Raw genomic sequence first — 117,253 nt, forward strand, 5'->3', positions numbered from 1 at the left:
CTTGCCTAGAGCATCTTCCCCAACTCCGACTGTCGCTCTCTCGACTCCACCAGCTGTGCAGCTTCTCCAACCCAAATGAGCTCTTGCCCCCCCCCCCCCCTAACGCCCTCGAGTGTGGCCTCACACTCGATCTCGGCCTGCCCCGTGATTGGGCAACAGTGGCCAGCGAACACCGCCACAACTCTGGCGCGGGCACCGACACTACCCTGTATAGGGTCCCGCGTGCCTTCAGCACGTCCCGTGCAGCTAGGTCGCTCTCCATCCTGCGCGGACGCTTGGCTCGCTCGCTTGGACCTAGTGCGAGTGGGAACTGTCGCTCGCTCGTCCCTCGCTTTGAGATCGGCGTATAGATTTTTCTTTTTCTTTTTTGCTTCAAAGGGCTCAAGGCTGGTTTGTGTTTGTCTCTGGCTCTCTGTAGCTCACAGTGAACTCTGTTTCATCAAAACCTTCATTTATTCACTTTACAAATCCACCTCCGACCTTGATTCTTCCATGAAATTGGTTCGAGTATCGTATCTCTCTTGTCTTTGCAGTCTCGTAGGTGCCCTTCACCTCATCGAACTCCCGTCGTGGCCATCAGAATCGCTGGCCACGTCTCACTTCGTCCCGCTCAGCAACCGAAGCTGCCCTTTCGTTGATCTCTTTACACCAGCCACTGTTGTCCAAGCTGTCATGCTAGTAGCTCCACCAAGTTGTCTTGAGCCTCCCCAACCTATTCTCGTTCTGCTCGTCTCGCTGGTAAGCCACGGCGGCGAGCTGCTCGTCCGCTGCTCTGTCGCACCCCATCGGTCACCTCATGTAGTCCACGTCGTCCGCAAATCCCACGAATGAGTTCCCGGTGGCCAGAGGACCCTTCTCGGAACCTGCTTGCCGCCATAGGTGCCACTGACGCTGGAGCCCCTCCTCCTCGCTGCTATGCCTGCGTCTGTGCTCAGGCCTGGCTGGATCGCTAGACCTGACGCTGTGAGCTTTGAGATCAATGTACGAGGACAAGTGGTAGCAATCTGGATTGTGCTCTCAAGGGATCCGTCTGCAGCACAGCTGCATATAATTTTTTTCCTATGCCGCAAGGCTTGCCGCTGCGGTGGCCGAGGCGGACCCACGGTGTAATAGGAATATGTACTTCAAACTATAATAAAATATGTATATTTAGCACAAACACGCTAAATAACCAAATCATCTCATAAGACCGTACTCTCCTCCCCACCCTTCCCGTCTTTGGTCATCATGCCCTCCCTCGTTGGATGTTGGCCTAAGCCACGATGTCAGTGCCTTCGGCGCTCCAAGCAAAGCGAGCAGAAACATCAAAGTCTTCTCATCTCATCTATATATTTCATGCACATATCTTGGAATAGAAAATAAACGATATTTATTGAACCTAACATCACAGTCTACAAACATCAAAAAGATATTAACTTTTGTTGAGGTGGAACGTTAGGATTCTATTAACCAGTGTGAATAGCCAAATTGCCGGCCACCACACTTGTTACAAAAACTAAGAAGCGATCGAGCCAAATCTTCGGCTCGAGCTCACTCTTGATACCAATAGCTGTAACACATGCATTTGCATTATTATATTGTTTTGGGTAGAAACAAACCCTATAAAAACTAAAAGAAAACAGGAATCAACTTTTAATCTCTTGAAAGATTGCACTCACCAGGGTCAAATTGTAGCTAGAACTTGTCAACGTTTGTTGGAGGACTTGCGAGTCAATCTCGAAGATTACTTTAGTTATGCCTAGGCAATCAACTTCCTGTACTGCATGCAAAAAAAAAGATATCAATTTTGAAACATCTTATCAATCCAAACATGTAGCCTTAGTTAAACCAAACAAACATATTGTACTTCGGACAAAACCAAATTCTCATGAAATCTACTAGAGATTCTCTAATTCACACAATAATGCATTAAAAATCAAGTAGTAATCTCGTTCATATTTTTTAGTTTCTAGATAAAAGATATCTAAGGGAAAAAAGAAATTGAAATCATGATATATGGCAGTGATGTAATGACTAATCTAAGTTATAAGTTTTGGATATTGCATTACGAGGATCCTAGTTATTTCGATATGTTTAACTGGAATAACTTTTTTGTCGTGATTTTTTAGGAAAATAAGAGTTTGGAGCTAGAATAAGACATATCTAGGACAAATAAAAATGTAGAGTATTTTGTACGCCTATTCTTATAAAAAGGTAGAGTCTAACCATTGATGCACCTACAAAATCCTAATTGAACCTAAATTTTATTGATGCAGCTAGTTCTGTTAACGAGATGCGAGTGTTCTAGTTGGATTGTGTTTAGTTTGATGTAATAGTGATTGTTGAGTTGAATTTGGATGTATGTGCAATTATGTATTGGTATTTGTGTTACTGTGATTAAATCATATGCGATATTGGTTTCTCTCACTTCCTTGAGTATATTGATTTGCTTTTACCTCTTGGTGAATTTGGTTGGTTTTACCTCTTGGGGGATAGGGATCTTTTCAGAATGTAAATAGGGAACATGTGATATCACACAATCACATGTTTGTGGTTATACCATGATTGATGTATTAGTTTAATTCTACTTCATATGCGGTACGTACTATTATATTTTGTTATATGGGATGTTGGGGTTCCGTTCTTATTTCTCTGACATTGTCCAACTACCTTAGCTTGTGCTGGGGAACATTGTGAGATGTCTTGTGCGTACAATTAGATAGGAGGACAAGGAGCATGAGTAAGACGTAGGAATCAATGATGATGAATATTACAGTGGAAATTATGACTTTCTTACCTTGTCAGCTGCTATCTATGGTGTGCATGCTGGAAGTGCTATCCAGGCACCCTCATTGCAAACACTTCTGGAATGTTCCTGTCTGTGGTTGGTTTAGTTAACAATCTGCATCAACTGAAGACTTAAAGAAAAACAAGTGGGTGTCTCATATTTTCTATTTCTTTGGCTTGGGAACTTTTTTTATTTAAAAGCTTCACATTTTTTTTTCGAGAAAACGCAAAAAACTTGCGTGTCACAGAGCTGCACATTTTTTTTCCCCGAGAAAAGGTGCGCAACTTTCACAAGAGGCAAGGCCGCAAGGCTGATCGAGGAGTATGTGGCTGGTTAGCCGGTAGTAGCAATGCTCTGATCGCCCACCATAATTTCTTAGTTGGTAGTTATGTTATTTGTCCTGTTGGTCTCTTGCTATGATGTCATCGTGAACTAAATAAGTTTTAGCTTCTGAACCATTTTGTGTGTACTTCCCTCGTGGTTACCTGTGGGCCCCTAAGCCTATTAACCTTCGTGGTTACGTTTCGTGTCTCCCGTAATAAAGGTATGCCTGAATGGGGAGGCTTCGTATTCAGTCTGCTGCATCTTATATTCGTATGGAGTTATGGTTGGTAGATGCCAAATTTTTTTGTTGATCCCCTGATTATGCTCCATGGCCCATGGGTTCGGATCTGGTCTTGTGTCACATAACAATTTTGACGCCAACTTTCCCTCCGTTTGAATAGATTTTTTCAGTTTTCTCTGGGAAAAAAAAGTAAGTTATTTAAACGGTTGGTTTTTAGTCCTAGTTTATGTGGTTTTTGACTGATTGAGAAAATAGTTATAGGTACAAAGCCAATATCTATTGGAAAAGTTAAGAAATAGGTTCTAGCTATTTTTTTGTCTTTTTGGTGCAATGAGAAGCTAAAAATTACTATAAAAGTCAACAACTAAAATTCAATAACCACATTCACTTTCTCAGCTACCAGAAGCTCCGAAACCACAAGCTATTTAAACAGCCCATTTATTAAAATAGATCATTCTGGTGTTTGCTTTATCATCATAAAAGTTAGGCATAGACGAGACTAGCTTAAATTAGCGCAACAACAGAAAGTTAGATTCCTTTGCCCGTGACTTCATGTACAGCTCTCTCGACCACGATAATCTCGACTATGGCTATATCGTCTATGGCTATCTCACACATAGCATCCTCGACCACGGCTATTCGTCTCGCTTTCGGTTACCTCGACATCATACATAAAGAGCTACTATCTGCATGACCAATTTATCGGTTTCTCCAGTCACAACATCTACATCACGTTGTTTTGACTGCGGAGAGTGTTATTTGTCTTCCTCTCTAGTCTTATCGTCTGCGATATTCCCACTACGACCTCAGAGATGTGAAAGTGTATGATATAAGATATATAAGGATTAATTTATTATTATTGCGCTGTATGCACCAACTAGTTCATCTAAAAGCCTAAGCTGATAGAAAAAGATAGACAATTCACTTATATTTCAGCACTTTTCCTCACGTAGAGACTCCCTCAGGTCTCAGACGTGGAAATAGAAGTCAACTACAATTTTTTGTTTAATTGCGCTCGTCAGAACTCGAACTCAAGACATTTAGCTCTAATATTATATTAAGCTATATGTACCAACCTATTTATGCAAAAGCCTAAGATGATAAGAAAGATAGATAACTTACTTATACTTCAATAATTATGATATATTAGAATTAGATTTTATTCTATCTGTAGAGTTGCTTGACATCTCAGACATATATGCTCTATATATTTCACTCTTAAGGCTCGACACAATATATTAACAAAACATTAATCAATTCTAAATATATATTTCGCTATTCAGTTATATTGTCTAATCAGACATCAACTGTCACGATGGCAATCTAAAGCTAGAAGAGTACCAACGCAAAGTAAACTGCGTTTCATGTCAGCGTCACGGCAGTGGCGCCAGTCGGGGGTCGGAACGCGCGTTCACCTGCGTCTCCACGGGAACCACGCGAGTCCGAGTTCACATGGTCACACCAACCAAGAACACGGGGCATTCTCTTTTTTTTTTGCCAACAGAGACTCTGAGTAGTCTCCTATTTACCATTCTACCCCCCCCCCCCCTCTCTATATAGATTGGTCCGTACGTTATTCTCAACCGTAATTGTTACTTTTTCTGTTAAAAACTAAACAATTAGAGCTGTTGTAAAAAAGGGAGCACATAAACATCGCCGTCTCCTCTTTACCTCGCCTTCACGCGCATGCCTGCGTTCAGAGAAAGAGATAATTTCTTATGACATCCAAAAATTTCGAAATCCTCCATAAAAAAAATTATTCCTCGTGTATCACTATTTAAGTTTTCCTTTTTCTTCTATACCACTGCCATCAGCAAGGGATAAAAAATTTAGTGTTTTCATCCTATGTGTGTCCTTAGAATTAACATCATTATGATAGTAATTTTATATAGGATAAAGACAATTTAAAATAGTGGCATATGAAATATGAATATTTCTTTTAACAGATAGAGGATTTTAATAACTTTTGATGGTATATAGGAAATTATCTCTGGGAAAAACGGGCAGACCAACCTGGGGCAACAAACTTTAATGCTAGAATATATGTTCGGCATTTCTTTATTTTTTTAGGGAAAGCATACATGCATGATGTGCACATTTGTTGGTTTCAGATACCTTTTGTCACGGAACCATGTTCGGTGAGACAGCTGGCCAAGCTGGGGTCACGCGGAGCACGGCAGCTATTTTATGGCTTTATGCATCACAAGAAGCTTGCCCGCGTTATGTGTTCTCTGGAGGTGCTACGTTTCAGAAATACTTATTCCGTCTGTTGCACACTGCACTGTTGCAACTTGCAGTGTGCTTAGAACAAGGTATATGAACACCTGAAGCTAGTTGAACTTGAACCTCAGACTTGTGAATTGTGATCAGGGGCGGAGCTAGGGTGCATCTAAATTTCAGAAAGTTCAATAAAGATTATTTTTTCATTTTATTTTGGGCCAACTCTCAGCAGCCTATTTGTGTTGCCAGCTATTTTTAGTACTCTTCGCAAAGTTTGGCTGCAAACTCAATAAGACAAGAACAAGAACCACTAAGACTATAAGAGATTTGTTGGTATTCTAGTAAATGATCTAGTATTTTTGGATATACTTTGTGTTGTTTTTCAATTATTATATGGAATTTCAGAAGTTTAAGGCATTTGCTGATCTTCGTATATACTTCTAAGTTGTTTTAGGATAATCGTTAGCTCACCATTTTTCTCATTATGAAGTGCTATATGCTAGTATCTACTACTATCTACACTAATGTTGCATTGTGCTACCAAAATAAGGTTTTATACAAATATTTTAGAGTTATCATTACCTCATCAGATAAAGACTTCAATCATCTGATATCCTTAAGATGCTCAATTTGTTATACCTTTAATTGATAGTGGTTCAGATAATAACAACTAATTACTTGTAATTTCTCAAAGTAATCTGAAATTTTTAGCACGGCTATAATCAAATCTTGACTTAGTTTCTGCTGTAGGCAAATCTTGACTCAGTTTTACTTGTGAATTTTTAATATATTTATATTATACTTTTAGCAAATTTTATACTTGTGTATTAGATTAAAAAAAATCCAATAGACATACTAGCGATGAAATTTTGACTCCGCCACTGCTCCTGATAGAGTTCATCATGCAAAAGAAGGAACTCACATACTTAAGAACAACCATCCTTCATTGGAGTAGGCTGCCCCGTGCAAGCTACAGCAACTAACCCCATAAGGTACGGCCGCATGACACAATTCATTCACCGGCCCTGCCCGTTTCCCCTGAGTCGCAGCACGATCGATCCAACTCCATCGCACCTTCCCTCTCCGGGCTCACACGAACCTCGCCTCGCAACTAACCACCCCAGCAGTAGGGCGGCACACGCTTTCAGCTTCCTCCGAGGAGGAGGCAAAGCAAACGAAGGCAAAGCAAGCGGTCGCTGCGTATCCGCCTCCTTTACTCGTGTCACGTTCGCATGCGCTCCTCCGGTTGGTTTTCGCCAGCCCACGCCCGTGCCGCGTCGCGCGCGGATGGGGTGAGCGAGTCCGTGCCACTTGTGAACTGGCCGGCCCGCGGGCCGGTCACGCGGAACGCGCCGCGCAACTACTACTCGAAAGGGCGCTGGCGCGCTGCCCCCTCCCCCCTGCGCCTGTGCCCGCCGCGGCGCGCGTGCCGTGCCGTCCCGCGTGAGGTCGATGAGATGTGCCGACCCGTCCCCCGCCCGATTTGTTTGGCACGCGGCGGGCGGGAGGTGGCTAGCTCCGCTCTGCAGGTGCGTTGCGCGCGCGTGGGACGCCGAACGATTAGGCGTAACAGAATCGGAGTGGTGCGTTGAGCCGTGTCATGTGCGTGCCTGGTTAGTCCAGTCCAGTCCAGCCCCACGCCACAGGTCAGGTCAGGCAAGCCTGGCGCCCATGGGAACTCGAAAAGCGATAGTGCGATACACATGCAACACGTTGTGAGCTACGATAATGTATCAGTTTGTTAGACGTCTTGTCCTAATTGATTCGAGTGATGTCGTGACGTTGGCTGCAGGAAATTAGTAGCGGACAGGATTGTCTGTTTGGTAACTATGCGCGGTACGACGTCCTTCCCATGAAAGATTCAAGTTTCGAGGGCAATAGGGTATGCGTGATCCTGCTGTTAGGTACTCAAGATTGATTTGGTCATTTCACGTGCCCAGAATACTCAAGGAGTACAACAGGGGGTACAGTCTGATTTGTATAGCTAACAACTAACATGCACGACCATACATAGCCGTGTGTGATCTTCATGCTTGCCAAAAAGAAAAATGAGCATGATCTGCAGCATTCTTACTATTCCGACTTGTATAACGTGCTTTTCGGCCGTCACTGGAACAGAGATAACGTACGCATCGATTGGCACGTAATCACGTACAAGCACCCCTGCCGTACTGATCTTACTGTTCAGTGTATACACTCCACAGTATACAGCAACAGCACAAGAAGAATTTCTTCAATAAAAGATCATTATATATTTATTCGTGGTACATGATTGATGCACGACAAATTATACGGCGCATACATACGAAACCAACTTAGCAATACAATTGAACCAAGGAACGGTACATACAGATAAAAACATATTGTCCGTACACGTTAGATCATATACCACGGACAACACATATAAATACCTTCGCTTAATGGAGGAGGAGTTGTCCATACGGCCGTCAGAAGGACACCTTGGCTATGTATAAAAGATTTTAACTTGATTTATGAAACAAATGATACAAACAATTTGAACCTCAATAGGAGGCTTATGAGAAGTTTCTGGCACACCTTATATAGGTGTGAGCTGTTGGAGATTGCCCTTCATAACGGCAAATATATATGGAGCAATAAAAGGGAGAATCCCACTTTGATTTGGCTTGATCGAGTGTTTTGTAACAAAGATTGGGATATGTCTTTCTCCTCCTCTTCTTTGCCATTTCTTCATCCATGTTAGACCATTGCCCCTGTTCTTGTGCGAGTTTCAAGTTCGAACAATTTTGAACATGTGTCCCTAGATTAATTGAGGTAGTCAAGCAAGCTTGGGAGACACCAGTCACCGATGTCTCGACCTCAACATCCTACACAAAAAAAACTAAGACATATGGCCAAAGCTCTCCGGCAGTGGAGTAAGTCAGTGTCCAGCAATGCACGAATGCAATTGCACATGTTACAAGATTTCATACTCCTGTTGGACATTGTGCAAGAAGAATGCAGCATCACCCTGAAGGAGACTGCCCTACGGAAAGCACTCAAAATCAGAATCCTAGGCATGACAGCAGTAGAGCACGCCAGGCGTTAGCAATTCTCTAGGGTGGTCTAGCTACAAGAGGGTGACGTGTCGACAAAATTCTTTCATCTCAAAACCAATGTCAGGCGCCGAAAGAATTTCATTTCTAACCTCAAAAAGAATGATGTATCTTATCTTTGATCACATGCAGAGAAGGAACAAGAAATTCACTCCTATTTTCTCCAAATGATGGGCGCTAAGGAACATCGGCTCGGCTCTTTCAACTAGATTGATCTGAACTTAAGCACTATGGACGGGACAGCTTGGATGTCATGTTCACCGAGGAAGAAATCTGGACGGCAATTAAACATTTGCCAACGGAGAAGGCATCTGGTCCGAACGGTTTTATCGGTTGTACGTGTTTTATAGATATTGCTGGCCCGTGATCAAGGTTGAGGTTGTGAATGCCTTCCAGTGCATCTGCAACTTATACACAGGACCACTTCACAAGCTAAACAACATGCCTATTGCGCTACTCCCAAAGAAGAAAGTGGCTGAAATGACAAGAGATTTCAGACCGATTAGTGGCATTCATTCCTTTGCTAATCTAGTGTCAAGGGTCCTTGCCATCAGACTCTCTTCCCAAATCGATGGCCTAGTCTCCAACTGCCAAAGCGTCTTTATCAAAACATGATGCATACATGACATTTTTGTGTGTGTGAGGAACCTAGCATGAGCTTACCATCAAACAGTTCACCGGCTCTTCTGTATAAGTTTGACATCTCGAAAGCATTTGACTATGTCTCATGGGAGTGCATTCTTGATCTTCTACAGAGCATAGGTTTCTCGCCAAGATGGAGCGATTGGTTAGCACTTATCTTTCCCTCCTACATTCTTCTCAATGGAATCCTCGGACCTTGAATCCAACATGAGCAATGTCTACAGCAAGGAGATACTCTATCACCATACACCTTTATCTTGGTGATCGAGACCTTGCAGCGTCTTTTTGAGATTGCGACCAAGAATGGACGGCTAACACTGCTGTGAGGGTGTCAAGTGAAACTATACTTATCCCTTTATGCTGATGATACAGTTGTGTTTGTCAACCTGATTAAAGAGGATGTGAAAAAAAAAATGGGCAATGCCACATGCCTGCGTGTAAACTTGGAGAAGAGTTCTATGACCCCCATTCGGTGTTAGGACATTGACCTCGACGAGGTGTTGTTTTCCTTCTTCGGTCAACGAGTCCCCTTTCCAATGACTTACCTTGGGCTGCCTCTCACCCTAGGCCGCCTGCGACTCATCCATCTACAACCAATTCAAGATAAAGCTTTGGCCAAGATGTCCAGCTGGCAAGGCCAACTTATGTCACTAGCTGGGCGGTGAGTATCGGTATGATGGGTTCTCAGTTCTCTATCCACCCATTTACTGCAGTAAAACCTTCAAAACAGTTCATCAAAGATCTAGACACCAAAATGTGCCGCTTCCTTTGGGATGACACCCAGGATCAAAACAACTGCATGGTGGAAAATGTAAGGTGAGCTAGGTGCATGTTTGTCGACCACTAAACTGTGGAGGCTTAGGTATTTCCAATTTGGAGGCTTTTAGCCAGGCCTTACGTCTGCGCTGGCTTTGGTTCCAATGGAAGCAGGCAGACAGTCCATGGAATAGGATGGAGTTGCCGGTGAATGACATCGACAAGGTCCTATTCGTTGCAGCAATCCAAGTCCAGGTGCACAACGGCTAGAGATCACGGTTTTGGACTTCAAGCTGGTTGCACCGTCGTCCTCTGGCAATGCTATTCCCAAAAGTAAACGAAAGAACAATCCCAAACCTTTTCAAACATAGTAAGCGAAAGAACAATCCTAAACCTTTTCAAACATAGTAAACGAAAGAAATTGCTCCTCTTTTTATTAATACATAAGCTGGCAATATTCTGGGTCTTTCGAAAAAAATTAGCTCATTTGATTAATCGGCACTACTGGTAGTTGTTAATAACGCAACCGTACGTAAAAAAATTACTAAGGTAAACGAATACAACGTCTCCACTGACCGGGTCGGTATCAACCACGTATACGTACACCAGATGGAGATGGTCAACTCTTCAACTCACAGCGCGACGGACGGCGGAGCCGGCGATCAACGAGCGTGCATGTCTCCCAGGCTGCCTAGCGCGAGCCAAGAGGAATCCTCCTCGCGCTTGCCCTTCTTCGCCGCCGGCTCCGGCTCCGGCTCCCCATCCTTACGGTTGTACGGCGCCCCGGCCGCTTCGGTGGCCCTGTCCTTGCGCTTGGCGAGGAAGCGCCTCAGCGACGCCTTCCTGGCGATCGGCATGTCCACCAGCGCCGGCTCCAGCGCTCCCACCTGCGCGGCCGCGGCGAGCCGGATCAGCTCGGCCGCCTTCTCCGGCGGGCAGGCGTCGAGCACCAGCACCCTCCCGCCGTAGAAGATGGTCAGCTGCTGCGCGTTGGCGTTGCCTTCTTGGGCAGCTCCCAGCTGCACGAAGGACGGCGGCGGCCGCTCGTTGGTCCTGACATACTGGCTGAGCACGCCGCACGCGACGGCGAAGCGGCGGGTGAGGTTGTCCGTCGACATCGTTGCCATCGGTTCACGAAGAGGCCAGGCGCGGGACGGGAAGGGAGTCGGACGAGAGGAAGGCTTCGCGGCGATCGATGTCGACTGCTCGATGGTTTTCGTGGTGGGTTGCAGAGACGGTTTTATATAGGCCAGGCGAGGTACGAGAACGAGAGGTTCGTGGAGAACGGGAGGGGGCTAGCCTTGGCGCGAGGAGGGCGCGCCCTGAGGAAAACGTGGCCGCCGCGAGTGGGGGAGGAGGGAAACGGTGCGTTTGAAAAGGTCCTTTACGGTTGTGGGAGCAACTGCCTTCTCGTTCATGGAAACGAGCACGCGCATAAACCTCGTAGAAATTTCTTCCTTCCTCCCTAGCTCGCTGGCCGGATGGACGGACGAAACGATTCTTATCGCATCGATCGTATCGTAACGGGTCGATACCTGTCCATTCGGCATGCCGTTCTGGGAGTTGAGTGGATGGCAAGAAGCTAAAAGCTTCGCGCATGCTTCCTTCCCTTGTGCGATGGATCGCGTGGAGACCAGTCTTGTCAATACGCGTGATAAATCGATGGACCACATCGATCTGCTTGACTGGTTCATCGCATACGCAAGTCATTTTTGCTGGAACACCGGAACGTGCAGTCTATTGCAGGAACTCGGGAGGCCTAAAACGCAGCCGAACACGGCCTAACCATGCTAATCAAGTAGCGAGGATAGATTTCCGGCACCAGCGAGTTTCGGTTTCTAGCACAAACCGGAAAGAGATAAGAAAGGGTCCTGCATGCAACTTGACGCGCGCTGTATGCTTTCGGAGAATGTGCACGCATATGGTGTTCAGTGCCTTAACTTTCGTCGTCCCTGTTTCGATCGCCACGGGAACACCAATGCATGCATCGATCGAGCCGATCGATAACGTCTGAGCTTGCACCGGGGTGTCGTCGTTGCATTATACTACAGTGCACGACGCGCACGCGGCCGACCTTGTCATTCTGTATAATCTCCCTGTCTTCTTTTCTATTCCTCTCATACCACCGAGAGCGAGAGCAGCTGGGAGTACCGCGCGTCAACACGAAGAAACCAGCGTCGTCCGAGGAACTTTCTCGCCCAGTTCTCATCGTTGCTTGATGCCGTGTGCCTTGCTCCATCGTACGTTCCATGACACGACCAGACCCACAAGTCAGCCAGCCGCATCACAGGTGCTATTGTGCTAAGGCCAACTCCAACAGAGTCGGCATCTAACTCCAGATCGGATGCCGATCGTTGCACCTCGCAAAACAACTCCAACAGAATTCGTATCAACCTCTACAGTGAAGTGGAGTCCCGCAAAAAATTTTCAAGTGACGACAAATTTGGAGCAGATGGAGTCGGCCACAACACTGTTCGCCTTCCTCTTCCCCAACCGCCCCACCTTTCCCGCGAAAGGGCGGAGCTCGGGGAGGCTCAACCTCGACGAGGCACTCGCGCTACACTACGCCGTGGGGAACTACAGCCGGGAGGTCGTCAAGGCTCTGCTGGAGCTCGGCGCCGACGACGTCAACCACCCGGCGGGGCCAGCCGGGAAGACGCCACTTCACGCCGCGCCCGAGATGGTGTGCCTAGACATGGTCGCAGTGCTGCTCGACCACCACGCCGACCCCAACGTACACACTGTCGACGGCGCTGACGCCATGAGACCCAGATCCAAAAGCTCCCAATCCAGCTCGGCAGCGCGGAGCTGCTGCTCGGGGGTCATCGCGGCGGAGGCCGCGGTGCACGCGTCGTCGCCATGGAGTAGCTCGTCCTCCTGCGACGAGGGCCGGCCATGGAGCAGCTCGCCATGGATCTACGATGGAGCTGCACAAGTGCGCAGTCGTCGAGCTTGAGCCAGCACGTCTCGTGTACGCCATGGAGGTCGCCATGGGGAGGCTGCTGCTCGGCGAGGCTAGCGGCATGCGCGTGTGCCTGCTGTGGAGTTTGATGAAGGGTGGGAAGGAGAGGGAGGGGAAGAAGGAAGGTGCTGGCGGTGGAGTGAACGAAGATGGGGAGGGAGGGGGGCGGCGGAGTGAACGAAGATGGGAAGGGAGGGGATCGGAAAGAGGTAGTTCGCGGTGGGGAGTGAATGGAGCGGTTAAAGGAAAATAATTTAATATAGAAGAGAAAAAATAGAGTTGATTTATAGAGTATTTGTTGGAGATAATCGGAAAAAGACAGTGTTATAATAGTGATAGTGGATATTGTAATAATAATAGAGTATGAAATTTTAAGTAGCTGTTGGAGATGACCTAAGTGTTGTTGTAGCTAGTTAAATAATTGGACTTTTCCGGGGAGCTTCCCACACGTCGGCTGCCTGCGTCGCTAGCGTGCAGTTTACTTCGCCAAAGTACAGTAGAGTACGACTACTCCACTATCTTGCTTGGCCCACCACCTTTGCACGTCTCTTGCATGGCATTGGGCTGTTTGTTTCTAAAACGCCATTACAATTCAGTACTCTATTATCACACCCTCACTCACACAACACACATGTTAAGTAGATATAAAGAACTTAAAAATAACAAGTCATAGACGTCTTGTTATCGATACGAATATCGTCTACTATTAAAAAAAAATCCATCTTACATAAATTTAATCTATCACGAACAGAGTAAATCATCTCCACTGACCACCCAACCCTAAACTTGTTTAGATGTGTAATTCTCCTTTTTCATCGTTCACTCTCAAAATTAAAGCACCCTAAATGTTAGGTTGCAAGAACAAACTTTGAAAATAAAATAGAGTACTAGAGATATTTGCATCACTAGCCACAAACTTGCTATTCACAGCGTCAGCCTAATTTTAGAACCTTGTACATTATTCACATGCAGTATTAAAAACATGCATGTTTTGTAGCTGCACAGCCACAAATCTGTCTGTGGTAGCTAGGGGCAGGCATTGCACGGCACGGCACGGACGTGCGGTCAAGTAGCTAGCGCCGCTGTTCCATTCCACGGGCGAGCCACCATGTGCGCATGCAGCGTACGATCCGCCAGTGCGCCAAAATTAGCCGGAAACCGAGCAGAAACCCCCACGCGTTCCCAACATTTCTTTTCCGTTCCTCGGCCCGGCGCCACCACACGGTCCACACCGCCCTTTCGCTGCTTCCTTTCACCTCTCACATGACTCGGCGGCTCCACTTCTTCAACAGCAAACGCACGCACCGCGCGCGCCTGATGCCGAAAACGAAGAGGAAACCAACCAAAACCACCGCGGAAACAGAGACGTGCGGTGCCCACGTACACTTCTCCCCTCCCCCAACTTTCCGCGGCCCCGGCTCGCCTTTCACGCGCTGCATTCCCTGCCCAAGAAGCGAAACTGGGAAGGCTATCTGTCTATCAACCTCTCCAGCTGTACACCTATAAAAACAGGGACAAAGTATTCCTTCTACCACATTTCCCTTCATTTTCGATTCTGTTCCGGGAAGCAACCGCCGAGGCGCGAGGAGGCAGGCGACGATCTTGGTGAATCCGTGGAGTTTGCTGACGTGAGCTGGTTTCTTTGGTGTCCTTGAAGCCGGTGACAAGAGAACATGGCCGCCGAGCAGCAGCAAGCCAAGGCCGGCAGCAGCAGGTTCGCGGTCACGTGCGGCCTGCTGAGGGAGTACATGAAGGAGCAGGGCGGCAGGCTCCTCGCGCCGGCCGTGGCCACGAGCCTCATGCCCGCCGCCGATGTTGTTGGCGGCGTGGCAGAGGCGGTGGCGCCGGAGGAGACGAAGACCATGTTGGAGCTTTTCCCCCAGCAGGCTGGCACGCTCAAACACTCGCAACAAAGGTGTGGTACTCATTAACTCAAGCAGGCATCTACGTGTTGCGATCGGTTCTTGAAAGAAACTATCCCCCCCCCCCCCCCTCAGGAAGGAGCCAGAGAGAGCGCCGCTGACCATCTTCTACGGCGGGAGGATGATGGTGTTCGACGACTTTCCTGCCGAGAAGGCCGAGGAACTGATGCAGCTAGTTGGCTCCTGCAATGTTTCTCCGGCAGCCTCGGGCGCCGGCGCCGCGGCCGTTCGCCAGAATGCACTGGGACAGTCCTGCTTGCCAGGTAGGAACGCGTACATTCAGTGTACGTTCAGTGTTCACACGCACCTGCAGAGAGCAAAACAAAAGGTCCATTGTGTTCATACAACGAGCTGACAACATTTGTTATTTTATTGTCTGCAGTGCACGTTTCTTCAGACACGCCCATCGCGAGGAAGGCATCGCTCCAGAGGTTCCTCGAGAAGAGGAAGAACAGGATCGCCGCGGCAGATCCATACCCGGCGGCGGTAAGTGAGTCGAGCAAGCCTGTCAAAGACGATGGCGCGCCGTGGCTCGGCGTGAACTCCATGCTCCGCCTGAGCTGAAGAATTTGGGGACACCTAGAGACCAGAAGGGACACCATTACTCCTTAGTACTATTTTCGAATAATATATCTGTGGGTCAAATATTTTTACCCCTTGGTATTTTGCACCAGATGTTGGTTGCTTTAGGGGAATAGCTAGCTGATTATGATTGGTTAATTAGCTTGTCTTTCTATCTGTTTGAGAATTCTTTGATGAGAAAAGAATTCTTTTCCATTCTGATATTTACCTTCAAGGATATGAACTAAATCTAGTCGATCGCTACATAGTTTGTAAATTCAAATAAACTGATGATACAGATTATATGCTATTTACATTCTTTTGGATTGATTTGGTTGGCCCGTAAAAGTAGCACCATATGGTCCTGAGATGGTATGTTCAGACCTTGTTACGAATATGCGGAAAAACAAGTACAGATATGCAATCTGATATGTTCAGACCTTAAGTCTTGGTATGAACGAATTCATTAATACAATAGTCAGATAGTCTCGGACAAAAGAAACAAGTGACCAACCACAGCAATGGCCGTCCTTTGTTAAAGGCAAGTTCATACGTGTTTAGTTGCAGCTGTCACGGTGATTTTATTATTTACACCAAAAGCTAAAGGTGTCATCTCCGGTGGCCGTGGTAGGAAGAACCGGAGTAGGAAGCAGGAACACGGAGGAGAGAAGAAACGTGAATGCATGCGCTTAGTGCAGTCGTTACACGTCGTCTTCAGCGAGACTTGGGGTTGTTTACCGTTTCAAAACTCCGACAAAACCTGGAAACATGGCGCGTTGTCTATAGCGGTAGTATATTAAACACACCGGTCCGCATCGTGACACGTTTAGCGTAAGTAGTCAAAACTGAAGGTGGAAGGAGTTAGCTAGAAGAGAGAAAGGAGAGCAAGTTCAACCGGCCTCCTCGATTTCTGCTGCTAGTCCTCCATGGCTGGCTGCAGATTCTGAAGAAAGCTGAATATTCCAATTCTCAGATGCATGTGCGTAACTTGGACTTCCGTATTGCTTTGGTGTACTGATCCGCCTGTTTGGAGCATTAAGACGTTAATTCGAAAAAAGAAAGAACATTACGAAGTGAAACTCCAAACTGTAGGTTTTCTTTTTTTGCAAAAAGAAACTCCAATTGTAGAGCCAACGAACAGTAGTAGCTATCAGGGGGGTGGTTCTGTACTTCTTTTAGGCCAGGCTCTGCTCCCTGCTCCCTATCAGCTTCAGCTAGCTCCTTGCCGAGAGCTTGATGTACTCAACCAGACATGTACTACTATACTATTACTAGCACTCGCTCTATAGGTTGAAGTATTTTAATGCCAGCATCTGACTCAATTCGGAGTAGGGATAAAAAATTCGCTGAAATTTTGACGAAAATTTACGAATTTTGGAGGGAGCAAAATATCTAATTTCAGATTTTTTTTTTCACTAACATATGTACCTACAGAGCAGAGGACGAAAAATAATCAAAATTTCAATGAAATTTCACGAATTTTGGTTTTTTAACCGATAAAAATAAATTGTAAAATAAAATTGAAATCGCTGATTCAAAGAATTGACCTCCGGATAAAAAACGCTAGCTAGCTCAGCGATCAGTAGCCCTATGTCTGTAGCTATCCCAGGTCTAATTAGGTTATATTTGGTTATTTGAATGAACCTATATATGTACGAGTTAGTGTGGGATTTGAGTATGTTTTGGTATTTGGTTTTTTGAATCGTATCATTTCATTCATGATGAGATGATTTAGAATTTTAGAATATATCGAGAAGATGATGTACCAAACCGTGCGCTAAAATCGGCCGAACAATCTTATACGAGTTGTATCAACTCCACTAATAACTTAGTGTAAGTGGTGATTAAGCGTTGCTATGAGTGGTTATTAAGAATTTTTAGTTAAATATTAGTTACAATTAGATGTTATTAACCATAAATAATAATTATTATGGATATTTAGGGATGATTATTGATAAATGAAGTTATGATTAACTGAAATTAGTAATAATAAGTACGAATTAGCATAGTTGTTGATAATAACAAATATAAAAAATTATTATTTATATAAAATAATTAAGTTATATATGGATATAATATATGACTTTTAAGTAACTAAACAAGTTATTGTATTATCCAATATATCCAACTAAACACATTTCTATACCATTTTATACATCTAACTAAACAACTTACTTATACTTATACCACATCATTCTCACTGAGGACGATTTGATCCCATTCAATTTTATTCAACCAACTAAACGCTACCTTAACTGAATATAAATAAACCCACAATTTATGGAGTAAGCACTGCATATAGAATTCTGCGTATGTATAAGTACGCAGAAGTATACAACACAGTCATACTTCGCAATGAGCAATTGCTACGACTCTTCTATATGAGCAATCTGGTCATTGGAAATGGGGGAAAAACAACAACACATCTGACCGATTCATAGATGCGCCCCTGGAATCCACGTACCATGAAACATGCCTTCGTGCCGATCGCTACAAAGTTGACTCCGACTCCCATTTACCTTCATTTTCTATTCCAAATGTATAGCAGCAATGTCAGTCAACACATAGCGTAGGCGTAGCAGCCGGGGTGCGACGAGTCGAATGAATTGGAAAAGTTTAATCAAAGACACCAAAGTCATTCCAACGCCAGCACGGCTGCACGAGCCGAAGAATCAAATCCACCAATCAACACTCGTCATCGAGTGACGGCAGCGGCAGCAGCAGATGGTGCAAGAAAGCGAAATTAATCTCTTCTTTTTTCCTTGTGCTTTTGATTTGTTTCGTTTTGCAGATCGGATGATCAATCGGTCCTCTCGAGACGTCTCTATCCCTGCACGTTGCTGCGCGTGCGACCAATTTTAATTTGCGGGCGGGCGGGCGCATGTTGCCGGCCTGGCGCGGCATCTTCCGAGCTGATCCTCTACTCGCTCTTGGGGCCGGGCTCCAATCGCGACGGCTGGGGTGGTGCCCGTCGCTGTCCTGCTTCCCGTCTTCGCGAAACGGGTTTCCCCACCCGACGCATCTTGACTAGGATGACATTAAGCATAGCTTGTAGGGATAGTGATTACTTATATTTATATTAGTCAGTTTTTTATCTGTACGTGATATATTTATTAGAGAATAATACAAGTTTTATGGTATAGGTAATCAGTTTTAAGTAGTTTTTTAACCTATAAATATATTCGGAGATATCAAATACTGTATATATTATTTTTTATTTGGATATTTATATGTGAATAAATAGGTATCGAAATAAATTAACATCTCTAATATATGATCATAAAGACCAGTAGTACTACTGCTCCAAATCTGAATTTTTTAAACGAAACGGACACGAGAATTGTCTATTTATATTACAAAGTAGAGGAAAAGAGTCCACATGGTCGCTAAATCTGAAACATTGTTGCGCTGCCTCAATTAAGTGGATAATTAAAGGCCGGTATGGGCGTGATGCTTGGAGATCTCTCTCGTGACGCATATGGAGATCGCCCTCGTGACTCATAAGCAGGCACAGGGGAAAGGCGTGCACACACTCGCAGGCTGGCGAAAAATGTGAAGGCTGTACTACGGTTTCCTGTGCTGTTCGATGTTCCGCTGCCGAACTGTAGCACGCAAATGTGGTTATTTGGTCTGCTAACTGCATGCAGCACGGCAGATGGTTTGTTCAGCTGTTCTTGACGTGCACTCCTAGAAGCAAAGGCTTGTCAAGAAAAGGGAAGACAATAGAAGAAGCGGACTACACGCCGTTCACTACGTGAAAAACGAAAAAAATAAAAAAAGATATAATTTAGTGATGGGTTATTATACGACCTGTTACTTATGTAGTATCGGGTTAAAATTAGATACATAGATCCATCACAGATAACAAGTGATAGATGACGGATTATAATATTACTCGTCAGCTATGACATAAGTAATGGGTAATGACTAAACCCGTTACCTATAATATGATCATAAGTGACGGATCTCTCTACACCAATAATAAATAACAAGTAATAAGTGACGAGTAATCTTATAACCTGTCACTTATTACTCAGATATGTTGTAAGAGCTGATCAGTTATTGTGCGCGTCGAACAGTTACTGAACAGTACTGCACACACAGTAGGTAGCGATTTTCGCTGGTTTCGCTAGAGACTCTAATATCTTATTGATTTGAAGTTGGTACTATGTATTTGAAGGTTTACATCTTCCCCTTTCCTCTCATCCTCTAAACCATAATTGTTAGATTTTTTTGTGCTTTGAGTTGTAATAGATCGTTTTGCATCATTGTCTAAAATCTTAGTACAAGTGAGTTGTATTTATGTTAGATTTGATACTAGATTTTCCCGATCTACCGTGAGATGCCACCGATCTAGTGTAATTATATGAAATTTTTAATCACATGCTTAATCATGCAATTGAGGTGATTGTTAATAAAGAATGAATATTTTTATATTAATTGTAGATGGTAGATAAAAGTTAAATTGTATCTTTGAGACCCGGACTTGTACGGAGTACCTGAGCGGGGTGAAGCATTTTATGAGTGATGCTTTGGTGGATATGAAAGATCATGGTAAAACGACAATATATTGTCCATATCGTGATTCCAAGAATGATAAGAAATTTTCGAAACCAGACAATGTCTATGCACACTTGATCATGTGTGGATTTAAAGAGAATTATACATGTTAAAACAAACATGCCGAGAAAAGCTTTAACGAGGGTGAGATAGATCGGGACCTCCATGCCCACATTATAGATCAAGGACTTACACACAGTGAAATGGATCATAATCTCAGGAATGAATACATATTAGGTTTCAATAATAATGATCTCAAGAATTTTATGGAGAATATGGACCAGATGGTGCGGGATGTCGAGCGGCATGACGAGTATAACAATGGTGAGTTTGCTAAATTCTAGAAATTTATGTGGGATTCCAAGACGCCATTTTATCCTAACTGTAAGGAGAAGTACACGTGGATATTTGGAAACCTAAAACTTCTACAGCTGAAGGCAATCAATGGTTGGATTGATAAAAGTTTCGAAGCATTGTTGGATCTGTTAAGGGATATGCTATCGGAGGGGAACTTAGTGCCTGAGGGTGTCTACGACGCGAAGAAGATAATTTTTCTTTTAGGACTGGAAATAAAAAAAATACATGCATATAAGTAGGATTGTATCTTGTTTTGTGGAGAGTATGCAGAGCTGGATCAATACCCCATTTGTGGAACCCATCGATATAAGTGTAGAAATAACAATGGTGACGGGGATGGAGGTAAGAAAAGTAAAGAGCATGCTAGGAAGGTGGTATGGTATTCTCCTGTAATTCTCGTCTGAAGCGTTTGTTTACCAACAGAAAGGAGGCTCAATTGTTGCGTTGGCATAAGGAGGGTCGTAAGAACGACACAATGATACGGCACCCGGTGGATTCTTCTCAGTGGCGAATCGTTGATTCCACATTTATTTGGTTCGCTGAAGAATTTAGAAATATTAGGTTTGTTATAAGCACAGATGTAGCATCTATGCCCCTAGTTAAGTGGAAAGTGCTTCGGTGATTAATGACTACCGTATCATTGCGACTAACAATTTGTTTTGAAGGGTATCAAAAATTTTAGTTCACAATGATAATTGAGTATTCTTAGTCCCTAAAGCGATTTTATGGACGATCAAATGACTTGTGCATCAAAATTAAGGATCTTCTAGTTCTAAGTGTCACAAAAGAGATGAATGACATTTAGAGTAATATATGTCATTTTTGTTTAACCTTTTGATCGTACTATAAAGAGAGGCTAAGAGTAGTAGCTTGATCTACTTGAGTCTAGACTTGATTTGATGCACATTTGTGAAATTATACCACTAAGTAGCTCATAGAAACTCATGGTTGAGATGTCGAAAAGTTAGAGCTCAAGAAAATTTAAATTGGACGAGCTCAGAAAAAAGTTTAACTCACCGTATGATCCGGCGTCTAAAAAAGGAACCCACTGGAGCTTTATTTGTTTAACAAGATAAAAAGTAGTTGAATACACAGGACGATCCGGTGTATAAGTTGATGGATCACCGGGTGATTTGTTTTTGGTGACACGTGTCCAAAAAATTTAGAAGTGTTACACCTGATGGCCCGGTGTTAGTATGGTGAAATCACCGAACTAATTTCAGCAGAGGTGAACTTGCTTAGGAAAATGAAGTTGATGTCACCGGATGATCCAGTGATGGAAGTGTGGGATCACCGGACTAATGTGTTCAGAGGCAAATTGAAGATGTTATACTCACCGGATGATCCGGTGAGAGTCATATATGTAATATTCCAGAAAAAAAACAGATTAAGATCGAACCGGTCACGACACCGACCCGGCCTCAAGGCCACCAAAATATATCCGGGCCTGGAGCCCAAGTTAGGGTCCGAGCCATCCAATCTCTAGCGTCGTCACCATCATCCTCCCATGCCTCGGCATCGCTGTTATGCGTCTCGCCGTCGCCGTTCCGCATCACGTCATCGTCGTTCCGATCGATTGCGTCGCCATCCGGAGTCGCCGCTCGTTTCTCCCATCGCTGCTTGGCTGCAACTGCGGTCGCCTGCCGCACCGCGCACCGTCACCGGAGCGTCCCGTGATCTGGTATTGCTGCTACATTTTTGTGCTCTGGTGCCTGCCATCGTTGTTCTTGTCATCTCTCCTTCCTATGCCATCTCTTCTTCTTCAAATCAGGACAGAGCAATCCCAATCTTCCCAAACCTGAGTTGTGGTTCGGTCTGCTGCCTGCAAGGAGAAGGAGAGCGATAGTTAAATCCCAACGGTTGGTAGCTGCTGGAAGCTTGCCGTGAGTTTGGTCTTTCTGAGTTTTTTTTTGTTGCCGTGAGTTGCTGCTGGAAGCCTACTATTTCCTGTACCCCTTGTATGGATGACATGAGTACACCTTGTATGGATCTGTGTGGTCATGTGAGCCATATGGTTCTCAAGTCGTATAGGTAAAGGAGTATCCCCTGCAGGGTGTAAAAACACTTCAAAATATCGTGCTCTCGGTCATGAACTTGCTTATGTCCATTTACAGCAGCCATAGAGTTACGAATGTGGATTGATATGGTTGATGGGTTGAGATGGTGCTTTATATATATTATTCTTATGGTTCCGTTTATGTATATGTTCAGTTGATGCTTATGAATTATATAGTCGTGTTGGTCAAGTATAGATACTCACACATACTTATGTCAAATTTGCTTCGCATATGAAGTTTACTTAAACATGTGGCCTTTTCTTGTTAATATTCAAATGCATAATCTTTAGACTCGGGCTATTTATAAGTGTTTGTTATGGATTAAATCTTATGAGTACTTTCGTACTTATGTTATTTTTTTAGGTGCTACCGTTGAGGAGGAGTTGATCTTTGGCTACTTCACGCTTGCCGAGAGTGGTGGCGCGCATGAGTAGACAACTACTTAGATGTTGTACTTTTAGGGTGTAACCTAAAGGTATATGGCTTCACTCATCTTTTACTGTCTTTTGCTTTTCTTTCCGTTGCGTAGTTTCTTTTATTGGTTAGAAGTTGAGTCAGTTTTTATCTCCTCTTAGCTCTCTTTTGCTATAAATTATAATAACTTGGTAAATACTTAAGAACTTATAATTTAATATTTATTACTCGTTTTTTATTAAGCTGTGTTATGATGTTAAATATTAGAAAGGCATGTGCTTCGATCTTGGGCACAAAACACGTGTTGGTACTACCGAAATAGTATTCTAATTAATCGTTAAAGTTATGATTAAGTAAATGATCGACTTAATAATTAATTAAAATATTGTTTGGACGGTTCCTCGCAAAGTTGTCTGTCACTTATATATTCTTCCATGTGCTGGTGAGAAAGACATAAGTGACGAGTGAATGAGTTATCGTTACTTATGTATTTAGATAAGTGACGGGTAAATTTTTTACCCGTTACTTATATGTTCTCCAATGAGCTGTATAGAATGTCATAAGTGACGAGTCAAAAGTTATCTGTCACTTATGTTCATAAGTGATGGATAACTAATTACTCGTCACTTATGTCTTTCTATACAGCTTAGAGGAGACGTTAATAGGTGATAGGACACGGTTACGACCCGTTAACTATGACCTATTTAGTGACAAATTTTTATCCGTTACTTATAACTAGTTACTAATAACGTCTTTTAAATAATAGATATAGTACCCATCACTTATAACAATTATCATCTGTTATCTATAGTTTTTTTCACATAGTAGTTGTTGAAGTGAGCCAGGGAACAGACAGCCAGCCCACGACCAACCTCGTGATCCAAATCCAATCAATGCACCGCACATAAAAAAAGCCATGCATGACTAATTGATACATGTAGACAATTTAAATTTGAGTTCTCTCCGATATGGATTTAAGTGATTATTTGGATATTATTAATAGTACATTTAGATTTTCCTATATGTCATCCATTTTTTTATTAATTGACACGATGACATGGCTGCCACTAGACATCCATGTTTATCGCATGTAAATATTAAAGAGCAGTCCGACAAATACAACGATGCTACTCTGGGTAACCTTTGAGAATTCTCAAGTTATCAAAAGTAAGAGATTCAAATTTCACCGTGAGGTTTTGTAGAGTTGAGATATTCTATAATGACATGTTTAGAAGGTCACCATTGGCAAGGTTTCGATGTTTTCAAATAATACACTACAAATAAGGGTAGCCTCCTCCCTTAAGCTATAGGCACAAAGAGTTGTAAGATGGAATGAGTGCCAATTGTCGAGTGAGTGCCAAGGGTAAGTCACGATGGAATGATTATGAAAGAGAAGAAAAGTAGCTATAAGAGAAGTGTAAGTCCTGTGTATCAAAGTGAGTAAGTGTTATACGTTCTACTATTTTTATAAAGTGTGGTATCTCTAGCTCACACTTACGGAGTAGGTATTTAGTAGTTTGAGTTGCATATAAATATGATGGAATGGCGCTAGAAACAAAAATGTTTTACCTTTAATAGCGACTTGATCGCAAGTTGGCTATAAACCAGAAATCACGTATTGTCGTATAAGAAAACCACAGTTGGCACGGCAGCTTTATTACAAGAAAAGTGCTAAGCAGTAAAAAGAAAAATGATAAATACTATAAGATAGTTGGTACAATAGCATATGTCTCCTCGATCGAGGCTAAGGATGTTGCTACAGATTTTTCATATTTTTGTCAATTCTATTGTATTTCGTTACAATCACATAATATTTATAAGTTTAAATAATCGCTTACCCATGACTTTGATCTACTGTAAGCCGATGGATTAAAAATAGGCTGTCAAAATCTATTACTTACAGTAATACTACAATACCATAGTACTATGAAACCAGCACATTCTTCGTGAGCATTGGTTGTGCTACAGTATTCTGCTGCTATTACTGTTCATACTACTGTATCCCTGTGACTTTGCTACCTCAAGTGAGAGAAGCCGGTTCTGGTTTTTATAATAGCGTGATATCTCTAGCCCTGTGACTTTGCTACCTCAAGCGAGAGTAGCAGTGGGCCATGTGTATGTATATGTGTGTGTATATATATATATATAAGTATATGTATATATGTATATATATATATGTATACATACATATGTAATTTTCTTTTTTGGAAATTCTAGAAAATGTCGAAATAAATATTAGTTATATTAATAAATCAGCTGAAAAAATCTAAAATGCAAAGAAAAATATCTAAAACTTAAAAAAATATGAAACAAATTTTTTTTAGTTAGTATTACTTTCACCTACATGTTAAAACTATGTGCATGCATAAAAGTACTATTGTTTTCTCTATAATTAATTACATGTGTTTAACATTAATAATTTCATAAATAAATATTGAAATATACAAATTTTGTGAACATAATATTTTTAGTCTCCTTTTGTCGTGCTCCATACAAAAAATAAAAAACAGGCGTGGCGTAAAGTACTATTGTTTTCTCTATAATTAATTACATGTGTTTAACATTAATAATTTCATAAATAAATATTGAAATATACAAAATTTTGGGAACCTAATTTTTTTAGTCTTCTTTTGTCGTGCTCCATACAAAAAATAAAAAACAGGCGCGACGTAGACGCGCTAATCAGACTAGTGGTCTTCTAGAACTAAAATGTTTTGCCTGTAAGAGTGACTTGATCGCAAGTCGGCTAGAAACCACCGTATTGTCATATAAGAAAACCACAGTTGACACGGCCGCTTTATTATAAGAAAAAATATTAAGCAGTAAAAAGAAAAATCATAAATACTATAAGATGGTACGATAGCATATATGTCTCCTCGAGACAAGGATGTTGGTACATAATTTTCATATTTTGTCAAATCTCATTGTATTCCGTCGCCTCCACATAGTACTTATAGGTATAAACAACCGCTCGATGATCGTCGCAATCACGCTCTTTCCAAGTGCCGGGCTCACTTTATACGTTAGATACCCGTTGCCGAGTGGTCAGCATTCTGAAATAGTTCCCGCATCAAGAGACTAAAATTATGCAACCAAAGGCCGCAGTCCAATCTCATTCTATCTACAAGGCTTGATCGAGAGTCTGGCTTGCATTATTGAAATATTAATCGATAAAAATAAACCTAACTAGTGATAATTCTACGGTGATAAAATGCAGCATTGTCACTTTTTTTTTTGTTTATAGTTACTTGTGAGTGGAAGATCACTATGTTGCCTTAATAAACATATATAAATAGTTTTGATTTCTTATGACGACTTGTCAATTTCCAACTACTTTGATTTTCAAGCAAATATTTGCCCACCCTTTTGGTGTGAGTGACTGCCCACTCAAAAAGACATCAATTGCAGGAGGCTCTACCTCTTCGTAACATTTGTTCTTAGTGCTGATCACGCAACACCGCGGCAGAACATCTCCCACACTACTTGACGTGGCATGCTCCTTATCCACTTGCTCCTAAGTTGTATATTTCATCTGATAACAACAAAAGGCTTTTACAAAAATATAAACAACAATATTGTCCATACCTCACCCTTCACCGAAGAAACTTAAGTTGAAACTGCAAAACCTATGTAGGACGAAATTTGTGTCCAAAATTTAAAATTGAATTGAATTTTTTTAAAACCCTCCTTTCCTGAAAGTTATGTGTAGGGGTGCAAATGGGACGGATATTTCCCGACCGGCCGACCGTTCGAAAGTGTTCGAAACAAATATGGGATGATTGGACAGTGTCCATCTCTGGATATGAGAAAAATGTAAGATATGATACATGATGATTGATATTCGTCTAAAGTACCTGAATGTTAGGTGTAATGAGAAAATATACTGTGATTTCACTTAAAAATATGATAATATATATGTAGATTATCACACACCCGTAGACAAATTTATATTTACTAATTGGAGGCTCCTTTTGGTGCCTCCATGTTAATCCTAAGAAAATCTTAGAAATTCCAAAAAAGCAAAATATCCAACCATCGAATTAATTGATTGATTAACTGTAACTATAGATCAACAACCAGACGAAACAACATAGAAGATTAAAAAATAAATTATAGAGTCCAACCCTAAGACTACTTCTTGCCTTTCCTTCCATTTTTTTAATACCCTTTGTCCAATAAGGCTACATTAGTAAACTCCAACTTAGTTACGTTAGCAATCAACACACTTTTCCAAATCAATTAAAATATACCAATTAAATATACGTGTGTCGGTGACATGGGAACCAGGGGTCCCCGAGTCCCGAGGCCAGGACAGCAGAGTGCCACGTGGCACCCTCCCTCGGGGATTATCTCCTCGAGGTCCGAGAAGATCAAGTTTCGGGAGAGGTTGCTCGGGGCCATAAACAGTGGTCCCCGAGTTCCCCGATGACCCGAGAAGGCCAAGTTTCGGGAGAGGGTGCTCGGAGCCATGAACAGTGGTCCTCGAGCACCCGAGTTCCCCGATGACAAGAGAAGTCAGTCCCGGAAGAGGGTGCTCGGGGCCATGAATAGTGGTCCCCGAGCACCCGAGTTCCCCGATGACCCGAGCAGTCCAGTTCCGGGAGAGGGTGCTCGGGGCCGTGAACAGTGGTCCCCGAGCACCCGAGTTCCCCGAGGACCAAGAGAGGGCATATCCGGGAGAGAGTGCTCGGGGCTGTGAACAGTAGTCCCCGAGCACTCATAGTTCCCCGAGGGCTTGAGAAGTCCTTCGCTGGTAGTCCCCATAAGGGCTCGGCGGTGAGGTGTAAATTGGTGAGAGGCCCGATGTTGCATTTAAGAGGGCGCGTGGCCTGTCACTTCCAACCACTCCCCCACGCCTGCTGTCAGTCCCTGCCACGGTCTGGCACGGAGGCGTGGAGGCATTTAATACGTAACGCCTGCCGCCCTACTGTGTCAGACTCGCTCTGATCGGGCGGGCATGCAGGGCTGCTCGGTGGCTGCCCGGCAGGCCCTCCCCGCTGCACCCGCTGAAAAGCGGAATTATGACAGCGAAGACCGGACGGGGGCGCATTTTCAACCCTTCCCGTTACCTGCTTTCCATTTATGGTGCTTTGGAACTTGCGCCAATCCTTTCTGGGCACGCCACCTGCCCCGACGGGTATAAAGGAGGGGCGGGCACCCCGGAGAAGAAGGAGAGAGAGACTCAGACTTGGACGGAGATCGGACAGAGCACATCTGACGAACTCTGGACGACGACGGAAGAAGCACGAAGCTCTAGACTTAGACAAACATTCTTGTAACACAGCAGATCCTCAAAGAGACATTCTTAGAGCATTTATAGCACACACACATGAGTAGGGTATTACGCTCAGTGCGGCCCGAACCTATCTAAAAATTCCCTGAGTATTTTACTTTCTCCTGCATCCGATCATCTACTCCACCTGCATCTCATTTACTCCTATTTATTTCACATACAAGGCGGACTCAGAATCACCCCCGACCGAATCTCAAAGGGGTCCCTCCGAATCCCTGCTTGAGGGGTTCATCCTTCGACAACGTGTAATCAAACATTACAAAATTAAAACAACATAATGCAAACATATTATGAATTATCACATAAAAATAATATCAAAGAATTTATAATATGAGATACGGTGACGACATTAATAATAATAATAATTTCAAAAAATCAAGAAACAAATAAAATCAATTTGCATAACACATAAAATGAAAATTATAAATTAGATCTATTCACAAATAATAAACATGATTCCAATATTATGAAAAAAATTACATTTATATTTTACATTCCAATATTTAAATATAAATAGCTGATGTATCTTAGCATACAACTATTATTAACATAAATATTTACAATTCAGCCGTAAGCTAAATTTCTAACCTGTGTAGTCGCATAGGTTGATGCGCTAGTAATACAGAATGATCTTATTTTCACATCTCATCGATCACTCTCTCTGCACTCTCTTTGATTGCACCATATACTGTTTAATATGTTGTACGAAGATTAATATGTTGTACGAAGATGCAAGTAAAGTAAAAAAAAAAAATCATCTACCTAACTAACCGACATTTATCTGACTATCTGCTGTGATTTCAACCCGAGAAAAATGTAGGATAAGATATATGATGGAGAAGAAACAATTATCCCACGCTATCCATATCTGATTCTAACTCCGATAAAAAAGGATATGATACATGATAAATTATATCCGTTCGTATCCAATTCGATGACACCGCTAGCTATATGTATCTCCAACTTTGAGGTTCCAGATTATGACCAAACTTTCATTTTTTCATTTTTGAGATTTTGCCCGGTTGAAAGACCCATTCTCACATGCAGACATGCAAGTTGGAAATTGTTTAATACTTCCTCTAATCCCCTATAACTTTTTTAGTTGTAATTCATGTTACTTTTTCTAAGATTGCAGTCTCTAATTTCTGCATGAACTTGAAATCATTCAGAAGACGGCCGGTACTATAGATGCCACGCTTTATCGTGGAACAGAGCCCCTCCCTCCCTGAAATAGGACAGATAGTGTACATACACCCATAAGGCCATAGCCCAAACTATCCTGCCGGTGTGTGAACGAAATTAGCATCTCGGGAGTCGGGAGCATTGGGCGTCCGGTTTCCCTTGCAACGGGAGTATCGGACGGTCCACATCATTCTCCATTTCTCCCGTCTACTATATTATTATTTAAGAAAGAAAAGAATCATCATTTCAATTCTCAAGGTCACGGAATTACGGCGTCCCTGACCAGTTGGATTCCTGCAAGGAAGAAGGAACCCACGTTCTCAACAGCGTGAAGAGAACACAACCGCCGGTGGTCGACAAGACGAAAAGAGGCCGCAACTGGAATGAGTAAGCACACTACGCATTTCCTTTCCTCACGGGGATCCCTTCCTCACGTCTCTCTCTGCCACACGACCATCCCACCACCCAACCCCCGTCGCCCCCGCCCACAAAATTCACGTGTTCTTTTTGCCCTGCACCACTCCGCCCCCCCCCCCCCCTCTCCCCATTTATAAAAGAAGGCTCCCCGCGACCGGCCAATTCCCACAACCATCAAGGCAAGCAACGCAAACGCATCCAAGAAGAGAAGAGAAGAGAAGCGAAGCGCGCGGCGACGCAAGCGGAGAAGCGCATCTCGTTCGGCATGGCCATGGCGGCAGCGGAAGGCAAGAGCCGGAGGTTCGCGCTGGCGTGCGGCGTGCTCAGCCAGTACGTTAAGGCCGAGCAGAAGATGGCGGCCGTAGTGGCGGGCCCTGCCCCGCGCGCGCCGGCGACGACGCTGAGCCTCATGCCCGGCGCGGACGTCGGCGCCGCGCAGGAGCCGGCCGTCGCCGCGGGGGAGGAGGAGGCCGCCGGGCCCGCGACCGCGGCGCCGCTCACCATCTTCTACGGCGGGAGGGTGGTCGTGTTCGAGGACTTCCCGGCGGAGAAGGCGGCCGAGGTGATGCGCCTGGCAGCAGGCGCCGGCGCGGAGCGGCCGGCAGCCCCGACCCCGGCCCCGCGCGACGACCTGCCCATCGCGAGGAAGGCGTCGCTGCAGCGGTTCCTCGCCAAACGCAAGGACCGGCTTGGCGAGCGCGCGCCCTACGCCCGGCCGTCCCCGGCGGAGGAGGAGGAGAAGAAGAAGCCAGCTTCTTGGCTCGGGCAGGGGAGCGCCGACGGCGACCGCCTCACCATCGCGCTGTGATCTGGGAGCTCGCTTGCCTCCCACGCTGGGAATCAATCAATCAATTAATTCTTGGAGTTGGTCGGACTACAACGAGCCAGATCATTTGCTCATGCTCATAAAGAGACACACACTTGTAGAGTTTTCTCTTAAAATTCGATAGAAAGATTGAACAATTTGCGCCTCTTTTGTATTCTTTCTCCTGTGCAAATCATAGCAGATTCACAAATACCGGTGCCTCAACAAATTGTCCCTGCTCATCTGTCTTTTCCCGGAGCAGCTCAAAAATATTTTAGAACGACAAGAGAAAAGTCCCAAACAAAGCTCGAACCACAGCCTCAAATTGAGACCACTAGTTTATCCTCGCAAAAAAGAATCGATGCAGTTTCCGGCGCAGGTCCAAAAGGGCACCCCGAAAACGTGCCCCCAAAACGCGTACGCGTCAATACTTTTTTGGAGCAGCACCGCGGTCGCTCGCTTGCGTTAGTCTATGGCCGTCCAACCGCTCAATTCGCATGCCGAGGCCGAGCTAGATGACGAGAACCTTCCCTCCTGCCTCCCATCCCAACCACTCCAACTTGCACGTCCACCGCTATTCAAATCAGAGCCCGTAGCCTCTTTCCTCTGCCCATGGACGGATTCGTCGTGACACCAAGCGTTCGCGCGTGCATCTATCTGCCTTCCATGGGTGGTTTCGGCTGCATACACGAGGTTTAGTAGAGCTCGGTTGCCAGTAGAGCGTATAAGCATACCGACAGAAAGAGTGGACTTATATTTATTAAAAAATGTTTTGTTATTTATATATGTTTAGATAGTCTAAGTTGAGTTTTGTTTGGTTGAATGAATATAAAATTATATGAGTAAATATAAGGATTAAGATCGTAATTAGTTACTCGTACAAAAATAATTTTATAACACTAACAATAAAACGTTACATGTGTAGATATAAAGTCTATGTTCACTAAGAAGGTTACGAAGTGAAACTCAAATACTCTCGGGACAGAATAAAATCGTATATTTACACTTATCGGACTATATTGCAATTATAAATACAGACAACTCAACATATTTTTTTTTAATTTTACGCATTAGCTGGAGCAGGACGAGAGAGATTCTAGAACCAAACGCACCAAGTTCACGTCCGCGGACGCTTTCCTCCCACACGCTGCCCTCCTTGCCCGCCTGCGCGCGCCTGGCTCGAGTTCGACGCCCCTGTCCTGTCCTGTCCTTTCCCCCGCAACGTGCCTAGCTCGCCTGCTTTGAAACGGTCACGGTGGCACAAGCTGTCTGGGCTGGCTAGCTGTACGGGGTGAGAATACAGAATAGGATACGGCGACTTCACCACGTTTTAGATGGTAACTTGCACGAGCAACTATTGTTTCGCGCAATGACAGGTGCGGAGGAGCAGGTAAAGGCTCGTCGATCTCTCTTCCTCTTCTTTATATTCTTCCTCTTTCTCTTTTTCTCTTTTTTCTTCTTCTTTATCTCTCATCTAAAACCAAAAAAATTATTAGAACTTAAGCAGAAAGTAAATTTTATATGATCTTGTCTAAAATAACTCTCACCATACTTCATTCATATCACCCATCTTGTAATCTAATAACTGAATTGAAGAAAAGAGAAAAAGAATAAACATATATCATAAAAAAATATCATTTATAAGATCAAGTTGTATAAAATTTGCTTCCTTCACGAGAACTTTTCTTGACTGACAGTAGGGGGCTGGCCCCTAGGATCCGCCCCTGTTTCGCGATTGGCGCAACTTGTCGTGAGTATTCGGGTGATGATTAAAGGATCGGCTCTGATGGAGCTTTTGCCGTGAGTATTACGCTAATTCAAAGTGGCGGTAGTATCCTAAAAAAAGGTGGTCGTAGTAAGTGGAAGTACTATACTGCACGATCAGTACTAGTCAGGATTGGATCTTGCCGGCCAGACAAAGGAAACGTGCGTGTTAAAGAAATGCCAAACGAGCAGGTTTTTAAAGGTCAAACAACCCGACAGGGCCTTCAATGACGTCGAGCAAATCGTGCTGCGTGCAAATCTGCAGGGGTCCGGAGACACCAACAACGAAGGTGAACGTTCCGTGGACAGTAAGCACTTTGAATTGGGCTGGACGTAGAACGCAAGCAGGGTCTAACCGATGACGCGGCTGTAAGAAATCCCCACGCAGCTTTACCGTTTCAAACGATGCATGCAGTGCAGTGCAGTTCGTAGACTGTGCAAGCAAGGCAGCGACAGCCCTGCAATCAGCGTCTGTTGACACGTCGTACGCTGTGCGACTGCAAGAATTTTTGGCAACATCACTGCAAAGTCAAAAGGACTTTGAAAACGGAAAAAGAGCAGGGAGAGCAAGTCAATTTGCACAAGCGAGGGCCACTTGCTTCCAGTTTATTTCCCGCTAGAAACGTGTGGGCCTTTTCCATGTGTTCCGTTGGACCGACACCAGAAACCTATATGAAATGTAACTTCGCATGCATTACCTCTATGCTCTATCTTCATTATCTATCTCTTCTATCTATTATTTATTTATTCGTTAATTCTTTTATCTGCCTTATAATTTTTTTAACACGAATTTTAATATAAATAAATAGTTCTAATAATTCATATAAAATTTTCCGTATTGGGGTCATGCTCGCTCGTTGACGTGGGAGGCTGCGACACCCAGACCTGGAACAGCAGCCTGCAGCTTCGTCGTGCACGCACGCGGGATCGATGGCTTCGTGTTCGTAGGCCGGCAACATACATGCGTTCAGCGATTGCACGGTGACTGGTAGGAGATGGCTAGTAGGCCAGTTGCGACCAAGTGTTGTAGGTGGGACTGATGAAGCATGTGCGAGCTCCTCGGCTCGTCCTTCCGTGTTCTTTCCCTTTCGTTGAATTGTTGGCTTGCCAAGAGGAGACGATGGGAGTGGAATGGTTAAAGACGAGGAATAGAATAAGGGTGGAAAATTCTATACCGTGTCGCGCCATCTATCTCGGTCATGTATTTTGTGTTGAGATTTGTACCGGAGGTTTAGTGAAAAAATATTAGGTAGATAAGAGAATTAATAGATAAATTAAAAAAAATAGTCATCGATCGTTATAGAAAGTGTGCGCTCACTATGTCGCTAATACCCTTGTATTTCCCTAACAAGGGTACCTCCACTGCAGATGTATTGCACCTCACATTCGTTTTCTGTTCCTGGAAACGTCCGGGGCTGGAAGTCTGGAAACGTAAGTTTATTTGGACAAGAACATGTCATCCTGCTGCTACTTCTCTTTTTGAAGGAAGAACATGTATGTTTTTTAGTTTTCCTTTTTTTGAAAGGTTTTAGTTTTCCTTTTGCAAATGAAAGAGCTTGTATTATTAGCACTCTAGAACTAGCAGCAGGAACAGCCCGGCCAGAGACGTCTTCATCGAAGAGGGCAAGTTTGACCAGTGGCCCTAGTACTTTCATTCATGCACGAGGCATTACCGTCCACAAAGTTTAGGGGAGATACAAACCATAAGTGATGACCAAAATCTAAGGAACAAACATGCTTAGCCAAATTATATGCATCCACATTAGACACTCTACATTCACGACGAAAGGAACATACTAAGAAAGTCCCTTGCCCTCGCTTTCGCCTTCGCCTTGATCTTTCGATGATTGAGATATATTCACACCTAGACGTCATATCAATATGCTTAACAACTTCCAGGCAATCCGAGGCTAGACACACCTCCAGAAGATAAGATTGCACCTATATTTGTCACGTCTAAAGCTCAGACAACCTCATGTTTATCGGGCAATGTTTGGTTGCTGTCACTATTCTAGTTTATCTAGCTTTTTAGCATCTTGATCATTTATCATAGATAAAATATTTTGCTAAAATTTATCTAAGGTTAATTAGTCAATGTTTTTCATAAAAGTAGAATAAAACTATTCTTATATAGCAATATGTAATAAAATTAATCATAAACCAAACGGGCGTAATCCTTCGCAGGATTCAGGCCTGCGCGCTTCCCATCACCGCCAGATTAGAGGCAGGCGTCTCATGTTACAGCCCTCCTGAGCTAGGCTGTGCGGTCTCTTTTGCATCTACTTATGGGCTTCAGATTAGAGGCCGAATGAAAATTTGCCTAAAAGCCCATTAGAAATATGGGCTAGTATTTAGACCAGCGATATGGGCTTCTGTTGAACCACCATCAAACGCCGCCTTTTCGCTTCTTCCCTGCCCTTGTTTCCCTCGTCCCTCGGCCTCTCCGGCTCTCCCGGCCGCTGCCGCCTCCTATCGCTGCCGTTCAGCAGCGCGATTAGCTTCGGGATCCTCTGCGTCCCCCTTCCGGCGCATTGGAACCATCGTCTTACAAGTATTTTGCTCGAGCCTCGAGCGGTAGCTTGCCGCTTCCTACGCCATGCACGCGACCCGTTTGCGCAATTGCCTGACCGAGATGCTCCGCCGCCGGGGCCAGGGGCAGTGGCAATGCCGCTGCCCCTACCAGCTCTCTCCTGCGCGGGGAATGACGCGTGTCCGCAGCGTGAAGGATCGGAGCAAGAAGAAGCGCGTGCACGCGCTCGAGGTGGCCACGGAGCGCTGGAAGGTGCTCTCCTGCCTCTCCAAGGTGCTCGTCGTCGTGGACGCGCTCAAGAAGGAGGAAGAGCACATTACCCCGCTCAAGCGCCTCGAGATCCTGCGGCCCCAGTTCGGCCTCGTCAAGCCGCACATGGTGGCCCACTTCGTGCGCCGCTCGCCGTGGATGTTCGAGGTCTGCCGCGACAGCCGCGGCGTCATGTGCCTGGGCTCTCGCTGCGGGCAGAGGCGCTCGTCGAGGAGGAGGCGCGCCTGCTCGAGGAGCACCCCGCCACGGCCGCGCAGTACGTCACCAGGATGCTCATGATGTCGATCGACCGGCGCCTGGCGATCGACAAGATCGCGCACTTCCGGCGCGACATGGGGCTCCCTCACGACTTCCGGGCACGGTGGGTGCACATGTTCCCGGAGCAGTTCGGGGTGGTCAGATTGGAGGATGGCGGGTACTTGGAGCTTGTTTCTTGGAGTCCAAACTGGGTAGTCACTGAGCTTGAGAAGAAGAAGGCAGCATTGGCTGGCAACGCCAATTCCAACTCCAATGCTGGTCCACCAGGAGAGCTCTCGCTTCCATTCTCGATGAAGTTCCCGCCAGATTTTAGAAGTTACTACAAATTTCGAGGACAAATTCATCATATTATGTGAAAACAGGAAATACCGAGCAGTTTCAGAAGATCGCCTACCTATCGCCTTATGCAGAGGCAAAGGGATTGATTCCTGGCTCGCCGGAGTTTGACAAGAGGGCTGTTGCAGTGATTCACGAGATACTGAACTTCACATTGGAAAGGAGGCTGGTGACAGATCACCTCACGCATTTCCGTCGTGAGTTTGTTATGCCACAGAAGCTGATGAGGTTACTCTTGAAGCATTATGGCATCTTTTATGTTTCTGAGAGGGGGAAGAGACTGAGCGTGTTCTTAACAGAGGCATATGATGGGACTGAATTGATAGAGAAGTGCCCGTTGGTGCGGTGGAGGGAAAAGGTCCTTCAACCTACTGGTTACGGAGGGAGAATAAAGAATCTTGGAAAATTTGATGCATCTTCTGATTCAGAGGACTACCTGTTTGGTGGTGACATTGTTAGTGGTGATGATGGCGCCGTATTGGACGACGAAAGTGAACATTCAGATGATATCTTAGATGACTGTTCTGTTTCAGATGATTCTGAGATGGATTTAGGGGATATGAATGAATTTTGCAGAGACTGAATCAGTAGTTGTGCGTGTGTAGCATAAAAGAACAGATTGTGTTTCTAGTTTCGTTAAAACTGTTGAGAATAAAACATGAATTTTAATGTTTTTAGGCTTTTCCTTTTTGCTGTTTTTGCATAAATGATGAAAGAGCATAAATCATCAGCTCGGCTAGGGCAAGAGTAGAGAAGAATGGGAGAGGAGGACTGGCGGAGGCCATTGGAGCGGTAGCGGCGCAACCGTCTCCGGTTCCCTTGGGATCATGGGGCTGGAGGGCGTGGCTGTCGCTCCCAGATGAGGTCGGCTCCTTCTCCCTGGAGAGAGTAGAGGAAAACCCCCTTTTCCCCTCCATTTTGCTTACTTTTCTCCTCTTTGATTTTGGTCATCGCCTCTGATCTGGAGTCGTGCTCGACTTTAGTGATTTGGTGAGTGAAAGGATTGGGTGGAGAAGTCCTATGTTGGTGCAGATCGGAGTTGTATGTGCCGAGGCTCGCCCGTATGCACCGACGTGGTGTGATGAGGCTCTGTATCTCTGTCTTCCTCGCCGACGACAACGACAACGAATTGAATTTCTGGGGCAGCGGCTTATTTGCCATGCCTTGCCTTGATTGATTTTGTTTTTAGTGGATTTCTTTGTGAGTATAGCTCCTCCTCTTCTATGTTCCGAACAATATGGTTACATATGTGTTAATGCTCGATGATGAATTGATATACTGAGATTGGACAATTTACTGAGTACACTAGTTTATACCTATAAGTTTCTAGTTCTGTGATATGTGCGGTAACCCTTGGTGATGTTGGCTGGTGGTTCTTTCTGATTTGTACTTATATGCCTAGACACAATTCTTGTGTTGACTCTTCAGTGGGTTACTTGTTGTGATTTTGATCCCTGGATTATATGCTGCTGTTAGTTCAGAGGTTGCTTATGATGGGATCTGGACAAAGAATTTGATTCGGCTTATTTGTTAGTGTCAGTACTTGATTTGGATCTTGTTGTTCATTCTCTATTTCTGTCTCGACGACATTTTTCTAGTTTTGTTCAGAATATGTGCACTCTCTTGAATGGTACAACAGCATGATCCATGATGATTTTGATTGTTTTGAGAATGGAATCCATATTTTGGTAACTTGTTGAAGACTTAGTAAATTGTCCGGTCTGTGATGTTTTCAATTGAACAATTAGAGGGCATGATCTTGATTGTCGGGCCAATTGTTATACTTTTATTGAGAGCAATTTCACAAAAGAAATGTATTTGCTGTTCAGTTCATGTTCTGCACATGATATATGATACTTTTTTTTAGCACCGGATCCCCTAACCTAGGGCCTACTTTGGAGGCCAATTTGGAGGTGTGCGAGACGGGGGCCTCGAGCCCTCGATGGTTCGGCACCTCCCTTGGTGCCTTACTATCGGGCACCATGTTCGTTCGCCGATATATGGTACTGTTGTTCCAGAATTACTGTTATCTTGCTCTATTCTTTTGTTACTCTCTTGTATTTTTACATGTGGAACAATATCCATGCTCGTATTATCACATTATTTTCAACAAAAACCAAGTTCACAAATGAGTGCTTGTGACCATTAAGCTCCTGATATAATATGTCCCTTCCTTGATGCATAGTCATAGATTATACCCTATCTGCTGACATATTCGGAGTTCCAGGTAGGCTGTGACAGATTGGATACTCTTCTCTCGCAGTCTTGCTACTACAAATCTGGACTTTCAAATATTAGCCTAAGCTCAAACAGATCATGATGATTGGATGTGGCAGGCTTGCATGCTGCTTGTATCATATTTCATTCATGTTATCTGATGCAAATCACTTGGGTCTGCCATAAACTTGCTTTGCTTTCAGCACTCCAGGAGGCACTCCAGTATAGCTTTGCTTTCGGCACCCTAGGAGGTAGGAGTGATGGGTTCGAAGTTCAGATATGTACACAGCTACCTCTCTTTGCCATTGATATTCTTCATATATTAGCAATTTTGTGCAGTAAGGACAAAACAAATCATTTGCAAGAATATGTTAATTGGAGTTGTTCCGCACTCCCCTTTTGTTAATTTGACCTTCCTGTCTGAAACAAGGTGCACCGGCCTAGAATGATGAGCTAAATGACTAATAAGTCTACAGTTGATGGCATAGTAAAAATATATACGGAATATGTCAACATTTACTTTGTACTTTAATATAAATGTATCTTGATGATATGGGGGTTAGATTTGCAAAAGAGTGCTGAAGCAGCTGAACGAAGATACCAAAGCCTTCACGTTGATCCAGTTGTTTAAGCCAGCGTTGAACTTAAACTTGCATGCTTATGAAGAAACTCTGTCTGTAGGGAAGCAAAAGAAACTAGGTTACATATAATCGTCTTTCTGTAGAGCTTTTCCAGAAGTTGTTTCTGGAGAAATTCTTCTAAGCTTGCATGTTTTTTTTAAAGAAATTCTTCTAAGCTTCTTTGATTTTGTGTTGTGCACGTTGTGATTGTCAATTTTGGTATACCTTTTCAGGGACTATTTGTCTATTCTGTTCCTTTATGTGTATAGATATATAGATTCAAATTCTATACTTTGGAGGTAACATGCGTATAGTACATCTATTGTTTTTTTTCTTTGAGAAAGGGATACATATTACATAGTAATGAATTTCTTTTCTTTCGGCTGGTGCTACACTTCCAGCAATTTGGCTAAAATAATGAGTATTGAAGTTATGATATTACCTGGCATCTTTTGTTTTGTCCTCCCCTTATGATAATATGCCATCTCTACATTGTCGAGCAAATTCTGAGATGGCTTTAAAGCAGCATCAGATGCTGGCCATCTCTACCATTCATCTCTTGGCTCTTGTTAAAACTTGTAACCTAACTTGTTTATGTGGTGAAACGAGGATCTGGTTAATCTGCCTTTTGTGCTATGATGCTGCAAATAAAAAGGAAAACCATCCTCCAGGTGAGATAACTAAGCAACAAAAATGCTATCCCTCACTGCAGCCATCTCTGATGTAGCATATGTGTTATGCTTATTTCTACCGATGATTTGCGGTATTCCGATGTGAAATTCCTTCTTTCTGTTCACAGTTATCGTTTTGTCTTTTACCAGGAGATATTTCACTATAGCATTCACTGGCCGGTCCATGGAGAGATCCATCCACCACCTCCGCTGCAAACATGCTCACATGGCGATCAGAGGTGCGGCTTAATGCAACCACATGGGAGCAAGACGCCCCATTTACTTCCTGAGTCGTTGCAACTTGCAACCATGAATGTTAGTTCCTGCACTGCACTACAGATCTCCCATCCGTCCATTCTACTTATGCTTATTTGGGTGGGAGCCATGATCCTTATTTAAGGCCTCACACGGCAACGACCAACGAGTCCTCGAGGGCCTAACAATTGCCATGCTGCTGCGAGTTCATCAGATTGACAACTGCATTCTCGTTGGCATGCTCTGGGTATTCCCTTATTGTTCAGATTTCGTGAATTTATGGGCTATGGCCTGGCGCCGCCCGAAGAACCGACCATTTCTCCATGATTCTTGCCGGTACGAGAAGCAGATACAAAGGAGGGACTGGAGATCTTCTTTCCCCCGTCAAACGAATCCTGATTTCCAAGCCATTTCCATGCTTAATAGGTGCTTGCATTTTGATACTTTGTTAAAAGATAAGCTTAATATGCAGGAAGGTCTGCCATGCTGGATGTCTGTATCAATCCAACTTCACTTCTGGACCATCAACAATCCATCATCAAGTTGGAATTCCTCTTCAGCTGAAACTGTTGCAGCAGTACAATTATGAGGTACAGTGTGAGCGGCCCTGTCAATTTAGGGGGCTGGAAGTAGTTGCTGAATCTAATACCGACATTAATTCTGTCTCTATCACCATGCATGTTTCGTAATATAAGCATACTTGCTTCTGATCGGGCAAACAAAAACATTCAAGTTATTCAACCGTCTCTCTTTTGCTATCACTATTAAGTCATTGTTATCCTCCAGACTGTGACCAAAGCCAAGATTGTGAGTGATGTCGCAAGTTGAACCCCCAACTGCTCAGATGTACGTACTTGAAGATAAATGTCACGAGCAGAGTAGTTAACCCTTGCAGACTAGGGTCAAGCTGTTGCTTCTGCTATGAATAAGCAGCAGCTCTTGGCTCTGTCACTCTGTCAGACTCTGAGATCTTCGTGTACTGACTTGCATTGGATCGATCATTAGTCTGCTTTCTGCTCTGTCTTCTTCAGACACGGCAGCGGGGTGCGGGGTGCGGGGTGCGGTGTACTGTATCTTGCTACAGTCTAGAGTGCGGTCTCTGGACTCAAGATCTCAAAAGTGGTTATAGCATCAAGAATTACCCTTGGCCAGGGTCCACAAATGCAATGGGTCCAAATGCGACCTCTGCGCATTCTTGAAATGCGCAAAATGCGCGAAATTTTGAAAAATTCAAATGAATTCGTGTGGTCAAATCTGGTTGACCGAGGCTCACTAAATGTGACCGGTTTTCTCAATAATTCGACCGGTTTTGTGAATATTCGATTGCATTCATCGCATTTCGATCAATGTCGAAAACCGTCGAATTCATCGAAAACTGGTCGGTTGTCCCAATTTACAGAGAGCGTATCTCCAATTTCAGTGAAGTTCAACAAAAAAAAATAAGAAAAAATATGCAAAAATAAGGGAAAATTAGAAGAAAAAAAATGGCATGACATTTACTATATTTTAGACATTGATAAGCAAAGAAATAGATATTAATAATAATATCACTGTCATCTATTATTATCTCATCGAATATGTCCATAGATTAGATTACTGGTACCATAGATTATCAAATATGTTAAATTACGCATACATTATCATAAAACACTATCACATTTAATCTCACTTTATACTAGCATACTGCCAATCTGCCATCCACACTTAACAAAAGTGATGATTCGTAGTTTTTATTGCATACACGCCATGTGCAACCTACGAGATGAACAAAAATTACTCAGATTTTGTTATGTATAGAAATTAGAAATTTGTTCCAGAAGGTAAGCATCACTTTCAGTGCCACCAGCTTCTACCGTCGTGAACTTAGCTTGGTATATTGTACTACTCGGTGGACATGAGCATTATTCAACATGTAGATAGCAACTGAGACTTAAACTCTGTTCAAGTTTACCCCATCCATACAGAAGTGGTTAACCATTGTACTTGCAATATAGCATAAAAGTCAGAATCTTACCACTAATAGACCAACTGAATAGGAGTATGTGACTGAGCATCGAGGACATGATAGTGGTACAGATACAATCCATAACTACTCTTCATGTCATAGTTACTGGAAGAGCTCATACTATCTTGTGGTCTATCGCCACATCTTTGTCCATCATCGATTACTACAAAACAACATATAAAATTCAGATGTCAAACTTTTGCTAGCCTCCGCTGTATTGCTTTTGGATATAGATAGTATGAGATTGGTGATGTTCCAAAAGAGGATCTGGGGGCTCTTTCCATCTCTCCCTTAAATTACTTTATTTCTCCGTTACTCGGCGTTACTCGGATACTGAACAACTTTAGCCAATCAACCACACTAGAAGTTGAACAACTACAACAGTTTATAGATATCAACATGTTTTAATCAACTATAACAGTTTACAAATGCCAACTATTATTACCAGGTAAATGAAGAGGATAGATCAAGGTAGTTAATGGCTAACTAATCATTAATCAACATGTTTTAAGTACTAATATACTCAACCAACTCCAAACATTTGAGCATACATAAATCTACTAGTATGAACATAAGATGCTAACTTTGGTGCTCTATTTCCTAATACATCTCAAACATGGACTACATGTGATGTATGAAGTCTTGCGCCCAACATTCCAATCATCAATATTCGAGCGATTATCTCGATATTCGATCAATTTCTTCGAAAAACTAAAAACTCACCTTCGATATTCAATGCTCGCCGAACCCGACAGCGCCCACTCGGCCAAACTCGATATTCGACTTGATTCGATCGAATATCGACTCATTCACTCGGTTTTTGACGTCACTCGTGTGATTTCTTTGTCGGTTGCAGTGGATCCACCGGTGCTCACCACTGCGCCGCTCGGGGAGGAGAGGAAAGTGCTCCAATGCCACCGTGCTGCTCGCGGAGGAGGAGAATCCTTATCCACTCAAGAAAGGTGGGCCAAAATGGGCCACTAGGCCAAATCCATTTCGGTCTTTTTCTTTTTCTTTTCTTATTTTCCAATTATCAAACTTCCTGCCCACAAAATTTGATGCAAATGCTATTTTTTTTTAAAATAATTTGACAGAAGGTCTTAGAATTTAGGATTTTTTTTGATTTTTCTATTCAGATTTGAAAATTTTGAATTCAAATCTCAATATTCAATCCGTTTATGAATGCAATGCAGCTCGCATAGGTCAAATTTCGCGAATATCAGTCGCATTTCGTTGAATTTGTGACCCCTGCCCTTGGCAGCAATTCTATAACAAGTATAAAACATTATGAAAATTCCTCCGTTCCAAAGTTATCCTTGTTGGTAATTTATAAGAAGCAAAAATTATGAAATTTCTGTTTCAAAGGTCCTCTTACATTTATCCAACACTCTTTACGTATCCATGAGTACTTTCAGTAGTATTATATATAAACATGTGATAGAGATATAGGGACGTACTCGTAGGTGTGTCAGTATGGTGTGCGTACTAAGTGGTGGTGTGCCCTTGTTATGAAAAAACAAATCCAACACTCTACGACTCCTAAAATTCGCTCGAAAACCTATCTCCTGTCTAGGATGAACCTAGGCCTGTATAACACCTCTCAAGAAATTTCAGGGAGCTGCTGGATGTTACCGTACGATTTCAATGCTCCTAACAAACAAATCCCTTGACCAGTTTTGCTGATCCAGCTGCGGAGCCACCCAATAAAGAGGTCGTCAATGAGATCAGATCGTGCGTCTTCCTTCTACCGCCAGGAGGGAATCGAAATGAATGAGGTCCAGCTCTAGCCAAGCAGCTAGCCAGACAGATCCAAATTCATTTCACCCTCGAAAGGTTAGGTGCCGGCAACAGGCATGCAAATCGCAAGCGCTCCTCCACCGCCCATCCGCCATCCTCTCCCATCTGCACACGAACGTGCAATGGGATTTGATTTTCAGCTAGCTGCTTGGGCACTTTCAGGGTTTCAGTGCAACAGAGATTTAATTTCGTAGTGAGAGAGGAGTATATCAACTTCCAGCACACTTGTACATGTCATGCGCAAAAGCATAGACCTCTTCTTTCCAAAATCATAAGCATGTCACGGTCATACACTCAAAGTGCAAGGGCATGCAATATTACAGCCAAAGTGTGATACAACAGAGTCAGTACTCATCGATAGATTATGAATTTATGATTAATACTCGTGTTTTTTCCATTTTCTGAAAAGCATCGGTGTAACATAGCATGTTAGACCATCTCCAACCGTCTCATTCTTTCCCAGCCCAAAATCCCTTTTTAAATGGATTCTCCTGCATCCAACAGCATTCTCTTTCACAACAAACTTCCAATATTCTATTATTTCTTCATAACTGTTACGACGCATACAATACAGCTATAATATGTGGTACGTATACACTATACATGTATTTTTTTACGGAGAGAAGAACGATCATTGCGTATCTAACCCAAACTTTTTTTGCCATCAATCTTTGTACCACTATCTTCTCTGTTTCGTTGTTTTCCCAAATCCGAAGAGTAGAGCTGCACGCATTCTACCTATTTTATGGTGGCAACCAATAATAAACAGGAAATATGTATATGTGTTTTGTACATAAATGGCCTTATTTTCGAACTCATTTCGCTGGTAGCTTGTTGTGCAAGATTCTTCTCGTACAAGCCAGGAATCACATGCCTGTTGTTTTTGTGGTCACGAGTCTTCCCATGGAAGCAATTTAGCACATGCCTGGTAGATTGCATGGGAAGCCAAGCACGCGTTGCTTGCTCGAAAAGACTGCCGTCACTATAAAAGAGGGCGGCTACCAAAGTAGAGAGGCACAATTGCCTCTGCATTTCATATTTACACAATGAGCTCGTCTACATTTGAAGATCCGTTCATGTTCTCATCGGACTCGAGCGACGATGAGAACGAATTGATGTTGTTGATCGCCATCGAGGAGAAAGAGCTTGTTGTCCAAGGTCGCATGCGTCAGCGTGGCTCTGTGCTAGGACATACGATCATAGACCATGAGCACCAAGAAGGTGCTGCTAGGCTATTCCGAGACTACTTTCCTGACATTCCAGTGTATGGTGATACATTGTTCCATCGTAGGTGAGACCATCTTCCCTACTAACACATATATAGGTTGTGATGCGTACTAACGACTATTCAACCTCTAAGGTTTTGGATGAGTCGGCCATTGTTCTTGAGAATGTCACTACTGTGGAGAACCACGACCCATGGTTTCAGCAGAAGAGGGATGCAACTGGAAAACTGGACCTAAGCCCCCACCAAAAGATGACAGTTGTCATACGACAACTGGCATACTGAGTCAGTGCAGATGCAGTGGATGAGTATGTTTAGATCGGGGGTAGCACAGCGATGTTCGCCCTGACAAATTTTGTGCAAGCTGTGGTCTTGCTTTTCTCCGATCAATACCTCTGTACTCCCACTGCGGAAGATACTACTCGACTATTAGCCATTAACGAGCAGAGAGGGTTCCTCGGGATGCTGGGAGCATCGATTGCATGCATTGGGTTTGGAAGAATTGCCCGAAAGCGTGCCATAACGCATATACCGGTCATACGCGTAAGCCCTCCATAGTTTTGGAGGTGTTTGCGTCGTACGATATGTGGATATGACATATTTTCTTTGGAACGCCTAGTAGTCTGAATGACATAAATATTTTGCACTGCTCTAACATTTTCAGCAGGCTCACGGACGGGACTGTGCCTCTTGTGTGATACACCATTAACGTAACACGTATGATATGGGCTACTACCAAGGTGATGGAATTTACCCCAAATAGGCGACTATAGTGAAGCCAATTTCAGCACCAAGGGGGAACAAGAGCGTGCATTTCTCCGCCATACAAGCATCAGTCCGGAAAGATGTTGAACACACATTTGGCATTCTGTAGTCGAGGTTCACCATAATTCATGGTACAGGAAGAATTTGGAATGAAAGTACACTACACAACATTATGACTGCATGTGTCATAATGCACAATATGATAATTGAGGACAAGAGGGGCGGCACCGATGTGGAGGAGGTGTATGACTATATGGGCGAGAAAGAGACAGTGGGTCGTGATCCAGACCAAGCCATCCTCCAGTACATAGAAGTCACTGAAGCAATCAAAAACTAGGTATAGCACCACCAACTGCGTGATGATCTGGTGGAGCACCTATGGAGTCGTCATGGAGCACAGTAGATCGGTCATCACGTTCTGTCTAGATCATGAATCGTCATTGGCAGGTCAGTCATCGTAATATAGTGTAAAGTGCGTTTAAGTCATGTCAGTTGCAATGTTAGGTATCATAATGTAACGTAATGTGAGTTTTAGTTCTGTCAGTTGCAATGCTAGTCACCACTGATGTCTAAAGGATTTGTATTGTTATTGTGTACCTTTTGTGAAGAATCGCATGTCTGTAATGAACTAGGCTTTCTCTAACATTGATTTCGTTGTAATGAACTAAGCTTATACAAACTACTAGCTTATTCGATAACTGACAAGTTTCTACTCCTTGATCGATAAAAGTCTCATGCACTTTGGTTTATGGCCACTCTAGCATCTCATCATAATTTCTGTCGATCATGTGCACATTTGGAGAACCTAATGCCTGCTGGCATAAATCACAAATGCCAAAATTGATAGGCGAGTTCTTTCCCGCCCACTCCAAAAAGCATATTCTCTCCTTTTTTTTTCTTTAATAACAAAATGGACCCACCAAATGAATTAGCAATCTAGAGTACTATCTTTTACTAACCTATAGGTTTGCGCCCAATTTTTTGGCATGTAGGATGGACATACAGGTCGAGTTTCTTCATCAAAATATGACTGAATTTGCATATATGCTAGAACTTTTCCTACGACACCAATGTGCAAGTCCATACAACACTCAAACCCTTGCTGCAATCTTGGTGTCTGGAATGGAGTTCTCGCAAATCCACACACATGTACAAAGTCTTTGGAAATTATTACACATAGGTAGGCACTACAAGGAGTTCTCGCAAATTCGACAAAAACACCTTGCAAAGACGTAATCGATGAGCATCTACGGGTTCTGTTATATCCACTCCATAGCGCCAGGATCTCTTCCTGCCTCTTGCTGTAGTATTCTCTAAGGGGACCACTAACACTATCCAAGTCAACCAACACTATCCAAGCCAACCTTCATTATATGTTCGTCCTGATCATTTACTCGGATGGATGCCTGCAGACGCATGACCAAAATCTACTCCTTCTTCAACTCCACCATAATCTTCTTTGTTTCACTAATCTCAGCAAGATGAGTTGCATACATCCCACCCGACACGGTAGGCAAAGATGTACTAGAAGCTGATTTCCGAGCACGGGCTGCTTTAGCTGCCCCCCTTCCAATGGGCTTAGGAAGCTCAATAGATGCGTTCGATGTTGCATCGTTCGGTACTGCATTGCATGCTGCAGGGCTCGATTGTGCGTCAGCTCCCTCTTGCATCTTGTGCGCCTTCGCAGACTCGTGCGTGTGCCACTTGGGGTGGTCGCAAGCATGAATCAACAGTGCGTGTAAGAAAATGGCTTCCCCTCAATCCACTTGTACGTTGTGCAAGCCCGCACCATATGCAAATTGAGGTACCGAGGAGTTAACAAAACTATCTGCATCATTTGTATCTACCATACTCGTGCAAAGAAATACAAATGACACCCATATACCAGTTATCATGTACAATTTCAACATCTACAGGATGAAATTCTGATAAAGATAATGGACAGGTTCAGTTAACATGAGGTCATTCTTCTGATGGCATTCATTCTGAAAGGGGTTCGGATGATGATCTGCAGTATGAGTCTGAGAGAGGATTCCATTGTGAAGGACTCCCGTATACCAAAAGGTTATAACCATTTGCATTCTGGTGACAAAAATAGCTATCATACAGATGGCTCTCCAATACAATCGGTAAAGCCTACTATTGATCCAAAGACAATAATCTTGGATACTAAAGGTACTTCAATTATTTATGAAAATAAGAAAAGCACATCTTCCCTTCAAGATAGAAATGGATCAACTCATTACCCTCCATATGAAAATCCTGAGCTAGGTTTGGCATGTGGAAAAGAGAAATCATATAGCAAGAGTAACAATCAAGATATGCAGTAGGTTAAAGCCCAGATAGCCTCACCTCCAAATGAAAGCAAAGTGGAGTTCCATTCCACTCCATTAAAATGTAATGTGACAAAATCGACAGCACAATTAAGGCAGGGCAATGTTGAAAATGGAGGCAACACAACATTGCAAAACAAGCAAATTCTAATCATGTTGATACTTCCGATACAACTAGGAAGGATGGTACTTCAACTGCATATGTTCTCAAAGAAGCCCGAGATTTAAAGCACAGGCGGATACTTCAATTGCTTACCTTAGTTTATCTCTGCACCCAACATCTATAGGACAAAATTTCCTTAAGAAATCACAATTTCAATCCTAGTTGTCTATGGTAGAAGGAGCAGGTAAGCAACAAATTGCACCAGTTTTAAGAGCATGTAAGTATTTATGAGTTTCATGTGTTAGTTACCTTGAGACAAGCAAAGCTTAATTGAAACATATACACCTTGTCATGTTCGTTGGTCCCGCTAGGATTGAGCTCTCCACCTTCCTCACGTGCACCGCAAACTTGCTAATTGCGTCCGTGATGAGCTTCATGTGGTTGATCAATGCCTTGTCCGACCTAGGCATCATAGTCGGCTTCCTATACATGTTGAAGTACTTGGCTATCCTGCCCCAGTACGTCTCCTTGGTTTGATCAGTTCCAACTACAAGATCCCAACTCACGTTTAACCATGCGCACGAGCAACTTGTCCTCCTCATCTGTCCACTTTGCTCGGTCTGTCTTCGGCTCTGCCTTCTTCTTGCTCTTTGATGTGGTCACCTTCTTCGTTCTCGTGCCCTCGCTACCAAATCTGAACTAGTCGAGCTCCTGATCGGTTGTAGGGTGCAATCCTAGAGTGTCCGTGACCAGGAAGTGGCCCATCTCCGCTGTTGGTTGAATAGTGGAGGGTCCCCCTTGCATCGACGGCCTGACCATGACATCCGCTGCACTCTGTCCTGAAGAAAACTCTAATCAAGCGGATTTATGGAGCAACTGCACATCACAAGAAAATGAACATGAACATGCATACTATTGCTCTCAAGGTATGTACTCAGAATAGATTTTCTGCATACTACTACAACACAAGCTACAGTTCAACTATCAGGCACCAACCAAATTAGAAGAATCCAACTGAAAATTAACACAATTTGCTCCCAATTGCATTGCAAATCCATTTCAATTAGCACCCAAGTGCATTGTACAGGCATAAAAAAGCAAGCAGCTTTGCAAAACTACACTTCAAAGATCACTCATCAACCTATCATGCCAAATAAAAGTAACACACCTTGCAACTAGTTCTTATTCTCACAATTCAATAATAGGCACAATAAGCTGAAATGGAAACAACAAATGTGACACTCACATATCCAGCAAAACATGTCTCTAAGAGTAACCTAAAAAGAATAATAAATACAATTCTAGTTCAATTCTGTGGCATTTCTAGTTGTTTACTTGCGTTTAAAATTGCATAACCAACCATGACATAGGAAAATCATTGGCATCGTTAAAAGGATATGAATATCTTACCATATGCAAACAGGTAGTTACACACACATAAATAAAGAAAGAATAGCATATGAAAGTGCATGTACCCAAGACATATCAATGATAGTGATCTTTCTTTATACAGGGAGGAGGATTACCAGCTTCCACACAATATATGAACAAAGAACAATATGGTTCAAAGCAAACTACAGAGGCACCTACGACCAAGTCTTGTAAGCTCACATTTGTTTTTTTGCCTCCCTCCCCTTTGGGTCCTATGATTTAACTATTAAGTAGATCATAAACATATTGCAATGATTCTGACTAGGATCAGATACATCCTTTTCTCACAATTTTGACAAATAATGAAGTGAATGAGTTCTTATACATCTATATCTATTTGAGCAATGACTCATCACCGTAAACATGCCAAATAACCACAAACTGACAACTTGATACATAGCACTATGCTTCATAGTTCATACATTGAAATCCCAATTCCTTGCAATCTAAAACTTAACAAGTCTTCCCTACATAAACTAAAACAACATACAACCATCTCAACCGTGGCATTGATACATTGAACATCTGGAGGCCTTACAGGGTTCAAATTACAGTTGAACTCCCAAATTATCAAAAGGCATGATGTCCAATATTAGACACCATATCACACTACTAATTAACAAATACCCGACCCAAATACAACCTCCACGAACGATTGGATTCAATGGACAAACCTTCATCCGTATCAGCACATGGTTCATCATCCGAGTTCTAGTTAGTGGGAAGGATGTCGTCACTGTCAATGTCCTTCGATCCCGAAGCTTCCTCTTTAGTGGGCACGCTGCTATTGTCGGCCAAACCAACTTGGTTGGGCACGACACCGCCACACCTAGCATCCTCAACTTGGAATACTAGCTACTCCAAGTCTGCTGCAATGGAGTCGACCTCCAAAAGTGTTCTGTTGAACTCCACGGTAAAAAGGGTGCTTCCCGGGCTCAAGTTGTCGTTGGCCACACCTTCTTCAACGTGGATGCCGCCTCTTGCACATGGTCATGCATGTTTGACTCAAGAGCGGCAAGCGTGGCGGCGTCCATCTACAACCACGGAGGAGGGAGTCCATGAGCCCACAAGTCGCTGGAAGCCTTGCCGAGGCCGACGTCGCACTATGACAACGTAGATCCAGGCGCCTAGGGCCGCCCTACCTGAGACAGTCGACCAAACCGAGACAGCGCCTGAGGCCAGCGGTCCCCTCCCCTTGCCCACCCCCCACCCACCGGCGTTGCCGCCCGATGCCACTATTGAACACCCCCATAATCCGAACCAATGCTCCTCCCCCTACTCCACACGACAACCCGCCACCCTCCTTCAGGCCATTCATGATTCAACTCACAAAATCTCAGATCCGAATGAGTTTCAAGACAAAATTGTACCTTCCGCCGCCTGTCGGTGTATCAGGAACCAGGGGTCCCCGAATAGCGAGTATCAGGAACCAGGGGTCCCCGAATAGCGAGGCCAGGCCAGCCATCCGCTACATGGCGCCATCCCGCGAGGTCTCTCTTGTGGGATGAGAAAAGGCCAAGTCCCAGGAGAAGGTGCTCGGGGCCACGGTCGGTGGCCCCCGAGTACCCCAGTACCCCGATGATCCACGGAATCCGAGTACCGGGAAGAAAGTGCTCGGGGAGGTGCCTGGTCACCCCCGAGCACCCTAGTCCCCCGACGATCAGAAGAGCTAAGTTCTGGGAGAGAGTGCTCGGGGCTGCATGCGGCAGCTCCCGAGCGCTCGGTTCCCCGAAGATCTGTACAAGAGTGCTCGGGAGAGAGTGCTCGGGGCTGCACGTGGCAGCCCCCGAGCACTCGGTTCCCTGAGGGTTCGTGCAAGAGTGCTCGGGGAGGTGAACAGTACCTCCGAGCACTCGGCACCCCGAGGACAAGGATGGGCATTCTCGGGAGAGAGTGCTCGGGGATGTGAACAGTATCCCCAAGCACTCGGTGCCCCGACGACCCAGAGAGGCCCCCGAGGGGCCTACCGATGAGGTGTCAACCAGCCAAAGGTCCGAGGCTACATTTAATGAGCATGCGTGGCCTGACACCTCCAACTGCTCCCGCCGCGCTCAGCGTCAGTCCCTGCCACGTTTTGGCAGAGAGGCGTGGGGTCATTAATTGCACAAGTCCCGTCCCGTGCCATCCGGCTTGTCTCGGGATAACGTCGTGAGGACCAAGGCGTTCCGTCTGCCGCACTGCTGTGGCAGGGAAACAAGACAGGGCGAGCACGCCGGGTTGCTCTGCGGCTGCCCGGTGGGCCCTCTCCACGACGCCCGTTGCCAGGGCATTTATGGTGACGGGCGACCGGGCGTGCGACGCATTTTCCACCCCCGGTCACCTCACCCAGAAGAAATGATGACGCCCTTTTCATTTATGGCGTCTTGGAACTCGTGCCCCCTCCTTCCAGTTCGGGGCATGTCTCGGCCGGCGGGTACTTAAAACAGCCGGCGGCACAGAAGCAAAGGGAGAGCCATCCTGAGGAACAAAAAGACCGGCAAGCAAGAACAACAACGAGAGACAACACCAACAACGGCGAAAAAACCCCAACCCCAAGACGAACCACACCAACAACGAGAGACACTGTGAGCAAGGTTGAGCACAGTTCCAGCCGAAGAACAAGGAGCCTCAAGCTCATAGTTAGGCCAACATCCTTGTAACCAGCAATATCCTTGAGGGATTTCCTCAGGACAGATATAGCATCCATACAGGAGTAGGGTATTACGCCCCCGTGCGGCCCGAACCTGTCTAAATTCCGGTGCATTTACTTCTTCTTGCACTAGGTCGTCACCTCCACCACCGGCCGTTGCATTTATTCTCATTTATTTCTCCGACGAACTTATTCAGGATCATCCTCCGGCCGAATCTCTAAAAAGGGGTGTCTCGGGATCCATACGATAGGAGTTAATCCTCCGACACCGCCCTACTCGCGCGTGCCACTGCCGTCGCCCCTCGCTTCCGTCTCTTCCGCCCGAGCGCGCGAGCACAACCTCCACCCACTTCCCCGCTCGTCGTCTCCGCGAAGGGATATGAGAGAGGTTTCCTGGGGCATGGGAACCTCTCTCCTATCTGGTTCCGCTCTGGTCTGCGATGGGAGGCCGTTGAAGCTCACGTACGGTTCTCGTTGCGTTCTTTTTCTCATTGTGAGGGGAATGAGAACTGCGACGGAATAAGTTGATGGTCTAACCCGGCTAGCTAACATGCGAAAAGCTCTTGTGCAGTTCAAGAGTGACAACATGTCGCCCTCTCACAGCAAAGATGCATGCATGGGTGCATCGGCCAGGACGGGCATGAGCAGTTGAGCACCATGCCTGAAGTGATTTCTCCGGCGGTCCGGCCTCCTTCCCTGGCCTGCCCGGCCCTCTAATGGCATTAACTGCCACCCACCACCCACCCACCATCTCCTCCCCTACCCGGCCTTCTCCTCTCCCCTCCTGCTAATATCAATAGTGGCCGGACCCTCTCATCTCTCCTCACTGCTGCCTTGTGACTCTGACCGGCACTCATCCATCAGCTGAGAGAGCACAAGGCAGGAGAGGAGATCGAGGCCATGGCGCGGGAGCAGGCGCTGCTCTCGACGGAGATCGTGAACCGGGGCGTGGAGCCGTCGGGCCCGGACGCCGGCTCGCCGACGTTCTCGGTGCGCGTGCGCCGCCGGCTGCCGGACTTCCTGCAGTCGGTGAACCTCAAGTACGTGCGGCTGGGGTACCACTACCTGATCAGCCATGGCGTGTACCTGGCCACCATCCCGGTCATCGTGCTGGTCTGCGGCGCCGAGGTGGGCAACCTGAGCCGCGACGAGCTGTGGCGCAAGGTGTGGGGGGAGGCCACCAACGACCTCGCCACCGTGCTCGCCTTCCTCGTCGTCCTCGCCTTCACCATCTCCGTCTACATCATGTCCAGGCCCAGGCCCGTCTACCTCATCGACTTCGCCTGCTACAAGCCGGCCGACGAGCTCAAGGTACGTCCCACATGCCCCTGCGCGCCTTAGGCATGCGCAAGCACATCGATCAGCATGATTTGCATGCAAGCACACGCCTGTCGATCTGTAGGTGCAGCACAAGTGAAGTTGCTTCTAAGAAACCCGCTTTTCATGCATCAAGCACTGTTTCTTCCTTGACTTGCTTTCTTGCTTGTTTGTTTGCAGTATCCATTTGATATATAATCATGTCACACATGCACACACATACAAGAAACTAAGAAAGATATATCACATCTGCTAAAAATGGATCACCACGAATGTCTTGATTCTTGAATCGGATGTAAACTTGAACCATATCACTCAGATTTTTTTCAAGTACTGTTTCTTCCAAGAAAGTTCAACGAATCTGTATATATGCTACACTAGGGTACAGAGTGCCAACGATTTTATTGTAGTTTCCAAAACTTAGAACCTTTTTGCAATAATAATAATAATAATAACACCAGGCCGGGCCAACCTGGGTCGTGGCCCCCCAGCCTTTTTGCAAAAAAAAAAAAAAAACACCAGGTGCAGCCCAATTTTATTTTAATTAGAGCTCATTTCACCCCAGCTGCCTGCCAGTTAGGAACAAACGTTGCTAGGTCCAACTAACAGATGGAAAATGCTTTTCTTGTCAATAGCTTGGTAGTATATATTGAGGGTCATAAGTATAAAGACATGATGAAGGATTTCAAGGATGAAAAGCGTCAAAGAGCTTATCTGTTGTGGCTATCAGTTTGAGACATGCCTAGTTGTAATTTTGGTTTATACATACAATACTGTATTTTAGAGTTGTTTCTAGGCATTATAATCTATAAATCTCACTTAAATATGCATTTTAAATCAAGTATGGAAAATATCAATGTATTAGTTCAATGGTTTAGTACTCGAAATATTTTTAAATATCTTTTGCTATTTAGCCCCCTTTGAAATTTTGGTCAAGCTCCTTAGAACTGTGATATGATTCACCTAGCGAAATGGCTGCAGTAGGGGGAGAATGTTTACCATCGATGCCTGATGGAATTGCAGAAATGTTTCGTCTATCTTTATATGCTTTATCTGAACTTGGTCCGCGATATTCTTTACCATCTACTCAGATTTGTTACATGTTTCGTAAAGAAAAAACCTTAATTAGGGTATATATTGACATAGTTTTGCGCATGGTTGCTTGGATAAAGGAAAACACGCTCTTCAAATAGGGGTTAAACCATAATTAGGGCATACATATAGTCTTGCTCATGGATAACCACATGTAGGAGTAGATCCTAGTGTGCTTTAAGATCTGTACGGTACCATGCATTCACACGCTTAGATACACTCGTAGCTGTAGCGGTAGTACTTTGGCTGGCCCGGCCCGGCCCGGCCCTTTGATATGGTCGTAGTCTTAGCCAGCTGCCACCAATCCGAACTGAAGCTATATAAATGTTGCAGAAACTTAAATAGGTCACGTGTAAATACACTGGTGGATCCATAATAGAAATGACCGGGTATCCAGGTTGGCCTGTTAGGAGTTCGAATATCCCACTTGTTAAGTTAGAGAATGTTATAGAGACTGTTATATATAATGGATAATTAGAAAACAAAAATTTAACTGATGTCGTGTGCATCCTGTGGATACAAGTTGGCTTCACCCATACATAAATGCACTGACAGATCACATCCACATACACAAAACCCGAACATGCAAATAATTCTTATACTTCCAAATCCCAATCAACAACTTCGTTAAAAAATTAATCACACCAGATACTGGCAGCTGATCAGCTGGGCCTGTCAGGCATGACCAAAGCACGTCGGGTCTAGGCCTGGGTCCGGGCCCCACGGGTATGAGTGGGCCGGCCGAGGGCAGAGCGGAAGTTATGACGAACAGGTAGGACGGTTTCCGTTGGGGTCAGTAGTCATCACTCACCACATCAATGCATACGGCTGGGCGCTGCATCGATCCATCGATCGATGAGCCGTGAAACTGTGGTTGGCTCGTATACAATACATACAGCTATAGCTTGCTGTGCATTACAGCATTCTGCACGATCGACCTGGCCATGTCTGTCACTCCGCATGTGCATCCATTGGTACAGTACTAGACTACTAGTATAATACTCTCTGGTTATAAATATGCGTTGTTTTAAATAAGCTATAGTCTAAGCACTTAGACAACATTATGAAAGATCTTTTGGAAAAATAATTTTTGGTTTTTAAAATAAATATTTTAAAAGCTATTAGTATTTAAAGTTTTAAAAGTTCGGACAACATTTTTCAAAACGACATGCAGGTATAGCCTGAGGGAGTGCTGGTATCACTGTAGCTGCTGACTATCAACACAAACACGATCATGCATGGGTATTATCCGGGCGGACATGTCACTCTCACATTAACTAGGAGTTGAGTGCCTGAGTTGGATGGATGGAAAACTGTAACCAATCGTACTCGAACTAATGGAAACAAGGGGGATTTCGATCTAATCCTATCATGAAATGAGTACAAACTGAAGTATACTGAGAATGGACCAGTACGTGATTTGCTTTCAGCTGTTGATCGATGCTGCATGCTGGGCGCAGGTGTCGAAGGCGGAGTTCATCGACCTGGCGCGCAAGTCCGGCAAGTTCGACGAGGACAGCCTGGCGTTCCAGTCGCGGCTGCTGGCCAAGTCCGGCATCGGCGACGAGTCCTACATGCCGCGCTGCGTCTTCGAGCCCAGCACCAACTGCGCCACCATGAAGGAGGGCCGCGCCGAGGCCTCCACCGCCATGTTCGCTGCGCTCGACGAGCTCTTCGACAAGTGCCGCGTCCGCCCCAAGGACGTCGGCGTGCTCGTCGTCAACTGCAGCCTCTTCAACCCGACCCCGTCGCTCTCCGCCATGATCGTCAACCACTACAAGATGCGCGGGAACATCCTCAGCTACAACCTCGGCGGCATGGGCTGCAGCGCTGGCGTCATCGCCATCGACCTGGCTCGCGACATGCTACAGGCCAGCGGCGCCGGGATCGCCGTTGTCGTCAGCACGGAGGCCGTCTCCTTCACGTGGTACCCCGGGAAGCGCCGCTCCATGCTCATCCCGAACGCCTTCTTCCGGGCTGGATGCGCCGCCGTGCTGCTCTCCAACCGGCGCCGCGACTTCCACCGCGCCAAGTACCAGCTGGAGCACGTGGTGCGCACGCACAAGGGTGCCGACGACCGCGCCTTCCGCTCTGTGTACCAGGAGGAGGACGAGCAGCGGATCAAGGGCCTGTCCATCAGCCGCGACCTCCTGGAAGTGGGCGGGCACGCGCTCAAGACCAACATCACCACCCTGGGCCCCCTCGTGCTGCCCTTCTCCGAGCAGCTCCTCTTCTTCGCCGGCGTGCTCTTTCGCCACCTGTTCCCGTCCAAGACCTCCACCCCGCCGCCACCGACCACCCCCGGGGACGCGTCGGCGGCCGCGCCCTACATCCCGGACTTCAAGCGCGCGTTCGAGCACTTCTGCATGCACGCGGCGAGCCGCGACGTGCTGGAGCACCTGCAGAGCAACCTGGGCCTCCGCGACGCCGACCTGGAGTCCTCCCGCGCCGCGCTGCACCGCTTCGGCAACACCTCCAGCAGCAGCATCTGGTACGAGCTGGCGTACCTGGAGGCCAAGGGCCGCGTCCGCCGCGGCGACCGCGTGTGGCAGCTCGCCTTCGGGTCCGGGTTCAAGTGCAACAGCGCCGTGTGGCGCGCGGTGCGCCGCGTGCGCCGCCCGTCGTGCAGCCCCTGGCTGGACTCCGTCGACCAGTACCCGGCGCGCATGGACGCCTAAGAGAAAGCTGAGTGAGATCCTCTTCTCACGCCGTGCAGATTGCATGCTACTCCACTAATGATGGATCATACGAACGCTACATTATAGGACGCGATTTGCATGTTAACTGCATGCATGCAGTCAGTATTGTTAAGGTACGTTTGAGCTTTGCTTTGTGTTGGTTTAATTAGCAGCTGAGGTTAAGAGAGAGACTGCTGCCATAATGTATGCGCTCGAGTGCGCGCCAGTTCGTGTCATGTGTGAACTTGAAGTTATCTACGTGCAATTTTAATCTGTTTAAGACTTGAAGAAGTTGGTAACAGATGTTGCTGTTATGATTGTTTGAGCAAAGCTACCTCGGATGAAGACCATGCTGCTCTTACTTAGGCCAAGGAACACAACACACCTTCTGCATGACACAACTTCTTGGCTTGTTCACAAACCTGACGGGATGGAAGCAGAGAGCAATTATTGTAGAGCATAAATAGCTCCTCGTATACCTCAATACATTCTTTTTGCGAATGCATATACCTCAACACATGAAAATAGACGATACATACGACAACATGAGACATGGCACAGTTATAACCACGAAATTTTCCTCACTGATGCTGAATTATAAGAGTCAGTTTACCAAAACAAAACATGACCTCGTCTTTGAATCCTTGAAAAAAAATACACCACATCCACATGTCCACTGACGGTCTGACACTAGCACTTCCTAAACCTTGAAAAAAATAACTCATATCTGCGCAAAAAAGTGGGTTCAGGAAATTTAGATGCTATCACTCTAAAATCAATTATTTGGTAACTCAATTAGACATGCATTTATTAGTTAGTCAGAAGCTATCATGTTCAACCACTTTGAAACCCTACAATCTATCCGCACCCTACAATTTGACAAAAGCAAGAAATATTCATCAAATTAGAACACTACAGCATGAAATTATTCTCTTCAATTGAACGGAATTAAAAGAGAAGTAGATCAAACAAATTGGAAGAACTAAGAGACTTGCCATGGGCGACATCCATGGCGTTGGGCCATCAAGTCACAACTCATAAAAGGGTGGAGGCCTGGAGCACTGGTTGCTATGCCGAGTGCCTTATTGGGCCGCGCGCCATGGGAGACCGGGCACACGCATTTGGGCCAGGGGTGCACAAAGAGTCAAAATGGGCCGCTAACCAGTAAAAATGTTTTTCCCGGGTGCATGTGCATCCCCATGGGCTTAAGTGGCTTCCTCCTGGTGGAGACTGTAACAACTAGGTTAAATATCCGGTAGCAACTTAGGTATAGATTGTGTAGCACCTCATGTTGATATTTTATTACCAAGCTTATATGTAATTTGTAAGTACATATAAAAGTCTTCTTCAGAAGACTTTTATATGGATCTAATTTTGTTAATTTTGTCGGAAAAAACTTTAACTTAGACCTAAATGGCTTATGCTTAGTACGAACATCCGCATAGATAACTTCAGACACTCGTATGCAGAGATGGTAACAAACATAATACCTAAAAGTAGAAGCTATATAAATTCGTACCTACAAATTAATTCACAAACCTATATCCCGTACTCAAAACCCGCCATGAGTAATAACTAGCACCCGCGTCTAACCTTAGAGACATCACGTACCCACAAAACGCGCATGTATGTTTGGTGGAGCGGATGGAGGCGGCTACCGAAGGCTGGCACAGTGGACGGACGGGATGATGACTAAAAACAGGTACAGACGAAACGAACACAAATATAACTATTTTATACCCATTTCTGTGTATCCATTGAGTTTAATATCAAAACACCCCGTAGACCTATGAATAAAAAATGCATCATAAACCAGCACACATTAGTGTTTTTACCCGGCACGTGCTGTGGCCATTGCAATCCGTAATAATCGTGCGGGCAGCGTGTGGGAGGTTTAGCAATTTTCGCCCAGACACTGACTAGACTCGACCCTCCAGCCCTAACTATTCCTGTTCCGTTCTCCTCCCCCTCGCCGGCGCCCTGGCGGCCTCCCCTCGCGCCGGCGTGCCACCAATCGACGCCTCTTAGCTACTTTCTCCGGTTAGCCCCATAGCATCGCAGTACCCTCTCCACCGAGCGCGTCTCCACCCAGGCACCCTTCTAACTTCTAAGCGCGCTACGCCACCTCTCGTCCTTCTCTCTAGGATTCCTCCTCCCCCTGCTGCCGCTGCTCCCCGTTCCTCCTCCAATCCAAATCCCCTTCCGTTCTGTGAGGGACACTCCAGTCCATCCTGCTTGTTGCGGAGTTTGTTTGGTGCGTGGTGCTCTGGTGGAGTATTTAGCAGTTGATTTCCCAAAAATCTTGGGGTTTCAACTGAACCCCCATGCCCTATATTAAGGGTCGTAAGTCATGCAGTTCGATGATGATCGGGACATTGGTGTCGGTGGTGTCAATGGCGAAGTTGATGACAAGGTGGACGAGCCTACCAGGTGAGGAAATAATACTATCTATAACTGCGAGGGTTCTAATTTAGCGATAAGAAATTATTTATGCAACGGATTTTGGCATAAATAGTACCTTGGAACTTAGGATTTTTGCAGGAGCCGGTTCAATTGTTCCAAATTTCCAATTGAATTCGTCCATTTTGAACAGGGCTCAACATGACTATGAGACGCTCAAAACTTAGGCAAACAACTATTGCTTTCCGTGGTTTGTGCGAGCTAATATGCAAAGATAGTTAGCTAAATAGTAATTTAGACAGAAATGTCACAGGAGGGCCTGGTGGTTAGTAGAAGTTTTTGCATTTCTACAGCTAAAGGTTGTATCAGACTTCCGATAATGAGAGTTGGTAAGCAGAGCTATGTGAAAGTAGAAGTTTTTGCATTTCTACAGCTAAAGGTTGTATCAGACTTCCAATAATGAGAGTAGGTAAGCAGAGCTATGTTAAATTGTGGATAGTATGTTTACAAAATGTAGTCAAGACTCAAGACCCATTTAGCCATTTGTAGGTTTGGATTGTGTGGTAGTGCGACCTGCATTGAGATAGATCAATTGTGTACCTGATAATGTATAATGTATTTTCTGAAAGGAATGTGAAAACGATAAAATTCTCAATGGTTTTCCTATTCCTATGCATAAGGTGGCACATTATTTGACTTGCTATTTTGGCTACTGTACTATCTTTTCAATACTACAATAGATGAATAGAAAGTTATATCACTATGCCACTATGTCAGTGATTGCCAGTTGTATTCAGCAGCATCCCTGAGCCCAGAAATAATGCTACTCTTGTTCAATTAAGGACAGAAATACTGCATGGCAATGAGATAATTTCTAAGTTCTGTTATAGCTGTTCAGATGCCTACGCTGTGGCATCAGCGCAAATGCTACACCTCATATGCGTCGCGGACCGGAGGGACGAAGGACTTTATGCAATGCATGTGGCATAGCATGGGCAAAGGTAGCTGCTAATTGTTCTTCGCTGCTTATGTTTTATACTTCTTTGTGTTCATCAGCATTGGCTACAGTCTTGTTTTTAACCAAGTTTCTTGCTTTGTTGGTTTATGGGACCAATTGCAATGCTTGTTAATAGACTCAATATGATTTAAACACATGGTCGTTTACTTTCTTTTTTGAATGATGTGGGCACTTGTTTATTCTTCTTCATAACAAAACACTAAAGTTCATGTTGACTATGCTGTTTTTCACTCGATTAATATTGGCCACTGAGAACCAGGAGATCTTATGTGTTCACCTCAAATTCTCTATTAAATTTGCATATACTTATGAGACTGTTGGTACCAATATATCATATTATGTGAATACTGCATGGATGGTGTTGTTATGGTCGAGCAAGTGTACCAGAGGCGGAACAAGCGTCAGCGTGGTTGAAGGTCCAGGCGAGCCGCATGCATGGAAGCAACTAGAGACTTCGTTCAGTTGGGATATCATTTAATAAGTTACTGTTAGCGATTGTTCGGTTTAGATAAATTGGATTAGGATATTCTGTTAGTTACAAACCAGCTATAAGTAGCTGGGCAATTGTCATCGTTGAACTCAAGTAGAAGAAATAAAGAAGTCTCAATTCCCATCTGTTCTTGTTCGTTCGCTGCCAGCCAGTCGCCACGACACCTGAACGTCGAATTAAACCTCGCCCGCCCACACACCATCAGTACTTCCTGCGTCCAAACTCCAGCTCTACCATTATGGTATCAGAGATGCCAGGCTCCGCCGATGGGGAAGGAGGCAGTTCGACTGCCCAGATGCAGGCGATGGAGGCCATGACTAAGTTGCTGTCAGATATGAAAAGGCAGATGGGTGATCTGGCTCAGCAATTAACGTCTGTTTCTTCTCGCTTGATGGCGGTGGAACAACACCCAGTTGACTCTGTTGTTCCTAGCGCGATTGCCGATTTGATCGCCACCACCATGGTGGTGACGTCCTCGGCATCGGCTCCAGCCATTGCCCCTTCCATGACCCTGCCCTTCGCCATGCCCCCACAAACACAGCTCCTGCCACCCTCCATCATCCCCATCCACCATGTCCAATTTTCACACTTGCCCCTCACCAAGCTACTCAGGAAGGAAGGCTTTCAGTGGTCGTCGAAGGCGAATAGGGCGTTTCAAGCTCTCAAGACCGCTCTATCTACGGCGCTAGTGCTACAACTTCCGGCATTCGACAAGCTATTCGTGGTCGATTGTGATGCGTCGGGGTTCGAATTCGACGCAGTGCTTCACCAAGGTGCTGGCCCTCTTGCTTTCTTCAGCCGGCCATTTGCAACACGACACATCAAATTGGCCGCTTATGAATGCGAGCTATTGGCTTGGTTCAAGCCGTGCGACATTGGCGCTTGTATCTTTGGGGACGTCGCTTCATGATTCGCACAGACCACTACAACTTAAAGTTCATGTTGGACCAACGTCTATCGACCATCCCTCAGCATCAATGGATCAGCAAGCTATTCGGATTTGATTTCACGGTGGAATACCGTCTCAGATGTTTGAACACGGTAGCGGATGCACTATCTCGTCGGGACTCTGAGGAAGGCGCACTGGTAGCGCTCTTTGGACAGTCATTCCAACTCTACGACGAGCTACGACGTGAGATCGAGACTAACCTGGACACGCGCAAGGTTCACGATCAGATCCTCCAAGGCGAACTGTTGTGCCTTGGAGTGTCCAAGATGGCCTCATATTGCGCGACCGTCGCATCTTTGTCGCCGCATCATCAGCTGTGCTCCAGGCACTGCTTCAGCTGGCTCACTCCGCTTGGCATGAGGGCATTCAGAAGACCCTGCAACGGCTACGTGCAGATTTTCACGTTCCCCATGACTGTGCTCTCATCCATGACTTGGTCCGCGCCTACTTAACCTGCCAGCGCAATAAGATGGAGACACTGCACCCGGCTGGCCTCCTGTAACCACTTCCCGTGCCCTCGCAAGTATGGTCAGACATCTCACTCGACTTCAAGGGACTACCCAAGGTGCATGGCAAGTCAATGATTCTACGGTTGTCAACCAATTCTCCAAGTATGCACACTTCATTGTGCTCGGCCACCTGTACACGACGACATCGGTGGCGCGCACGTTCTTCGACGGCATTGTGCGCCTCCATGGGTTTCCTACTTCAATTGTGAGCGACAAAGATCCTGTGTTCACCGGCCACCTCTGGCCTGACCTGTTTAAGATGGTGGGCGTTAAACTCTGCATGAGCACGGCGTTCCATCCACAGATGGACGGCCAATCCGAAGTCATTAACAAAGTCATCGCCATGTATTTGCGCTGCATAATGGGTGATCGACCGCGAGCTTGGTTGGAGTGGCTTCCATGGGCAGAGTATTGTTACAACACATCCTTCCACTCATCTCTATGCACAACGCCCTTTCAAGTGGTCTTCGGCAGGGAGCCCCCGGCGCTAGTCCCATTCGTGGCCGGCACGGCCAGAACAAGCACCATGGACGACATGTTGCGCGAGCGCGACGCGTTTTTGGCAGAAGTCAGGGACCGCTTGCTCCAAGCACAGTAGTACGCCAAGAAGCACTACGATGGACATCACCGGGAGGTGGAGTTCACAGTCGGCAAGTGGGTATGGCTCCGCCTTCTTCATCGCCAAGCCCATTCTTTGGCGGACAGACCGCGCGACAAATTGGGCCCGCGCTATGCAGGGCCATTCTAGATAGTGGCTCAGGTGGGCACCATCGCCTACCGCCTCAAGCTTCCAGAGGGTGCGCGACTACACGACGTCTTTCATGTAGGTCTCCTCAAGCAGTTCCATGGTACGCCGCCTTCAGGACCGCCCACTCTACCGCCTATGGAGAATGGCCGTTTGCTGCCACAACCGAAACGCGTATTACGTGTGCGCCTACGTCGCGTTGTCTGGCATATTCTCATTCAGTGGTGCAGCATGGACTCGGACAATGCCACATGGGAGCCGGTGGACACATTTCGCCAGTCCTACCCGGAGATTCAGCTCGAGGACGAGCTGTTCCTCAAGGATGGGAGAGATGTTATGGTCGGGCAAGTGTACCAGAGGTGGAACAAGCGTCAACGTGGCTGAAGGTCCGGGCGAGCCGCATGCATGGAAGCAACCAAAGACTTCGTTCGGTTGGGATATCAGATTTAATTAGTTAGCTGTTAGTGATTGTTCGGTTTAGATAAATTGGATTGATTGTTAGGATATTCTGTTAGTTACAAACCAGCTATAAGTAGCTGGGCAATTGTCACCATTGAACTCAAGTAGAAGAAATAAAGAAGTCTCAATTCCCATCTGTTCTTGTTTGTTCGCCACTGGCCAGTCGCCATGGCGCCTGGACGTCGAATTAAACCTCGCCAGCCCACACGCCATCAGTACTTCCTGCGCCCAAATTCCAGCTGTACCAGATGTCCTACAAACTAAATCTGTTTAAATAAAACCCTTTTCATTCTGCAATGGAAACAAGCACGAAAAGGATTTGTATTTACTTTTGACGGTCTGCTTTAGTGTAAGTTTTAGTTCTCTTTAGTTCAACATGCTAGCTGATGAGTCATTCAATTTTTCTACAAGCAGGGGAAAATGAGAAAAGTTATTGATTCTGATGCCCACGTAGATGATGCTGCAATTGCAAAAATGGTGCCAGAACTTGGCATGGAATTTGACAATGAAGATAAAGCATATGAGTTCTACAACAGGTATGCTGGACATGTGGGCTTTAGTGTTCGTAAGAGTTCATCAGACAAATCAGCTGAAAACATCACAAGGTCAAGAACCTTTGTATGCTCGAGAGAAGGTTTCCGTAAGGACAAGAAAGGAGCTAAAGAAGTTAAGAGGCCACGACCAGAAACAAGAATAGGATGCCCTGCACGGATGACAATTAAGATTACATCGGATGGGAAATATCGTATTGCAGAATTTGTAGCAGACCATAACCATCAGCCAGCACCTCCATCAACCATGCATATGCTGAGATCTCAGAGAGTACTTACCGAGCTGCAAACAACGGAAGCAGACTCCTCAGAAGATTCAACAACACCGTCAAGGTTTTCTAGTGGTTCTTTAGCGTGGCAAGCAGGGCCAGCTGGAAGCGTCAACTTCCTCCCTGCTGATTATAGGAGTTCACTTCGTTCAAAGCGTATGAAAAACATGCAACCCGGTGATGCAGGAGCTGCTGTAAAGTACTTGCAGAGCATGCGGATGAATAATCCTTCATTCTTTTATGCTTTTCAGCTTGATGAGGATGACAAACTGACCAACATTTTCTGGACTGATTGCAAATCTAGAATTGACTTCAACTACTTTGGCGATGTGGTCTGTTTGGACACAACCTACAAAATAAATGCACATGGCAGGCCATTAACACTCTTCCTTGGAGTGAATCACCATAAGCAAATTTCCATATTCGGTGCAGCTTTGCTTTATGACGAATCAACAGAGTCTTTCAAGTGGTTGTTTGAAACATTCAAGATTGCCACAGATGGAAAGCAGCCAAAAACAATCTTGACTGATCGATCAATGGCAGCAACGGCTGCCATAACAGCAGCATGGCCAGGTACAATTCATTGCCTTTGTCCATGGCAAGTGTACCAAAATGCTGTCAAACACCTTAATCACATCTTCCAAGGCTCTAAGACATTTGCAAAGGATTTCAGCAAATGTGTTTACGAGTATGAGGAAGAAGCGGACTTCTTGCTAGGATGGACAACTATGCTAGAGAAGTATGATCTCAGAAACAATGAATGGCTTCGTAAATTGTTTGAAGATCGAGATAAATGGGCTTCAGTGTACACTAGGGATGTATTCACTGCAGATATAAAAAGTTCATTACAGTCAGAAAGTATCGGTAGTGTCTTGAAGAAGTACTCGAGTCCACAGTTTGATCTGTCATCTTTTTTCAAGCATTTTGAAAGATCACTGGATGAGCATCGATATGCTGAGCTGCAAGCTGATTTTCATGCAAGCCAAAGCTTCCCAAGAATACCTCCCTCCAAGATGCTTAGACAAGCTGCTAGCATGTACACACCAGTGGTTTTTGAAATTTTTCGCAGAGAGTTTGAGATGTTTGTGGATTCAGTGATTTATAGTTGTGGGGAGGCTGGGACTGCATCTGACTATAGAGTAGCCGTAACAGATAAACCTGGGGAGCACTATGTTAAGTTTGAATCCAGTGACTTCTCTGTTTTTTGCAGTTGCAAAAAGTTTGAATCAATGGGTATCCAGTGCTGCCATGTGTTGAAGGTTTTTGACTTCAGAAATATAAAAGAGTTACCACACAAATATTTCATGGGAAGATGGAAGAAGGACGCAAAGTCTGTAAATACAGGCAATCAAGAATTTCTGAATGATGGAGCTTCACAAACTACCTGCTCTTCTTTAAATGCTCCTGGGCCATTTATAGATCACCAACACATGCAAACAAATAATCAGCCTAACCATGTAAGTTAATTGAACACACCCTTTAATTAAGAAACTTTTATGTTTCTCACTTCAGGTTGACATTGACATGTGACCAATCACAGGATTCTTCTGTTTCTAACTTCCACCGGCAAGGCCTTCATGGAGATGCACAAGGAAATCAGGTATGACACATTGGCCGAACTGTTAGTTGATACACTTATACCAGTGGAGGTTTTGTTCTTTTCATAGTATATTGTTATAGCATGTGTTCAGTGCAAGTAATCCAATAAAATCTGTACAGGTTAAAACTTTGTTGGAAAAAAAATCATAAGATGATTTCTGCTTCATTGCATGCCATTATGGACCCATGTTCACAAAAGATCATGGTCCATAGAATCCGAGAAGTATAATCACTAAAGCAAATAATGTTTATTCTGCACTTCTGAACTTGTTATACAAAAGATTTGTTAGGACCCCCATGATTATAACAGTTTTTATTATTGTTAGTCTCAAAATTATGCAGAAGATTATTTTCTTTCCACATTTCTGACTTGCGGTTGTTCGACAGGGTTATACTCCCTTAGCTGGGATGCATCAGCAACAGTTCACCGGAAATTTTCACCTTAACATTGGAACAGGTTTTTGATTAATAAAATGGAACTGGGGCTTTGACCCAGTTGGTCCAGAAACCATGAAACAGGCTGCTATCTTTGCAAATCTTGTGTAAATTATAATGTGTGTTCCTGTAGTATTAGAAATGTCAATCCAGTTAGCTTTCTGGAAACTATCTTTAGACGCTGCTGAATAGTCGGACCTTGGAATCGGTATGTTCGTTCCAGTTGGAAGTTTGTTTAATGTTATAGAGAATGGAAGTTCCACTGGCATCTGGTTCTCCAACATGGAATATTGGCACGACGCATTCTTTGGTTTTACATGTTATTCTCTTGTTACTTTTTCTCTCATGGATCGTATGAACAATGCTTTAGGAATTCAACTACGCCATCGTTCGCAGCGGGAGGGTCGTCGTTCGCAGCTACAACGTCCTAGCAATGTCCAGCAATTGGTAAGGTGAACCATGTAGGTTGGCTGCATGTCATTTGAACTTTTCAGCAATGCTACCTAGACCACGGCACGAATCAAATATCAAGAATCAAACAAATTAGATGGAATGTCCGTGTTGACAATGCACGGGCTCCGGACTCCTGACAACGATACAAGCAAATCAACGGGGGAGAAAAATGAGACGGAGAGCGAGAGAGGTTGCAGGAAATAAGATGAAAAATCTTGTTCGATATGACCGGCGAGCTGCTGTTTCTGATGGCAGTAGCTAAGCGGATTGATGTGGTCATGCTATCGCCCCGATCGAGGTGGATTTGGTGAGCAGAGCAACCTGGATGGTTGAACCGTTCTAATGATTGAGTAATTTGTTTAATATGGAAATGCTGGGCTAGGCAATATGTGAGGGAGAAAAAGTTTTTTTAGTGGGAAAAAGGTAAGAATTATTATACCTGCCCCACGAATGCCTTTGCATAAGCATGATGGGTAATTCGGATTATGGACTTCGTTAGAGGTTGGGCTCGTGTTAGTATGTTGGAATTGATCTCAGTCTTATGCATTGATATGATTCCTAATGTCTATAAAAACCAAAAAGGGGAGTCTCGTGAAACGTGCAATCACAATTCTCACGTCTAGTTTGACCTCCTCATACATCATCTAATCTGATCCTAAGAAGGCGCAGAGAACAAGGTGAAGACCGTTGCCGCTGTGATTTCACCGAGGTGCTTCACCGCACCGGCGTCCATTACACCGATGCATCTCCTCCTTACCGATCAACTCTAGATGGCATCTCCGAACGCCGATGTATCCACATGCTTCCGCAATTAAGGTGGTGTTTGATGTTAGGGCTAATGATCCAGTTAATTAAGATGTAATTAAGTTTAACATTTGGTACTAGAGCCACCTTAACCCTAATCAGATCCAATTAGACCTAATTAGATTAGCTTATGTTCGGATGATGCCTTTCTATGATCAATTAGTCCATATTAGGTTTGGTTCAATTGAAATTAGTTGTTAATCATGTGTTTTCAAGGTCAATTTGGCTCAGATCCTTATATTTATGTTCTATTTATGACTTTATGCTTATGGTTGTTGCGATCCGACCAATGCTTGATCATAATTGATGCATATTAGACTCAATTGACCATGTTTAGTTCAAATTGGCCTCAGTTTAGAACTTATTAATCATGTTTTAGTCATGTTTATGCACATATGTGTGTTTTGAGGGCTCGGATGGGATTAATCCGGCTCGGGTTTAGTATATAGAAGGAGGAGATTAACAAATTTCGCAAAACCCTCATTTTTCCCCTCCTTCTCATAACCCTAATCCCACTTTTCCCTAATTTTGAAACCCTAAATCCCCAAATCAAGCCCCAAAATTGTGCCCCAACTCAAGAACCCTAGAACAAGTAGAAAAGAAGGGGAGGACTTACGTTTTGTTGGCGCATCTCGTCGCTGTCACATCCGCCAGAGCCTCTTGTGCTTCTTCTCCGGCGGGATGTCCTTTCTTTTTCCTCGGTTGCGCATGGTTTCTCCGGTCGTGACCTCCTCACGCCATCATCATCTTCTTGCGCACATTGTAGATCTGCCAGAGCAAGTCTCCTCTCCTCTCTGCCACACGCACACGTTGCCTTTACGTAACCACCTAAGATTGGCTCAATGGAGACGCACGCAACAATCGCAGCATGCTCCGGTGAGCCAACCCATGGCGGCGGCGTTTCTTCTCGCTCCTCTCTCTCTCTCTCTCTCTCTCTCTCTCTCTCTCTCTCTCTCTCTCTCTCTCGCCGCTCTCTCTCTTTCGGCGCTAACAAAATGGGGGTGGGCGAAATGATGTTAGGTTTAGGGTTTCTGGTCGGCGTGACGTTTTTGTTCGGATGAAATCGTTGGAGAGCTGTCGGATCACGATGAACGCTGAGATCGCACGGGCTCGGGTGGCTGCGTCGACGCCGCGCTACTGGGCCAGGTCAGCGCGCGTGTGTCACGTGTGCTGATTGGTTGAATAGGTCGGTTGGGCCGTTTCCTTTAAGACTTTGGGTTTTTACATTTATTTAGAATTTTCAGTGGTTATCTAATGCTTTTATTCATTTATGCACTGGATTATAGCCCAAAATTAATGATGATTAATTTAAAAAATTGTGATTAATTCTCTGGACGAATTGGAACCAACAGGAAGATTTTTTTGGAGAATTTTAAGGTCATTTTATGTAGGTTCATAATTACACTCTAACCAAAGTTGACTGTAATTATGTATCATTTTCTGTGTTCATTCAAATTCTTTTTCGTTTTCTACCCAACGGTGATGCAGATTAGAGTTTTAATTTTTGCATGATTTTAATCAGACCAACGTAGGGTTATTTTCATGCAAATTATTTCTTATGATAATTTTCTAATATGGCTCAATTTTTCTCTCCATCTCTTAACACTTCCTCTGTTGCCGTCACAATTGATGGCATAGAGCAACTTACGGGGAATAACTTTTCTGCTTGAAAGCTAAGGTGACTTTTGTCCTTGGCGTTTTGGACCTTGACTATTCACTCAGGGTTGACGCTTCCACTACTCCCGCCATTACCGTTGAGAATTATGATGAATTAAAGAAAATTTATGATGCACTTTCTGAGAAGTGAGAGTGGTCCAACCACATGTTACTTATGATAACGAGGAACTCGATATTAGATGCTATAAGGGGAGAAATTCCAAACTCAGAAAAGGCTAAGACGTACTTGGCATTTGTGGAGAAGCAATTCAAAAGCACTTCCAAGGTTTATGCCAGTACACTGATTCAGAAGCTCCTCAACACTAAGTACAATTATGGATCCAACGACATAAGAGAACACATGATGATGATGACAGATATAGCTGCCAAACTAAAAGGCATGGACATGAAAATTTCTGAGGGTTTTCTCGTCCACTTCATTATGACCTCTCCCTCCTGAGTTTACTCCTTTTAAGATAAATTACAACACTCAGAAGGAGAAGTGGAGCACGAGTGACTTGATCGTGATGTGCGCCCAAGAGGAAGAGAGGGTGAGGGTTGAGAAGAAAGACTTTGTGAATCAAGTTAGCAGCCCCAACAATAAAAGAAAATTTCAAGGGGATTTCAAGTCTAAGAAGAAGTTGCATTTTGTTGCTAAGCACGATAAGACAGCACAGAGAGCGCCCAAGGCACCTGCTCCTTCTGCTCTTACCTCTCAAGAACCTAAGGATGACAGATGCCACTTCTGCCACAAGAAGGACCACTACCAGAAAGATTGTGTTGGTTTCCTGAAGTGGCTCGCAAAGAAGGGTAATGATTTAATAACATTCATTGATGAATCTCTTTATGCTGATTTCTTCCTTAATTCCTGATGGATTGACTTAGGTACTACTGTGTATATTACCAACTCATTACAGGGATTCTTTACCCTGAGAACATTAGGAAAGGGGAGCAAAGTCTTAGAGTGGTCAATAAAGAAAGCTAAAGTTGAAGCTGTCAGATCCCTTCTATTAGTTCTTGATAGTGGGTTCACTCTTAAATTGAATAATGTAGTTTATGTTCCTTCCATGAGGAGGAATCTCATTATAGTTTCGATGCTAGAAAATGATGGTTTGTATTGTAATTTTGGAGACAATAAGTGCATTCTTAAGTTTAATTCAGATGTTATTGGTCTTGCCATCTGACAAGACAAACCTTATATGCTTTCTCTTAATGAATCCTCTGTGTCTATGAATGTCTATGATGTAAGCCATAAGAGAAAGAGAAGTACAATTAATGAGACTTCTTCAAAACTGTGGTATTGTCATTTAGGTCATATTTTGAGGGGGGGAATGAAGTATCTCATTAAGGAAGAGATTCTTCAACCCTTAGACTTCTCTGACTCCGACCACTACACAGATTACATTAAAGGAAAATACGTTAAGCAAATAAAGAAAGGGGTTATCCGGAGCATAGGATTATTAGAATTAATTCACATATATATCTACGGTCCTTTTCCTGTGACATTAGTTGATGGTTTTGATTCATTCATTACTTTCACTGATGATTTCTCCTGTTACGGTTATATCTACTCCATTAAAGTTCAATATGAGTTTCTCGATAAATTCAAGATATTTAAGGCTGAGATAGAAAATCAGCACAACATAAAGATTAAAGTAGTGAGATCAGATCACGGGGGATAGTATTATAGGAGACATGCCCCTTACGGGCAAATCCCTGGTCCTTTTGTCATATTCCTTTTGGAAAATGGCATAGTAGCCCAATATTATACACCTTGTGAACCTCAGCAGAACGGGGTAGCTAAGAGACGCAACCGCACGCTCATGGATATGGTGCAAAGTATGCTCAACTATCCTAGTTTACCAGTTGGACTATAGATGGAGGCATTGAAGACAGCCGCACACATTCTTAATAAGGTTCCTAGTAAATCAGTTCCAAAACCACCTTACAAATTATGGACTGGGAGAAAGCCCTCTTTGAAGTATTTGTGTGTGTAGGGTTGTGCAGTTGAAGCTAAAGTCTTTAATTCACATATTAGGAAATTAGATCCTAAGACAGTTAGTTATCACTTTATTGGATATCCCGAAAGATAGAAGGGGTATCGTTTTTACTGTCCAGATATGATCACTAAGTTCATAGAAATAAGACATGTTGTATTTCTTGAGAACGGGGATCTGGAGCATAGGGAAGTTGATCTCGAGAAAAAACGGGTTTATATTCCTACATCGTTGATCCAAGAGTCCTATATCCCTGTGCCCTAGGTGGATGCACCTTCAATAGAAACTAATGTCAGTGCACCCCTGTTGAGGTCACTGAAATTACTAACGATACATCTAACGATGAATCTCAGCAGTCCCCTACAATACCTAGTCATGGTCTAGCAGTGCCTAATGAACCTATTAGGATATCACAGCGTGACAGGAGACCTGCCATCTCGAACGATTACGTTATCTACATAAATGAGGATGTTAATAACATAGGGAAGGCAGAAGATCTCAACTCATATAAAGAGGCTATGATGAGTGAGCATTCGCATGAGTAGTTTAATATTATGAAAAACGAATTAAAGTCTATGAGCGATAATGATGTACGAGACCTAATAGAAATCCTTAACAAAGCCAAAACAGTATGTTGTAAATGGGTCTATAAAACAAAACATGACTCTAAGGCGAACATCAAAAGGTTTAAAGCGAGGCTCGTAGTTAAAGGCTTCTCGCAAAGAGAAGAGATTGACTATAATGAAACTTTCTCTCCTGTATCAAGTAAAGATTTCTCCAGAATAATTATGACGCTTGTAGCGCATTATGATTTAAAGCTGCATTAGATGGACGTAAAGACGACATTTCTTAGTGGTGACTTGGAAGAAAATATTTACATGGTTCAACCAAAAGGTTTTGTCATGGAAGACAAAGGAACATTTAGGATATCGCCTTAAGAAATCAATTTATGGTCTAAAATAAGTGTCTAGGCAGTGGTATCTCTAAGTTATGATAAAGTCATTAGAAATTTGGGCTTTAAAGAAAATGAAGTTGATAATTGTATTTATGTAAAGTTTAAAGGGAAAATTCACCATTTTAGTCCTTTATGTGAATGATATCTTATTGGCCAGCAGCGATAAGGATATGCTGTTTGAGACCAAGAGATTTTTGTCCTCTAATTTCGATATGAAGGATCTCGGTGAAGCTTTTTATGTTCTTGGTATTGAGATTCATTGAGATCGGTCTAAAGGACTATTAAGTTTGTCTCAAAAGGTATATATTGACAGAGTACCGAATAAATACAATATGCATAAGTACTCTGTTACGCCTGCTCCTATTGTTAAGGCCGATAAGTTTGGGATATTTCAATGTCTGAGGAACCAATACGAAGCTGATCAGATGAAGTCGCTTCCTTATGCTTTAGCTATCGGAAGCATTATGTATGCTCAGGTATATACGCATCCTAACTTAGCTTTCGTGACTGGGATGTTTGGCAGATATTAGTCAAATTCAGGACCGGACCATTGAAAAACCGTTAAAAAAGTTCTTCACTATTTACAAGACATTAAGAATTACATGCTTATATTTAAAATTTGATAACCTTGAAGTTATTGGTTATTAAGATCAAACTTTGTGGGGTGTATGGATATAAAAAATTCATATCAGGTTATATCTTCATCCTTGTTGAAGGAGCTATCTCGCAGAAAAGCTCCAAACAGACACTTATGGTATCGTCAACGATGCAAGCTGAGTTTGTAGTATGTTATGAGGCTAACGGGCAGGCTATATGGCTAAAGAATTTTATCTCGAGATTAAGAGTGGTAGATAGTATTTCAAAGCCACTTACGTTGTACTGCGATAATCAATCCGTTGTTTTCTATACGAGTAACAACAAGTCGAGTGGTGCTACTGAACACGTCGACATTAAATACCATGTTGTGAAAGATAGAATCCAAGATCAAACAATAAGTGTCAAGCATATACGTACTAAGTCAATACTTGTAGATCTGCTCACTAAAGACTTACCACCCCACATCTTTCGTGATCATATTGTCGACATGGGATTATTGAAAAGCGTATGATTCTGGATAAGAGAACCATAATGCAAACCAACTCCCAATAGAAATAACAAACTTCCATTTCGAGATGGAGTGGTATACTATAGGTATTAGTGGTATTTAATTAGACGCTGTGTATTTTGCCTTGGTGTGTTATTTCATTGAAAGTGGACTTATGATACTAGTCTTACGATTAAGGAGGGAGAATGTTGGAATTGATCTCGACCTTATACATTGACGTGATCCCTAACGTGACTAAGAAAGAGGAGGAATCTGTTCCCTCTCCAGCGCTCTGATCAAGAGCTCCAACCAACAAATGGTTACGATCCTACCTTGTGCTGCGCTATAAAAAGCCAAAAATGAGGGAGTCCCGTGAAACATGCAATCGCAATTCCCACGTCTGACTAGACCTCCCCCACATCTTCTAATCCGATCATAAGAAAACGTAGAGAACAAGGTGAAGGTCGCCGCCGCTGTGACTTCATCGAGGTGCTTCACCACACCAGCGTCCACTACATAGACGGTCTGCACGGCTACACCGACGCATCTCCTCCTCACTGATCAACTCTAGATGATATCTTCGAATGTCGGTATGTACACATTATTCCACAATTAAAGTGATATTTGATGTTAGGGCTAATGATCCAATTAATTAAGATGTAAAGTTCAACACAGTATAGTTGTTAAGGTTCAGTACCAGGCCATGTCAGTTACAAGGATATACCAACCAGCCATCAAATTGTACATCTTGGTAAAGTCGAATCATCCTGACTTTTTTTGCTGTGCAGCTGCAGCTCAGAAGCAAATAGGAAGTGAACAGTCATTTTCGCTCGAAGTTGACATTTCGGCACTTGCCGGTTCAAGACGCGGGCCACACGATTTCGTGTGGTCACTGGTCAGACGTCAGAGGCTGAGATCCTTGTAACGTCCAATTCCTCCAGCATTTTCCTGAATCAGCCCTACTAGTACAGATTATTAAGTCCTGAAGTATTCCCAAGGGCCAAACAAACTTGTTAGGCTTAGCTACCCGATACTCATATTCTTTTCGTACTCCTCTGTTGAGTACTGTAATCGGTTTCAATACTTGTCTTAGGCAACGACGCATGCTCAACAAAATATGCTGCCGTCTCATTTATCTGCTGATTACTTATAGTAGGATTAGGACTTGATGATAATGCTCTCAAGTTGCAGGAATGCAGAACTGGAACAGCTTGCACGCGACCACTAGTAAAACCCAAATTTTTGTAACACGTCGCCGTAAACTCCTCGTGCCTTCCACTAAACCCCAAAGCTGGACCAGATCAGCAATGGGGAGGGTAGGAATCCTTCGCGTTCCCCCTCCCGAGCCGAAACCATCGGCGTTCGGCCAGCAGCTGAAGTGTGACTCGGCACGTCGCAAACGTGCGGGGATGACGCTGCGTACGCCGCCCGTAAAAATTCGAGGGCCGGCCGGGTCAACCTGTCGACCACGCGCGGGAGAGGCGGCCGAAGCCGAGCTTGGCGTACGCGGTTGACGCAGCGGCTCGTTTTCGGGCGCGCACGAAGCAGCCAAGCCACGGAGGCGTCAGACCGACCCGACGGCCCATCGGCCGCGACGCCGACTCCGCACCGGCTCCTCTTCGTGCCGTCGCTGCCTCGGGCCGAGCCGGGGCTGGGTTGGGAGCTGCGGCTGCCCCTACTCCTCCACCTCGTCGTGTTCGGTGTCAGTGCGAACGCCGCTCGTTGTTCGGTTGGTTCGGCCGCCGGGCCCGAGGTGTCAGGCAGCGGCGGTTAGCGGCAGTTGGGCGTCCCCCCCCCCCCCGCCCCACCCCGCTCCTGCTGCCTCGTCTCCTTTTTATTCCGTCCGCCTTGCAGAGAGCAACCCCGCTTTGGCTGCTCCTCCACGTCTTCCCGCACCGAAAGGTACTGCTCCTCTCTTCCCCCCTCCCTCTTCCTTCCCACCACCTGTTCGATGCGAAAAGGCCGCTTGCTGTCTTCATATGTGCTGCGTGCGTTCGTGCTGTTAATTCGATGCGGCGCTCCTCCTCCTGCGATGACAGAGAGAGCATGTTGTTGCTCGGTATGTTTTAACTACTAGTTCTTCAAGTTAGGCAGTTCCTTCTTTCTGCAGCGTTCTGGTCCTTGATCCTGAGCAAGGGCCAAGAGCTATGCGGCATAGGCAAGCTGTTCAAGCGGCTGTTGTGGGGGTTTTCTGCTACTTTGTGTTGCTCTACGTTCACCAAGTGATGGACCTATCAGCTATCTACAAGGAGGTGCAAGTTAGTTTGGATTTTGATTTGTGTCTTTTCGGGGAAATGATAATTTGCCATCATGGTAAACTCAAGTTCAGATGGTTAACAAGGCGAGCAGGATTAATCAGTTGGTTTAGCTCTATGTCTTTTTTTGTTGTGGATGGTTTAGGTTGCTCTATTGGGCATTAATCTCATGTTCCTATACGTAAACTAATATACAAATGTGTCAAAAAAACTAATATAGGTGCTATTTTCAAGTCATTACAGAATTATCAAGGTTAAGGACCAAAGCAGTTCTCATCCCTTCCAACAATTTATGTTTCTTGGGTCGTTACATCTCTCATTTCCTGGCTTCTAAGCCAAGATACTCCTGTAGGGTGAAGGAATTGGGAAAGTTGGTGGCGTTCTGTGTAGTGTTCATGGTCATGGAGCTACAACTTTGCAAGAATTGGTTTTTTTGGTTGATGGGGTCTACTAATCGTTGCTGGAAAACTAAGAAACATTGATATGGTACCGTTTTTCTTTTCCTAATATTACTTTTCTCCTGTAAACAGAAAAACATATTTTATCATTTCTTTATTGGTATGCTTATGTTGTCAATAAATTTTGATAGTTGTGCAAAAGGACATTGTTTGGTGTTGAACAGCGTCATTATTGAGTGCTTTCTTCTCGTCTGTTTGCATGTTATGTTCTTATATCTCATTCATCTTCTCTAATTTCATTTCCAATAGTTCATTGGCTTCTTTATGTGGTCTTGTCAGGCTCGTTTTTAAGGAAGAGATTACTGCGATGTAGGTTAAATATCAATTTTCAACTTATTCTTTGTTTCTGCCTGGCTACCATCAGGAAACCATTTCCCTAATGTAACTATTAATTTACCATCCACTTATATTGTACTCAGTTACCCCTTCTACTTTAAACATGGTCGAGGCAACATCGTGACGTATGTGGATGATAACACATGTACAATTAACTTACCGTTACCTCTTCCTTTAGATAAAATAAACAAGCTGGCTTGAAGAATATGGCATCTCTTACTCCAGGGATACTATTAAAGGTTCTAAAAAATATTAATTCAGATGTGAAAGTATGTGGAGATCACCGATCCATTCTCCTCCAAGTTATTAGCATAGTCCCTGCAATTACTGGTTCGGAACTTTGGCCAGACCATGGTTTCTTCATAAAAGTTTCAGATTCATCACACTCGACATATGTTTCTTTGTCAAAGGAGGACAATGAACTCATCTTATCAAACAAACTACATCTTGGACAGTTTATATATGTTGAAAAGGTTCAATCTAGTATCCCTGTTCCAGTTCTTGTTGGGGTCCGACCAGTTCCAGGGAGGAACCCATGCATTGGAAACCCAAAGGATTTGATGCAAATGTCAACTCCCTCTGGGGTTTTGGAAGCACTGGATCAACAACGAAAGACTTCCAAGTCATCTGAATTGTCTGAAAGTGAGAAGGAAAATTTACAGAGAAAGGTAGTTATCAAAGAGCAGAAGGCTGTTGTTGCTTCCCGTTACATGCTTGGGGTATCAAGCAACAATGGAAAATTTACCAATCTGAACTCCAGCATTGATAGCAACAAAAGTAATGGAGGCAGTAGCATATGTGAATCAAATCAAAAGTCTGTTGCTCCAAAAGTCAGACAAGAGGCAAAACATCAGGTATGCTTTGGTTTAATTGAAGCGAAATGTTATTAACAAAAAAACTATGTCCTAATCAGCCACACTGATTCTTGATGACTACTTTGCTACTGGTATTGCAGGAACAGTTAAATACTATATCTCCTAATCATGCTAAGTTGGTTTCCACAAAGCAAGAAATTAATAAGGACACCCGCAAGAATAGGGGTCCTTCACCTAGTCAGAATTGTTCTGCTGTCGTGAAGAAGCAAATGCCAAAGGACAACAAAAAGGAATCTGTAACCGAAAGAAGATCACCACCAAAGCTTTATAGTTCTCCACCATCACCATCGCCAGTGAGAACTTCACCAACAAAGCTCAGTCTGCCAGCAAAGCAGAATGGTATCTCCAGTCCAGTTCCTTCTGTGTCTACTGTCAAAAGAAGAGTTACAGAAACAATCTCCTGGGACTCCCTTCCGACAAGCCTAATCAAATCAGGAAAGGTATAACTTATCATTCGGTAATTTTAGGCACGTATCAAGTATGAGTTTCTCCAGACTGGAATATGTGTGTTGTTTTATGTTTATTTTGCTCATGTATGAATTTGAAACCATTATTTTGAACCAATCATTGTATATGCAGAAAGACAGTCTAGTTATTAGCTAACCTTCACTGAATTGTTCTAAGCCGTTTGGATATTCATTTATTTTGTGTGAATAGGCTGTTGTCAAGAGGAAGAATATTGCTCTTATAGTAGCAGCTGAGGCTCAGAGGGAGGCTGCAGCAGCTGCAGCTCTTATTAAAGGCCTTGGGTAAGTAGGTTTATAGCTCAGATATTTCTTATTTATAGCTTTGTCTCCATTTTACTGACCATAACAGCCAGATTAGTTGTATAAGTTGGCAAAGACACATTCCAAATTGATGAATTATATGAATTGCAAACTTCGACCTCATTTTTTAGTTTGTTGTCCAATACAAGGTACCAATTGGTAGTAAATTTTATTTTGTAATGTCAGCGTTGTAGATTCTATAAGCTGTCCTAAATGGTATTTAGTTTTCTTTTTTTAAGGCCTGGATTTTTTTATATGCTTAGTTGAGAGGTTTGCGTGATATTCCAAAAGCACCTTTTCACTACAGCTCACTGAAACCTACTCAAATTAGAAACCAAACACTTACTGAACATATTAACTGAACAAAATATTAAAAATCATGGTTTTGGCATGAAATAGGTTTTGCCTCTGATATTGTAGTGCATCCCAGGATCTTGATCTCTTATGGTAATAAGTACATGCTTCACTCTAGCTTGTGACCTTGAAGAATTAATCAAATCTTGTGTGTGTGCTTTTACAGAGTTTTTGCTGAGATAAGGGGGTCTTCTGAGGTGGATCCACATGCTGCAATTACCAAGTTTTTTCAGCTACACCGACTCATCATTCAGCAAAGTGTTGTGTGGAAAGCTTACTCACCGGAATCTAGCAAAGAATCTCGATCAGAGAAGGAAAAGTCGTCAAGGAAAGCTTCTGTGTCTCAGAACAAAGCTGCTCCAAGCAATACAGCAAAGAATTCCGACGATGCTCAGACAAGTGAAAAGATCGAATGGGCCAGAGATGATGGTTTCAAGGAGATCTGCAGGTCATGGATTACTCTAAAAAAAGAATCACAGTCATGGTTTCTGAGTTTCTTGGAGGATGCTCTTGAAACAGGATTCAAGTTTGAGGGTCAAGTTAAGAACACCAGAGAACGCGTGCATGGACAATCCAAGAGTGGAGATGGGAAAATTGCAGTCCGCTTGTCGCAACTGAAGGAGACAAGCAACTGGCTCGATCATTTGCAGAGCGAGGTGGATGGATCTACGGATGGTTTGGTTGAAACCATTGAGCAACTGAAGCAGAAGGTGTACAAATGCTTACTTGGAACGGTCGAAACCGCAGCTTCAGCACTCGAAAATAGAACTGGTTATTGTTGAAAGCTTTATCAGGGCAGGATGTTTTTTTTTCTTGGCTGTGATCCAACTGAAGTATTCTGTCACAACAGTACTGCAGCACACAAGATCCTGATGACATGGAGTGTGTCAGAGTGAAGAACCTAAGTTATTTCAGCTGTACAGATAGCATAGGAGTGAAAATGAAGAGGTGTAAATAGTCGGGTTGTTCGTTTAAGTTATAAATTAATTTATTCCTTTTGCGTTTCCTGATGTTTATTGTGAAATGGCAAATTGGCAATTCATGTTAATCCTCATATGCAGTCAATACAAATTGATGAGTATTGGCACTTTGCTTCAAATTGGAGAAACCCATTGGTCCCCTTGCGTTGGCCAACAATCAATTGGCGTGGAACATGTCAGGTTTCATGATTGTCTCTCTGTCCTTTAAACTTGAAAGTGTGATTGTGTGTATGCTTTGTATGGTGCGTGCAGTGCAAGGTTGAGAATTGGGAAATTGGGATGCTGAATTTTGAGTTCCATTCTTTCTTTTGAGATAAGGGTGGATAGGATATGGTGATCTATCTTTTTAAGATTTTTGGTTGAAGGATAGATATGATATGGCCATCCACTTTGATGAATATTCCTCATATATGCTTGATGTAGTGAGATGGTTTTTTTCTTTTTGGTTGGATGAAGCTATCCACCATGTCTAATCTTGATCATTAGTAAAATAGTTAGTGTTAATTAGTATATTATATTACTAATTAGTATTTAATATTATGATATTATGGTTAATAAGTTTTATTGTATGTTGATTAATGCACGATTATATCAGAGTATAATTAGTGATAATTATTATGCTTTGTTATTAATTAGTAATTAATATTGCAAGATTAACGCTGATAAGTGTTAGCGCCAACTGATTTGTGTATGATAAACTATTATTATTTGATATTAAGAGATATAATTTAGTTAATTATTCTCGTCACATTCGTCCTCATCACTCCAAACAAATACAAAATTAGCTCATCCTACCCACCTAATCAAACAGACAATTTTAATAGTCTTATCACTAAACAGAAATGATCATAACCCATCCAACATTATCCTTCAACCAAACACACCCTTACAAAAAGCAGCAAAGCAAACCAACAATCAACTAATATATCCACATCGCATTTGACAGAGCCAGACAGCACAACTGCATAACATACATCTGATGAAAGCTTGATACTACTAGAAGCAAAGTCTATCGTCCTTGTTGAGGCAAATCTATCGTGTTTTGCATGGTCGCACCCTGCATGAGCCCATGCTACAGTCAACCGGCAGATGGATGCAGGCATGCAGCATGTAAGCGGGAAGTTCCCATGGCTGACCGCCTCACTGCCAGGGCTCCTTCAGCGCTGGCCTCGCTGGCCCTGCGTGCATGCGATCCACAAAAGAAGACTTCAAATTGCTTAGAGCCTAGAAGTAATGATGCCGTGCACTCATCTAGCCAGACCAACTGCTTTATTTACAGCATCGACGCCGGAGCCGTCGGTGCGGTGCGGACGGGAAATGCAAGCATACTGCGCGCACCAGCGACCAGTGGAGGAAGTAGCTGTTCTAGTAAGAAACTGGAGTGAGTAGTTCACACTTAATGAATACTATATAAAATAGTTGAAATTCTGATATAAAACAAATCAAAGGCTACGCCGTACATTATCAGAATGACCATTAGTTGTTTGTGAAAAAAATAGATATATAATATGTTATAATAATTATATCATATAAACAGTAATATAAAGTCAGAAAACTGTAGCATGGTCTATCAAAAGAAAACCTAGTGCTAAAATTGTGTTGAGATAGTTGTGTAGGGGTGAGGGATGTGCCTCCTAGCTAAGAGTAGCTGAGTGTGTCATGTGAGGAGGCAACGAAAGAAGGTGTGGACATCAAAGGGCGTCTCGTGACATCCAAACCGGTCCAGGTGAGCTATAACCTCGTCATCGTCGTTGTTGGCAAAATTCGTGATCCCATGAGTCAAAGTCTGACAAACTCGGGATCTCTAACTACAGGCCTACACCGGTACATGGTTCAAGTTGTGAGGATAAAAGTGATAAAGATGCAATCATGCTCGGACAACATTATCTCCAATGTAGGAAGGATGTGGAGAAGCTGCACCACGCTTACTAGAAAAAACCTTCCTTTGCACAACTAACTGCACCTCTAAGCTTCAACTCATGATGTTGGGCATCAAGTTGGAACGTCTGTATTAGCCAGTTGTACACACCATTTTCATTTGCTTTAGTTATCTCTCTGAAAACCGATTGAAATCTAGACAGATCTGCCCCACCATAACCCTAAACAATTTCCTATTTGCCATAAAAATTTAAATTTTAGAAAACTAACTTGTCCGACATACTTGCCAAAAAAAACATTACATCTACCATTATTTCTATGTTAAAAAGATAATCATAGCTAGACTATGAATTTATCAATTTACATCTGATTTATAGAAAACTGCGACTACAAATCTACCTAATTCTATTTTAAAACTACACCAAATACTACGCTACTCATCAAATCCTAAGTTACGTGGCTAACCTACCAAATTATCAATTTACTTCTAACTATTAGGACTACAGAACTACACTAGTCTATAACTAATTTTAATCTTCATCTACACTTATCACTATGCTACACATCTAATTCTAGACCACATGACTAACTTACTAGGTTTAACACAAAACTAACATAAGTTTAAAATTTTACCGTAAAGACAGCATGGTGGCCTCCTCCTCTCATTCCCTTTCCTCTCATCTTGTCTCCTCTCTTTGCCTTCCTTTCTTTTTTTAATTAAAATGGGCATATAACCGATTTTTCAACATTATATGGAAAGCCCAGTCGTCTGACCATTGGACGATAGGCTCCTCACCCCCTTGCCGTCCCACTAGCGGGAGATTTATATAAAAATCACCCGTTGTTTAGACGACAGGGCCCACAGCAACACGACAGACAACTGTCGCCCAACGAACAAGAGATTTCCACTGTTCACCCGAACATGCCACTGTCACCCAACGAACGTGAGATCTTTAAATATCTTGCCCGACGGTTTGATGACTAGCCTTGCTGGCATCCGGCTAAGCAAAGCAGTGTCATAATAGCGCGCCATGACACAACATGTCATCCGATAACACGCGAAATAAAATTTTGCCTTACTGACGGGAGAAGAAAATTCTTCACCGTTTCTTTGGGAGATTTTTATTGCTTCTGGGCGACTAGAGGTTAGTTCTTTAAATTTTTGAAACGGGCGCCTAGTTCTGCAGATTAAAAGAAAAACATATAGAGAAAAAAAAATCCTGTCCTGCGCGGCAGCGGGCCGTCCGCTTGGAGGTGGTTGCCGAACGGAGGCCTGGGAGCGCGGGTGGCGCCCTTTGCTGCACAGTAGGGTGCCGCACGCTGGGCTTGGGCGAGCGGCGTCACGTCTGGAAGGCGGACCGGGCCGGCAGAGGATGGGCTTGCCTGTTGCGCACACGGGCAGGTCCACAAGAGCCCAGAACAAAGTCCTGTCCACACAGACCCGACCGTGTGACGTAGGCAGCAGAAAGAGCTAACCGTGCCGGTCACATGGGCAAACGCGTCCATTCCCATTTCCGGCAAGACCACCAGCCATGTGCGCGCGCGCGTATGACGATCGACGGTTTAGCCAGTTCAGTAGCAGCCAGAAACCGGCCAGCCTTGGACTCAACGGTGCACCTTGTTGACGCGCACATATACCCACCGTCGCCGAGGGCAAATCTATCTCTGACTAGACCACCGCCGTGACGGGCCGCCGCACTTTTTACCGGCACGGTCGCGCGGAAAGATCACCGCGTCGTGCTGCACCGATCCAACGGCGCCCCTGTCGCCGCCGAGCAATTGCCCTGCGCGTGTCCCGAAACTGGCGTCCGAGCCTGATGTGGCTACAAAACATGGCGTAGGGTCGGCAGCCGGTGCATGCACGCACGATCGATGAAGACGATCGACTCGGAAAAGAGACGAGATTTCATCTTTGCATTGACCCGCGTCATTCGGACATGCGAATCTTACCAGATGGGCAGCCGCATGCAGGTCTGTCCTGTTGATCGATGGCAACCTCACGACTAGGTTTTGGCGTGCACTCCCCCTAGGGAAGTTTCACTGGCGCAATGATACCAAGTACTTTTACCTTCAATTGAGCTCGTGACCTGCAAGTGATATGTGCACCGCAACAATGTGTGTGTGTGTGTATATATATATATATATATATACGTATATGCTACTACAGTCTCGTTTGGTAGAGCTCTGAAAGTTGATTCCGCGCTGGAATCGATCCTAGCGCTGCCAAACGAGTTGGTCGGGAAGTGATTTTGCGCGGGAACCACTTCCCGTTTTGTATAGCGAGGTGGGAGCTGAAAAAACTAGCTTTCACCTGATTCTCGATTGATTCTCCTTGATTTCAATATAATATTCTCTCAGGAATCACTTCCACCACTAGCATACCAAACGATTTTACAAATAGAATCACTTCCACCACAGAATCACTTCCACCCTACTTTCACCGTAAAATCAGAGCTCTACCAAACGACCCCTACATGCCCTAATATACGCTTCTGCTTTATTATACGGGTAAATATAGGTCAGTTAGCGAACATGAAGTGTTATATATATACCCACATGCCAAGTTTATTCTACGCCTAGACGTACTATAGTATACCACCGTGCACATCCTTAGTTACAACAAAAAACTATCAGTTACAATTCGCTAGTTAAAATCTTTAGCTTCTCGTGTTACAATTATGTATTTGTAGACACGTGGTTGTAACTACTAAAACAAACCATGAAAAAAAATTAATAACAATACTGAACAAACTAAGTGATAGTACTAACAATTACTTACACTATTAACATAAATTACTATACAATTTTACTATAACTTTAAATTACTTAACAACAACAACTACTACTGAACAAAATTACTAACACTACTTGATAAACTATTGATATTACTGGTTATTAACACTACTAACATAACTACTTAACAATTTTGTTATAACTTTAAACTATTAAACAACTACTAACATTATTAAACAAAACTACTGACACTACTTGATAAACTATTGATATTACTGGTTATTAACAATTTTATTATAACTTTAAACTATTAAACAGCTACTGATATTACTAAACAAAACTACTGACACTATTGAATAACTATTTAATATAAGTTTATTATAAGCATCATGCCAATTGAAATACCAAATATTGTTATTGCCAATTGACAACACAACATGGCATGGCTTCAAAGTCTCCCAAGTCGTCTATACTAAGTTAATAGCACATGGAGATGCGATACACACAACGTACCATCGATTGACCAAATACGATGCATGTATGCAACAATCATGGAGCCTACTGCTTATGATAGAAACTAAAAAATAGTATCTGTAAGATAGAAAATAGTCTGCCAATAGATACGGATCTAAATTTTCCGACTTCAACCATGTGAATAGTGATTTCCATGGCAGGAATAGTAGCCTGCCGTTGAACACTGTAGCAACACCATTGAGGCAACTGTGATGTAGCGATTTTACTGTTCATAAACTGTAGTAGCATCAAATTCTACCCATCCACCTACGGTGCAACGGTTCATGATGAAGTGAAGTCATCGTAACTTTATTTATTCCACCGTGAAGGTGAGGATCTCAATTTGGACCAGGTTCCACCCTGAAATCAAAGGATCTAGAAATCTCAAGTGTGCTACATGCTACTTGCATCTTGGTCAAGTATAGCTACCAACCACAAAGAACTTGACCACCTCGAAGTCTCAAACATGAAACCTTGTGCGCAATCAATAGGCACAATAGCTGTTTCAGAGTTTTCTTGCTAAAAAGGTGATTAACTTATCCTATTATGAGGATCATGTAGAATAATTACAAGAAACGTCTTCATCGACCAATTAGTTGATGGTTGGTTGGCTCCGGTATGTATTTAATTTGTACTCCCTTCAAAGCAAAATACATACAGGTCGTCTTGGTCAAACTTTTTAGTTTTGACCACCAATTATGTAAACTGATCTACAACATAAGACTACTGTTACTATATACTCTCTCTATTCATTTTTAACAGGTGTATTAGGATTTGAGAAAGTCTTTCATAGTATATTTTGATTATTGATTTCTCTTATAATATATTACAATTGCTATAAAATCAACATCTTATTAAATAATATGTGAAGTACGAATCTATTGATATATCTTTTATACACTAAATATGAGCATAATTTGACTAATTGTTGGTCAAAATTTATAAAGTTTGACTTTTTAAAATCATAATATGCTTTGTATTTTGAAATGGAGGGAGTACATCATAAAAATACTTTCATATATGATTCTTTTTTGTCCAAATTATATAATTGCTAGCCAAAGTATTTCTTTAGAGACAGTGTCGATATCTTACGGCATACATAGTGGATCAGAGAGATTAGTTGATTACTATCCCGGTGCTTGGGGTCTCAGTTAAGCGTGCAATTAAGCTCTTAATTAATTGAGTAATTAGAGTACATCTCCAGACAAAGCAAGCTACCAGGAAAAGACTGAGAAAACATGAACGAATGTAGTAGTATTAGTCAGATGTAAGTTCTTACTTGATCCCTAACGCGTCTTTCATTTCTGTCTTTCGTGTTCCCTTTCTACGGTCCAGTAGTTGGTCTCTCTAGCTAACAGTTCAAAGTTTTCTTATCAAATTCTTGCATTTAAACTATTTTCAATGTTCCATGTTGAAAATTCATAAGCTCTAAGTAGACAAAATATTATAGCGCATCAATTATTCATCCTTTCCGGGTTTGTTCTCTTTAGCTTTGTCGGTTGAATCTTGACGAGTGACGAGTATGCACGGAGAACTCGATCCCGGCCGAAAGCTCTGTTGTTATTTTATTTTATTTTTTGCAGTCCAGGACGATGTATAGAAGAAATGGAAGCGAAATTTGCACTAAATTTAGTGGTAATTTACCTAACGTTAACTAGTGCAAACATGGAAGTTGATACTAGATTTCACCTGTGTTAGATTGTCTAAGAAATAATATTATGGAAACAGGCAAAGAGCTTAATTAATCATGCAGCTCGGTGCGTATGCATGCATGTGATTTTTTTTAAAAAAAATTATATATACTAATATACTCAGTTTGTCGATAGGAAATATCATGCCAAATTGATAGCTAGCACAAGGGCGAAATCAATTAATGTGTACGTCCGTCGTAGAAATTCTATATATGGTCAATCTGAATCTCAACAAGCTAGATCGCCACACTCTCTAGAACTCCTTTGAATACTCATATGTTTCGCACATACACTGTTCCGTTCGAACAATCAAAGCACCGTGTGATTTCGACGAATCAAACAAAGCTAAATACTAGTAACAAATATTTCCTACTACCATGAATATATCATCTCAAGTCAAAGAACTTCTGCATGCTGTAAAATAAACCAAATAATTTCCTTGACCTTTCTCTGAGAGCTTTATTCATCCTTATTTGCACATGTCCACGTGCTACTATGCCTTCCATTCCACACATCGACTAGTTGCTTTGCAAGTTCGTACACACACACACACACACACACACACCAAATTACACCTCCGAAAATACATTTTTCACACATAATCTCTATGTGTGCGTAAGTGTCTAGTAACAACCCATGTCATGGGAAATTGGCATTCAAAGTTGTTCAAACTTCCGAGTAAATGTATGGAATACGAAGTACAGTGGTCAAGTATAATCATCAGTGTACCAAATATATATGCTCAATTATTTTTAGGACGCGATATACCTAATCTCTGCAGTGCATGTAATCTAGACCAATGGAACTGAACCATGTGGAGGATGTTTTGGTATCGCTCTATCAGCCATGTGGGTATGTGGCATACATTGTGACTTGTGATGCTGCAACGACTATGTAGCCGTTTAATTAAATATATGGTGCACGCAGAGGTCAAAGCACAAAAGTTCTCAAATCCGGTCTTCAGAGGAAGTTCAGATGCAATATACATTTGCTATGTGCTGCAGATCAGTGATCAACCTAATTCTTTATTCTGTTGTACCGGGTGCATGTTCAAGGTCAGCCCTAGCTAGTCTTGGTTCCATGAGTTCATAAGGGCACATACATACACACTGTGAATCGACCGATGATACAATGATCAAACAAAATTTGTGTTGATAACTCGATCTCGTACATGCATGCATGATTAACCAAGGTTCATATAGAATTATCGGGAGTTGCGTGACAGGGATAGTGCAACTATAGCTTTCTTTGTCTGAAAAAATGTGAAAGGTCAATAATGTTTTCTTTAGGCAAGCCGAAAATAAATATCTAATTGTGGCTCAAATAACTGAACCACGCTATATATGACTAGCTAATTTCACTGCACTAAACATTCTTTTTCAGAACATAATTTTTCAAGCAATTGTGATCATAGAACAAAATATAAGGGCAAGTTAAAACAAACTGCAGTCCTAATCCTACATGTACATCATCTTCTTCTTTTTCTTTCAAAATACAATGAGGATGTTAAAAAAATACTTCCATGATTAATGTATGTCTCGCAGATTGCTACCACTATTTGGTTTGTTGCTTCCATACCGCGGTGACAACGAGAGAATAGTCCGCATGAATAGCGAGCAGCTAGCTGCTAGCCGGTGATGCGACAGGCCATGGCGGCCGGACAAAGGAGAGGGATGACGGTCTATTTCACGAGGGGACAAACAAGATATAGCCATAGGCATGCAACCAAAAATACCCAAGCATGGGTCGCCCCCGTCTTTTCGCCGGTCCAAAGTTGTGTTCAAGTTCCCTCGGGAGCAGGAAGAACCCTTTGATGCTTCAACGAGACGAGGTCGTCATTCCAGCCGTGTCATGAATCCAGAAAAATCCTTGCTCAAAAGAAACCACCACTAAAAATACATGATTAAGACTGGCCCCGATTGAAAACAACAAATTCGGTTTGTTTATTACTACCTTATTACTATCTTATTAAATTTAGTTTTACAAACAACAAATTTTACCCAAAAAGAGAGAGATGGAATTAACAGGAGTATTACTACAGATCGAGTCAGTGTACGCATGGGCCTGGTCGCCAGTAGTACACCCCCTCGGGTGGTGCCTTGCTGGGTGTGCATGCATGTCCCCTTGTTGTTTCTTCGGTTTTCTATGTCGTTTTTTTCCTTCTCTTGCAGTTTTTCCTTCCATTTTCTGTGAGACGTCATGGAAGCTCACATGCTCTCTCTCCCTATAAATACACCACAAGCTCCCTTCACATCGCACATCATAAGCTTACACAGCCCAAGCAGCTAGCTCTCTTGATTAGCCTCCTACACCGTCGACGCACACACCAGCTAGCTAGCTACACGGTCGATCCGTCACACCCCACGAATCCACGATCCAAGTACTACTACAACTCAAGCACCACTCCGATCATCCATCGTCATGGCGCAGCTGCAGGCGCGGTGCACGAGGAAGGCGGTGTCGCCGTCGTCGAGGGTGGCGATCATCGGCGGCGGCATCAGCGGCCTGGCCGCGGCGAAGCAACTGGCGGCGCACGACCCGGTGGTGTTCGAGGCGACGCCGTCCGTCGGCGGGGTGTGGAAGCACTGCGTGTACAGGTCGACGCGGCTGCAGACGCCGCGCCCCGACTACGAGTTCTCCGACTACTCGTGGCTCAACCGCGACGATCCCACGTTCCCGACGCACACCGAGATCGTGGAGTACCTGGAGGGCTACGCCGACACGTTCGACCTGTGGCGCTACATCATGTTCGGCGCCAAGGTGGTCCAAGTCAAGTTCCTCGGCGGCGCCGGGTTCACCGAGCTGTGGAGCGGCACCGGCGAGCCGCTCCAGGGCAAGCCCATGTGGGAGGTCGGCGTCGCCACCGGCGACACCGACACAGTTCAGGTACCAGCTATTTACAGTTCATTCGCCGGCTGAATGCATGCTCTAGCTAGCTAGAAATCGTACGTACGTTACTTCTTAATTATTTCGTAACCGTTCGGCTTGTATGCTCGCGCAGTACTACAAGTTCGAGTTCGTGGTGATGTGCACGGGCAAGTACGGCGACGTCCCGCGGATGCCGGTGTTCCCGCCGGGCCGGGGGCCGGAGGTGTTCAAGGGGACGGTGATGCACTCCCTGGACTATTGCAAGCTCAGCGAAGAGGAGACCGTGGAGCTGATGAAGAGCAAGAAGGTTGTGGTCGTTGGGTACAAGAAGAGCGCCATTGATCTAGCACTTGAATGCGCTCAGGCCAACCAAGGTACGTAAAAACACGCTACTCAGGTCAACCAACTTCTCTTACTCATAATTTCAGCGAAAAAACCAGGTATATAATTCATGCTAATACATATGCTACTGGAATAATTCTTCAAAATCTGATCTTAATTATGCACGTAACTAACTAATCAGGTGCGCTAGTATGTACGCGCATTTACAAGGAAATAGTAGGGAAAGAATATGCCAAGCAAGTTCACACAGAACTAACCCAAACGATTTCTTTTCTGCGCAAGTGTCCAATCATTTTTCGATGAACTAGTTTGAATATTGCAAACCGTACTTGGAGGCTTTGTACGTAGGCGTGTCGTTGCGATAGCAACATGGCCAACGAATTCGGAGACCCAATCTTAGTTGGGTACTAATCTGTCCCATAAAAGGTCACTCTTGTCTTGATCCGTCGTACACTCCATCTAGACCATAGCTAGCAGGTTCAAAGTACACTGAACGCAACACGTACGCACCCTTTGACTTTTCAGCCTCCCCGGATATGTTACACTAGAGTACTAGACGTACCACTTGACCTTTAATTTCCTTTCCTGAACTACGCTTCGATCACTCTAGCACGTTGACTGTGCAATCGGCTGTACAAAAACGGCTTGGTTTGACTATTCTTATAGGTAGCAATGCCTGCACGTTTGCAGCAACAAATTGTCTGTCATTCTGAAGAATCTTGGTTTCAACTGTCCATAACAAGTAGCAGCAACTACTGTACATACTAGTCATGCATGCAAGTACCAAATGGTTTGACATTTGACTTGGCTGGTGACTTGACCCAGCTGAATTCTCGAGCTGTTAAATTATTTGACTCTCGATTGATTGATGGGTCTCCGTTTCTGGTTGCGCATTTGCATTGCAGGTGAGGGAGGCGAGGCGTGCACCATGCTGGTGAGGACCCTGCACTGGGTGGTGCCGTCCTACTCCATCTGGGGCCTGCCCTTCTTCCTCTTCTACTCCACCCGCCTCGCCCAGTTCCTCTACGAGCGCCCCAACCAGGGCCTCCTCCGCTCGCTCCTCTGCCGCCTCATGAGCCCACTGGTATGTACACGACGTCAGACACTCCGGCGTGCGTGAAATATATATCGATGTGCCTGTGCGTGCAACACAACACATCAACGGCTTCTACTACGTGATGTACGCCACATAAAATTGCTGTGTATATATGCATGCATGTGAACATAAGAATCACTGAACATGTGTGTGCATGCTCGAGACCTGCTGTAGTTTGTCGCCGTCACACACACATGCACGAACCACAATGTCAGTTAGCAACTAGACATCAAGTTGATGGATCCTTCTTGTCCTGTTTGAGCAGAGGGCGGGGGTGTCCAAGTTCATCGAGTCGTACCTGGCGTGGAAGCTCCCGCTGGAGAAGTACGGGCTGAAGCCGGAGCACCCGTTCGTGGAGGACTACGCGAGCTGCCAGATGGCCATCCTGCCCGACGGATTCTTCGACATGGCCGACCGGGACCTGATCCGCTTCAAGAGGGCCTCCGGCTGGTGCTTCTCCGAGAACGGCGTCGTCCTCGAGGACGGCACCGAGGTGGAGGCCGACCTCGTTTTCCTCGCCACCGGCTTCGAGGGCAAGGACAAGCTCCGCGCCGTCCTGCCGGAGCCCTTCCGCGGCCTCGTCGTCGACAAGTCCGGCATGATGCCGCTCTACCGGTACGTTCTCGATCGGTGACTAGCTATCATGCACGGTTGCATGCACACTACTGACGTCCTGACGTGTGCACTATTACCCATTGATTGATCGCAGCGGCACGATCCACCCGCTGATCCCGAACATGGCGTTCGTGGGGTACGTGGAGAGCGTGTCGAACCTGCACACGTCGGAGCTGCGGTGCCGGTGGCTGGCGGGGCTGCTCGGGGGCCGGTTCGCGCTGCCGACCGTGGAGGCGATGGTGCAGCACGTCGACAGCGAGGCGGATGCCATGCGCCGCACCACGCGCTTCTACCGCCGCCACTGCATCTCCACCTACAGCATCCACGACAGCGACGCCATGTGCGCCGACCTGGGCTCCAGGGTGCTCCGCAAGGGTAACTGGATCGCCGAGCTCTTGGCGCCGTACAACAATCAGGACTACAAGGAAGAATAGAATCGATCCATCGACTACCACACTGGCACAATTCGATCGATCGTTTGTGTCAAATTTATTAAATTAATATTAAACATTACCTTAAAAAAAGATTCGTATACGTATGCGTAGCGTAATAAAATTCTTTATTTGTTTATACTAGTATTATCATTACAAGTTAAGGACTAGTAATTAAAAATGAAGCAATATTGATTAGGTCGTGGTCATGTCATGTGAACCCAGGAAGTATTTGGTAGAGGACTCGATCTTGATCGGGGTCTTGTCGCGACCGCGACCGCGAGATCTTGAAGAACCGGGACCATGTGGAGAAAGGTAGCTAGGTCCGCGTGTGCTTCTTGTACCAAAGGAGAGTACGACTAGCTAGACTTCATTGGAGTCCCCTGAAATTCATTCTTTTTGTAATGTAACAGTTGGATTATAAATACGAAATAAATTCCTGTATACAAACTTCCATTTCATTGTTTGTAATTAAGCTATGCCTCTATTCCAACTCTGGTAGTATAATTCCGATCGTTATGCATCACTTTGTTCTCTTGAACGCTTTATTTGATGTCTTTTTCCTATGACTAACGTAGGCCCAGTTTGGAATGAAATGCGGGGACATTCTTACATTCCTGCAGAAAGCGAACATATTTTGTGGATTTCCAACAATCATGTGAACACTTGCTTTCGAATCAAGCCCTTGTTGCTTGCTTAGAACATAGGGAATTCATAGAAATTGTATACAAAATAGCATAATTCCTACTAGAGAAATTCATGACTGTTTGCCGTGTGTGTGTGTGTGTGTGTGTGTGTGTGTGTGTGTGTGTGTGTGTGTGTGTGTGTGTGTGTGTGTGTGTGTGTGTGTGTGTGTGTGTGTGTGTACACATATATATATATCAATTGATAGTGTGTAAATTTTGGCATAATGGTTAATTTATTAGAAGACTAAACTATCAAATGGCACACAACATTGTTGTCTTGTTGGTCCCTCAAAAGCCGAAGTGCCAATCGCCAACGATGTGCTCCATGCAACCACCAAGCAAGTGCATTAGTTCCCACAAGCTACGTCAACTGCTTAAAAAAATGGTACCTAAAATATGATCGAACCGAGTCAAACCGGTCAAATTATTCGATACCAAGTACAGACCGATTAGCAGCACTTAACTAAGAGTCGACTCTTCCTTTATACTTCAGTGACAGCGTATACATATTCCGATATACCTATAGTAGTAAGTAGCTGGCTATATACTAGTAGCTACGCGTATACCTTCATCTTGTATATAGAAACAAAGACTAGCTAGTTGTTGAGCTAGATCCTTCTTTTAACTTCGCATCATAAGAAATAAAGTCAGCTACGCAAAGCATACTAGGACTAGTTGACCAGACTGAAGTATTTCATGGAAGTTTTGATGAATGTACACCAATACGCGGCTTGATATATTGATGGGAGGAGGCAGTAAACTTATAATCGGAGTAGTTTGCAAGTTGCTGTTGCATGTTGGGTGTCAACCAGCCAGTCAAAACCGTTGGTTGCACATAGCATGGCTTTGACAATTCAACTGCATATATATAGCTATCAAATGATTAATTGTTGAGAGTTTCTGGCTCCAAAAAAATAAGGGTTAGCAAGCAAAACGCGTCGAAATGCATCCTGACCAACGATCGATCCTTGATTTGGACACCCTTACATATATATAGGTAATGATCAATAATCTAGTTTGTTATTAATTAATTGGTGTGCATAGTGTTGAAAAAAATACCACTTTCAGATTTAATTTAATTTAATTCCTGATATAACATGAAACAAAACAGATGCAAATAATCAATATCGATTAGATTTCGACTAACTCCCATAAGTCTCGACCTGATTCGACTATCACTCGAGTATGGCTCAACTAGGTCTAACAAACTTCGACTAGATACTCGAGCAGGATTCGACTAACCACAAAGTGTCTCGACTAGATACTCGAGTAGGATTTTAACTAGCCCCAAGGAGCTTTGACTAGATATCTAATACAGATTGCAATATACGTACCCGATGGCAACATGAGATGCAGAGGCCCCCGTGATGTCGATGCAGTAGGCAATGATGAATATGAATTAGTCGAAGTTGATCTCAATGATGTAAAGAAAACAGATCATGAGCAGTTGCGTCGAACGCTTCTTAAAAACCTTATTCGTCCTCTCCTGGTGCAAGATCCTAAGAGCGACGGATTCCGGAGACCTACTCTCCCGTTCGTCAGTGCACGTCGACACAGCGGGATAGAGTAGACTATGTGTGACGACATAGCAGAGAGAAATTGATAAAACCCTAATTGCATTGTCAAGGGTTAATTCCAGACAATGATTCCAGGGTGTACCGGTCGATGAGCGTGTGAACAACGCTTGCGGTGTGCGTGTGTTTGTGATGAACGAAAGAACACGGGGGTTATCCAGGTTCAGGTCTCGCGAAGGATAACAGCCCTACGTCATGTTTATTTGTTATCAGTGTTTGTGAACTGGTTATCCATCCCTTCCCTTACAAACTAGGTCCTCCTCTCTTTATATACCTTACAAGTGGGTCCTAAGCTGCTAACCCATACCTTACCTAAACCTCCCACCTCTAGCCTATTTAAAATGGGTGGCACACGTGCCCCTTTTTGTTCTGATGAAGCAGATGAGTCCATCCCATCCGCTGGACACCTCCATGCCTACATCACCCTGGTCAGTCCGTGTGCTCCATTCCATCACCGGTCTCGCACGCATGCATGTGAAGCGGTCTGACACGCCTATAAGCCCGTCGCGTAACGTTTAATGCTACGGGATGGGACATGTCACCACTATGCCAGCCACAACCTGTCTGCTGGGGAGGAGTGTTGAGGGAAGAAAAATACTTGAGTGAAACACATTTAATGAGAATAGACTAGTTTGATGTATGAGCTCAGTCGCCCAGGTGTCCCTATGAGCTCAGCCGCCCACGTGTCAGCCATTCGTGTCGCGCCTCCATCGTCTTCCTACCTCCTCCAGCATGACACATCGCCGCACTATACCTTGCCACCGCGACGACCGCCTTCCCCTGGGGAAATATTACCATGACGCCTTCACGCTCTCGCGCTCTCTCTCTCTTCTCTCTCTGCACATACTCGCGCCGCCCATGCCATTGCGCAGCGTGACTTTCGCGCCCACGCCCGCACGTGGACGGCGCAAAGTGCCATGTCGTGAAAAAAAATGGTGGGTGCCGCCCCGCCACCTTGTCGTAACACTGCCCACCTGTCGGTGAATCAGGAACTAGGGGTCCCCAAGTCCCAAGGCCAGATCAGCAATTTGCCATGTGGTGCCCTCCCGCGGGGATCATCTCCGCGAGGTACGAGAAGACTAAGTCCCGGGAGAGGATGCTCGGGGCCATGAACAGTGGTCCCCGAGTACCCGGGTTCCCCGATGATCCGAGAAGACTAAGTGCCAGAAAGAGAGTGCTCGGGGCCATGAATAATGGCCCCCGAGCACCCAAGTCCCCCGACGATCAGAAAAGCCGAGTACCGGGAAGGGCGTGCTCGGGGCTGCGAACAGCGGCCCCCGAGCATCCGAGTACCCCGAGGACCCAAGGGAGTTAGTTCCGGGAGAGAGTGCTCGGGGCCGTGAACAGCGGCCCCCGAGCACTCGGTTCCTCGAGGATCTGAACAGTCAATTCTGGGAGAGAGTGTTTGGGGTCATGAATAGTAGCCCCCGAGCACTCGGTTCCCCGAGGACCAAGAAAGGGCATATCCGGGAGAGAGTGCTCGGGGATATGAACAGTGGCCCCCGAGCACTCGGTTCCCCGACAGTCTAAGAAGTCATTCGCAGGTGGCCCCCACAGAGGTCCAGCGGTGAGGTGTCAACCAGTGAAAGGCCCGACGCCGCATTTAAGAGGGCGTGTGGCCTGTCACTTCCAACTGCTCCAGCCACGCTCGGTGTCAGTCCCTGCCACATTCTGGCAGGAGGGCGTGGGAACATTTAATGCACGGGTTCCATCCCGCATCATCCGGCGCGCCTCGGGATAACATCGCAAGGCCTAAGGCGCCCCGCTTGCCGCCCTGCTGTGTCAAGCGTACAAGACCGGACGGGCACGCCGGGCTGCTCGGTGGCTGCCCGGTGGGCCCTCTTCGCGGTGCCCGTTGCAGAACGACATCATGACGACCGAGACCGGGCGGGGGCGCGTTTTCAACCCCCCGTCACTTCGCGCAGCAGCCCACGATGGTTGCTTTTCCATTTATGGTGCCTTGGAACTCGTACCCTCCCTTTCGAGGCACACTACCGTCGGCGAGTATTTAAGAGGAGCCGATGGACACAGAAGGTGGCGCCCCGGAGATTCGAACACTTAGAGCCAAGGAACAAGACAGAGGTTCAGTATAAGCACAGAAGCTAAGATTACCGAAGAACAAGGAGCCCGAAGCTCTAGGATAGACAAACATTCTTGTAACCAGCAACATCCCCGAGAGACATTCTCAGTGTATTTATAGCATCCACACAGGAGTAGGGTATTACGCTCAGTGCCGTTCGAACCTGTCTAAAAACCTCCAGTGCATTTACTGTATTCTGCATCCGATCATTCCATTCCACCTGCCATCGCATTTACGCTCATTTATTTCTCCCGCAAAACAGATTCAGAATCATCCCCCCAGCCGAATCTCAAAGGGGGTCCCTCCGGATCCCTGCTTTAGGAGTTCACCCTCCGACACCACCGATGTTCGCCCGACGTCACGCGCCCACCTTCTCGCTGCACCCTTCCCCTCTATAGATAGCGCAGCCTAGGCCCTCTCCTTCCTCTTTTCCCCAATTCACCGCTGCCACTGCCGCCATTGCACACCATTGTAACTCACCGTGTTGATCTGTCATCCACGAGCTACCTAGGAGCTCGAGGAGAACGCTGTCATCCCAGTGTCGCTCTCTGTCGACTGGAAGCCCAACAGGAGGCCGTCCAAGCCTTCGACCAAGCCACTCCGCCACCGCCTCTTCTATGAATCACCAGCCACCGCCCTGCTTGTCATTGTCCATGCTCTCGGTGAGACTCCCAGTCCCCTCACGAGCCTTTCTAGTTAGCGTGTAGCCATCCCCATGCTTCCTTCTCACGCGTAGCCACATGCTGCCGAGTTTTGGTCCACCGTCATGCTTTAGCTCACCGCTGGTGTGCCTTATGCCTCTGAGTATATGGTCCGGCCATCATGCTAGGCCCCTTTTTCTTACAGGGAAATCGTACATAGTCTAGGGGCGATGCTGCCCATTTTTCTTGCATCATCACCGTCTTCTCCGGTCGCCATTTGGTATCGTTCACACTGCTGACCAGTGATGATGTGCCCCTAGCCGAGTTCTCCATCGCGCGTAGATGCCCAGTGTTAGCTTCCCACCCTAGAACCCCCGGTGACAGCGCGTTCCTAGCGAGTTTGCCCACGTGGCTACGCCAAATCGCTTGTCGCAGGCTCGATTCCCACCCCCCCCATCGCCGCTAACTTCTTCCCCACGCCCGCGCGCGCGTGTGGCCAGGCCGCCATCTGTGCGCTACTTATCTCGATCAAGCTGGCTAGCCTAGCCACCCACAGGTCGAGCCCTAGTGGGCCGACCGAGCTTTAAAGCCCACTAAACCGGCAAGCCCAACCTGAGTAGGCTAGTACCGTGTAGCCCAAGCCGGCCTGGCCTATCCAGGCTTGGACTCAGCCTAATCCAAGCCCAATTTCAGCCCAACTGTGTATTGTTCAATGTGGGTCCCACCAGATTACTATTTAGTGGGCCACAATTACTGTTCACATGGGTCCCACCCACAAATAGTATAATTTGGTATTTTCTCAATTTTTATTAGATTAAATCTTCCAGGAGTCATAATTTCTCTGTTCTGGCTCCGATTTTGGTGATTCTTTCACCGAAATTCATCTAAATTTAAGATATACCTATCTATCATAGTGTGATATACATTAGGGATAATTTGGATTTTCCCTTTGGTGTTATTGGTTCTTCTCTAGTATAGCTCGTTAATGATCGTAGTTACAATTGAAGAACTGCCAGAATTCTACGAGTGCTGCGCGGGAGCGTTAGGAGTGAGGAAGATCCTGACTACAACCAATCTTGAAGAAAACCACGAAGAAGGCAAGTCCTATCTCCTTGATCATATTGAACCTATGTTTTCAAATAATCTACACGATCAACTAAAACTTGACTTATTATCGCATGTGCTATGTATTACGTTTTTACAAACTGCTTATAGTAGTTGATCCTATCAAATAATTATCATACCTTAACATGTCATCATCTAGAATACACATCACCAAAGGATTACATGTCATTACTATATTAAACGTCGGACGATGCCTTAATATCTAGCATTCTTAGGATTGAAAACATCTGCTCAAAGACGTCGCTTTTAAAATACCTCTCCTCGGATATAAGATTTACTGTTATCAATGATAACTCATACACTATGAATCCTTGATGGTTGTGAATTCTATGATGGTTGTGAAATCCTTAATGTCGTGTGAGATATGGTGGGTGATGTGTAAAAATGGGTGAAAACCGTTTGGCGGGAGCAGGTGGAGTAGAACTCTGAATGAGGATGCTCTTGGGGGCTTGAGTCACCTCTATGATGTTCATTGTCAGAAGATACCTGCCTCAGCCACTTAAGGATCGAGTTATTGCATCGTCTGGCCTAGCCACCTCGTGCAACCATGCGTCTTGAATGGGTAGGACTTGACTTCTCTTTCATCGGACTAAGTTGGGCATCATACTAGGAGGTTGAGAGGAGTGAGCAGTCAAGTGTCCATCTATCCCTCTGTTTGGAGATTTCTAGAACCGGCCTAGGCTTAAAAATGAGGCTGGCCTTCAGTACATGTACTCTGGCACTTGAGGGTAAATCTCGTAGAAAAAACCGGCAGGAGAGGTGATTCGATTGTCTCGGTATGATCCACTCCTCCGCTTGCAACAGTTGGAGGCTGAGCATATCACGTGGGTACAGTGTACAACCTCTGCAGAGTGTAAACCTATTCGAATTGCCATGTCGACTAGGTTCTGCAATTGTGACTACGATCATTAACGAGCTATACCAGGTAAGAATCAAATAACACCAAATGGAATGCTAAATGATCCCTAATGGATATCACACTATGACGGATAGATAGATCTCAAATTTAGACAAATTTCGGCTAAAGTATCGCCAAAATTGGAGCCAAAATGAAGAAGTTATGACTCACAAAAGATTTAATCTAATATAAATCGAGAAAAATATGGAATAGCACTATCATGGGTAGGGAGGGGTGGGACCCACTGAACGGTAACTGGTGGGGCCCACACGAACAATACCCAGTTGGGCCAAATTGGGCTCGGATTAGACCGAGCCACGCTTGGTATGCATAGTATTGGCCCTACTCGAGGTGGGCCAGCTAGTTCGCGGGCTGCGAAACTAGGCCGGCCCACTGGGGTGCAGCCTGTGGACAGCTAGGTTAGCTGGCTTGGTCGGGCCACGCAGGCGTGAGAATGACATAGCAACACGTACGCATGCACGCAGGTGCATTGGACCGAATAGAGCGACGAAAAGTGGGGATCGATGGTGAGTGATTCCGATGGAGTGACGTCAGAGGGCTCGCCGGAATCACCCACCCGACCGGGTTTCACGACGACAGATGGTCGTTCGGTTTCTACACGCGACTGCAAGTTCGACTGTGGGTGTATCGACGACGGGCCGTGGTCAGAGCGGTGCCAGATGGCGGCTAGAGGCAGTCTACACGACGGAGCAAAAATTGGGTAGCATCTCCCCTAGCCTACGCGTGATCTCTCTAGAAGAAAGAGGAGCCTAAGGCTCCCTAGACTACACGACATGATGGTTAGACCACAAGCAGAGGAACAAACACTACGACGGCGAGCTATTTCACGGCGACGGGGCAAGGACATGGCAACACGCAGCTACGTGCTAAGGGAGAGCACTGGGGCGACGATGCGCTACCTAGGTGGGGGCGCTAGGGGATGGGAAAACTCACCGAGAGCAAGAATGACGATGGGCTGGACAGCGGCCGGTGATACGTCGAAGAGGTGGTGGCGGTGCTACTCAACCGAAGGCTCGAACAGCCTCCCGTAGGGGTTTCGGTCGATGGAGAGTGGCAATGGGATGGCATCATCCTCTCGGGGCTCCTTGGCAGCACGTGGGTGGCGGACCGGTTACGGTGAGCTGCGGAGGCAAGCTATGGCGGTAACGTAGATGAATCGGGGAGAAAGGGGGAAAAGAGAGGTCGGGTTGTGCCTTTTATAGCCCCATGGCTCGACTTGTGGTGGTGCTAGCTCATGATGTCGTGTGGTCGGTGGGGAGGCGGCGCCCACCTTTATTTTCGTGGCATGGCCGGGCTACACTAGACACACGTGCGGGTAACGAAAGTCATGGGCGTCAGACTCTCAGGCTGCAGGAGAGAGAGAGAGAGAGAGAGAGAGAGAGAGAGGAGAAGGAGTGAGAGAGCACAGAGGGATATGCGAGAGAGGCAAGTGGCTCGCGCCGGCCGTCGCGGTGGCGTGAGACAACGAGGCACGGTGACGCGCTGGAGGAGGAAGGCGGCGACCGCAGGATGAGTGACACATGGTCGGCGCAATGCACATGAACGCTATGCGCGCTAGTGAGCTAACGCACGCGGAGGCTAGGCTGGCAACGTAGTTGCAACCCAAGCACGGAAGAAGGGGGAAAGGAGCCGGCCCGGCTGGGCTGGCTGGCTGAGCCATGCGAAAAGAGAAGGGAGGGGAATTTCGGTCCAGGGTAAAAAGAAAAGGGAAAAGAAAAAGGGAAAAGAGAAAGGAGGGGAATTTCAAAACAGAGTTTTTGGAATTTGAATTTGAGTTTGGTCTTAACATAAATTCAAATGGGGACATGTGAATTGTGATTTGGATTTGAATCTTGAGACTTTGAAGATGATATGAATCAAAAGATTTGAATTTAAATTGGAATTGAGCTGAATAGATTCTAGGAATAGATTTGAAATTGAGATACATTCAAATTTAAATCTCACACAAAGAACCATAAAAACCATAAACCAACACACATGAATCAATTTAATGCAGGGATTATTTTAGAAATAATTCCAGTGTATTTTGGAATACCTAGTAAACTAATATATTTGAATATGTATTTATCCTTGATTTTAGTTGACTTAATTAATCATGAAAAGTTTTAATTTGGAGTGAAATATGCAATTAATTAACATGCTAAAACTCAGCATGTTATAGGCTAGGAAGTTATCCTTGAGAGGGACGTGATAGACTTCAAAACCGAAAGAGCGTCGCTCTAGCTTTCTCACTTCGGAGAGGTACGTCGCCATAGTCTTGTCCGATCATAGGAAACCCTCTGCAGTCGATTTACGACCAGTAGTGAGTCCCTCATCACTAGTGGGCATCTTATCCCTAGTGCGGATGCTGCTCATATTCCAGATAAGAGGCCATCATACTCCGCAACTATATTTGGTGGCCTGAAAATTTAATTGAAATGTGTACCTGAAAGTGTCACGGGCCTGTGGGATTGAGATCACTCCAGCCTCCAGTCCAATAAACATGCACGATCTATTAACATGTGTGATCCTATGCCTGTTCATCTTTGGTTGCAGAAAACCCTCATTGCTCGATGACCAGTACCGCTCCAGCGACCTGTGGGGGTAGCTGCAAATAGGGCAATGACTCCTCGTCTGGTCGAGGAGTGGTCAGTACAGGAGGAGAAAAAAGGGGTCACCTGTCGGGGTCCTGGAAGGCTGCACCTGTTCCTGGTATCTGCCGGAAGTGGTCGTTATTTCTATTAGAAATTTAAAGAGCAGAAGACCCTTTTTCCTTTTCTCGAGATGACCCAACCCAAAAGGCCACACACCTGATTAGTTCCAGGGTACCCTCTTACCTACTTGGGGATTGTGCCTGGCTAGTGGCTCTGAATCACGCGGTAGAGGTCATGTTGGCGCAGAGAGTCACGCAGGTCAAAGGGTTGGCTGTCCTGACGCAGCGGGGGTCTTTGAGCGCTCTCTGTTACCGAGGGAGAATGAGATCTTTCCTGCCGTGGGACGGACCTGCCATGGTTCTTAGCGATCGTGACCATCACCAGTCCTACCGACGAACATGGTGCTTGTCGCTGCAGTTTGGCGTCATGTCGTGAGGGGGGGGGGGGGAGGGGGAACCTCCAGCTTTCGTGCAACATAACGACCTTGGCGGTGATGCTACCAAAGACTATGTCCTCTAAGACAGTTCCTTCGAGCGTCGCTATAGTGGTTGGGGTTGTATTAGAGCATCCCCATGTCCGGCGCCAGTCTGGTTCCCCTCTAGGCGCGTGGCCTGGGGATCATCATTGGCATCCAGAACACGGGAGCCTCCGCTATCCCCCGTTGCATGAACTATCATGCAAACTTCTCGTTGAGCCTAGGAGTCTTAGGACTCCAATTCGGTGTCCCATATCTAGGGCACATCGGGCTCATCTGGGTTGTACCCCATGACGAAGACCTCACGGTGATCGGGGTCCTCAGAACTGGACTCAACAGTTGTCGTGGATCCGACCATGGGTAGCCTAATCTAATCTTCAACACTTACCGAAACATAAAAATGCGCCCCCTACCTGGCACCCCAACTGTCGAGGGTTAATTCTTGACAATGATTCCAGGGTGTACCGGTCGATAGGCGTGTGAACGACGCTTGCGGTGTGCGTGTGTTTGTGATGAAGTAAAGAACATGAGGGTTATACAGGTTCAGGCCTCCCGAAGGATAACAGTTATACGCCCTGTTTATTTTGTTATCAGTGTTTGTGAACTGGTTATCCATCCCCTACTTCCCTACCGGGTCCTCCTCCGTTTATATACCAGAGAGAAGAAGACCTTACAAGTGGGTCCTTCGTGGCTGACCCATACCTTAGTTAAACCTTCTACTCCTAGGCTATTTAAAGTTGCGACGCACGTGCCCCCTTTTTGTTCTGATAAAGCAGCTAAGCTCATCCTATACGTTGGACACCTTCACACCTATGTCACCCCGGTCAGCCGGTGCTCTCTGCCCCATCACCGATCTCCCGCGCACACCTGTGAAATAGTCTGACACATCTGCGAACTCGTCCTGTAATGTTTAATGCTACCAGACGGGGCATGACACCACTGCGCCGGCCACGATCTGTCCGCCAGGGAGGAGTGTCTAGGGAAGGAAAACACTTGAGTAGAATACATTGAATGATAATAGACTGGTTTGATGTGTACTTATCCTACGATCAGCGAAGGTTGGTCGCAGGAATTCCCCATGAGGTAAGGATCCTGGTCGTGAAGATGCAGACTAGTCCTGCAGTGGGACACTGGTCCGGAAAAGGATCTTCTACCAGCTGGTATTGGCCGGTGTGGATCCTTAGGACAGGGGACCTCTGTATTCTATACACCGACATGCATATATTCCTTTGTGACGGTGGCTGGTAGATATATATAGAGTGAGGATTGCGCAGTTGAGGCGCGTCATGATCGGATTTTTAATCGACACGATTTCCAAATACTTATCTCTTTACCCCGTAGTAAAAAGAATAAAACTGCAAAAGGAAGTCTCACCTATACAAGCAAGTGATCCAATTTCGATAGACCATTCACTCAGGTGCCACACACACTACGCCTGCGACGAGGCGAGCGAGTGCACACTCGTGTTCTCCTAATCGTTTCATCCATACATGCTAAGTGAGGGAATGAGAAAATCCCTTTCAAGTTGGTCTTTATCCACATCTACTAATAAAATATGACTAAAAGATACACATCTATCTCGACATAGTTAAATATTTATGATTTATTTGAAATTACACAAATATAATAGACTAAACCTATATATTTTAAAGATATACATGTTGCATGTATCTGTACAGGTGAGCATATGCATGCATGCATGAAGAGTTCGAACTTTCTTCAACCATGCATGCATGGTTCTCTCCCTAGCATGCTCTAATTTTCATCGGGAGCACACCAACAGGACTGCAATGCTGGAACTAATAAAAGCTGCTTGGAATTCAAAATACTTTGCCCTCACGTACGACGTCAAGATTCAACAGGCGGAAGAAGGAAAGTTATTAATCTTGAGAAAATGAATCAACGGAACCTGAGGCCTTCAACCGTAACGACTAGACAATTATGCACCAGAAGTTCTTTGTGTTTGATCTCGTCAGCTACGTCGTTCGGCTTAATTTGATTTCCGTCCGTCCGTCCGTTATGTATATGCGCATTAACGGGCGGATGCATGCGATGCCCCTGTGTGCACGTACTTTTGAATATGCTCGCGTACATAAAACTGCAAGCACGTGCCCTAATGCATATCGACTGAGTTCAACATGCCTGAACTGAATTGAACCCCATGGCACGGCTGCAGATGATGACCGGATTTTCCACGCGCGTACGTCCTTGAAGAAGATATCCAAGGCGTTGACGTCCTAGCTGTGCCATGGGGTTTGAAATATCGTTGATAACAGCTCAATTCGGTCCGAATCGTATTTATAAACCGAATAATTATTGATTAAACTCAATTTTAAATTTTAAAAAATAAAAATTTGATAAAATTTAACTTATTTCTATTGAATTCTAACAAATTAATATATGTTTACCGTGGTTACTGTAATTACCATCGAGCGATTTTTAAAAGTAAAACGTATTTGTAAACTTTGATCCAAGCCTGAGCCTCTGTTCGGCCATGATCAGGACTGCTGCGTCCGCGCGTATAGGAACAAGCACTCGACCTGCTCTGTTTGTGAAATTTTTTATTTATATATTTTTCAATATTTCAAGATTATTTGTCCGTTTGAAAAACAATTAGATCTATCCTACTGTCACCCATTCAACGGCGAAAACAAGGTCTCGTGTGTTGAACGAATGAGACTTTACGGGTCTCAACTCCTAGCAAATTTAATAACCGGAGAGAGGAAGGTCTCGCCTATTCAGCTGGCGAGAACTTGATCTCGCGTGTTAAACGAGCGATACCTTCATCTTACCCGTACAACAGACGATATATTTGTATCGCTCACCTACCAGACAACATATTTGATTTAATTCAATTACAAAAATATATGTATAATTAGTTTTTGTAATATATATTTTGTATTCGGTAAATTAAAAAATATTGCACATTCATTCAGTAAAAAATGGTAGTTGTGCATACAATTGTATAAACGGTTTATTTTATCTTTAATTTTAGTTGAATGTTATTTTATCGATATTTCTTTATTTAGTTGGTGTAAAAGTGTATGGAATTTTTTTATGTAGTGATTTGATGAGAATATAAAATCTAATTTATCGAACAATAGTAGTTATAAAGCACAAATATCATATAACCAGGCGTGAAGTTTACATACACTGATAAACATTATATGGGACATGGAGTTTTTCGTCGCTGCGCGAATGGACCATAACCATAAAGAGATGATAACAAACGTTGGTATATATAGTACGTCTAAAGACCAATATAATAGCGTGGCGCTGCTAAACCTAACATGCCTTAGGAAATAAAAATAGACCGAGGTACAATAGATGCTCTCTACTAAGTGCACCTAGGATATTTGCCCTTTCTCAAGGCATCAGGGCCCTCCGCCTTAGCGCGATGAGCTCTATCCCGCTTCCTTTCCCTCTTTGCTTTGTGTGCTTCAGCCGCAGTGCACTCCTCCACTGCCTTCCTCATGCGTTCCTTCTCCTGACGCTTCAGCCTTAGCTCCTCCTACTGTTGCTCGTACTCCCAGCGTTCGTAAGCTTCCCTCCTCCACCGGATCTCCATGTCAACCCACCGCTTCTGCTGCATGTTTTGCTTCATGTCCAGCTATTCCATGAAGTCACAGATAGGTAGAGAAGACTGGATAAATGAAATAAGATGGGATATTAGTAAGACAGTGTATGAAACCGTATGTAAAGTGGCACATGAGTGATCTATGTCGCTATATCGATGGGTACACATACGGTCCATATCGAGGTAGTTCATACTGGTAGTTGGCACACATAAAGAAGTATCTGCCATGGGTATAGAAGATGTCCTGAGACTCACGAAGCCTACAAAGGTCGCCACATAAGCACATCGGTAGTTTGACCCTCTTGAGGATGAAAATCCACCAATATTTCTTGGGTGGGCTTGGTGGAGCTGAGGAAGACATTACAGTTGAGAGAGCTGAGGAATGAATGATCTATCCATGGTTGATGATGAGGTTATTTATGGTGCTTGAGGGCTGGTGCATGGAGTGAGTGCGTGGACATAGCTAGGGTTGGAGCATGGGATTCTTTGTGAAAGTTAGAAAAGTTATGACATTGATGCTTGGCAGAAATTCCCAGTGAAAATTGTTACTTGGTGTGAATATTTTATCCTGCAAAAATTCTACAAGGAGTTATTATTGTCTCTACATGTAAGGCAGGGAATCCTATGAAAGCATTAGGCTTAGAAAAAATGTATTGGTAAAATGATAAATCCCGACCAACAATGTGGAAACACATTAAAAACTGCAAATACCGAACACAACTATTGCACATAAATTATCGCATAGTCCTTATATCAGAAACATATGTAATACGCAACTAATACAATTTAGTTCTCACATCACGAACATCAAATTGTAACTTTCCGACGTGTGTGTCGTAAGTGTTACTGTGTTATATAATCGTACTAGAATGAATTATCATCGGCCTTTATTGTACATACCTTTTTACCCCCATATATTCCTATCTCCCTCCGATTATCTGCTTCATCAGCTACATGACGAAGGGTATATACGACACGTCTAGTATTACATATTTGTACATGTCTACTTTCTATGCATTACATGTTTAGATGTTACTATTTACAACGCCATTACTGCAATTCTTAATCCCATGTGACATCACGCGACCAGCTTTTTAGATTGAAGTCAACTCTCGCTACCATATTTTTAGGGAGATATGACCCCTCGCTATCAACATTTCATATTGATGTAACCTCTCGCTACCACCTTTTAAAAGCGATGTGACCGCATGCTGCTGAGTACTCAGAGTCTAGTGGCCGCTCGCTACAGGAAAGACATCTAATGCATGCACTATATCCAAATTACATACCTACACTTGTCCATACACCATAGGTCCTTGCTTATAAATGCGAGGCCGAGGCAATGAGAAGGTCATGACATCACAGTTTTATGAAAAACCACTAGCATCCGATACTTAATACCACATCATGGCTGCCTCCTCAAGTAGACATTTCTCATGGACATCCAAATTCTCAATGATAGCCCTACAGACTATGAGGGAGACCCAGAAAAAAGGTGACGATGTGTTCAAGGAGGAGAACCTGAATAAAGTGATGTCGAAATGGCAGACCATGACCTGTTGTCCCTATTTCACAACGAAGGAATGAAGGTGAATGGTAAGCTCTGTGACCTCCATGGATCTAAAAATGCACTTGTTGGAGTGTTGTTAGAGGTATACCAAGGTGTGAGAACTTGCTGACATAGCAAAGTGTTCTAGCAAGCAAGCACACACCATATTTATGCACCCTCAGCAGTACGAGGAGCACATTAAGGTACGTTCATCGTTATTACCTATCTTAGTTATTTGTCTGGTTGCACTTCTAAGACACGTTTATGTTTTTGTATGCTCTTTTTGTATACTAGGTATTTCCTCATGATGAAGAGTTGCTAAACCAACCCATCGATAACTTTTTAGGGCTGCATTTGCTCTTTGGTGACGGCTACCTACCCGGATATAACTGGAGATGCAGAGGTGGTCATTCAAGACATTCACATCGTTGCCATAGAGGCGGTGGTTCAAACCACCGTGAAAGAGGTGGTCGTTCAACAACCACCATAAAAGGACCTGCTTCTACCACTTCCACCACAACCGAATGGGTTGGTTTCGATGATGATGATTTCATGCTTACTCCTCAGAGAACTTCATGTTGTTGTGAATTCTTTGGTGATGGGGCAAATGACTGGGATCCTAACTTTGATTATTTTCCGTATACATCGGCACCACGTAGGCCAAAATCCCCATAATACGATTACCATTGGATGAGCCGGAGATAAGGCACAGACAACTTCAAGTTCCATTTCATCCATAATGTTTATGCTAATAATGTTTACCTTAGCATTTCATTATATTTTCTTGTACCGTGTTGTTTGTAATTAAATAAACTATACCCCATCATGGAACGTTTTATTGTAGTTGCAAGTGTTATAGTAGTAGTTTTTTTTATGCGAAGGCTTTTTATTTTGAAAGTTGCAAGTGAATGATTTGAAAGGAGATATGACCGCACGATGCTATACTTTGGGATGGATCGAGAACATAGTTAATAAAAACATGGTTCATAACAAAGATACGACATAAACATCTAACATGATATGACAACCACATAATATAAATACTAGCACAAAGTACACGTAAAATAGTAACACGAAGTACTAGTACATAACACCATGAAACTAACAATGACATAGAATCCTACAGGTCATATCCCCTCTTAGGGACGAGGCCCTTGGTCGCATCTGTCCTAGGGGCCCTGCGCCTCCTCGCTCGTACCTGGTGAGCTAAGTATGTTAGGTGGTTTGGTGCAACGAGTGACCGCTCAGGTCGGCCAGCGGGTAGTGGAGTGGCGTACTCGTCCTGGGAGTGGCGCTCCCAGTACCTGCGACGCACCGAGCTTATCGATCTATCCAAAGATGAAGTCGTACCCAGGGAACTAACTAACATCCCTACTAAGCAGCTCCATGTAGCTACCATGTGCCTCTACTTCCCAGATATCTGCACATGGAACAATGAAGAAAACATATTAGCACCAGTAAACAATGGCATATGTAAGAATATGGCATGCATGAAGCGAGTGTCATACCTACGCCTGGAGAGCGGGAGCTCGAAGGACCAGGGTCCACAAGGGAAGGGTGTGTTGCACCGTTGTTAGCGTGGAAGTGGTCACTGGCACTGGTGGAGGGTGGCCTAGACACTGTGACACCGTAGCGAGGTCATTGGCGTCGAAGAACGAAAGCTGAGGCAACGTGTCACTGTATTGGGGGTGATCAACCCTAGTGAAAGACGGCCTCGCCGTCATAGGGGTCGAAGAGGAAGTCGGTGTCGAAGACGTCCTCGATGGCTCGGCGACGAAGGTTAGAACTACCGGTCGGTGCGGCGGTGCAATGAAGGTGCCAGACGGTCGCGCATGTCCACCACGTGCCGTGGAAACTCGGGCGGTGTGTACATCACCCAGATCCACGTCTGACACAAGAACCACGAGAGGTACTCCGCGTATGCCTCCTCCGAGTGTGGCCGCTCCTCATCCACGATGCACTCAACTGTTTGGTCCCATTCTTCAACCCACTTCTGCACACACGACGCAAACACGCTCATGGAATGAGCCCCCCTCCACGTCAACCTGCAGAAACATAAGTCCGTGAATATAAGGTGTACATATGGGTCGTATGAAAATATAATTACAACGTTACGCGCATGTGTATGTTGATAGGTATCGACCTAGTCAACAGTAGTGGGCACGCCTGGAACTTCCCAAACTACTGCATCACGTGATGCGATGAGTACTCCTTGACATAGATGTCGAAGATGAGGGCGCGAGTCATGAGCCAGTACTCCCGGTCATGGACGTAGAGCACCGAAATTCCAAGCGAAGCGCGTCGAAGTACCTCAGCCTCTGTGTACGGCCACCAGCACACATAGTCCATCGTCAGCTCATCGAACTGGCGAACAAAATCCGTGTACTCGCGGTGTGTCTGCACGCTGGATTAACTCGGTTTTGCAACTAAACTAAGCTAGATAATAAAATGAAGTAATCAACATAAACATACACAGATAGCATAGCACTTACCCTACGTCTGCACCATAAGGACCACATAGTCAGGTTGTTGACGCCGTCCACAGCATACTTGCACGCGCTAAGGTCGACAACAGGTCTGCCGATGGCGATGCACTCGTACGATCAAATCTAAAGCAACAGAGGACACCCGATGAGGATCGTGTTGTCGTCGGTCTTCATGCACCCATCGCGCAGGCCACGATACGTCGTAGCCAGCACAGCTAAAGCCCAGCTATATTGCAGGACCTCCATTGGGTCAGCGTCTGCAACCTCTCTGGCGTAAGGGATTATACTCCTCGAGACCGTGTTGTCGTGAGTCTCAGTGAACATGACCCATCCAAACAACCACAGGAAGTACGCCTCTAGATGTCGGGAGATGTCCTCGTTGCCTGCCAATGGGTGGATTGTGTCCGCCTATCAAATAAGGAATAAGTACAAATATATACACCCGTTAATAACGTAAAGGAGATGTCATACCATTAAAAGACATATGTACCACAAACTGAATGAGAAAGGTCATCGTCGGGCTGTGCTTCTCGGTCCTTGAAAAAGGCCTGAACGGGGCTACGTCGTCCCTCCGTTCAACGACGGAGAAGTGGCCCAGCATCTCCCTAAGTCATGTTAGGTTTAGCAGCTGCGCGCTATTAGGTTAGTTTTTAGGCGTACCATACATGCCAACGTTTGTTGTCATCTCTTTATGGTTATGGTCTATTCGCATAACGACGAAAAACCCCATGTCCCATGTAATGTTTATCAGTGTATGTAAACTCCATATCGGGTTATATGATATTTATGCTTTATAACTACTATTGTTTGACAAATTAGATTTTGTATTCTCACAAAGTCACTTCATAAAAAAATCACACACTTTTATACCAATTAAATAAAGAAATATCGACAAAATGATATCCAACTAAAATTAAGAATAGAATGAACCGTTTGGACAGCTGTATGCATAACTACTATTTTTTGCGGATGAATGTGCAATATTTTTCAATTTATAGATACAAATCTATATTAAAAAAACTAATTATACATATATTTTTGTAATTTTATTAAATCGAATATGTCGTTCGGTAGGTGGATACAAATATGTCACTCATTATACGAGCGAGATGAAGTTCTCACCCGTTAAATGGGCGAGATCAAGTTCTCGCTCGCTGAACGGACGAGACATTTCTCTCTCCGGTTATTAAATTTGTTAGGAGTCAAGATCCACAAAATTTTGTCCGTTTAATGGGAGAGACTTTATTCTCGCTAGTTGAATAGATGATGATAGGGTAAATCTCATTATTTTTTAAATAAGCATATAATTTTGAAATATCTGTAATATATATAAAAAGTTCCTCTGTATCTATCACTCGGCTTCGGGCTAGCCCACCGCACCACGGACCCGGGCCGCTCGCCAAATCAGAACGCGCGCCCTCGCTCGCACGGGTCTCTTTGCGAGTTCTCCACGCGTCTCGGCGGCGCAGCGCAAACGGCCTCGCTGTGACGAGCAGCCTGCCCCCGCCTTCGCGGGCCTTCGCCCCGGCCCGGCCTCGCCTCACGCCGCTACGCCGAAAACGGGCAGTCTATTTTGAGCCTCTCGGTGTCAGCGGAAAACGGGCAGATCTAAAAAAAACAAGAGCCACGGTCAGTTTTAGGTTTACAAGCAAGTTATGTTCACAGGACTGGCATCTAACATGTAAATTTGCGAATGAAGTCTTCGCATAAGTTGCTACAAATATATTAACCGAAGTTTCGCTATCTCGTTTGTTACATATGTTGCTACAGATACATTGAAGTTGTTATCCCATCAGAAGTTTCTACACGTCTCGATATAAATTGCTACCATATATATGTTTTGTTACACAGTTGCTATTCAATATTTACCACTGAACATTCACCAAAGTTGCTATTCAATATTTGACAAAGCTGTTACTTAAATATTCGCTGAAGTTGCTCCATGACTTTCGTCGTGAAATCGCCACCATAAAAGCAACAAACAACAACTTATTGTCATGTAAAAAAACTCTTTTAATAATTTCAGTGAATAATTTAATATGGATCTCATTTTGTTGATCTCGTCGCATAGAACATAACGATGTAAACGGGACTTGAAAGGGACGCTGGATGAAAAACTTACGGTGATTTTAAGTGATTGCGATAAACTAACCACTGAGTTGTTTTTTGTATTAGCAGGGGATGGCGTCTTTTTTTAATTAGCGAGGGATGGCATCTTCGGAAACGCGTGGAATTAGGCGCTTGCTTGTGGGAGGAGGGTGGCGGCTTAATGCAGTCCAAAGCGGCAACCATGAACCGCGTTTCTTCCTTCGTCGTTATCCCCTTCTTTCTCCAAATCCAAAGGCGCGAAGTGATGGATAACCACGACTCGTGAGCGTCTGTCTGTTCCTTCACGCAGCGAAGTCCTACATGCAACTGAGGCCGTCCCGACAGGTGAGTTGACAGACACGGACAGAGCCAGGCCACGAGTGTACTGGAGTGGAGCCCACTCGTTTGTAACAGGTACAGAAACACAAAGCGAATTTCGACCCAGTGAGCTGATCTTCCGCCGAATGCGTACTTCGCCCGCTATCCTCCCGCTCGATCGAGATCGTAGAACCGAGATGGACGAATAAAGAGGATAAATAGAAGTCTAAATAATTTTAAAAAAATTGATGATCATTTCTTATTTTTAAATCTAATGTGTCTAACAACTATGTATGGAAACTAGAGAGACACAACTACGTATGAAAATAGAGGGACAAGAATATATTAAAAGACTTATAAAATCAATTTTTCTTTTAGATGAACGTGAGCTCTAGATTTTAGTTAAGGTCATATTAATAGTTGTAGCGTAATAAATCAAATAATTTGAAAAAAAAAACTCCTAAACACAGTATAACTGGCCATTAAAAGAAAGGATTCTTTAAGTTAATAGATCTAAAAGTTTGAAAAGGTTCAAAACTAACTCATATGAGATGATTAATCCTCTAGTAATAAGAAGAATACTTCTAATATGACCTAAAAAGAGAAGCTCTTAAGAAAAACAAAAATAAATCACCAAAAACTTGCACGAAAACATATAAACTAAAAGTAAGACACTAGAAGTAGATGAACTTAAGTATATGTAAAATACTTTCTTTATTAAGCTAAGACGAACATCCTCTTTTAATAAATTATAAAGTATTTTTCTCACAACAACTCTCACCTAAATATAAGTTAAGTACCACTCTCTCCCTCCCCACCTAACATAAGTGAATTGTTCTTAAAACTCTTAAAAACTCTCAAAGGCTCTCCAAGACTCTTGTGTTTTCAGAAATCATGCCCTTCTATTTATAGGATTATGAGACTTATTTAACCATTAAGCAATCACATCATTAAATTGGCCTTCATTTATAATGCATTCTCCCCTACCGTTGGGGCTAGTTTTGTTTGAATTTTTCTACATCTATCGGATAGCCGTGGCGACTTCATGACTTAGCTTCACCTCGACGCCAGCTTCGCGATGATACCACATGCACTCTATCCTCCCGTGATTTTTTAATCCAAACGAGAAAATCGCATTGCACGTTTCTCAAAACTTGACTCACAACCACTTACTTACAGCTTAAGCGAGTCTTCTGATATCGCCACGTGTCCTCTGTCTTACGATCTTTAACGCCGATAAATCTCCCTCACTCTCGATTCTTTGGGCCATATTTTCACTTGCACCGGTATCCTTTTTGCTTGACTTTATCAATACGATGTCTCCATTCTCCTTATCATACTTTGCTTGACCTCTAAGTATACAACTAGTATCATCTTTGACTACGTCCGACTCCCTCGATTGTCCAACACTAAGTTCTCCACTTAGCACGCTCACTCTATTTTCTCTATAATTTTAGTTAGTTACGATCATAATTGTAATATATAACTATGTTTATACAATCTCAAAATTATCTAACTAAATTAACATCATTATGTATCACTTATCATATATGAATTAAGACATGTTTCAACTTGATTTATTATATATTTATGCGACGCGACGCTGATTCTGATTACGACAGTGTAATAGAGGCAATTGCCACATTAACCGCAAGCCTTGAATGCTAATGTTTCTCTTGCCAATCGATCAAAGCAAGCTGATGGATTACATACATGCTGGCTTCTGTTGGAGGCAGCATCGAATCCTAACTGTCGACTGCAGAATCGATTCTAGAGTACTGCTGCACTACCCTACCGCAAGGGCAGACTAATAGTTTAGCACAAGTTGGCACGAACTTGTCAAGTTAATCAGCGTGATCGAGCTGGCCCAGCTGTCTGTTGACGCAATCTGATTGGTCCAGCTACCTGGTCCACGTGTATACATCACGGTTCAAGCTGAACTACAGAATGTGTGTCGTTGCGACTTGGTAACTCGATCGATGATTAATTATTCCGTCTGCGCGATGGATTGTGTGACACGAGCTTGTAAATAAACGGGAATTAGTCTAATCACGTGTCAATTGAGCTCGCTAGTTACCCGGGCTAAGCTTAGCTTGTAGAGCATGACACGCCGCTATCAGTTCCGTCCAAGAAATGGCCAAACCATCCATCCGAAGTACGTGCGTGACATTAACATTAGCTTCTTTTCTAACTAAGGGTTTGTTTATTTGGATTTTTATTTTTCTTTTTTTTAAAAGACTATGCTTTTAGTTTTTTTAAAAAAAACTGTATTTTTTATTTTTTCAAACTTTTTTTGAATTTTAGCTATCGACTTTTATAATAAATTTTTAATTTTTTAAACTATCACTTCTAAGAAAATTATTTTTAAATAGCTTGTCAGCTTCTAATTTATTTTCTCGAAAGAAGACTTTTAATTTATCAAAAATCACTTTTTAATAATCGCATTTATTTAACATTCTAACTTCTGACATAAAAAAAAAACAGAAACAAAAGCTCAAACTAACAGCCCTATATATATAAACCACGCGTTAAGCAAGCGATGAGATAATGTCATCGATCACATCAACCTCAGGATTATTCATGCGCTGTTTCAGATACTTTCCCACATGCATGTACTCATCGACTTGAGCTACTCTAATACTAATCAATAGCAGCACGATAACAACCGCGCTTTTAGCGGTTACGTTTGTCGGAATGTACTACGTATGTCCCTGCCTCTAACCGTAATTAAAAACTTGAAGATTAAATCACATGGTGAAATTCCATTAGGAGACCATATGATTAAGGGAGATTTATTTTTCAGACCCCTTTTTCTGGATAAATCTGGCACGTCCGATCTCGATCTAACGGATCTTGTGTTTTCTTCTTTCTCCAGTCGAGCACACCCTCTCTCTTCTACACCACGCAGGCGTATGCTCCCCCACCCTCCTCGTTTTCTACTATCTCTGAACGGCTCCCCCACAGCTGGATGTGCCGTTACCGCTCATCATTATGCTAATCAAGCTATTTTCGTGCTTCCTCTCGCCAACACCGCCCTCAGATCACTTGTAGCTCTGATGGTACCACTGCCGCCTCATTGCACCATCACATCACCACCCACCACTCGTCTGACCGCCTCTCCAAACATCCTCTAAACTCAACACTCGGTGAGCCCACCCCAAACCCTAATTCCCCTCTCCCTTAACGGCACTATCGATTAAAATCGCATGTTTACACCGTATACTAAAACCGTTTGAGATTTCAATCCCCTAATCATTAGGATGTGTGTATGATTAAACGATCATGTTAGCCTCATGCAAAAAAATAATAATTAAACACGAGTTTTAAGTGAGTTCTGTACAATTATTTCCTGAGCTGGAACATATGCATGAACATGTTGCGTCAATTCCAAGCATATGTACGAAGATCTTCTGCGTTAGGACCGATGTACTCCGGTTGAAACCATTGCATGCATTAGTAAAACCAGGTTGATTCATAACATAACAAGGTTCAATTAGCCAACCTATTTTGACTTGACCATGTAGTTTTCGAAAGGGAAGTAAGCATTAAAAAATTTAGCGCGAGTGACACGGACAGGTCGATGGGGGCATGTTCTGGTAGTTGTTGAGCTAACTGAATCGATCGCTGGCGACATCGAGATCGATTTTATTTTGCTTGGTTAAAATAAGGGACTACACTACGAAGTGGTGAGCAGTGAGCACGACGTACGCCACAAGATGTTAATAATTTGTTCTCGATTAGTCTGGGTTTCAGGGGCTGTTTGGTTCACAACCCCCTATACCGAGCCAAATTTTGGTGATGACAAAATCTGGTTAGGGCCAAGGGACTGTTTGGTTAGAGGCCAAATAGAGCTGAGTTAGATTTTATTTGTACTTTGAAAATTTGACTTTCATTTAATTTGAGGTTAAAATTTAGTTATATTTTGAAAATAATTGGTTGGCCAATTATAGCGTTTTTGGTAAATCTCGGATGGTTTTATCATCTACAAAAATTTTGATCAGTCAAATTTTAACTTGATCTCAAACTAAACACTATTTTAACAGCTAAAATTTAGCACTGCCTTAATTTAAACTCTCACTACCGGAAACAGCCCCTTTGCCGAGTGCCTCAGGCACTCGGCAAAGTACGATATACACTCGGCAAATCCTTTGCCGAGTGCTACACTCGGCAAAGGGCGTTCGGTAAACAGTTTATCGGCAAAGACCTTTTTGCCGAGTGCACTTTATCGGGCACTCGGCAAAGGATTTGCCGAGCGCTAATCTGACACTCGGCAAAGGTCTCCTCTTTGCCGAGTGCCAGTGAAAGCGGCACTCGGCAAAGTACATTTTGTTTGCCGAGTGTCTGGACCGTGGCACTCGGCAAAGCATTGTAATTTTGCCGAGTGCAATGGACATTGCACTCGGCAAAGAATTGTCACTTTGCCGAGTGCAATGGCCATTGCACTCGGCAAAGTGACTGATAACAGCCTTCTTTTTTTTGTTTTTTACATTCCATCCAAACAAACAGAAGATATATATAACAAACATCACCAACATCACATATATATCATCAACAGCACATTTATGTCACCAACACCACATATATATCACAAACGTCACATGTCTCACAATATATCACAAATAAGTTTATAATTAATCCAAGAGGTCCATCATCTACAACCATAATTGCAAATAGATGTACCATTAACAACCACAAGTATCATAAGCAAGATGGTCAACGAAACTGATTTGGTGAAGGATTCGCTGAAGCATTAGGATCGTTCGATGCCGCCGATTGATTCTGCACAAAGGAGAAGAGATTGCATGTGTGAGACAAGATAAATATATAACATACATGAATAAAACTTTCATACTCCACTAGATTTGACCGTAAGCATGAACATACAAACTAAAACATTTATACTCACAGGAGTAGAATAGGGAGGATGTGGAGGTGGAGCGAATAGATAGGTGGCGGAGCTACACCCGTAGCAGCGCCAATACTTTGCATGTACTGAAGAATCTCCACCATCCTCCGCTGCTCGGCCTCCCGCTCGGCCTCCACCCTCTCCATCGTCGCTTGCATTTGCTCCCGTATCCTCCTCTCTTGTTCCAGCTGGGCCTACAATATATTCACCCTAATGTTACAATAATGCAAAGGAAAGGTATGAAAAAACCAATGAACGATGAATAAACTAGGAATAACCTCGAGTGCCTCCACCCGGTGCTGTGAAGTGTCCTTCCGAGGTCGTATGGCCGGGCTCGTGCTCGTGTTGCTTGCTCGAATCTGGGAGAGACTGGGAGTAGCGGCCGAGTCGATTGCGCCGTCGCCAATCCAGTATCGCCCATGCTTCTTTCCTCCTCCCGCCCTCATGACGACTTCTCCATCAAGGTCCTCGGTGCTCGGATCGTACTCTGGCCCATGGACCTCCCTTGCCATCGATGTGTACTCACTAAGACGGTTGTGGACGGTCGCATTGCTGTACGCCTCGGGCCCGTCCTCCGGGTTGTAGTCGACGTCGGAAGTCGCCTTGCCCTTATGGGCCATAGCAAATGCCTTGAAGATGGAGCAAGGCTGGCCACCATGTGATGCCGACTGCGAGAAAAATAGCAAGATGATTAGAAATCATGCAGAATTGAGCGTTAGAATAAATAAATGAATTCGCGTACCCATGTTTGTGCGTATCCGCTGAGGTTGCGGCTGCCTTG

The 117,253-nt window shown here is 44.4% G+C and overlaps 7 protein-coding genes and 1 pseudogene across 12 annotated transcripts; 7 read left to right on the plus strand and 1 right to left on the minus strand.

Moving 5' to 3' along the window:
- Window positions 1–10,429: 10,429 nt before the first annotated feature.
- Window positions 10,430–11,513, minus strand: LOC133911736 (protein TIFY 11a-like). Its single transcript, XM_062354117.1, has one exon. The coding sequence runs from the start codon at window positions 11,149–11,151 to the stop codon at window positions 10,687–10,689; it is 465 nt and encodes a 154-aa protein (XP_062210101.1). The 5' UTR covers window positions 11,152–11,513; the 3' UTR covers window positions 10,430–10,686.
- Window positions 11,514–14,390: 2,877 nt separating this feature from the next.
- On the plus strand, window positions 14,391–15,779 carry LOC133911738 (protein TIFY 11c-like). Its single transcript, XM_062354118.1, has 3 exons — window positions 14,391–14,901; window positions 14,984–15,171; window positions 15,291–15,779. Exons 1-3 carry the CDS (start codon window positions 14,660–14,662, stop codon window positions 15,470–15,472), a joined length of 612 nt encoding a protein of 203 aa, XP_062210102.1. The 5' UTR covers window positions 14,391–14,659; the 3' UTR covers window positions 15,473–15,779.
- A 14,120-nt stretch (window positions 15,780–29,899) lies between these two features.
- On the plus strand, window positions 29,900–30,765 carry LOC133911739 (protein TIFY 11b-like). The gene has a single exon (XM_062354119.1). It carries the CDS (start codon window positions 30,015–30,017, stop codon window positions 30,555–30,557), a length of 543 nt encoding a protein of 180 aa, XP_062210103.1. The 5' UTR covers window positions 29,900–30,014; the 3' UTR covers window positions 30,558–30,765.
- A 3,875-nt stretch (window positions 30,766–34,640) lies between these two features.
- Window positions 34,641–36,894, plus strand: LOC133910917 (protein WHAT'S THIS FACTOR 1 homolog, chloroplastic-like; annotated as a pseudogene).
- A 15,435-nt stretch (window positions 36,895–52,329) lies between these two features.
- LOC133911740 (3-ketoacyl-CoA synthase 10-like) lies at window positions 52,330–57,141 on the plus strand. Its single transcript, XM_062354120.1, has 2 exons — window positions 52,330–53,074; window positions 55,633–57,141. The coding sequence occupies exons 1-2, from the start codon at window positions 52,664–52,666 to the stop codon at window positions 56,848–56,850; spliced, it is 1,629 nt and encodes a 542-aa protein (XP_062210104.1). The 5' UTR covers window positions 52,330–52,663; the 3' UTR covers window positions 56,851–57,141.
- A 1,571-nt stretch (window positions 57,142–58,712) lies between these two features.
- Window positions 58,713–66,542, plus strand: LOC133911742 (protein FAR1-RELATED SEQUENCE 5-like). 2 transcript variants are annotated; one of them, XM_062354128.1, is made up of 5 exons: window positions 58,713–59,280; window positions 60,141–60,251; window positions 63,835–65,697; window positions 65,781–65,840; window positions 66,227–66,542. In XM_062354128.1, the coding sequence occupies exons 2-5, from the start codon at window positions 60,189–60,191 to the stop codon at window positions 66,302–66,304; spliced, it is 2,064 nt and encodes a 687-aa protein (XP_062210112.1). In that variant the 5' UTR covers window positions 58,713–59,280; window positions 60,141–60,188; the 3' UTR covers window positions 66,305–66,542. The 2 variants fall into 2 exon arrangements, with proteins under 2 accessions (XP_062210112.1, XP_062210111.1); XM_062354127.1 differs by having other exon boundaries at window positions 60,149–60,251.
- An 8,463-nt stretch (window positions 66,543–75,005) lies between these two features.
- Window positions 75,006–79,272, plus strand: LOC133911741 (uncharacterized). Of its 5 annotated transcripts, none has more exons than XM_062354122.1 (6): window positions 75,006–75,125; window positions 75,831–75,964; window positions 76,451–77,126; window positions 77,228–77,587; window positions 77,805–77,896; window positions 78,435–79,272. In XM_062354122.1, the coding sequence occupies exons 3-6, from the start codon at window positions 76,479–76,481 to the stop codon at window positions 79,048–79,050; spliced, it is 1,716 nt and encodes a 571-aa protein (XP_062210106.1). In that variant the 5' UTR covers window positions 75,006–75,125; window positions 75,831–75,964; window positions 76,451–76,478; the 3' UTR covers window positions 79,051–79,272. The 5 variants fall into 5 exon arrangements, with proteins under 5 accessions (XP_062210106.1, XP_062210109.1, XP_062210107.1 ...); XM_062354123.1 differs by having other exon boundaries at window positions 75,039–75,125; window positions 75,334–75,964; XM_062354124.1 differs by lacking the exon at window positions 75,006–75,125 and adding an exon at window positions 75,142–75,475.
- Window positions 79,273–88,344: 9,072 nt separating this feature from the next.
- LOC133911743 (probable flavin-containing monooxygenase 1) lies at window positions 88,345–91,761 on the plus strand. Its single transcript, XM_062354129.1, has 5 exons — window positions 88,345–88,949; window positions 89,065–89,305; window positions 90,179–90,357; window positions 90,635–90,984; window positions 91,079–91,761. The coding sequence occupies exons 1-5, from the start codon at window positions 88,485–88,487 to the stop codon at window positions 91,416–91,418; spliced, it is 1,575 nt and encodes a 524-aa protein (XP_062210113.1). The 5' UTR covers window positions 88,345–88,484; the 3' UTR covers window positions 91,419–91,761.
- The last annotated feature ends 25,492 nt before the right edge of the window (window positions 91,762–117,253 follow it).

Source organism: Phragmites australis, chromosome 3, assembly GCF_958298935.1.
Source record: "Phragmites australis chromosome 3, lpPhrAust1.1, whole genome shotgun sequence".
NCBI classification, from domain to species: Eukaryota; Viridiplantae; Streptophyta; class Magnoliopsida; order Poales; family Poaceae; genus Phragmites; species Phragmites australis.

Bases quoted from the DNA above. Each gene is read 5' to 3' on its own strand.
- LOC133911736 (XM_062354117.1), bottom strand. From the start codon at position 11,151: ATGGCAACGATGTCGACGGACAACCTCACCCGCCGCTTCGCCGTCGCG.
- LOC133911738 (XM_062354118.1), top strand. From the start codon at position 14,660: ATGGCCGCCGAGCAGCAGCAAGCCAAGGCCGGCAGCAGCAGGTTCGCG. The intron at 14,902-14,983 runs GTGTGGTACTCA...CCCCCCCCTCAG, and splicing joins CTCAAACACTCGCAACAAAG to GAAGGAGCCAGAGAGAGCGC. The intron at 15,172-15,290 runs GTAGGAACGCGT...TATTGTCTGCAG, and splicing joins GGGACAGTCCTGCTTGCCAG to TGCACGTTTCTTCAGACACG.
- LOC133911739 (XM_062354119.1), top strand. From the start codon at position 30,015: ATGGCCATGGCGGCAGCGGAAGGCAAGAGCCGGAGGTTCGCGCTGGCG.
- LOC133911740 (XM_062354120.1), top strand. From the start codon at position 52,664: ATGGCGCGGGAGCAGGCGCTGCTCTCGACGGAGATCGTGAACCGGGGC. The intron at 53,075-55,632 runs GTACGTCCCACA...TGCTGGGCGCAG, and splicing joins AGCCGGCCGACGAGCTCAAG to GTGTCGAAGGCGGAGTTCAT.
- LOC133911742 (XM_062354127.1), top strand. From the start codon at position 59,201: ATGCAGTTCGATGATGATCGGGACATTGGTGTCGGTGGTGTCAATGGC. The intron at 60,252-63,834 runs GTAGCTGCTAAT...TTCTACAAGCAG, and splicing joins GTGGCATAGCATGGGCAAAG to GGGAAAATGAGAAAAGTTAT. The intron at 65,698-65,780 runs GTAAGTTAATTG...GACCAATCACAG, and splicing joins CAAATAATCAGCCTAACCAT to GATTCTTCTGTTTCTAACTT.
- LOC133911741 (XM_062354122.1), top strand. From the start codon at position 76,479: ATGGCATCTCTTACTCCAGGGATACTATTAAAGGTTCTAAAAAATATT. The intron at 77,127-77,227 runs GTATGCTTTGGT...CTGGTATTGCAG, and splicing joins GACAAGAGGCAAAACATCAG to GAACAGTTAAATACTATATC. The intron at 77,588-77,804 runs GTATAACTTATC...TTGTGTGAATAG, and splicing joins GCCTAATCAAATCAGGAAAG to GCTGTTGTCAAGAGGAAGAA.
- LOC133911743 (XM_062354129.1), top strand. From the start codon at position 88,485: ATGGCGCAGCTGCAGGCGCGGTGCACGAGGAAGGCGGTGTCGCCGTCG. The intron at 88,950-89,064 runs GTACCAGCTATT...ATGCTCGCGCAG, and splicing joins GCGACACCGACACAGTTCAG to TACTACAAGTTCGAGTTCGT. The intron at 90,985-91,078 runs GTACGTTCTCGA...GATTGATCGCAG, and splicing joins GGCATGATGCCGCTCTACCG to CGGCACGATCCACCCGCTGA.